Source organism: Zea mays, chromosome 2 (assembly GCF_902167145.1).
Source record: "Zea mays cultivar B73 chromosome 2, Zm-B73-REFERENCE-NAM-5.0, whole genome shotgun sequence".
NCBI lineage: Eukaryota > Viridiplantae > Streptophyta > Magnoliopsida > Poales > Poaceae > Zea > Zea mays.
In genome coordinates, this window is record NC_050097.1 from 52,336,778 (window position 1) to 52,480,956 (window position 144,179).

Here is a 144,179-nt window from a genome sequence, read left to right on the forward strand (position 1 = left end):
GCTCGGCTGTGTACTGATGCAAGAGGGCCGAGTAATTGCGTATGCTTCAAGGCAGTTGCGCCGACATGAGGAGCATTACCCAACTCATGATCTGGAGCTAGCTGCTGTGGTTCATGCCCTGAAGATTTGGCGTCACTATCTGCTGGGAAATATCTGTCACATATATACAGATCATAAAAGTTTGAAGTACATCTTCACCCAGTCAGAATTAAATATGAGGCAAAGACGATGGCTTGAGCTTATTAAAGACTATGAACTGGAGATCCATTATCACCCAGGCAAAGCCAATGTGGTGGCAGATGCACTGAGTCATAAGACTTCCTGCCAATGTCTTATGGCAAAGACCTCCGAGAACACTTTGTGTCAAGAGATGGAGAAGCTAAACCTGGGGATAATCCAACAAGGAACTCTAAATCAACTAAAGCTTGAGTCAATCATTTTGCAAAGGATAATTGATGATCAAAAAGATAATCTGGGCATGAAGCACATACGAGAGAAGATAAGGGCTGGAGTAGCCAAATGTTTCAAGGAAGACGATCAAGGTGTGATATGGTTTAAAAACCGCATAGTAGTGCCAAAGAACGAAGAACTCCGCCAGCAAATTCTTGATGAAGCACATCTTAGTCATTATTCTATTCATCCCGGAAGCACTAAGATGTACCAAGACTTAAAGCAACATTACCGGTACAAGATTGTTTGCGGTGAATTACAAGGGCGAACTCAGCCCTAAGGATTAAACAAAAAATTTACAAAGGTTGTCGATGTTCCAGGAGTGCTCCAGGTCCTCGCCATCTGGCGTTGTGAGCCTGTAAGCGCTGGGGGAAGCTTTTGTTTTGACTATGAAGGGGCCCTCCCACTTGGGCTCCAACTTGCCCCTGGACTCCGTCCGAGCTGTTCGGATGAGTACGAGGTCCCCCGTGCTGAACTCTTTTGGGATGACTGCGCGGTCGCGCCATGCTTTGGTCTGGGCTTGGTATTTGTTTAAGGCCTGTAGGGCGAAGACCCGGTCTCCGTCAATGAGATCTTTGGAGGTTGGCTCATCCACGTCAGGGGTGGCTGACGGAGCTGTGCGCGGAGACCCATGCTTTATTTCTTGCGGGGTCATCGCCTCCGATCCGTATAGAAGGCGGAAAGGAGTGAACCCGGTCGCCCTGCACTCGGTTGTGTTCAGCGCCCAGACTGCCTCCGGTAACAAGTCGGTCCATCTGCCTTTTTTCTCATCGAGGAGCATCTTCTTGACAGCTGTGAAGATTTTCCCATTGGCACGCTCCACGACTCCGTTGGACTGCGGATGATAGACTGAAGCGAAGGCAAGCTTGGTGCCGATGGAAAAACAAAAATCCTTGAAATCTTGATTGTCAAACTGCTTGCCGTTGTCAACTGTTAGCTCGGACGGTACTCCGAAGCGGCAAACAATGTTCTGCCAAAAGAATTTTTGGGCAGTCTTTGATGTGATTGTGGACACGGCCCTCGCTTCAATCCACTTGGTGAAGTATTCGACGGCTACGAAGGCGAACTTAAGGTTCCCCTGAGCGGTGGGCAGGGGCCCGACAATGTCCAGGCCCCAGCGCTGAAGAGGCCATGTATGGGCGATCAGCTTTGTATATTGCGAGGGGTTGCCTGACCGAGGAGAGAACTTCTGGCAGGCTTCGCAGGACCTTGTGACTCGATTTGCGGCGCAGATCATTGCAGGCCAGTAAAACCCTTGTCGGATCACCTTAGCAGCCAGGGCCCTTGGCCCCGCGTGCGAGCCGCACGTGCCGCTGTGGACCTCGCGCAAGATTTGGATGCCTTCGGTCTCGGTGACACATTTAAGCATTGGCTGACTGACCCCTTTCTTGTATAATTGGCCCTCGATCAGTGCGAAGTCCCGGCTTCGATGTCCGAGGCGCTTCGCCTCACTGACGTCGGTTGGGTGATAGTATCCTTGTAGGAACAGGGTTATTGGGGCCCGCCAGTCTTCGGTCATGATTAGGTTGACTATACGGTGGCCCTCGCTATCATTAGTTATTTGGAGCCCTTCGGGGCTCCGGACGGCTGGCGTGCCGATGGTGTGAAAGAATACGTCGGAGGGCAGGGGCTCGCCCCTGGCGGCTGCCTTGGCTAATGCATCGGCCTCCTCATTCTTGGCCCTGTCCACATGCTGTAGGGTGAATCCCTTGAACTGCCTCTCGAGACTTTGGATAGCCGCGAGGTATTGCATGAGCGCGGGGTCTTTTGCCGCATAGTCTTTTTCGACCTGACTGGCGACTATCTTGGAGTCTGTTTTGATGATACATGTGGTGACTCCGAGGGCCCTTAGCTTGCGGAGGCCGAGGATGACTGCTTCATACTCTGCTATGTTGTTTGTACATTTGTCGGATTCCAGAGCGAAGCTGAGGCGTGCTGCATATCTGTGTTTGACTCCGGCTGGTGAGGTGATGACTGCAGCGACGCCTGCCCCCGCATGACACCATGCACCGTCGCAATGGATAGTCCAGACCTTTTCTGCGGATGGGTCCGGCTGTGTTACTGGCCCAGTCCAGTCGATGACGAAGTCTGCCAGGACTTGCGATTTGATGGCTGTCCTGGGCTCGAAGCTGATGTGGTAGCCGGAGAGCTCGGCTGCCCACTTGGCAATCCTCACTGATGCCTCCGGGTTCCTGAATAGTTCGCCGAGTCCCCTGTCTGAGGTGACTCGGACCTTGAATGCTTCAAAATAATGGCGCAGCTTGCGCGAGGACATAACAACTGCGTAAGCAATCTTCTCCAGTTCTGTCATGTTGCATTTGGATGGTGTCAGGACTTTGGAGACATAGTAGACAGGGCACTGTCTGACTGCGCCCTTGACTGTCTGCTCCTGTACCAGTGCCGCGCTGACCGCGTGCGGCGAAGCCGCGACATAGAGCAATAAGGGGAGCGAGGAGTCTGGGCTTGTGAGGATGGCCAGCTCCGCCAGGTACTGTTTTAATGAGGCGAAGGCCGCTGCTTGCTCCGGTCCCCAAGCGAAGTCCTTCGCGCCGCGGAGTGTTTTGAGGAAGGGGAGACTTCGCTCGGCGGACCTGGAGATGAATCTATTGAGGGCGGCCATCCTGCCTGTCAGGCGCTGGACGTCCCTGGCGGACTGCGGAGGCGACATATCGACGATGGCCTGGATCTTGGTTGGGTTGGCCTCGATGCCGCGGCGGGACACCAGGTAGCCCAATATCTTGCCCTGGCGAACACCGAAAACACACTTTTCCGGGTTTAGGCGGAGTCGTGCATCTCGCATGTTCGCGAATGTCTCCGCCAGGTCGGCGAGGTGGTCCTCCTTATTCTTGCTGGCTACGACGATGTCGTCCACATATGTGAATATATTTCTGCCGACCTGCCCTTCGAGCACTGTTTTGGTGAGTCTGGAGAAGGTGGATCCGGCATTCTTGAGACCCTCCGGCATTCTGACAAAGCAATAAGTGCCGAAGGGTGTTATAAAGCTGGTGCTAGCCTTGTCTTCCTCCTTCATGTATATCTGGTGATAGCCGGAGAAGCAGTCGAGGAGGGACATGACCTCGCATCCGGCCGCGCTATCGACTATTTTGTCGATGCGTGGCAACGGGAAGTTGTCCTTTGGGCAGGACTTATTGAGACTGGTGAAGTCTATGCACATGCGCCATTTTCCGCTTTTCTTCTGCACCATCACAACATTGGAGAGCCACGTGGGGTAAGCCACTGGCTCGATGAATTTAGCCTCCAGGAGGCGATGCACCTCCGCCTTGGCGGCTTCTGTCTTTTCGTCTGACATCTTGCGAAGCTTCTGCTTTTTGGGTTGCACCGAAGGGTCAATCCCCAAGCTGTGCTCAATTATGGCTCGGCTGACTCCGACCAGATTGAGGGCAGACCAGGCGAAGACATCTTTATTCTTGGCCAGGCAGCAGAGAAGTTTCTCTTCTTCAAATGAGGTGAGGTCTTCGCTGATAGTTACTGTCTGCTTGGGCGTGGCCTGATCGAGGGGGACAGTCTTGGTCCCGTCTTGGCACTGCAACTGTGCCTTGTCGTGCTGCTTGTCGGTTGGGCTGGCCGGCGCAGGGACTTCACGCTGGGTCGTGAGACAGTGTACATTTCTCTGACCGGGCACGAAGTCCCGCTCTATGTTGCGCGCCGTCTGCTGGTTGCCGTAGATTGTGATGGCGCCTAGCGGGCCTGGTATCTTCATACATAGGTACAACCCGTGGATGGCAGCTTCGAATTTGTTGATGGAGCCCCGACCCATGATGGCGTTGTATGGATATACCATGTCGACAATGTCGAAGGTTACTTGCTCGCTTCGGGCATTGGGTGCTACACCGAAGGAGAGGGGCAACTCTATCTTGCCAACTGGAAAGGTGCCCTTGCCGCCGAAACCATACAACGGGTTGTCCGAAGGCTTCAGCAAGCTGTGGCTTATACCCATGCGGTCGAAGGCGTGGAGGAAGATGATGTCCGCCTGACTGCCGTTGTCGACTAGGACTTTATGTAAGTCCCAGCCTGCCACGCTGCAATTGATGACCATTGCGTCGATGTGGGGGGCGCTGCGCAGGTCGACGTCTCGCGCGTCGAAGGTTAGCGGTATGTGGGACCACTTCGTCTGCATGACTGGGCCAGTGACGGCGACATGGTTGATGCTGCGGTAGTGGTCCCGTTTCTGCCGCTTGGTGTCGAAGTCGGTGCTCGACCCCCCTGTTATCATGTGAATGACTCCGCGATATGGTTGATCGGCGAAGTCTTCTTGCTTTGGGGCATGGGGGATGTTTTGGTGTTGCTGGTGTGGTGGTGGTTGTGGAGGAGGTACGATTTGTACTTCCTGATGGTGTTGGTAAGCGTGGTGCGGTGGATGCGGAGCGGGAGCGTGGACATATGGTGGAGGGGGTGGCTGGTAATTATGCGCGACAATTCTGGGATTGTCGGCTGGCTGCGCCCTCGCCATTCTGTCTCTGGTGGCCTTTGTCTCGGGGCAGTCTTTGGTCTGGTGGGCGCAGTCTTCGCCGTGGAAAAGGCAATAGAACCGGCGCGGCGGCTGCTGCGCCCGCCCTCGACCCCTGCCGCGAGTTCCATTTCCGCGGCCCTGGGGGGATATTCCTGGCGGCGAGGGGGGTCAGCAGCAGGCTGTTGGTTGACGATGTTGTGGACTTGCTGCTGACTGCGGCCGTCTCGACTGGAGTCTGGCTGCGGAGTCCTTGTCCACGTGCGGCTGGACTGCGGAGTCTGACTGTTGGGTTTCCGTTGTGACTCGACCTTGCGCTGGTGGAGCTCTTCGGATTTGGCATATTTTTCGAAGAGCTGATATAGCTCCTGCAAGCTCTTGGGTGGATCTCTGATACAATGGCTGTAGAGGACGCCGGCCCGAAGGCCACTGATGGCGTAGTGGATAGCGATCTGATCGTCGACAGAGGGCAGCTGCGACTTGAGTGTTAAGAACTTGCGGTAATACTCCCGCAGAGTCTCCTTTTCCAGCTGTTTGCAAAGCGAGAGCTCGGCCAAAGCGTCGGTGTCTGGACGGTACCCTTGAAAGTTGAGGAGGAACTTGTCCCTGAGACTTCGCCACGAATCAATGGACAGCGGAGGCAATCTGGTGAACCAGGTGAGTGCTGGGCCCTCTAGGGCGATGATGAAAGACTTCGCCATTGTGGCCTCGTCCCCTCCGGCTGATGCAACGGCGACTTGGTAACTCATGATGTATTGCGCCGGGTCGGTGCTGCCGTTGTACTTGGGGTATGCCCCCGCTCGAAAGTTGGCTGGCCAAGGCGTCACTTGCAGGTGTGGCGCCAGGGGACTTCGCTCGTCGAGGTAGTTGACCCCTTGGAATGGCGCGCCGTGCTGGGGGGCGTAGTCATGCTGGGGGAAACGCGGGTTCTCCGGCTGCGCCCGGTGCTGCAGGGGTTGGCCATGCTGCCGGCCGAGGTAGCCTTCGCGCGTGTCCTCCGGTTGTGTGCGCTGTTGGAGGGGTGGCTCTTGCTGTAGACCGAGGTGGCCTTCGCGCTGCATCAGTGCGATCTCGCGCTCGAGGTCTTGGGCTTTCTGCTCTTCGTCGCGTATCATTTGCCGCACTTTGGCTAATGCGGACACACGCTGGCGCTTGGCCTCCAGTATCTCTTTCTGCCTCTGGAGATTGCGGTTCCTGAGGCGCAGGGCGCGCAGCTGCAGCTGTTCTTCTGTCGAGACGCCGAGGACCTCACCGTCCTCGGCGAGGTCCGCGCCTTCCAGTGGGGCGAAGCCTGGGGGCGGCTGCGACTGTCCTTCGGTTCCGCAGGTGCGGAAGGTGTCGTCTTCGCCGGTGTGGGGAACATTGTCTTCGATGGGCTCTTGGTGGGTGGACTGGGTGAGGACGAGGGCCTTGCCCTTTCTTGCGGCCAGCAGTGTTGCCTTCGCAGACTCGTCAGCCTTGGGGTTAGCTCTCTTGGGTGCCATCGCGGGTGGTGTTGTCGTAGCACGAACGGTGGGCGCCAAATGTTGGAACTTGCTCTCTGCTGCAAGTAGGCCAACAAGGGTGAACAGTGGTGACAACAGGGTTACGTGCACGGGGGCAATAGCTCTGTTAATCTGGCCTCTCACGGGCACTGTGCGGGGGTATTTATAGGTATCTGAGTGCCCAGCGTCTTGTGTTAAGGACGCATGTGCCCTCAGACACCTATTTTATCCCCAGAATATTCCCATAAAGCAGGGTTACAAGCTGTAATTACAAGTATTCCTTTACAAGTTAGGCCCGTAATACAAAGGCAGCCACGCGGGGCCCGTCACAATGGGCCAGATTACACGTGGGCCTTGGGGCTGAACGAGGGCGCGCCGTGGGAGGACGTCGCCGCAAGCCTTCGTCATAGTGCCAAGCCTTGCGAAGGGTGTCCCTGCCCGCTTTGTCTCTGTCGGGCCAGCGGCTACAGCGAAGGCCTTGAGCGAAGGGTGGCGTCTTTGCCTTCGCCCCAACAGGTGGCAGATGCACTGAGTCGTAAGACTTCCTGCCACTGTCTTATGGCAAAGACCTCCAAGAACACTTTGTGTCAAGAGATGGAGAAGCTAAACCTGGGGATAATCCAACAAGGAACTCTAAATCAACTAAAGCTTGAGTCAATCATTTTGCAAAGGATAATTGATGATCAAAAAGATAATCTGGGCATGAAGCACATACGAGAGAAGATAAGGGCTGGAGTAGCCAAATGTTTCAAGGAAGACGATCAAGGTGTGATATGGTTTAAAAACCGCATAGTAGTGCCAAAGAACGAAGAACTCCGCCAGCAAATTCTTGATGAAGCACATCTTAGTCATTATTCTATTCATCCCGGAAGCACTAAGATGTACCAAGACTTAAAGCAACATTACTGGTGGACAAAGATGAAGATCGAAATTGCACGCTATGTGGCTAAGTGTGACACTTGCAGACGTGTCAAGGCCATACACATGAAAACTGCTGGTCCATTACAATCTTTGCCAATCCCAACATGGAAATGGGAAGACATAAGTGTGGACTTTATTGTGGGACTGCCCAGGACGGCCAAAGGGTATGATTCTATTTGGGTTATCGTTGATCGACTCACAAAGATTGCCCACTTCTTACCCGTCAGGGCCAAATATACAGTAGCCACTTATGCAGCATTATATATCGGCCATATTCTCAGTTTGCATGGTATTCCAAAGACCATAGTGTCGGATCGTGGACCTCAATTTGTAGCCAAGTTTTGGGAAGCGCTTCACAAATCCTTGGGTACTAAGTTGCTCCACAGTTCGGCCTATCATCCTCAAACAAGTGGACAGACTGAGAGGGTAAATCAAATACTTGAGGATATGCTGCGGGCATGTGTTCTGGACTTCTCACAGAAATGGGATGAATGTTTGCCCCTAGCGGAGTTTTCATACAATAACAGTTATCAAGAAAGTATCAAGATGGCACCTTTTGAAGCTTTATATGGGCGACGGTGTCGAACTCCGCTAAATTGGTCTGAACCTGGAGAAAGGTACTTCTTTAGGCCTGATATGGTGAAAGAGGTCGAAGAAAAGGTTCAAAAATTATTCATAATATGAAGAAATCTCAGACTCGACAAAAGCGTTATGCAGACCGACGACGACAACCCTTATGCTTTCTGGTAGGCGATTATGTCTACTTGAAAATTTCACCAATGAAGGGTGTATCGCGTTTCGGGGTTAAAGGGAAGCTTGCACCCAGGTACATTGGTCCATTCCTGGTGATTGAGCAATGTGGACCAGTGGCATACCGACTTCAACTACCCAAAACATTGTCTGCTGTGCATAATGTGTTCCACGTGTCACAATTGAAGAAGTGTCTTCGGGTTCCCGATCGAACCATTGAAGTAACAGATGTCGTCCTTGAACCAGACTTGACATACTCTGAGCACCCTATACGAGTCTTGGATCAAAAGGACAGGGTTACCCGGAGAAAAACTCTCAAGTTTTATAAGATACAGTGGAACCAGCATTCTGAAGATGAAGCTACTTGGGAAACTCAAGACTTCTTGAATAAGAATTTCCTAAGCTTTCTAGCCTCATGTAATTTGTAAATTGTATATAGTTATTGCAATAAAGGAATGAACCCCCACACCACCCCTGCCTTGTACCAGAAATAAGGAAATGAAAGTATTCCGCGTTTCCTTTTCCATTACTTACCCTAGGACTTTTAATCTCGGGACGAGATTCTTTTATGGGGGGAAGGATGTAACACCCCTGGTGTTACTATAACTAAAACTTGAGCATGGCATCATAAGCATTGGCATCGCATATGTTTGACACACCTAGAGTGCATTCACTAGGCAAAAATTTCAAACAAATTGTATTGTTTTAGTGTTTTGCAAATAGGACCCTGGATAGGAAGCTTTACCCTAAATAGGGATTAAGGGGGGTAAAACTTAACCCAAATTGAGAAAACCTAAATACTTTAGGGAAATAGTTATAAAATATCCCTAAAAACAAAGTTGAATCACCTTTATACCCCTAAGATACCAGAAACCCTAATTGGAACCCTCGAAAACCCTGAAACTAAACCCTAGGGGCCTATGTGCAAAATTAGTCCACTTTTGGGCTAAAGTGCAAAAACCAAGCTAAATAAGTATTTTAAGTCATTTGGTTCACAAATATGTGGAGTTGAAAGCCAAACCCTAAGTTTTGGACTCATTTGCAAAAAGGACCCCAATTTTGATTCCTATGCTAAGTCTGAAATCAGGGTTATAGACCCAACTTTGGGGCTGTGTAGCTTTCAAAATAATGAGAGCTCATATTAGGTGACCACAACAAGTTTGTAGCCCAATTATAGGAGAACAACTTTGTTTAAGGATTCAAGCCATGTTCTTATAAGAAATGTGGAGAAAATCTCAACCCAAGTTGGACTGTCAGGCTGGTTCTGTCTGAACATCAGACTAACAGATTCATGCCCTCAACTTCCAGCTTAAATTCCAGCTTGATCCAATGGGTTTTTGTGGCATCATCATATTACAAAGTTGCAGATGGTGTATTGCTCTACACTTGTTCTGCAGAGCCTCGGATGAGTTGCCATATGAATTCGAGAGAAAACTGGGCTTCAAACTGGGTTGTCAGGTTCATTTAACTAAAACTGGCCATGGTACAGTAAAGGGTAATTGAAGAAGATCCTATCCCTCTGCTCGCCGCCGGTGGTCCATCACCGTTGATCACCGCTCGCCGTGATTCGTGCGTCGTGGCCATCGGATAAACATAGCTCGGTAAAGATCTTCACCGCCGGTGAGCTGGCCACCACTCCGACGGCCTCCCCTGCCTTCCCCTCTGCTTTACGGCTGGAGCTATAGGCTCGCCGGTGAACCGCCGCCGTCCGACCGTGCGCCGCGTGTCTTAACCGCGCCACCGCATCACCGCGACCCCTTCCAACTGTCTATCGATCACCGGAGTTACTGCCACGCCATAGGACACGTATACACCGCGCCAGGCTTCTTCCTCATCTCCGGCCGCCAGCACGACTCGGTCGAATTGATCGCCACCGCCCCCGGAGTCTATAAATTGAGGCCACCGCAAGCTCCGTAGGGTAGTCAAGAACCCCGACACCCAGTATTGTCCCCAGTTGATCGCCAGCAAGCTTGAATTTCACAGTTCCCCCAATTCGGTTTCCGCCACCGTGAATTCGCCTCACCGCGGCTAGCCCCTCTCCCGGTCAGTTCACCTCTTCTTCTTCCTCGTTCAAGTTTTCCCTTAAGCCTACGATGCTTGCCGAGCCACTGAATTGAACTAGGAGCCCGCCAATCGATTGGAACACGAGCACATGTCCGCGTCGTTCACTATCCTCGCGGGCAGAGCTTGGCGGATCACCAACCGTAAAATTTATTAGGGGGAAATGGTCCTTAGAACTCGAATTTGGTTTAATCCAAAGCTGGGCACTAGTCCTTGCCCCAATCGGCCGGCACAGACAGCTCGCCGGAGCTCGGCCATGCTCCACGCCGTCGGGGACCGTGAAACGTAAAGGAATAGAACTCGAGGGACTTTCTTGCAAAGTGTCAGTGACTCTGTTAAATAGTGAGAGAACCCGTTCGCAGTTAGTTAAAACCCCAAGGGCCTCTGTGCAAGTCTGCCCGCGCGCGCGCATTTCTTCTGGTAGTGGGCCGACCTGGGCTGGATTCGGTCCAATACTATTCATCTGTTTTTCTTTTTCTTTTATCTCCAGAGCCAAAACAATTATAGAAAACAGTAGAAAAATGATAAAATTGTGAAACCAATTTTCCTAGGCTTGTTATTTTCCCTAGAATTTAATAAAAATAATTTTGTGATTTTTAGTGGAAATAAGAAATTTTAGGGCATTTAAAGTAGTTAAAAATATTGGTTATGGATTTTTAGAAAATAATTGGAAAGTCCAAAAATGCCCAAACTTTTTATGGGAACTTAAAACAATATTTAGAAGCCTTGGGTAGAGTGTGAATTGATTTGGACCTTGTTTGATCACCAAAACCCAAAACCACCCCCTGCCCTGTGAACTCCTTTACTCACTCCGAAAACCCTAAGTTCTCGGAGTACCGTGAAGGAAAGTTGTACTCAAGACATAAATAATAAGTTTATATTATCTTTGCATCCTCATGAGCATCCCATGGCATCCATTCTTATACATATGTATGGTTATGATTAGAACGTGAAGAAGAAATCGAAGTAACTGAAGAGAAGACACCACCACCTTCGGAATCTCAGGCCGGAAATTGTTTCTACTTTGATATCTGCGGATCCGAGCCTGACTCACCTGTGAACGAAGGCAAGCCCCGGTGCATGCAACCCCTTTCCTTGTGTTTTTAAATACTTTTCGCACACTTTAAGTCTAGTGAAATGTGCATTAGGTTCATAGGAGTTGCTTGAAACCCTTTGATGCATTGCTTTCCTTGATATCCATACCTTTATAGATACTTTTGTGAAGTATCAAAATTATGATTTACAAAAATGCTTAGCCTTGCTTAGATCTTGTGGATAGAGGTTGTCCTCAGTCTAACCCGGGAGAGGATGGCTTCTACCTGCAAGAATATTTTCATTTGGAGCAATAGTGGGATCTTACTGCAAAGTTCCCTGTGATGCTCTTTCATCCTAAGGAACAGAAACAATCCTAAGGATGGAAATACTTAAATTGAGACTTGGGTTAGGAACAGGTGATGTTCTACCCTGGTTGGTTAAGGATTAATGCGTATGTAGGCGTGCTGACCGAGGACCCTTTAACTGGTCACATGCCTCATCATGGGTAAGCCTTGCCTCGGGCAGACTAAGGCCAGAATAAGATAACACGAAATGGGCGTGGAGCGGTGGCGAGAGTAGCGTGTACCCTCCGTGGCAAGAGGCTGGACGGTGGTGTATCTGTGCTCTCGGTTTGCGTGAACCTGATCTGGTCTTAAGAACCCCGGTGGCGGGTGGACATATGCAAGGGTTAAGTGCTACATATGTCGTGTGATTGGAGATCCTCAGCTGAGTATAATCGATTCGGATCGTCGTACCTTCGCGGTTATGAAGACTTGGTCACTTCCCTGCAACCTAAAGTCAGGATGTGAACACTATGGATAAAAATGATGTTGTATTGATGAGATGTTGAAATTAGACTAGATGCAAATAGAGTCTATAAATACTTAATATGGCGTTAAAAGATTGAAAGTAAGGACTCACCTTAGTAAGCTACTTCTGCAAAAGTATAAGTTGATTTTTGCTAAAGCCTCTCCTTGACTCCTATTTATCCAGCATACCCTTGAGAGTCTTTTCCTTAGTCGGGTAAGACTTGCTGAGTAATTCCATACTCAGGGTTTATCCCTTTGTTGTTTTTAGGTGAGGAAGCGACAAATTTTTGTTGCTTTTGCTCCAAGGTGGTACCAAATGAAGAAAAACAAGACTGAAGTGCGGGAGGACTTGGTCCTCCACATAGGATCTTTTGCTTAAACTTATCGGGAGGAGTTTGTGCCTCCCTTGGTTTGTATAATATTACTACTCAACACTCGCCTTTTTAGTTCTGGTCTGCAATAAAATAACTTAAACTTGCTTTTAAAATAAATGTAATTTATGTAATCGCTTCCGCATTTCTTTATCTCCGATGTTCTGTAATGTCTGCAAGACGGGTGAAACGTTCCTGGTAAGGTAAGAAAGAAGATACCGAACTTGTCAAGTAGTTCAGGGGCACCTACAGGGTTGTCTGAGGTCCGTTGGACAAGGACAACTGTAGGTGGGCCTAATTACTTGGGAGGTTCCGTCACACATACCGAGATGGTTGCCTTCGGAGGGACCCCCTAGATCGACGTGGAAACATTCGTGGCTTGGGCCGCAGTCCTCGTCGCCGAGGCTGCGGCTACCATCGGAACAGTCGGAAAGGCAGTAGTCGGTCATGAAGTCCCGCATGGCACTGGGGTCGCCAAGTCCAGAGAAATCCCAACAGAAGTCGGGCTCGTCATCTTCCTCGGACCCCGAGGGCCCGTAGGTCGAGACGTCCGTCAGCCGGTCCCAGGGTGACCGCATACGATACCCCAGAGGGTTTGGACTCGCCCCTGCGAGAGTGTCCGCCAAAGCGAGGTCGCTTGGCGGGTCGAGGCCGAATCTGAAAGGCGTGAGATGGGAATCGGTCGGTACCTCTCGGTCGACGGGCGGTGATGAAGTCACGTCGGGGACTGACTGCACCGTCGTCTCATGTACGAGGGTGACGTCCAGCAAGCCTTTCGCGAGCGTGCTGGCGTCGTCCGTTTGCTCGGAACTGGCGTGTCGCGGGGAGACGGCGCTCGTCTTCGTCTCAAACGCGAGGTCGATGCCCGACGCGCCCCCCGTTGGGGCGCTGGCGCCGTCGACTCGCTCGACAGCCGACGAGGCGCTGCCTCCTGCTTGGCCTTGGTTGCCCCGCCCCCTCCTCCGTCGGCGGGGGAGAGGACGGGGTGAGCTCGAATGTTGTTCTTCCACCATGCGGGGAAGACGTCGTCGATTCCACCGCCGGCGGGCGGGCTGTCGGCCGCCATTGTCGCTGTCGCACGGCGGTGGAAGGAGTATCATGTCGTAGCTGCCGTCGAGGGACATGAACTCAAGACTCCCGAAACGAAGCACCGTCCCGGGCTGGAGAGGTTGCTGGAGACTGCCCATCTGGAGCTTGACGGGAAGTTGTTCGTCAACACGCAGCAGGCCCCTACCTGGCGCGCCAACTGTCGACGTTTCGAGACCGGGGGGTCCCTGGGCCGACGAGTGAATGTCGCCGCGTGCCCCAGCCCAGATGGGTCGGCGCGAGGTCGAGCGCGAAGGGGGGAAGCGAGGTCGCCGGAGGCGGGCGTGAGAGAGGTGGAAATCCCGCGGCCTTCGTGTTCGTCCCGCGCCCAGGTCGGGTGCGCTTGCAGTAGGGGGTTACAAGCGTCCACGCGGGAGAGGGAGCGAGCGGCCTCACGCGAGCGCCTGTCTCGTCCTCGTCCCCGTGCGGCCAACCCTCTGTAAGAGGGCCCTGGTCCTTCCTTTTATAGGCGTAAGGAGAGGATCCAGGTGTACAATGGGGGGTATAGCAGAGTGCTACGTGTCTAGCGGAGGGGAGCTAGCGCCCTAAGTACATGCCATCGTGGCAGCCGGAGAGGTTTTGGCACCCGGTTCGTGTGATGTCGTGGCCGTCGGAGGAGCGCCGGGGCCTGGCGGAAGGACAGCTGTCAGGGCTGTCGAGTCCTTGCTGACGTCCTCTTGCTTCCGTAAGGGGGCGGAGAGCTGCCGTCGTCAGGGAGTGTGCGGGGCGCCATCATTGCCTATCTGGCGGAGGGTAATGATGGTGCCTCCTGTTGACGTGGCCGGCCCGCGCCCTAGGTTGGGCGATGTGGAGGCTCCTCCGAGGTCGAGGTCGAGTCTATCTTCCATGGCCGTGGTCGAGTCCGAGCCTCTGGGTCGGGAGAGGCGAAGACTGTCGGCTGAGGCCAGGGCTGAGTCCGAGCCCTGGGGTCGGGCGAAGCGGAGTTCGTCGTCTTCTAGGGCTGAGCCCAAGTCCGAGCCCTGGGTCGGGCGGAGCAGAGTTCGTCGTCTTCTGGGGCTGAGCCCAAGTCCGAGCCCTGGTTCGGGCGGAGCGAAGTTCACCATCTTCAGGGGTTTAGCCCGAGTCCAAGCCCTGAGTCGGGCGGAGCGGAGTTCGTCGTCTTCTGGGGCTGAGCCCAAGTCCGAGCCCTGGGTCGGGCAGAGCGGAGTTCGTCGTCTTCTGGGGCTGAGCCCAAGTCCGAGCCCTGGGTCGGGCGGAGCGGAGTTCGCCATCTTCAGGGGCTTAGCTCGAGTCCGAGCCCTGAGTCGGGCAGAGCGGAGTTCGCCGTCTTCAGGGGCTTAGCCCGAGTCCGAGCCCTGAGTCGGGCGGAGCGGAGTTTGCCGTCTTCAGGGGCTTAGCCCGAGTCCGAGCCCTGGGTCGGGTGAAGCGGAGCTTCCTATGGTGCCTGAGGCCGGGCCTGACTGCCTGTCAGCCTCACTCTGTCAAGTGGCACTGCAGTCGGTACGGCGCAGGCGGCGCTGTCCTTCTGTCAGGCCGGTCAGTAGAGCGGCGAAGTGACTGCGGTCACTTCGGCTCTGCCGACTGAAGGGCGCACGTCAGGATAAAGGTGTCAGGCCACCTTTGCATTAAATGCTCCTACGATTTGGTTGGTTGGCGCGGCGATTTGGTCAGGGTTGCTTCTTGGCGAAGACAAGGCCTCGGGCGAGCTGGAAATATGTTCGTCGCTGGAGGGGGGCCTCGGGCGAGACGGAGATCCTCCGGGGTCGGCTGCCCTTGTCCGAGGCTAGGCTCGGGCGAGGCGTGATCGAGTCCCTCGAATGGACCGATCCCTAACTTAGTCGCACCCATCAGGCCTTTGCAGCTTTGTGCTGATGGGGGTTACCAGCTGAGAATTAGGAGTCTTAAGGGTACCCCTAATTATGGTCCCCGACACCACCAGACAGCCCAGAGGCCCCACAAGTCAGAGCTCCAACGGTCGAACCCCAACGGTCTGCTGACGTGGCTGGCGCACCGGACAGTGTCCGGTGGCGCACTGGACTGTCCGGTGCGCCATGCGACAGCACACTTCCAACGGCCATTTTTGGTGGTTGGGGCTATAAATACCCCAACCACCCCACATTCAATGGCATCCAAGTTTCTACACTTCTACACCTTACAAGAGCTATAGCATTCACTACAAGACACACCAAAGAGATCAAATCCTCTCCCAACTCCACACAAAGCTTTAGTGATTAGAGAGAGAGATGTGTTGTGTTCATTTGAGCTCTTGCGCTTGGATCGCTTCTTTTCTTTCTCATTCTTCTTGTGACAAACTCAATTGTAACCGAGGCAAGAGACACCAATTGTGTGGTGGTCCTTGCGGGAACTTTGTGTTCCGTTTGATTGAGAAGAGAAGCTCACTCAGTCTAAGTGACCGTTTGAGAGAGGGAAAGGGTTGAAAGAGACCCGGTCTTTGTGACCACCTCAACGGGGAGTAGGTTTGCAAGAACTGAACCTCGGTAAAACAAATCCTTGTGTCTCACTCTTTATTTGCTTGTGATTTGTTTTTCATCCTCTCTCTCGGACTCGTTTATATTTCTAACGCTAACCCGGCTTGTAGTTGTGCTTAAGTTTATAAATTTCAGATTCGCCCTATTCACCCCCCTCTAGGCGACTTTCAATTGGTATCAAAGGTCGGTGCTTCATTAGAGCCTAACCGCTCGAAGTGATGTCGGGAGCATCCGCCAAGAGGGATCTCGGGACCGGCGACAAGTCCGCAAGCTCGGGAAGAACACACTCAAGGGAGTCCACCCACAAGCACAAGGAGGAATCCTCTTCCTCCATCAAGTCCCATCAGATGGGTGACAAGAAGAAGAAGATGAGAAAAGTGGTCTACTACGAGACCGACTCTTCGTCACCCTCCACCTCCGGCTCGGAATCGGCCTCCACTACTTCAAAGCGCCATGAGCGCAAGAAGTATAGTAAGATGCCCCTTCGCTATCCTCGCATTTCTAGACGCACTCCATTACTCTCTGTTCCATTAGGCAAACCACCTATGTTTGAAGGTGAAGATTATTCTATGTGGAGTGATAAAATGAGGCATCACCTAACCTCACTCCACAAAAGCATATGGGATATTGTTGAGTATGGAGTACAGGTACCAAAGAAGGGAGATAAGGATTATGACTCGGAGGAGGTCGAACAAATCCAACACTTCAACTCCCAAGCCACAACTATACTCCTCGCCTCTCTAAGTCGAGAGGAGTATAATAAGGTGCAAGGGTTGAAGAGCGCAAAGGAGATTTGGGACGTGCTAAAGACCGCGCACGAAGGAGACGAGGTGACCAAGATCACCAAGCGGGAGACGATCGAGGGGGAGCTCGGTCGCTTCCGACTTCGCCAAGGGGAGGAGACACAAGACATGTACAACCGGCTCAAAACCTTGGTGAACCAAGTGCGCAACCTCGGGAGCAAAAAATAGGATGATCACGAAATGGTTAAGGTTATTCTTAGATCACTTGTTTTCCTTAACCCTACTCAAGTTCAATTAATTCGTGGTAATCCTAGATATACACTAATGACTCCCGAGGAAGTAATAGGGAATTTTGTGAGCTTTGAGTTGATGATCAAAGGCTCAAAGAAAATCGTTGAGCTAGATGGCCCCTCCACGTCCGAAGCACAACCGGTCGCATTCAAGGCGACGAAGGAGAGGAAGGAGGAATCTACATCAAGTAGGCTCCCCATCGACGCCTTCAAGCTCGACAACGAGGAAATGTCGCTCATCATCAAGAGCTTCCGCCAAATCCTCAAGCAAAGGAGGGGGAAGGATTACAAGCCCCGCTCCAAGAAAGTATGCTACAAGTGTGGTAAGCCCGGTCATTTCATTGCTAAATGTCCATTATCTAGTGATAGTGACAGGGGCAACGACAAGAAGGGGAGAAGAAAAGAGAAGAAGAGGTACTACAAGAAGAAGGGCGGTGATGCCCATGTTTGCCGGGAATGGGACTCCGACGAGAGCTCCACCGACTCCTCCTCCGACGAGGATGCCGCAAACATCGCCGTCACCAAAGGTCTTCTCTTCCCCAACGTCGGCCACAAGTGCCTCATGGCAAAGGACGGCAAAAGGAAGAAGGTAAAATCAAGATCCTCCACTAAATATGAAACCTCTAGTGATGAGGATAATTGTAGTGATGAGGAGGATAACTTGCGCACTCTTTTTGCCAACCTAAACATGCAACAAAAAGAAAAGTTAAATGAAATAATTAGTGCTATTCACGAGAAGGATGAACTCTTGGACACCCAAGAGGACTTCCTAATTAAGGAAAATAAGAAGCATGTTAAGGTTAAAAATGCTTACGCTCTAGAAGTAGAAAAATGTGAAAAACTATCTAGTGAGTTAAGCACTTGCCATGATACTATTGTCAACCTTAGAAATGAGAATGCTAGTCTAATAGCTAAGGTTGATTCAAATGTTTGTGATGAATCAATTTCCAATCTTAGAAATGATAATGATAATTTGCTTGCTAAGATTGAAAAATTGAATGATTCTCTTGCTAGCCTTAGAAAAGAAAATGAAAATTTGATTGCTAAGGCTCAAGACTTTGATGTTTGCAATGTTAATATTTCTAACCTTAGAAATGAAAATGATATATTACATGCTAAGGTTGTTGAATTAAAATCTTGTAAACCCTCTACATCTACCGTTGAGCATACTTCCATTTGTACTAGATGTAGAGACATTAATGTTGATGCTATCCATGATCACCTAGCTTTAATTAAGAAACAAAATGATCACATAGCTCAACTTAATGCTAAGATCAGTGAGCATGACTTAGAAAATGAAAAAATTTAAATTTGCTAGAAGCATGCTCTATAGCGGGAGACGCCCTGGCATCAAGGATGGCATTGGCTTCCAAAAGGGGGATAATGTCAAACTTAATGCCCCTCCTAAAAGATTGTCTAATTTTGTTAAGGGCAAGGCTCCCATGCCTCAGGATAACGAGGGTTACATTTTGTACCCTGCCGGTTATCCCGAGAGCAAAATTAGGAGAATTCACTCTAGGAAGTCTCACTCTGGCCCTAATCATGCTTTTATGTATAAGGGTGAGACATCTAGCTCTAGGCAATCAACCCGTGCTAAATTGTCTAAGAAGAAAACTCCTAGTGCATCAAATGATCATAACATTTCATTTAAAACTTTTGATGCATCTTATGTTTTAACTAACAAATCCGGCAAGGTAGTTGCCAAGTATGTTGGGGGCAAGCACAAGGGGTCAAAGACTTGTGTTTGGGTACCCAAAGTTCTTATGTCTAATGTCAAAGGACCCAAAACCATTTGGGTACCTAAAATCAAGAACTAAATTTGTTTTGTAGGTTTATGCATCCGGAGGCTCAAGTTGGATCATCGATAGCGGGTGCACAAACCACATGACAGGGGAGAAGAAGATGTTCTCCTCCTATGAGAAAAACCAAGATCCCCAACGAGCTATCACATTTGGGGATGGAAATCAAGGTTTGGTCAAAGGATTGGGTAAAATTGCTATATCTCCTGACCACTCCATTTCCAATGTTTTTTCTTGTAGACTCTTTAGATTACAATTTGCTTTTCGTTTCTCAATTATGCAAAATGGGCTACAACTGCCTTTTTATGGATATAGGTGTTACTGTCTTTAGAAGAAGTGATGATTCAGTAGCATTTAAGGGAGTGTTAGAGGGTCAGCTATACTTGGTAGATTTTGATAGAGCTGAACTCGACACTTTCTTAATTGCTAAGACTAACATGGGCTGGCTCTGGCATCGCCGACTAGCACATGTTGGAATGAAGAATCTTCACAAGCTTCTAAAGGGAGAACACATTTTGGGACTAACAAATGTTCATTTTGAGAAAGACAGGATTTGTAGCGCATGCCAGGCACGGAAGCAAGTTGGTGTTCATCATCCACACAAGAACATCATGACGACTGACAGGCCACTCGAGCTCCTACACATGGACCTATTCGGCCCGATAGCTTACATAAGCATCGGCGGGAGTAAGTACTGTCTAGTTATTGTGGATGATTATTCTCGCTTCACTTGGGTGTTCTTTTTGCAGGAAAAATCTCATACCCAAGAGACCTTAAAGGGATTCTTGAGACGGGCTCAAAACGAGTTCGGCTTAAGGATCAAGAAAATTAGAAGCGACAATGGGACGGAGTTCAAGAACTCTCAAATTGAAGGCTTCCTTGAGGAGGAGGGCATCAAGCATGAGTTCTCTTCTCCCTACACCCCACAACAAAATGGTGTAGTGGAGCGGAAGAATAGAACTCTCTTGGACATGGCAAGGACCATGCTTGATGAGTACAAAACTTCGGATCGGTTTTGGGCCGAGGCGGTCAACACCGCTTGCTATGCTATCAACCGGTTATATCTACACCGAATCCTCAAGAAGACATCATACAAACTCCTAACCGGTAAAAAGCCCAATATTTCATATTTTAGAGTCTTTGGTAGCAAATGCTTTATTCTTGTTAAGAGAGGTAGAAAATCTAAATTTGCTCCTAAGACTGTAGAAGGCTTTTTACTAGGATATGATTCAAACACAAGGGCATATAGAGTCTTTAACAAGTCCTCAGGACTAGTTGAAGTTTCTTGTGACGTTGTGTTTGATGAGACTAACGGCTCTCAAGTAGAGCAAGTTGATCTTGATGAGATAGGTGATGAAGAGGCTTCGTGCGTCGCACTAAGGAACATGTCCATTGGGGATGTGTGTCCTAAGGAATCCGAAGAGCCACCTAATGCACAAGATCAACCATCTTCCTCAATGCAAGCATCTCCACCAACTCAAGATGAGGGTGAGGCTCAAAATGATGAAGGACAAGATCAAGGAGTTGAGCCACCTCAAGAGGAGAGCAATGATCAAGGGGGAGATGCCCATGATCAAGATGAGGAAGATGAACAAGTTCCAAGACCGCCACACCCAAGAGTCCACCAAGCAATCCAACGAGATCACCCCCGTCGACACCATCCTCGGCGATATTCATAAGGGGGTAACCACTAGATCTCGTGTTGCACATTTTTGTAAGCATTACTCTTTTGTTTACTCTATTGAGCCACACAGGGTAGAGGAAGCACTACAAGATTCGGATTGGGTGGTGGCAATGCAAGAGGAGCTCAACAACTTCACTAGGAACGAGGTATGGCATTTGGTTCCACGTCCTAATCAAAATGTTGTAGGAACCAAATGGGTCTTCCGCAACAAGCAAGACGAGCATGGTGTGGTGACAAGGAACAAAGCCCGACTTGTGGCCAAAGGATATTCACAAGTCGAAGGTTTGGATTTCGGTGAAACCTATGCACTCGTAGCTAGGCTTGAGTCAATTCGCATATTACTTGCCTATGCTACTTACCATGGCTTTAAGCTTTATCAAATGGATGTGAAAAGTGTCTTCCTCAATGGACCAATCAAGGAGGAGGTCTATGTTGAGCAACCTCCCGGCTTTGAAGATAGTGAGTACCCTAACTATGTATATAAACTCTCTAAGGCGCTTTATGGGCTCAAGCAAGCCCTAAGAGCATGGTATGAATGCCTAAGAGATTTTCTTATCACTAATGGCTTCAAAGTCGGAAAGGCTGATCCTACTTTATTTACTAAAACTCTTGACAATGATTTGTTTGTATGCCAAATTTATGTTGATGATATCATATTTGGGTCTACTAACGAATCTACATGTGAAGAATTTAGTAGAATCATGACACAAAAATTCGAGATGTCTATGATGGGGGAGTTGAAGTACTTCTTGGGATTTCAAGTGAAGCAACTCCAAGAGGGCACCTTCATTAGCCAAACGAAGTATATTCAAGATATTCTAAACAAGTTTGGGATGAAGGATGCCAAACCCATCAAGACACCCATGGGAACCAATGGGCATCTCGACCTCGACACGGGAGGTAAATCCGTAGATCAAAAGGTATACCGGTCGATGATAGGTTCTTTACTCTATTTATGTGCATCTCGACCGGACATTATGCTTTCCGTATGTATGTGTGCAAGATTCCAAGCCGACCCTAAGGAAGCTCACCTTACGGCCGTAAAACGAATTTTGAGATATTTAGTTCATACTCCTAAGTTTGGTCTTTGGTACCCTCGGGGATCCACATTTGATTTAGTTGGTTATTCGGATGCCGATTGGGCAGGGTGTAAAATCAATAGAAAGAGCACATCGGGGACTTGCCAGTTCTTGGGAAGATCCTTGGTGTCATGGGCTTCAAAGAAGCAAAATTCCATAGCTCTTTCTACCGCCGAAGCCGAGTATATTGCCGCAGGCCATTGTTGCGCGCAACTACTTTGGATGAGGCAAACCCTTAGGGACTATGGTTACAAATTAACCAAAGTTCCTCTTCTATGTGATAATGAGAGTGCAATCCGCATGGCGGATAATCCCGTTGAGCATAGCCGCACTAAACACATAGCCATTCGGTATCATTTCTTAAGGGATCACCAACAAAAGGGAGATATCGAGATTGCCTATATTAACACTAAGGAACAATTAGCCGATATCTTTACCAAGCCACTTGATGAACAAACTTTTAACAAACTTAGGCATGAGCTAAATATTCTTGATTCTACAAATTTCTTTTGATGTCTTGCATACATAGCTCATTACTGTACCTTTGATCATATCTCTTGTATATACTATGACTAATGTGTTTTCAAGTATATTTCAAACCAAGTCATAGGTGTATTGAAAGGGAACTAGAGTCTTCGGCGAAGACAAAGGCTTCCACTCCACTCCATTACTCATCCTTCGCCGTCGCTCCGAGCAACTCTCCGTCTTTGGTATAATCTTCACTCATATATTGTTTGCCAAAGGGGAGAAATTAGTTAAGAGGGCTTAATATTTCACTCAAAGTATCTGTTTTTGGCGATTCATGCCAAAGGGGGAGAAAGTATTAGCCCAAAGCAAAAGGACCACACCACCACCTTATTTTAAAAAGAGTTTTTCAAATTGATATCTTATTATGTTTAAAAGGGGGAGAAAATAGCACCTTCAAAAATTGGTATCTTAAAACCCTCTTGAACACTAAGAGGAGGAATTTATTGAGGGGGAGTTTTGTTTTAGTCAAAGGAAAAGCATTTGAAACAGGGGGAGAAAAATTCAAATCTTGTAAATGCTTCTCAAAATCTTATTCATTTACCTTTGACTATTTGCAAAAGGACTTTGAAAAGAATTTACAAAAGAATTTGCAAAAACAAAACATGTGGTGCAAGCATGGTCCAAAATGATGAAAATATAAAGAAACAATCCATGCATATCTTATGAGAACATATTGGCTCAATTCTAAGTAACCTTTGCACTTACAATTACGCAAACTAGTTCAATATGCACTTCTATATTTGTTTTGGTTTGTGTTGGCATCAATCACCAAAAAGGGGGAGATTGAAAGGGAATTAGGCTTACACCTTTTTCCTAATTGATTTTGGTGGTTGAATTGCTCAACACAAATAATTGGACTAACTAAGTTTGCTCTAGTCTATAAGTTTTACATGTGCCAAAGGTTCACAATAAGCCAATAAAAAGACCAAGAAAGGGTTCAAACAAAGAGAGCAAAAGACATCCCGAAAGGCACCCTGGTCTGGCGCACCGGAATGTCCGGTGCACCAGGGCACTCGACGCTGAACTCGCTACCTTCGGGAAATTCCAAGGGCGCTCCGCTATAATTCACCGGACTGTCCGGTGAGTCACCGGACAGTGTCCGGTGCACACCGGACTGTCCGGTGTGCCAGCGGAGCAACGACTACTTCGTGCGCAACGATCGACTGCAACCGCATTCAATGCGCTACAGTGCGCGCAGAGGTCAGAGTACGCGCGGGAGGCGCACCGGACAGTCTACAGGACCTGTCCGGTGCACCACCGGACAGCCCAGAGGCCCCACAAGTCAGAGCTCCAATGGTCGAACCCCAACGGTCTGCTGACGTGGCTGGCGTACCGGGCAGTGTCCGGTGGCGCACTGGACTGTCCGGTGCGCCATGCGACAGCACACTTCCAACGGCCATTTTTGGTGGTTGGGGCTATAAATACCCCAACCACCCCACATTCAATGGCATCCAAGTTTCTACACTTCTACACCTTACAAGAGCTATAGCATTCACTACAAGACACACCAAAGTGATCAAATCCTCTCCCAACTCCACACAAAGCTTTAGTGATTAGAGAGAGATTTGTTGTGTTCATTTGAGCTCTTGCGCTTGGATCGCTTCTTTTCTTTCTCATTCTTCTTGTGACAAACTCAATTGTAACCGAGGCAAGAGACACCAATTGTGTGGTGGTCCTTGCGGGAACTTTGTGTTCCGTTTGATTGAGAAGAGAAGCTCACTCGGTCTAAGTGACCGTTTGAGAGAGGGAAAGGGTTGAAAGAGACCCGGTCTTTGTGACCACCTCAACGGGGAGTAGGTTTGCAAGAACCGAACCTCGGTAAAACAAATCCTTGTGTCTCACTCTTTATTTGCTTGCGATTTGTTTTTCATCCTCTCTCTCGGACTCGTTTATATTTCTAACGCTAACCCGGCTTGTAGTTGTGCTTAAGTTTATAAATTTCAGATTCGCCCTATTCACCCCCCCCCCTCTAGGCAATTTTCAGATTGCACTCTCATTATCACATAGGAGAGGAACTTTGCTTAATTTGTAACCATAGTCCCTAAGGGTTTGCCTCATCCAAAGCAATTGCGCGCAACAATGGCCTGCGGCAATGTACTCAGCTTCGGCGGTAGAAAGAGATACAAAATTTTGTTTCTTTGAAGCCCAAGACACCAGGGATCTTCCCAAGAACTGACAAGTCCCTGATGTGCTCTTTCTATCAATCTTACACCCTGCCCAATCAGCATCTGAATATCCAACTAAATCAAAAGTGGATCATGTTGGGGACTTGCTCTCAAATGCTATAAATTGAGAACAAGGTAACACCAAAACAAGTTACTTGTTAATGCCCTTCGTCCTTCGAAGCATTATTTCCCCAAGGACATAATGGTCTTCGGACGAAGGTCATGAAGTACATACCTTCATCATCTCCACATACATATATGTATAATTATTAGCAACGAATCGAGCATGTAAAGCATAAGAAACAACATGAACAATAACATTATCATGTATATATATTTCTCAATATATAATCGTAAATTAACATAAAAACAATATTAAATTACATTTGGTACCTTCGGCTTGACAGAAAGCAAAGGTACGAGCGTGACGCAAAAGCAAATGCCAAGTCAGCGTGAATAGTACGGGAGTACTGTTCATCTATTTATAGGCACGGGACGCAGCCCATGTGAAATTACATCCATGCCCTTTACATTTGCTAATGACTCTAAGGTAATCCACTGAGGTCTAAATAGTCTTTTCCCCTTTTAAGTCGGTTCCCTTTCCAGCTGTCATGTCGAAGCTCCCTTGCGCGTAGCTTCGGCGCTGCGTCAACCTTCGTATTGTTTGTGCTTCTCACACTATGGTTCTGATCCGAATCCGAAGGTACCTGTTCATGTATTACACTCCGGAAACATTGTTAAATCATGTTTTTTGAGGACCTTCGGAAGACTGGGCGTATAAATAAGAACTCACCCCGAGCACATTTGGTACGCTACTTGCCGCCTGCTTTGTTTGCTCGATTTTTTAGCTCTTGCTTACCAACGCTTGCTTAGTTTCTTAGACTTCCTAAGCTTCAGTTTTAAGGACACATTTTTGCCATTCCCAAAGGAAATATGTCTCAAGACAAAAAAGATGCTGCTGAGACGAAGCTGAGCGAAGAGGAGAAGCTCCTTGAGGAGAAGGCTGCTGGATTTGTTGAGTCAATAGCAAAAACAAATACAGAGAAGATTACTAAAGAGATTCTAGAAGGCTTATCTGAAGATACTGATGACAGCGACAGCTATGATGCAGAAAGTGGAGGCGAAGATTCTGAAGATCGGCCCTGGCGACCAAGTCATGCAGTCTTCGGGAAATCAACTATCAAACAGAGTCATCTTGATAATATGAGAGGAAGGTATTTTCAAGACATGTCTATTGTGAGGGCTGACGCAGACAGGGTCGTTCCTGCTCCCGAAGAAAATGAAGTTGTGATCTACCGAAGCTTCTTCAAAGCTGGGCTTCGGTTCCTGTTGAGCAGATTTGTTGTTGAAATTTTAAAGACATACCAAATTTTCCTTCACCAGATCACTCCCGAATCAATTATTAGAATGGGGATCTTCGTCTGGGCTATGAGAAGTCAAGGTCTAGAGCCAAGTGCAAAATGTTTTTGCAGTATGCATGAACTTTCATACGAAACGAAGCCCTGGGGTAAAGAACAGTGTCATAACAATTTTGGTTGCTATAGCTTCGTTGCTCGCTCCGGCTCAAGCTACCCAGTGCCAACTTTTCGCAAGAGGTGGCCCGGGGCCTGGATGGAAGAGTGGTTTTATGTGAAAAATGATTTAAAGGCGAGAGAATACATTAAAGAGATCATCATGCACCCCATCTGATCCCGCTTCGGCCTCCGAAAGCCGAAGGTAGAGATTGATGAGGCAGCCGAAGCATGCCAAAGGGCCTTTAGCATAGTTTGCGCTTTTATTGGGACAAGAGACTTAGTCCAAGAACATGTAGCCTACAGGATATGGCCACTGATAGACAGCTGGGAAATGCCAAAAGAAACCATTACTAACCCTAGCGAAGGTGGTCTGATTCGATTGAAATATACCTTCAGGTTTGGAGACCAGTTTGTCGAGCCAGATGACGACTGACTGAAGTGTGTTGAAAATACTAGCGATGAGTTACTTGGAGCATATTCCAAGTCCGAAGATAATGCACTGTCTGCGGCCCTCGGGAGCCGAAAAAAGAAAAGATTAAATAGGGTTTTTGATGCTATTGGATTTGTGTACCCCGACTATCGCTACCCGCCACGGGGGCAGAAAAGAAAGGGTGCAGCTTCTGGAAAGGTTGCTGCTTCGGCTGCTCCAAGCGAGCCTGCGCCCAAGAGGAAAAAGTTGAATGTCCTTACGCTCCGACCACGCTACATTGAACCGGCCACAGTGCCCGAGTTTGGCGGGGAAACTTCTTCAGCTGCTACTCCAAAGGAACCTATTCCTTCTACACAGAAAGCTGAGGAACCGGCCACCTTGCCGAAGGCACCCTCAGCCACGTTAGCTGAGCCGAAGACTGATAAAGCTGAGGAACCAAAAATCGAGGGGAAAAACATTAGAAGTTTTAAACCCTTCGACAGAAGTGACAATGACGAAGGCACAAAAAGGTCTTGCGACGACCCCCAAGAGAAAAAGGATGGCCAGTGTACTAGATGTGTTGGAGACAGTAAAGGCTTCAAGCTCTACTCTGGGGAAAATTGCCAAGGCTTCGAAAGTGCAAATTGAAACCGAAACGAAAATGACCGAAGCCAAAGCTACAATGAGCCAGGCAAGCGCCGAAGCTGGGCCTTCAGAGCTTGCCAAGGAGAAACCCTCGGAAATTGGAGAAAAGGCAGCGGAGGAAGAAGCTATAGAACAGGTTTTGCCTAAAAAAACTGCCACTTCTACTCCCGAAGCACCCTCCGAAGACCTCGGTTATATTATTCGACATGCTTCGGGAAAAAGATTATCCGAAGAAGAAATTTTTGAAGCTAAACATTATGCCCGAGAACTGAAGTACCCGAAAGGGGCCTTAGTGTTTAATGGTACAGATGAAGATGATTTCTTGTATTGCCTCCCAGACAACAAAGAATTATCCGTCTGCCGGGAAATGGCCCGAAGTATGGGGTTTCCGAAGCTCGAAACTGGCCTCTGTGCCATGACGAAGGACGATCTCGCGGATAGCCTTGCATACAACAGCCTGAAGGTACAAAAATTGTGAATTTTGAAGTTTGTGGATTCTATATTAGAGTCTTTTGTTCTCATGTTAATCCATACATTTTTTCTTGTAGGGCTTAATACTTAGCAACGCCTTAAGGGCGCAAAAGAATGCTGAAGACGAGAGCTACACTATTGCTCTCAACAACCTTCGAACAGAGGTTATCAGGCTGAGAAACGAAGCCTTGGAAAAAGACAAAATCCTGCTTATATTGGTTGACAAAGTAAAGGGAGATGAAGCTAACTTCAAGGCTCAATCTGAAATCCAAAGGAATGAGATTGAAAACCTTCAAAAGCAACTGGCTGAAGCTAAATTAAAATGCGTTGTTGCCGAAGCTGAACGAGATGCCAGTGATTACTGGAAAAATTATTGTGAAAAAATAGTTGCAGAACTTCGCTCATCAAAAGAAAGATGTTTTGAAAAATCTGTGCATTGTGTAAAAAAGATAAAGACTAGCTTCGCCAATGTGGGCGCGTACTCGAGCAAAGACAACTTCATAAGGGGCGATCCTGAGGACGTAATTGAGTGGATCGGCGGTGAAGCCGAAGCTTTTGAAGAAATTTTGAGTGACCGCGGGGACGTGTGTGCATTCTCTGGTGCGAGGGGAGTTGCAGCTATTTTGGAGAAGGTAGGGTGCGAACATGTTAAAACTTTGGCCCATGCCGGAGCTGCTTTCTGTATTGACGATACGAAGGACCCCTTGGCCGAAGCAAGCTTAGTAGGCGGAAATTTTTTCACTGATATCTGGGAAAATGGCGGCCGAGGGATGGCCCATGAAATAATAAAAAAGAGCGAAAAAAGATATTCATGACACTCGAGAAGCAACGAAAGCAGCTGAAAAAGCTACGAAACTTGAAAGACGGATAGGTATTACTTAATGTCTTTTAACTTTATTGTTGTTTATTTTTATGACTTCGAACTAATTCATGTCTTCTACCGCAGCTGAACTATCTCCTCCACAAGAGCCATTCGACCCACTGGCCGACCCAGAGACTAAGGAAGTAATAGAAATTATTAATATGGCCGAAGCTATTATAGACGAAGTCGTTACCAAATTGATGACCGAAGCTGTAGATAAAGTTTTGAAGGAAGAAGAGTAGCTATTGTAAAAATATTTCTAGAATATTATTGTAATATTTGCTGAACTATGATTGTAATATTTGGTACTTGAATGTAATATATGAATTGTTTGTAATTCAGTTCTTTGCGATGCATGAAATTTTATGTACATACCGTTTTTGAGCCTTCGGCGAAAAATCATCTTCCCTTCTTTTCATGCTTCGTAAAGGAGAGCCTTTATGCTTCGTAAAAATCATACGTACTTTGTAAAACATCAATGCTTCGTAAAGAAAAGCTTTTTCCGCATCAGAATCGATGAAGCTGTGATTCTTCAAAACTTAGCACAATTTCACTTTTTCGAAGCATTCTCCGAAGATCAACATTGTATCCCCTTCTTGTGTCATTGATGCAATATGATGTATGATGTTATGTTATGTGAAATGATGTGATGATGTTATGTTATGCGAAATGATGTTTATGCCGAAGACACACACTCACACCCCCATAGTGGCATACACAATCTCTTTGCCGCTTATTTTTCGGCTTCACCGTTTATTTTTCGGTGTATCAGCGCTGACTTTTCGCTGTAAGTTCTGCATTCCCTTAGGAACGTCTTTTGAACTTCTTCGCCTTCTATTTCGGCGGTATTTGGCTTTGCATTCCCTTTGGAATGACTTTTGAGCAGAAAACTTACACTGCGCTCCCTTAGGAACGACTTTTTGTAGCTTCGGCAAACTTACGCTGCGTTCCTTAGGAACGACTTTTTTGTAGTTTTGGTGGTACTTGCAATGTGATTTTTAGCCCCGCATTCCTTTAGGAACGACTTTTGAGCTTTAGCAATTTTTGGACTTCGTGAATCTGTGGATAAGATATATTTCACTATGGCAAGAACGAAGCTATTACAAGAAATTGAAAATGACAAGAAAACTAGGTTTACAATAATTGTTCCTTATTAAAAAAGAAAATGACAATGAATGTAAGAACTGTTTCAGGGGTAGGATATCTCTCAATAGATATGCTTCGATTCTGGCGCAGTACTGTTGACTGTGCGAGCTTTGGACTCCTCCCTGAAATATCGCTACTGATGGGTCTGTTAGCTCCCTTCTGGCTGATGGCCTCGTGAATATGCAGGTTGTAGTGGTGGCGAAGGTGGAGGTTGTGGCCAAGATGCCTGTGGCTGGCTAGCCGAAGCAACAGAAGCTGCAGAATGGTTACCCACATACTCTGGTATGTAGGGTGAGTGATACGAAGCAGTGTGCATGACCTGCTTCGGCTGGTTCTGCTGAGCTGCGACTTCTGCTATTTCCTTTTGTTTTTGAATGGTGACATGGCACATCCTTATAGTATGGCCCTTGTCCTCACCACAGAATAAGCAATAAATTTTTCTAGGCTGATCCCCAAACCTTCCTCCGAAGCCCCTGGCGCCTCTGCCTCTTGGAGATGGCGGCCGGAAAGAGCTTTGTTGCTGCACTGAAGCTTGCGAGGAATACTATGGCCTCTGTTGTCGACTTCCTCTGTCATCACTCTGAGTAGAGTTGTGAATTGACCTGACGTGCCTCGAATGGATTCTTCCTCCGAAGCCCCTGGTCATTTCAGAGAACCTGTATGCTTCCTATCTTCTTTGGCGGAAGTCATTGTCAGCTCGGATGTATTCATCCATCTTCTGGAGCAGCTTCTCCAGAGTCTGTGGGGGCTTTCTAGCAAAATACTGGGCAGTTGGTCCTGGACGGAGGCCCTTGATCATGGCCTCAATGACAATTTCATTGGGCATTGTAGGCGCTTGTGCTCTAAGACGCAAGAACCTTCGGACATATGCCTGGAGGTACTCTTCATGATCTTGTGTGCATTGAAACAAGGCCTGAGCTATGACTGGCTTCGTCTGGAAGCCTTGGAAACTTGTCACCAGCATATCCTTGAGCTTCTGCCACGAAGTAATGGTGCCTGGCCGGAGAGAAGAATACCATGTTTGGGCCACATTTCGAACTGCCATGACGAAGGACTTGGCCATGACAGTTGCATTGCCTCCATATGAAGATATAGTTGCTTCATAACTCATCAAAAACTGCTTTGGGTCTGAATGCCCATCATACATGGAAAGCTGAGGTGTCTTGTATGATGGGGGCCATGGGATAGCCTGCAGTTCTGCTGCCAAGAGAGAAGCATCGTCAAAAGTAAAGGTATCATGATTAAAATCGTCATACCATCCGTCGTCGTTGAACAGGCCCTCTTGATGAAGCTCCCTGTGTTGGGGCCTTCGATCTTGCTCGTCTTGAGCAAGATGGCGTACTTCTTCAGTGGCTTCGTCGATTTGTCTTTGAAGATCAGCCAGTCGAGTCATCTTCTCCTTCTTCCTTTGCACTTGCTGATGGATTATCTCCATGTTTCTGATTTCTTGGTCCAACTCTTCCTCTTGGAGTGTCGGACTAGTGGCCTTCCTCTTCTAGCTTTGGGCCTCTCGAAGAGAAAGGGTCTCCTGGTTTGGGTCCAGTGGCTACAGAGCGGCAGCCCCTGTCGCTGAAGCTTTCTTCGGTGGCATGACGAAGGTCAGTGCTTGCCGAAGGTGGTCGAAAAGGGTTCACCAGAGGTGGGCGCCAATGTTGGGGACTTGCTCTCAAATGCTATAAATTGAGAACAAGGTAACACCAAAACAAGTTACTTGTTAATGCCCTTCGTCCTTCGAAGCATTATTTCCCCAAGGACATAATGATCTTCGGACGAAGGTCATGAAGGACATACCTTCATCATCTCCACATACATATATGTATAATTATTAGCAACGAATGGAGCATGTAAAGCATAAGAAACAACGTGAACAATAACATTATCATGTATATATATTTCTCAATATATAATCGTAAATTAACATAAAAACAATATTAAATTACATTTGGTACCTTCGGCTTGACAGAAAGCAAAGGTACGAGCGTGACGCAAAAGCAAATGCCAAGTCAGTGTGAACAGTACGGGAGTACTGTTCATCTATTTATAGGCACGGGACGCAGCCCATGTGAAATTACATCCATGCCCTTTACATTTGCTAATGATTCTAAGGTAATCCACCGAGGTCTAAATAGTTTTTTCCCCTTTTAAGTCGGTTCCCTTTCCAGCTGTCATGCCGAAGCTCCCTTGCGCGTAGCTTCGGCGCTGTGTCAACCTTCATATTGTTTGTGCTTCTCACATTGTGCTTCTGATCCGAATCAGAAGGTACCTGTTCATGTATTATACTCCGGAAACATTGTTAAATCATGTTTTTGAGGACCTTCGGAAGATGAAGGCTCCCAACAGATCCCTTGGGGTACCAAAGGCCAAACTTAGGAGTATGAACTAAATATCTCAAGATTCGTTTCACAGCCCTAAGGTGAACTTCCTTAGGATCAGCTTGGAATCTTGCACACATGCATACAGAAAGCATAATATCCGGTCGAGATGCACATAAATAAAGTAGAGATCCTATCATCGACCGGTATACCTTTTGATCTACGGATTTACCTCCCGTGTCGAGGTTGAGATGCCCATTGGTTCCCATGGGTGTCTTGATGGGCTTGGCATCCTTCATCCCAAACTTGGTGAGTATGTCTTGAATGTACTTCGTTTGGCTGATGAAGGTGCCCTCTTGGAGTTGTTTCACTTGAAATCCTAAGAAATACTTCAACTCCCCCATCATAGACATCTCGAATTTTTGTACCATTATCCTACTAAACTCTTCACAAGCAGATTTGTTAGTAGATCCAAATATGATATCATCAACATAAATTTGGCATACAAACAAATCATTTACAATTGTTTTAGTAAAGAGAGTAGGATCGGCTTTTCCGACTTTGAAGCCATTAGCGATAAGAAAATCTCTTAGGCATTCATATCATGCTCTTGGGGCTTGCTTAAGCCCATAACGCGCCTTAGAGAGTTTATAGACATGGTGAGGGTACTCACTAACTTCAAAGCCAGGAGGTTGCTCAACATAGACCTCTTCCTTGATTGGTCCATTGAGGAAGGCACTTTTCACGTCCATTTGATAGAGCTTAAAGCTATGGTGAGTAGTATAGGCAAGTAAAATGTGAATTGACTCAAGCCTAGCTACAGGTGCATATGTTTCACCGAAATCCAAACCTTCGACTTGTGAATATCCCTTGGCCACAAGTCGGGCTTTGTTCCTTGTCACCACACCATGCTCATCTTGCTTGTTGCGGAAGACCCACTTGGTTCCTACAACATTTTGATCAGGACGTGGAACTAAATGCCATACCTCATTCCTCGTGAAGTTGTTGAGTTCCTCTTGCATTGCCAACACTCAATCTGAATCTCTTAATGCATCTTCCACCCTGTATGGCTTAATAGAAGACACAAAAGAGTAATGTTCACAAAAATGTGCGACACGAGATCGAGTGGTTACCCCCTTATGAATATCGCCAAGGATGGAGTTGACGGGGTGATCTCATTGTATTACTTGGTGGACTCTTGGGTGCGGCGGCCTTGGACCCTCATCATCTCCCTTGTCTTGATCATTAGCATCTCCCCCTTGATCATTGTCCTCCTCTTGAGGTGGCTCCTCTTGATCTTCATTTTCATCATCTTGAGCTTGATCCTCATCTTGGGTTGGTGGAGATGCTTGCATGGAGGAAGATGGTTGATCTTGTGCATGTGAAGGCTCTTCAGATTCCTTAGGACACACATCCCTAATGGACATGTTCCTTAGCGCGACGCATGGAGCCTCTTCATCATCTAGCTCATCAAGATCAACTTGCTCTACTTGAGAGCCGTTAGTCTCATCAAACACAATGTCACAAGAAACTTCAACTAGTCCAGTGGACTTGTTAAAGACTCTATATGCCCTTGTGTTTGAATCATAACCAAGTAAAAAGCCTTCTACAGCCTTAGGAGCAAATTTGGATTTTCTACCTCTTTTAACAAGAATAAAGCATTTGCTACCAAAGACTCTAAAATATGAAACATTGGGCTTTTTACCAGTGAGGAGTTCATACGATGTCTTCTTGAGGATTCGGTGAAGGTAGAGACGGTTGATGGCGTAGCAAGCGGTGTTGACTGCTTCCGCCCAAAACCGGTCCGAAGTCTTGTACTCATCAAGCATGGTCCTCGCCATGTCAAGTAGAGTTCTATTCTTCCTATCCACTACACCATTTTGTTGTGGCGTGTAGGGAGAAGAGAACTCATGCTTGATGCCCTCGTCCTCAAGAAAGCCTTCTATTTGAGAGTTCTTGAACTCCGTCCCATTGTCGCTTCTAATCTTTTTGATCCTTAAGCCGAACTCATTTTGAGCCTGTCTCAAGAATCCCTTTAAAGTCTCTTGGGTTTGGGATTTATCCTGCAAAAAGAACACCTAAGTGAAGCGAGAATAATCATCCACAATAACTAGACGGTACTTACTCTCGCCGATGCTTATGTAAGCTATCGGGCCGAATAGGTCCCTTTCAAGCGGCCTGTCAGTCGTCATGATGTTCTTGTGTGGATGATGAACACCAACTTGCTTCCCTGCTTGACATGCGCTACAAATCCTATCTTTCTCAAAATGAACATTTGTTAGTCCCAAAATGTGCTCTCCCTTTAGAAGCTTATGAAGATTCTTCATCCCAACGTGGGCTAGTCGGCGATGCCAGAGCCAACCCATGTTAGTCTTAGCAATTAAGCAAGTGTCGAGTTCAGCTCTATTAAAATCAACTAAGTATAGTTGACCCTCTAACACTCCCTTAAATGCTACTGAATCATCACTTCTTCTAAAGATAGTAACACCTATATCCGTAAAAAGACAATTGTAGCCCATTTTGCATAATTGAGAAACATAAAGCAAGTTGTAGTCTAAAGAATCTACAAGAAAAACATTGGAAATAGAATGGTCAGGTGATATAGCAATTTTTACCAAGTCCTTTGACCAAACCTTGGTTTCCATCCCCGAATGTGATAGCTCTTTGGGGATCATGGTTTTTCTCGTAGGAGGAGAACATCCTTTTCTCCCCAGTCATATGGTTTGTGCACCCGCTATCAATTACCCAACTTGAGCCCCCGGATGCATAAACCTACAAAACAAGTTTAGGCCTTGTCCTTAGGTACCCAAATGGTTTTGGGTCCTTTGACGTTAGAAAGAAGCACCTTGGGTACCCAAACACAAGTCTTTGACCCCTTGTGTTTGCCCCCAACATATTTGGCAACTACTTTGCCTGATTTATTAGTGAGCACATAAGAAGCATCAAAAGTATTAAATGAAATATTAGGTTCATTTGATGCTATAGGAGATTTCTTTTTAGGCAATTTAACATGGGTTGATTGCCTAGAGCTAGATGCCTCACTCTTATACATAAAAGCATGATAAGAGCCAGAGTGAGACTTCCTAGAATGAATTCTCCTAATTTTGTGCTCGGGATAACCAGTAGGATATAAAATGTAACCCTCGTTATCCTGAGCCATGGGAGCCTTACCCTTAACAAAATTAGACAATCTTTTAGGGGCATTAAGCTTGACATTGTCTCCCTGTTGGAAGCCAATGACATCCTTAATCCCAGGGTGTCTCCCATTATAGAGCATGCTTCTAGCAAATTTAATTTTTTCATTTTCTAAGTCATGCTCATTAATCTTAGCACTAAGTTGAGCTATGTGATCATTTTGTTGTTTAATTAAAGCTAGGTGATCATGAATAGCATCAACATTAATATCTCTACATCTAGTACAAATAGTAACATGCTCAATGGTAGATGTAGAGGGTTTGCAAACATTTAATTCATCAATCTTAGCATGTAACATGACATTTTCATTTCTAAGATTGGAAATAACATCTTTGCAAACACTTAAATCTTTAGCCTTAATTAATTTTTCATTCTCAATTTTAAGGCTAGAGAATGATGCATTCAACTTGTCAATCTTAGTAATCAAACTAGCATTATCATTTCTAAGACTAACAATTGAATCATCATAAACATCTAATTTCTCAACCTTAGCAATCAATTTAGCATTTTCACATCTAAGGTTGGAAATAGTGTCATGGCAAGTGTTAAGCTCACTAGTTAATTTTTCACATTTTTCTACTTCTTGAGCATAAGCATTCTTAAGCTTAACATGCTTCTTATTTTCTTTAATTAGGAAGTCCTCTTGGCTATCCAAGAGTTCATCCTTCTCATGAATGGCTCCTATCAATTCATTTAATTTTTCTTTTTGTTGCATGTTTAGGTTGGCAAAAAGGGCAAGCAAGTTATCCTCATCATCACTAGAGTTCTCCTCGTCACTAGATGTTGCATATTTAGTGGAGGCTCTAGATTTTACCTTTTTTGCCGTCCCTTGCCATGAGGCACTTGTGGCCGACGTTGGGGAAGAGAATACCCTTGTTGACGGCGATGTTTGCGGCGTCCTCGTCGTCGGAGGAGTCAGTGGAGCTCTCATCGGAGTCCCACTCCCGATAAACATGGGCATCGCCGCCCTTCTTCTTGTAGTACTTCTTCTTCTCCTTCCTTCTTCCCTTCTTGTCGTCGCCCTTGTCACTATCACTAGATAATGGACATTTAGCAATGAAATGACCGGGCTTACCACACTTGTAGCAAACTTTCTTGGAGCGGGGCTTGTAATCTTTCCCCCTCCTTTGCTTGAGGATTTGGCAAAAGCTTTTGATGATTAAAGCCATCTCCTCATTGTCGAGATTGGAGGCGTCGATGGGGAGCCTACTTGGTGTAGACTCTTCTTTCTTTTCCTCCGTCGCTTTGAATGCGACGGGTTGCACCTCGAGTGTGGAGGTGGCGCCTCGCTCAATGATTTGTTTGGAGCCTCTGATCATCAATTCAAAGCTCACAAATTTTCCTATTACTTCCTCGGGAGACATTAGTTTATATCTAGGATCACCACGAATTAATTAAACTTGTGTAGGGTTAAGAAAAACGAGTGATCTTAGAATAACCTTGACCATTTCATGGTCATCCCATTTGGTGCTCCCGAGGTTGCGCACTTGGTTCACCAAGGTCTTGAGCCGGTTGTACATCGCTTGTGGCTCCTCCCCTTGATGAAGCATGAAGCGACCGAGCTCCACCTCGATCGTTTCTCGTTTGATCTTGGTCACCTCATCTCCTTCGTGCACGGTCTTGAGCATGTCCCAAATCTCTTTGGCACTCTTCAACCCTTGCACCTTATTATACTCCTCTCGACTTAGAGAGGCGAGGAGTATAGTAGTGGCTTGGGAGTTGAAGTGCCGGATTTGGGCTACTTCGTCCGAGTCATAGCCTTCATCCCCCACGGATGGTTCCTGTGCACCAAATTCAACAATGTCCCAAATACTAGCGTGGAGTGAGGTTAGATGGTGCCTCATTTTATCACTCCACATACAATAATCTTCACCGTCAAAAACCGGTGGTTTGCCTAGTGGGACGGAAAGTAAAGGAGTGCGTTTGGAAATGCGAGGATAGCGTAAGGGGATCTTACTAAACTTCTTGCGCTCATGGCACTTAGAAGTGACGGACGGCGTGTTGGAGCCGGAGGTGGAAGGCGACGAAGAATCGGTCTCGTAGTAGACCACTTTCTTCATTTTCTTCTTCCTGTCACCACTCCGGTGCGACTTGACGCGGGGAGGTGATTCCTCCCTCTTCTTGTTGTCGGACTCTCCCGATGGAGCTTTCCCGTAGCTTGTGGCGGGCTTCCCGCCGGTCACCATCTCCTTCTTGGCGTGAGCTCCCGACATCACTTCGAGCGGTTAGGCTCTAATGAAGTATCGGGCTTTGATACCAATTGAAAGTCGCCTAGAGGGGGGTGAATAGGCAAATATGAAATTTATAAAATTTAAGCACCGCTACAAGCCAGGGTTAGCGTTAGAAATATAATCGAGTCCTAAAGAGAGGGCGAAAAACAAATCACAAGCAAATAGTGAGAGTGACACGATGATTTGTTTTATCGAGGTTTGGTTTTTGCAAACCTACTCCCCGTTGAGGTGGTCACAAAGACCAGGTCTCTTTCAACCCTTTTCCCTCTCTCAAACGGTCACCTAGACCGAGTGAGCTTCTCTTCTCAATCAAATGGGACACTTAGTCCCCACAAGGACCACCACACAATTGGTGTCTCTTGCTTTGATTACAAAGGTCTTAGAAACAAGAAATGGAGAAGAAGAAAAGAGATCCAAGCGCAAGAGCTCAAAAGAACACGGCAAAACTCTCTCTACTAGTCACTATTGTTTTGAGTGCAATTGGGACTTGGAGAGATTTTGGTTCACTCTAATTGTGTCTTGTATTGAATGTGTTGGCTGAAAACTTGGATTTTCTTGAAGTGTGGTGGTTGGGGGGTATTTATAGCCCCAACCACCAAAGTGACCGTTGGGGAACTCTGCTGTCGACGGGCGCATCGAACAGTCCGGTGCGCCACCGGACACTATCCGGTGCGCCAGCCATGTCACCCAACCGTTAGGGTTCGACCGTTGGAGCTCTGACAAGTGGGGCCACTGGACAGTCCAGTGGTGCACCGGACAGTCACTGTTCACTGTCCGGTGCGCCATCTACGCTTGCTCTGACTTTTGCGCGCGCTGTCCGCGCACTGTAGCTCACTGTTCACCTTTTGCAGACGACCGTTGGCGCTGTAGCCGTTACTCCGCTTGGCACACCGGACATTCCGGTGAATTATAGCGGATGACATTCCCAGAAACCCGAAGGTGGCAAGTTCGAAGTTGATCTCCCTGGTGCACCGGACACTATCCGGTGCGCCAGACCAGGACATCCTTCAGTTGTCTTTTGCTTTTTTTTTTATTTGAATCTTTTCTTGGACTTTTTATTGGTTTGTGTTGAACCTTTGACACCTGTAGAACTTATAATCTAGAGCAAACTAGTTAGTCCAATAATTTTGTTGGGCAATTCAACCACCAAAATTATATAGGAAAAAGGTGTGAGCCTATTTCCCTTTCAGTTAGCGTTAGAACTAAAATCGATTCCGGGAGAGAGGGGGAAAACAAATCCAATGAAGATCAAGCGGATGAACACGGTGATTTGTTTTACCGAGGTTTGGTTCCAAAGAACCTAGTCCCCGTTGAGAAGGTCACAAAGACCGGGTCTATTCCAACCCTTTCCCTCTCTCAAATGGTCACTTAGACCGAGTGAGCCTTCTTCCTTAATCTCACGGGTCACTAAGACCCCGCAAGGACCACCACACACTTGGTGTCTCTTGCTTCGCTTACAAAGCACTTGAGAATAAGAATGCGAAAAGAAAAAGGCCAAGCCAAGCAACAAGAGCAACAATGAACACAAAAACACCCTCTCTCAAGTCCCTAATGGAATTGAGTTGATTTGGAGGCTAAGAGAGGATTCAATCTATTTGATGTGTCTTGGAGTGAAGTCTTTTGCTCTTGTATTGAATGAGATGTATGGAATGCTTGGATTAATATGAATGAGGTGGTTGGGGGGTATTTATAGCCCCCAACCACTTCCATAGCCGTTGGGGAGGCTGATGGCGATGGGCGCACCGGACAGTCCGGTGCGCCATCGGACAGGTACTGTTCCTTGTCCAGTGCACCACCACATCACCCAACCGTTAGGGTTCGTAGCTGGGTCGACCGTTGGAGCTTTGTCCTCTTGCGGCACCGGACAGTCCGGTGGCACTTTGACTTCTGTCGTGACACTGTTCATTTGTCAGAGTTGACTGTTGCGCGCAGATAGCCGTTGCCCGCTGGCTCACCGGACAGTCCGGTAACGCACCAGACAGTCCAGTGAATTATAGCGGAGCGCACCTCTGTTTTCCCGAGAGTGGCTGGTTGAAACTTGTACGGTCCTGGTGCACCGGACACTGTCCGGTGCGCCATTCTTCAGCACACTCAAGTTATTTGCTCCGTTTCGAATTGAGTCCCTAACTTGAATCTTTTATTGGTTTTGTGTTGAACCTTATGCACCTGTAATACATGAATTCTAGACAAACTAGTTAGTCCATATGTTTGTGTTGGATTTTTAACCACCAAAATTAATTATAGGAAATGGTTAACCCAATTTCACTTTCAACTACGCCCTCGTGCTCGGGGACATCGCCATAAAAATGCTTCAATACGAGAAAGCACCAAGATTTAACGAATAAGAATATCACCGCCCTGACCGCAAGGCACGATCAATGCGGCGTGGCACTTACTCGTGGAGAACCCTGAAATAGGGGTGGCGATGCGCCAAAGCTTGCGGTCGCAACCTGTGAAGATTTACGATTACCCTAGTAAGTGCTTATAAATATATATTTATAGTCCTAGGGACTCCATAACCTAGCGTAACAGACAGACTCTAATCTTCCCATTCTTAAGCTAACTTATCATCACACAGTTCGTGGATGCTTATCCCGGGACGTTCCTGCGCAGGGACACACCCTTCTGCTCCTTCGGGCCACTCTTCGTGGCCCATCCTATGTTGCGCCATGTCTCGAGCCCGGCTAAAATCCGGTGGTAACATCTCCATAGTTATATTTAGGGGGTGTTTAGGATGGCTCCAGGTTCCATCTCTAGTGTGGAGCTGTAGTTTATAATATCAATTTAAATGGTTTTAAAAATACTTTTAATTTAAATAATAAAGAAAATGACCTATCTAAATGTCTTTTAAAGGCTTATAACTCTAGATCCACGATTTTCTGGAGCACACTCCATCAACTCCGCTAAATTTTCTGAAGATGAAGTTGTCCCAAACATAGTTTTAAACTCTACTCCGCGAAAATTACAGTCTATCTAGACATGGTCTAACCACCAACGAGAACAGAACCAACTGCTCATCACCGTTTTAGTACAGTACAAAAACGAGCCATTCGTAATTTTGTCGTGATCATCTGTGGACTTCACCAGTATGACATCGGACCCACAAATTATAGATACAGATGATCCATCAGTCATAGACACATGATGACATAATAACAGAGAACAACCGAGAGAGGCATAATATTGGGCCTGTTTGTTTGCTGTCTAACTTTCACACTTTGCCTAAGTTTTTTTTTGCCGGACGACTAATCTTAGACAAAATGTGGCATAATTAGAGCAACCCCAATAGTTCTCTAAAAGACTCCCTAAATCAATAATTTAGGTAACTAAACTAAAAACTCCTCTCCAACAGGTCTCTAAATGAACTTCATAAATTTAGCTACTTCTCATATAACCTTATTTTCTTTCTACATTTAGCAACCATTTACCAACTCCCTAAATAAAAAAAATTGACGGTATTTTTTGTATTTCGCTGTCTTTTTCACTTTGTAGTAAAGATATATTAACAGAGTCCATGCGTCAGACAATGATAGTCAGCTAGAGATTAAATAATTGCCAATACAACACGTGCACATGTCGGAAATAAATAAATAAATAATTGCAACCGTAAATCAAAAGGTCAACACAACTCACAAAGTTGAATATGTCATCGATGATGGTTCCACTCAAATGGATGACATGTTAAATTTTAACATATTTAGAAAGTAATATATAGAGAACTGTTGTTGAAGATGAGTTTTTTCGTTTCCTATATTATTTAAGGACTTGCTAAATCTAAAATTTAGGTAGTATAATTATACATTATTGGAATTGCTCGTAGGCCATTTCTAGTAATCCGCTGAACCGCCGTGCAAAATAATATTTTTATTATAGATTGCAAGCGTAGTTTAAAATAGAAATTAAGATGGAGAGTGAGATAGGGCCTGTTTGGTTTGGGGCTAAATGTGCCACACTTTCCCTAAGGTTAGTCGTTAGAATTGAATAACTAACCTTAGGCAGAAAAGTTAGGCAAAGTGTGGTAACTGAGGTAGTGAACCAAACAGACCCATAGTCTTACTCTTTTAGCCGCGAACCGAACAACCAAAACCCAGCAGTTCCGCCGTCGCGGAATTCCGAAAGCCCGCCGTCGCCGGAGACGATCGCGCACACTTCGCACGGGCACGACTGTGGCCAAATGGCGCCGAAGAAGAAGCAGCCGGACTCGAAGCAGAGGCAGAAGCCCAAGTCCTCGTCCTCCTCATCCGCAGCCACCGCCGCGCCGCGCCTCCAGATCTCGTCGGAGAACGAGCGCCGCCTCCGCCGCCTCCTCCTTAACTCCTCCGCACCATCCCCGTCACCTGCCAACGTCTCGGAAGTCCGCGGCGAGTCGAGGGAGCAGAAGGCGCGGCGGCTGCGTGGCGTGTACGACAAGCTCGCTCTCGAGGGCTTCTCTTCCGCGCAAATCGAGCAGGCGCTCTCCGCGATACCCGTGCGCATCCACTAGCGTTCTTAGAACCTCACGGCGATGATGTGACCGTATGTTCGTATTGGCTGTGAGCTGATCATTTTCCATTCGTGTGTCTTGTTTTTTCTGTGGTAGGATTCGGCGACGTTTGAATCGGCGTTGGACTGGCTATGTTTTAATCTGCCTGGCGATGAGCTCCCCCTCAAGTTCTCCAGCGCTGGCGACAGCACCATGTCGTCTCTCACAGGTATGAAATTTCAAGGTTTTAAGGTTTAGGCGATGAATGGTTCTACATGTGTACACACATCTCTGTGCATGTGCTTGTGTTCTCATCAGTCTACTAGGGTACCCTTTGACATGAATTGGCGATGTGTGACTTTTCTCATACATGTGTGCATAGAACATATTTGCATCATTGATCATTTGCCTGCATTCTGCGATATACTTTTCTGTGAAGTTGCTGCCACACCCATGGCCACCGCCATCGGTGGCATCAACTAGACCACGTGGGCAATCGCAGGAATAATCAGAGGAAGAGGATCTCAATGGGGAGGAGGAAAATTTGCTTCCTTCCTCTGTTTGTCTTCTATATTTATGTTCGGCTCCATTATGTAGTCTATATGATTATACCTTAGGCTTCATCTTCATATGTTATTTGGGCCAATACTCTTGATGGTCCATGTACTCGCTAGTTTGTCTCTTCTTTTCCAATATCGTATAAATATGAAGTGTTGACTTTGTCTTTTCTTTTCCACTCATGAGGCTCTGATTGGTTGATTAATTAGGTGTTTCTCTTTCATGCTAGATTCATGTAATGATTACATCGTTTCTATGTGTTGTAGGAGCTGAAGGTTCTGTTAAAGTACTGTCCACAGCCAAGGACAATTGGGTGCCACAGAGTCGTGAACCTGAGGAGGTGAAGGTGAGCACCGAGGGGTTGGAAGTTAGAATTGGTGGGCGGAGAGATGAGAATGTGTCACTGGATGATGGGCGATTGTCACAAGCTGCATGGATTCGTCAATACATGGAACAACAAGAGGAGGTATAGATGAGTGAACAAGTATTTTTCACATGAATTGAGTCATCTCTTAGTACTCTTTGAAAAACTGTTGGATTTTGTTAGTCTTATGTTTTTTTTGTCCGCTTGCTTAGTCTCCAATTGTATCGTTCTGTTTCATACTTCTCTCAGGTTGTTCTGAACTTCCAGTGGATACTAAGAGCTTCTACATCATGAACCTGTGCAACTTACAGTTTTAGAAGACAAATAACTGATTTTGTTGTCTAATCTAAGTAGCACAATGTTTTGTTCTATTTGAAAAAAAGAACACAAAATGGTTACACAAATTGGTAACTATTGTTCACTGGGAACTATGTTTCACAACAATTCAAGTCTCTTCTTATTTTTATTGCTTATGGTTTATCTTTTTGTTTCAAAACGTTAACTATCCTCACTGCAGTTTTAGATTTTGACATGGTCTCCAATGTGTAGTTTTTTTGTAGAACGAGGTAATACCCTGCTTATAAAGATAACATATGAGTTTTTCCAAGTTCCAAGCCAGGGACACCAGCGAGCGATAACTCTAATATGTAGCTTTGACTATTACTTGTAATAACTCCATGCCAGTAAACATTAAGTAATAGAATGTAAGTCCTTGAGATGACACATCTACTAATGTTATTTTCTTGTGGTCAATCTAAATAATCTTTTTTTTACACATGAATGGGAAATTTATGAAAACATGACACCTTTCACCAATGTATCTGAGGTTGCATGTACCCAACATCCGAATATCCTATGCATACAATTTCACAACCTCTATCAAGTCTTTCTGTTAACTGTTATTCCTTTTCATTTCTTTTAATATCATATTTCTTGGTACATTTTTTCTTTTGGATATCACTGATGTTAGGAAGAGGATGCAAATTCCAATGATTCCTCTACATGGGAGGATCACTGCTTACAAAGTTTTGAAGTTGTCGAAGCAAAGCCAAGTAGGCGGAAGAGCAAGGGTAACTTTGCTTATTGTTTTATTGGCATTCATATTGTAACTATGACATATGTTGTCTACTAGTTTTTAGTTACATGGCCCTGTGGCCCTGACAACTTTTTGGAAGTTTACATAGTTGAGATAGTTTACCGCGAACTATCTTATGATTCCCTCCCGCACTTAACAGCTGCAAAAAAGAATTCCAAGCATGGAAACTTGAAGGAACAGATAAGCTATCCTACCAATTCTGTATCTTCAAATTCTGAAACTGCAAATGTTGAGGGTGTTCAGAATGATTTAGAGGCAAGTGAGGAAAGATCTGAGAGTCTAGGCAATATTGATGAAGGATCTGATTTGAAAAAGGAAATTCCTAAGGATATTGATAAAACTTGTGCAAAGGAGGTAGACGAAGAGGTGATAGAGCTTGATAACATGTTCTTTGAAGACTCATCTGCTTGGGAAGCAGTGGCTCCAGAAATCTTGAAACAGCAACAAATAGAGAAATTATCACATGATGGTTATGGCCATCTTATTGGAAACATAGATGATATATGGAAGAAGGTCCAAGTGCCTTTTTACTCTTTCTTCATATTGATGGGACATGTTTCATGTTTGATTTGTGCTTCTGCTATGTACTATTTTCTAACCGTTCTTTTCTTTTGCTCAACCACAGGGAGATTCTGGTAAAATGCCGAAAGCTGTTCTACAAAAGTTTTGTCAAAAACTTGGTTGGGAAGCACCAAAGTATAATAAAATATCTGAGAGAGATGGCAAATTTGTATATTCTGTTAATGTGTTGCGGGGAGCTACTGGCCGTGGTAAGAGTCGGAAGGCTGGAGGCTTGACGATAATCCAGTTACCTAAACTACATGAAGAATATGGATCTGTTCAGGTTACAACCTTTTTCTGTTACTTTGTACACTAACACTTCTTAGTTCTTACAAATACTCTAGGTAAGCTAATTATTATTCTGATATGGCACTTCTCCCCATGATAATAGTTTTCATTATTATACGTACATGATACACTGAGATATCAGTTCATAACAAATCACACTAGAATATTATCTTCTCTTCTTATCCAAAGTACCAATATTAAACTAAATTATTAACAGGAAGCACAAAGTCGAGTTGCAGCTTTTGCTCTATATCAATTTTTTGCTGACCTTCCACTACGTCAACTGCTTACTGAGCCATACTCATCACTTATTTTAAGATGGCAAGAAGGTTGGAACTATTGGTTATGGTTTTCTTCTGTGATGACTTGAGCATTATAAATGGGGTTTTGAGCTCCAAATTGCACGTTTTCATAAAACAGGTGAATTGTCATCTACATCAAGGGTGCTGGTTACGGAGGATAGGCGAAGATCTGGCTTTGTAGATATGTTATTGAATATAGATGCAGATACAATTCCTTCATCTGAAATAGAAAATTCTGATACTGATGTCATATCTATGGATTCTGGGAATACTGAAGGCAGCAAATCTGTGAATGAGAAGAGACAGACTACCATGACGAGTTGTATGGGTAAGCTTCTAGACCATTTATACCTATTTTAGAATAATGTCACAAGCAATCTTGCTTGCAGATGATTATCGTTTTCCCCTTCCAAGATATGCTAGGTTATCATTCATGACAGTTTGTAGCATACTGAACAATTATATTTACTTTCTTCATTTCCTTGCACTTTGTGGGCAGTGGACATCAATAAGTTTGCTATCATATGGAACATGTTTCCTTCCCATTTTCCAGGATGAATCACATGGAATCCTGAATTTGTCTATCGAAATTCATGTCTTCTATTTTGTATAAGCTTTGATTTCCTATCTGTTAGATGTATATAGATGCATATTTATGTTATCTGTATTTTCCCATTGTATAAGGGTTTAGTGCATATTTATCCTCATGTACTGGTGTATATGTACTCAGCCGGTGGGGAAAGACCGCTCCCACTGTATTATATTAAACTAGCAAAATGCCCCGTACATTGCTACAATTTCCATTTAAACTTAAGTATAGAATATAAAACATAGACATGTGTGTTTCTGTTGGCTAGGTGGGTGAAGAAAGGGCCTCTAGCTGAGTTGGTTAGGTGGTCTAAGTAACACTCCTTAGTTCATGAGTTCGAATCCGAGTGAGGGCGAATTTCATGCTGAGGTTAAAAGATGTCACTCGCTGGTTCCCCTGGTTGTATGCACATGAGATGGACTGACCTATGGGGGTGGATCCTCGTGTAGGGGCTAGGAGGCCTCAAAGCACGAGCAAAGATCCGACCTATAGGGGGCGAACCCTCATGCTGCACTCGAGGCCAACTTTCGTGACCTTTCTCAGTCGGGGCTCCGTTTGAGCTTCTTCTTAATATAATACCGTGGGGGCGGTCTTTCCCCTACCGACTGAGTTTTTCTGTTGGCTAGTTGGGTGTGAATAGGGGTTTAGAGCCAACAACCATGGTTCGAATCCCCATTTGTGCAAAATTTTAGTATCCCAAACTAGCCCTAAATGTGGAGGAGCATGACGATAGTGGAAACCGTGGAACCAGGAAAATTGGTGCTTTAATATAGTAGAGAAATAAGCTTAGTTGAGCTCGATCGAGAAAGGTCATGAAAGCTGCCCCCTTATCATGAGGTCCCGCCCCCTATAGGTTAGATCACTTCACAGTTCGACGACATCTTCACCAAGGGGCTCCCTTCCACAATGTTCTTGGAGTTTTGGTCTAGTCTCAACATCTGTACAGTGTAGAGCTGCGACCGTGGGGGTGTCAGTGTGTTGTGTATTTCTGTGTATTCCATCTATGTAATGGGCCTTGGTCCATATACTTGGGCATATTAATATATCTTCTGCCCCCAATTAGGGTTAGGGTCTCATTTCAACAACAATATCGAATACAAGTGCTATTCATAATACTATCATATTCATACAGTGCCTCATAATCTCTCTTCTAATTGAAATGGTCAAATGAATACAGCTTCCTGTCATTTTTTTGTAGTTCTGTTTCTTCTATCTGCTAATAATCAAAGTGTGATTTGTTTTTCTTCCACAATAGGATTGAAATCAGCAGAGCGTGCAGAGAGTGCAATTTTGAAAAAGCAGTTGGAAGATAAAAGGAAGCTACCAAATTACTTGGTAAGCAATGGATTTGCAAACTAATAAGAATATTTGTTTGTTCAGAATCAAGCACTGCTTCTTCTGTATTGTTACTAATGGTTTTTTGTTTTGACCTTGAATTTAGAAAATGCTGGAAGCAAGAGCTTCTCTACCAATAGCTAGACAGAGGCAACACTTCCTACAGTTGCTGAAAGAGAACGATGTAGTTGTTGTTAGTGGAGAAACTGGATGTGGGAAAACAACTCAGGTACCTGTGACCAATTTCTTTGAGTTCTTCCCCACTATTTGTCATGCTCCGCCACAATGGTTTCCTTCTTGAATGCCAATTGACATTACAAAATGACTATTCCTACTGGAAGGCATGTTTTGCATCATATTATTAGACCATATTATTGCCTGTTGTAGATGAGTACGTTATATAGACAATCTAAATCTATTTCAGGCTTGTATGTCTCCTTGGAATCCTTTTTTTTCTTCTTCGAATTATTGTTGAATCATAAGGAGGGGGGGGGGGGGGTACATGATTATGGCATATGCAGTTGTGCTGTCCCAATGTTTTTGCTCGTTGTTGTTTCATTTGTTGCCGTTGCCTGTTTTATGTCTAAGATTGACTTCCTTTCAAACTAGCATTTCTCTAAAGTTTCACTTATTTGCCAAAACTGATATTCTTCCCTTGAAAGCAATTATACCTGATTTGTTGAACAAGCTTGTTGTAATAAGTTAAGTATGGATATATATTTTTATACTCATGAGGTCATGTTATGGACGTGCCATTTATACCATTTTTTACTGTTGGGATTTCGTTAACAAAGAGGGTTGGTACCTGCAATTACCAGTGGGACTTGGTGGCTGTATAATTGTTAAAAATAAAAAATGGTTTCATTTGAATTTTACAAGTCTCTAACCCAGAAATCAGAGGTGACAACAAGATGCATTAGCTACCACAGCCATTACCCTTGTCTGTGCTGGGCAAGGTTCTGGTTGTGGATTTGGTACTCACATAGCTATTCCATATTTCTTCCAAGGCACAACAATTACATGCAGCCCTGCAGCCCCCACTAATTGGTTAATTTGCAATCAGAAATTGATGGAGCTCAACCTTCAGCCTCTGTTTTGCAAGTGCACAGTGTTACTTTTTTTTTCTGTGACTACATATATAAATATATACCATAGCAAGGGTCTCCCTTGCCGTTTTCCCTATCAAAAAAAAAAAAACTTCATTGTCAAAGTTAGAACACAAAGTGCACAGTGTTACCCGTCCAGATATTTCGTATGTAGTTCAACAAATATGCCTTCACATGCATGATCCAAGGGAACCTCATCTTGCCACTCTCAAGCACAGCCTGCGTTATATTCGAGGTACATTGCATTTGGGCCTTCTTGTGCGCCCCTCTTCTCATTTTGAGCTGGTGGTCTACTCTGATGCTGATTGGGCCGGTTGCCCAGATACCCACAATTCCACATCTGGATATGCTATGTTCCTTGGTGACAATCTTGTATCCTGGTGTCCATGTGTCAGAATACTGTGTCCTGTTCAAGCGCTAAAACTGAGTATCATCAATCACCAATGTAGTTGCTGAAGCTACCTGGATCTGTTAGCTGTTGATCGAGCTACATACACCACTGCGCAAGACAACACTTGTATACTGCGACAACATCAACACAATTTATATGTCATCTAACCCTGTCTAGCATCAGCGTACCAAACATGTGGAGATTGACCTTCACTTTGTTCGCGAGCATGTTGCCATTGGTAATGTCCGTGTTCTTCATGTCCCTACGACATCATAGTCAGGGGGGGGGGTAGCGAATCTGCTGTATATGGAAAGGCCTAGCACCTGGCATTAACGCCGGCCAACCTTTTTTTTTATCGAACGCGCAGGAGAACTGCACATCTTATATATTAAGAAAAAGGAGATATAGGTCTAAAATAGACCCAGTACAAGCTGCCAAAAAAATAGATCAAGACAGAAAAAAGAAGAAGTAAAAAAAGGGGGGGGGGGTATACAAACAACCCCCGTCCCACCAGCACCTAAGGCCACAATCTCCTAAGATCTCTTGCCCCTGCCAAGCCCCACCGAACAACATCCTCATGAATATGCTGCATGATGATGCTGATGTTGGGAGATGCACCATCAAACACACATTCATTTCTATGCTTCCATAGCCACCAAGCCACCAGAATCACTAAGGAATTAAATCCTCTTTTCTGGTTTTTTGGCACCTGGCACTCAGCTTCTCTCCACCAGTCTTGGAAGGTCGTTGTTGCCAATCCTGGAGTCAGGTGATGCAGCCCTACCTTATGCAAAGTCTGCCACCAAGTGTCTCTGGCAAACACACAAGCCACTAAGATATGCTGAACTGTTTCCTCCTGCTGGTCACAAAGGGGGCACCTTACAGGATGCACAAGACCTCGTCTGCTTAATCTATCCGCTGTCCAGCAACGATTTAGAGAAGCCAACCAAATGAAGAATTTACACCTTGGGGGGGCCCAACTTTTCCAAATTCTGGTAGCCGGCTCAAAAGAGACTGAACCAGCCATAAAACAATCATATGCCGATTTAGTGGAATAATCTCCAGATGCAGACGGGGACCATCTATGCACATCAGGAATCCCCGGATGTAACTGAAAACCTTGCACTAGGTCCCAAATTACTAAGAAGTCGATGATAATCTGGGCTGACAGGCTGCCAGATATGTCAGTAACCCATCTATTGTTTACCAAGGCTTCTTGCACAGATCTGCTTTTCTTGATTCTCACTGTAATATGGCTGACCAAAGTGGGGGCAAGGGTAGATATTGATTGCCCATGAATCCATCGATCAGTCCAGAACAAGGTTCGAGAGCCATCACCTACAGTAGTGTGGACTGAGGCAGAGAAAAGAGCTTTGACATTGGAATGAACCTTGAACAAGAAATCTGCCCAGGGCCTTTCTGGTTGAGTTTTTTTGAGCCAAAGCCATCTTAGATTTAAAGCCCATCCAAGAACTTCAAGGTTATGGATACCCAGGCCACCCATGCTAAGTGGTCTGCAAACTCTTGCCCAACCAACAGAGCAGTGACCACCTCTGATATCTTTTCTGCCTTTCCACAAGAAACCCCTCCGAATTTTGTCAATAGCCTTGATCACCCATTTAGGGCATTGAAGCACTATAAGGTGATGGATAGGAATGGCTGTGAGCACTGATTTAACCAAGGTCAGCCGGCCTGCTGTGTGAATGAGGGCAGATTTCCATCCGGTTAGTTTATCAGCTATCTTGTCAATGAGTTCTAGAAAAGTATTTTTGGGGAGTTTCTTGACTGAAAGGGGTAAACCCAGGTATTTGAATGGAAAAGCCACCTCAGTACAAGGAAAAAACTCCTGCGCAGCCACCATGTCTTGTTCCTCACAATGAATGGGCGTCATGCTGCATTTGCTCACATTTGTAACAAGTCCTGAAGCATCTCCAAAGATTCTCAGAATTTCTTTGACCACACTGAGTTCTTCTCTACTTGGCTGCAAGAACATCACCACATCGTCAGCATATAGAGAGATACGTTGCCCATTTCCTCTTCTTAACACTGGTTGTAAAAGACTCAATTCTTGGGCTCTTAAAACAAGAGAATTCAGCACATCCATAACAATAATAAATAACATTGGGGATAGAGGATCCCCCTGCCTTAGCCCCCTATGGTGGTGAATGATTTCCCCTGGCTCTCCATTAACCAGCACCCTAGTTGAGGAAGAAAGGAGCATCTTGGAAATGATATTACACCATACAGAACCAAAACCAAGGTGCGTTAACACCTCAAGAAGGAAAGGCCACGAAACCGAATCAAAGGCTTTACCAATATCCAATTTCAGAAGAATTCTAGGAACCCGCTGCTTCTGAACAGCCTTGGCCGTCTGCTGGACCAAAATGAAATTGTCATGGATGCATCTTCCTTTTATAAAAGCGCTTTGATTTGCTGACACTATCTCAGGAAGTCTGGAGGCCAATCTGTTAGCCAGAATCTTTGTAACAATTTTTGCAAAGCTGTGAATTAAACTGATGGGCCTGAAATCTTTGACTTCCAACGCTTCAGCTTTCTTGGGCAGAAGAGTCACATAAGCTGAGTTAAGGAGATGAAGTTTGGATACATCACCTTGTAGCACCCTATTTAACGCCTCCATAACATCCTCTTTGATGATTGGCCAAGATATTTTATAAAATTTTCCGGTGTATCCATCCGGCCCTGGAGCTTTGTCAGCAGGGAGAGTTTTAATTGCTGCCCAGACCTCCTCCATAGAGAAATTTTGATCAAGAGCAGAAAGGTCCAGGGCAGGACGATGAAATTCTTCCAGATTTAAAGTTGACTCCCTGGGGGCTGCTGTCCCAAGTAACATGTTATAGAAATCCCAGATTACCTCTTTCTTTTCCTGCTGCTCAGAAATTACTCTGTTATCGACCATCAGTTTTCCAATGAAGTTTTTCTTTTTCCTGTGTCTGGCGTGGTGATGAAAATAGGCAGTGTTGGCATCTCCTTCTTTCAGCCAGTGCAGTCCACTTCTTACTCGGGCAACAGTTCTTTCCAAGGAGGCTAAAGCCAAAGAGTGGTGCTTAAGGGAGCGACGTAGCCATTCCTCAGAGGGAGACAAATTCCTTACGTCACGAGCGATTTCCAGCCTGTGAAGGATCTCATTTGCCAACAGAATCTGCTGCTTAATGTTTCCCACTTTTTTCTGGCTCCAGGCTTGAAGGTGCCTTGCAAGCCTTTTTAGCTTGACATGGAACCGCTGCAAGGGGCAGCAGACTTCAAGAGGTTGTGACCAAGAGTTTTCCACCTCTTCCATGAACCCCTCTAATCTGATCCAGAAACTTTCAAAATGAAATCTTCTTTTTCCTTGGACGAGATCATGTAGCCCCAATAGTAATGGACAATGATCAGAAATCTGGGATGCAGAGCTCTGCAAGAGACAATTTGGAAACATGTCCTCCCAGTCTGCTGTACAGAAAATCCGATCCAGGCGAACCAAAGTAGGTGAGGCCCGTTCATTGGACCAGGTGAACTTCCTACCTGAAAGGGGCAGTTCCTTTAGAAGCAAGTCATTAAGCAGCCGCCTAAACCTTCCCATCATAGCTCTATCAAGATTGTCATTGCTCTTGTCCTCAGCTCTATATATTAGGTTGAAGTCCCCACCAATCATCCACGAACCGAGGCACTGTGATCGAATCAGGCGCAACTCATTAAGAAATTGAATTTTATGCTCATCGAGTTGGGGACCATAAACACCCGTAAACCACCATGCCACACCATCCTGCTGCTGGAACTGAACAGAGACTGAAAAATTGTCTATTCTAGTTTGGAGCATCTTGCAGACCGAAATCCTCCAAGCCAAAATAATTCCCCCCCGCGTACCAGCCGCCGGAAGAACAACAAACTCTTCAAAATCAGAGCCTAACAGAGAGAGAATCATATGCCGAGAAATGGATGCTTTCTTTGTTTCTTGCAAACAGACAATATCAGGCTTAGTAGTATCAATCACAACACGCACTGAGTCTCTTCTTGCCTTATTGTTCAGACCCCTTACATTCCAAAACAAAACCTTTGAAGGATCCATCTGAAAAACCAAATAAAACCACTAGGTGCTGCTTAGAACAGCAACCTTACTCAAGGTCTACTGGGCCTTGCCCGGCGATACACAACACATTAACAGGTTCAAAAACATCTGGGACTGTCCATCCAAAGAGGGCTGACAGTGCTTTGATATGAGCTTCAGAGAGTGAGTTTTTGAACAAGTTGCCATAAGCTTCAAGGGCTTTAGGACTTAACAACTCTCCATCGCAAGGCACATGCAGGCTTCTTATCAGGTCAGCTTGAATCTGTCTGCGTGTAGCATTTGTTTTATTATCTCGCTTTGCCAGGCGACTGCTTCTGCGTGGGATGAAGTCAGATGGAAGTTGCTTGGATCGTCTTCTGTGGGGGAGTGGTGGAGGGAGCAGACCATCCACCTTCCTGGTTACTTTGTCAACAAAAACTTGGACTGCATTTCCAATACCATTCTGTTCTTGAGGAGAAGAGGCTTGATTTGGCTGAAGGGCTTGAATGAGTGGGGAATCCTGAGAATCATACTTTTGCCTCCTGTTATCAGCTGTCCTCCTAGTATAAACTTTTAGGGACGTACTGCCCTGGCCAGTTAAATTTTTATTCTGGGCTGCAACTAAACTGAGGGCCCAAGCAGGCTCTGGAGGGGGCGAAATTTGGACGCTCAGTTCCAGCGACCCAGCAAAGGTATGCTGGGGCGAAACCAACGCACCAGATTCTAGCGGCCCATCCAAAACAGAACTGCCCAGCAGATTATTACGCAGGAGTGAGTGGGGCGAAACCGGCCCAGGAACCATCAGCGGCCCAGACAGCTGGGGCGAGGTTTGCCTGGCCCATTCCAGCGGCCCAACCACATCAACTGCCAGGAGTGCCTCATTACTGTTGGGCGGCTGTACGCGTGCCCCAGACGTGAGGCCCGAGGCAACCTCGGGACGGAAACAGTTTTTTGCTTCGGCTTCACCTCCATGGCTCTTTACCCCAACAGCCGCCGGCCGGAACACATCCCCCGAGAGAGCCAACAACTCAAGAACAGGAAGGGGCGCTGAAAAGACTTCATCGTCCAAAGCAGGAACCTGGACCGTCGCTGCCTCTTCGGATCTTGTTGCCCTTGGGACCTGAACCGCCACTGTCTCAGCAGATCTTGGCGCCTCGGGTGCAACGCTTGTGCTGTGATTAGCAGAGCCCCTACCACAGTCATTCACAGGAGCAAGAGGGCCCAGACGTTGGTGGATGGGTCCCCTCTGAAGGTCTTCTCGCCGGCGTCGAGGGGGTGGAGCCTCAGGACGGCGACGATCGCCATCATCATGCTTGTTGTCGTTGCCAGGAGGAGGAGGTGGAGGGGTCCCATCTGACAGTGGCTTCTCGACTGGGGTGACAGTCACCGCAATACTGTAGGATAAACACCGTTTCACATGATCCGCTGGCGATGGCTCAACAATGACCAGATTCATGGCACGTTGAAGCTTCTCTAACTCGCAACACCAAGCCCGAAGCCTGAAGGATGAAAAATCTCTTTTCAGGGAAGTATCCGGGTGTACATCTGTGATCCAACAGGAATTACTAAGTAGCTGTTCAGCAGTGGACCGCCCCCAAGCGTGCAACGGAATCCCTTGTATCTCGATGTCGACCAGCGACGGCAATGCAGCTGCCGTTGCATGAGCCAGCCTTGTCCAGCGCTTGAACTGAATATGAAACTGAGGCCCTCTGAGAACTCTTCCTCCATTGAGCACCTTTGTTGCAGCATCCTCATCCGAAAGAATCAGGATGAAGTCCTCCGGGAAGGTCTGATGAATGGACATGGAATCTGCCTCGATCTCAAAACTTCGTGCCACTTCTTCAATGACTTCAGAGCCTAACACCTCTGGCCTTGTACCAATGATCGTGACAAACAAAGCGCGGCGAAGCGCCGCCTCTTCTCGTGCCATGTCGGGGGGAAAATTCAATACACAAGAAGGCCTGGCAACCATGTTGTGAGTGGCCGTTGCCGGACGAACGTCGTCTTCTCCAACAGATCCTGGGGGATGTTTCACTTGCGGGTCTACCCGACCCCCTTTACCGCGACGCCTTTTTCTCTTATGGGGTATGTCACTGCCATCCGTCGTGGCCAGAGGAGGGGGTACCTCTGAAGACACTGGAGGGGAGAGACGACGCCAGACCGGAAGCTTCGTTGGATTCAACTGAGTTGGATTCGCCTGAGTTGGAGCCAAGGCCCGGCCACCGTCTTCCATGGCAATACGCTGCCAAACCGAGGTGCGAGGCGCCCGCGAACCCAGTCTCTCCTTGAGCGGCTTCTTTTCTTTCTTGAAGTGTGTAGGACACTGTGCCAACGCGATGGCCAAGATGTAGGCACCCAAAACAGCGAGGGGGTCTACGGCACACCGCCACGAAGTGAGAGGTCGACATGCACTTATAGCACTTGCCTCGGAGATCCACAGGGGACCTACGACGAGGCTCACGCTCAACCTGCCGAGACCGCCTGCGTTCCACGAGCTGCCACCCTTCTTCGTCCCTGCTGTATTGAGTAGCAGGACAGCGCTCGGCTTCTGGAGCAGAGGACTGACGTAAAGCCTCTAGCTTTAAGCCGTGAACCTCCGAGAATTTCTGCACCGCCGGGGGACAGGCTGCCTTGATGGGTCCCTTGATAACCGCCTCAAGAAAGGTTGTCGGAGCCTGGGTAGGTGATGAGGAGCGGCGAGTGCCAAGGCCTCCCTGACAGGACCCCCCCGACGACGAGGCAGGGGAGGTGTCAATCCACCGCCGAAGCTTCGGACGTCCCGCCTGAGGAAGGTAGAGTGATGCCCCACCTGAGGGAGCTGCTGCTGGAGTGGACACCGGCTCCGGAGTGGACACCGGCAGAGGGCTGTTGGAGACGCCGTGAGGGCGGGAGATGGGGAGGGGCGGGGAGGGGTGGGGAGGCTCCATTCCGCCGGGTCGTGCCGGCCAACCTGTGTAGTGTTTTGGTAAGATAGATACATGGAGGAGTCAGGATCCTGAAGATTGACAGGTTTCCATAGACCTAGGAGGTTTCCTTTTGCCTCACGTCCTCTCCTCTATATATATACATGTACTGTCTCTAAATCAATACATCTACAATTTTTCTCCAACTCTTCACTACTTTCACTAAGGCTGGTAGCCGGCCTTAAGCTGTTAGTGGTGGATGGCACTATTCTTTTTGGGAACGGTAGAGTTAACATTTAACACTGCTAATCAACTAATATCATTGTAAATCTCCATTGTTGAACCAATCAGATTTGTTTTTGTTTTCTGTTATATGCTTTATTGTCTCTATTCTCATCTTTTCAGGTGCCACAGTTTATTTTGGATGACATGATTGAATCTGAACTTGGAGGTTCTTGCAATATAGTTTGCACACAGCCCCGGCGGATAGCGGTACGATCAGAGGGCAGTTCTTTATCTTTTCTTCGTAATGGTATTATGCAAAAGTTGCATGCCTTATTAATGAAATCTCTTGCAAGAGTGGCTTCCATGGACCTTTTCATTTATGCTTGTTGCTGGCCTCCGTAAGGGTTTTTTTGTATTTTATGGTCTTCTTTAGACCTTTTTCTTCTTAATATAATTTTAAGGCACAGTTCCCCTGCGCTTTCGAGAAAAAAGGAAATCTCTTGCAATACTATATACTGAATCTCACATTGCAACTTTCGAAATATTGCATTATCAGGAGACCATTTGTTGGGGTGGTCACTCTTTCTATATTTGCTAAGGCTTCAAACTTTACTTCTTACATGACCACAAACCACCCCATACCTTTATTCAATCAAACAGATATAGTCAAATATAACTTGGATTGGTCTACTTATGTATAGGCTATTTCTGTGGCCGAAAGAGTATCTGATGAAAGGTGTGAACCATCACCTGGATCGAATGATTCACTGGTCGGATACCAAGTTCGTCTCGACAGTGCACGGTCTGTTTCTTTCCATATATGCACAGGTTCTATGCACAGGCTTTATAAGCATAAATTCTAATTTTGTATATAATATCTCTGATATTTTTTCTTGGGTGGAAACTCTTGAGTGCAACCCTTCCCCCTCTGGGATTTTCCTTGTTACTTTTAGCGCTTTTCCTTTACTTTGGTCCTTTGTACAGTTTAGGTTTACATCAATATATGTATATACATACCACAGTAGGGATTTACCAATGTCTAATGTTTTCGATTGTTTTAGGAATGAGAGGACAAAGCTTTTGTTCTGTACTACTGGTATCCTTCTCAGAAAGTTATCTGTAAGTAGTGCCTTCATATGCATAATAGTTAACATTTGATGCATTTTTTAAATTACATATAAAGGTGATATCAGTTTTTCATTGGTCTTATATGGTTAAACTTTAAAGTGAAGCTGTCTTCCCTCTATATAAGTCTTTCAGCTAATGAAAAGGAGTCCAATTTTGGATCATGCCTTAATGATTGCTAAAATATGTTTTGTTATCCATGCTATATGTTTCAGGGAAACAGAGACTTAAGTGATGTTACCCATGTTGTTGTGGATGAAGTACATGAACGTACAATTTTGGTATGTATCCGTTTCTTTTATTTGTTTTCATGTTACAAAACATCTAATATGTTCCTATGCTGGATGAGGTACTTGAACTATCTTTATTTCTCGTTTCAGAGTGACTTCCTGCTTATTGTTCTTAAGAATCTTGTTGAGAAACGCTCCAATCAACAAGGAAGGAAGTTGAAAGTGATTCTCATGTAAAATTCTTCCCTTAGGCTTAATATTTTACATCAGTAAATTTTGCATTCACTTTCTTACCGTTTTCCCTTCTAATCTTGTTTTAACTCCAATTCTGTTTATAATCATTAATTAGGTCTGCAACGGTTGATTCAAGCCTATTTGCACGATATTTTGGAGAATGCCCCGTGATCAGTGTTGAAGGAAGAACACATCCAGTGTCAACTCATTTTCTTGAGGATGTTTATGAGAAAATGGAGTACTGTCTTGCATTGGATTCTCCTGCATCAGGAGCTTACTTTGCGCAGCATGGGGAAAAGGTCTCATATTCCCAATTCTTTTTCTCAAATACACAGGATAGCTCACAATAGATAAGAGTACACATTCGTCATTGGTTGGAGCCCTGTGCTTATTACTGTTTCTCTTTCATTTGGATTGCTAAATTTGTATATGTTCCTATTGCTCATCATATTTGTATATGCAGGTTTGTCCTCTTGCTCTTCTGTGTTGTCTGTTGTACACTTCTATTACAAAAATATGAAAAATCTTGTTGGTCCTGCAACTTATTTTCGAATAAAGTTGTAGTTAAGTTGGGGTTTTCCTGTTTGATACGTAGTGCTACTTTAGGGGAAAGAGTGTGTTATGTTTTTTTGCAACGGCATATTCTGTCACTGCCCTTCATATCTGAAGAGCTAACCATTTGACATCCATTATACTCCCTGTTTGTCATAGCTTCATCTCTGAGATTCATGCATGATTTGTAGTTTATAGGATAAAATAAAGTGGTCCAATCACATATTTTCATCCAAAGTAATAACTAAATTGTTCTATCGAGTACGTTCAGTGTGTCCACAGCTCCGGCCCCAAGAATTTCTGCAGCTAGGGTTGAGTAGCTCCAAAAAGAATCTTGGAGCTGAGCTGTGCCAAATAGGCATTTATTGTGTCTCTGATCATTAATGCTATACTTACCTTTAATCTATTTGACCCTGCTCCAGTGGAAGCATGCTAGCAGCTCAGTGAACAACCGACGAGGAAAAAAGAACCTTGTCTTATCCTCATGGGGTGATGAGTCAACGCTTTCCGAAGGCTATGTTAACCCTCACTATATTTCTGATTACTATAGGTCATATAATGAGAGAACCAACCAAAATCTAGTGAGTTCCATTATTTGATCTATATTTATGGCATTGTTCGGTTCTAATAACGTTTTTGTTCTGACTAAATCTTTTGTTGTTAACACAGAAACGCTTGAATGAAGATGTCATCGATTTTGATCTATTGGAAGACTTGATATGCTATATTGATGAGAACTGTCCTCAGGGTGCTATTCTTGTTTTTCTTCCTGTAAGTTTACGATGGCATCACATCAGCTTAGTGCTTTGTTTGCTAATATATATCTTAGCCCTTTTCTTCCATTGATGCTGCTACAGGGAGTTGCAGAGATTGACTTGTTGATTGATAGATTATCTGCTTTAGTTAGATTTGGAGGGGCATCATCTGATTGGATCCTTCCTTTACATTCACTGCTTGGACCCTCTGATCAAAGGAAAGTGTTCCAGTCTCCACCAGATAACTTCCGCAAGGTGATTATGTCCACTCCTGTCCCCACAGGCCCACAAACTGACACCTACTGCATCTTAGGCCCTGTTTGAATCCCATGATCTAAAGTTTAGCCACTAAATTTTAGATCACTTCAGTTCTTGAGGCTCCAAACAGGAGGTCAAGTGCTGTCTAAAATTTACTCAACCTCACAAAAACTTTAGACCCCACAAGTGAGCTAAAGTGGTCTAAAGTTTTAGTCCTTAACTTTAACCAACTAAACTTGAGACCAGAGAATCCAAACAGGACTTTCATGTTGTGTTGCAGGTTATTATTGCCACAGACATAGCAGAGACCAGCATTACAATTGATGATGTAGTATATGTAGTTGATACTGGAAAGCACAAGGAGAACCGTTATAATCCACACAAGGTCAGTTTTCTATTTTTTTACTATACTTTTGGAAAAAATACAGGATTCACAATTTGTATATTCTAGAAGTTTTTTACGGTTCAGATTTACTGAAAGAGCACTTGGCAAATTTGTCCATGATAACTCTGTGGTTAACATTGTGTGCTGAAACAATGTTTTACGGGTTAGATATTAAAGATTTTGGGGTGAGTCCTTCAGTAGTTTGTACGATTTTTTTTCTAGGTGACCCCAATTGCTAGGTCGCCAAGTTCCTGTGCTACATGAGAAATATTTTTACGAGGCAGGGATAAGATTGTTCATGGGACAAGGAAAACAATACTGTTAATGTTCCCGGTGACTGGCTGATATGTTGGAATTAAACAAAGAAACAACACTAGCTGGTCTGTATTTTTCTTGAATACGCAGGAGAGATGCATATCATTGCATTAAGGTAGAAGAGAAAAGGGGTTGTTCTTACAAAAGAAAAACTATGCCCCACTCCAAACCAAGAGTGAGGGGTTGTGAACCAAGACAAACTAAAGAGAGAGCTGGTGTAAGGAAGGAGAAGCACTTGACCGCAGCACACACTAGAGCCCTAAAGGAACTCCAACCCTTGTCTCAACTCCCTGAGCTTAACCGTTCCTGCTGAATACCAATGGTGGCGCTCCTCCAAATAGGCATGCACATAAGCTTGTACCCGCGGTTGGGCTCCTTAGCGGGTCTGTCTAACAGTCCAAAACTTCCCACAGGTCTCTATACCATCTGTTCAGCATTCATTTTACTCAGTGATGCTTGCACTTCCAGACTTTCATTTTATACTTGTTCTTCTGGTGCTGTAACCAATAATTTTTGCTTGTTGTATTACACTTCCACAAAAATAACATAGGCCTACTAAGAAAAGAATTTGTAAATGAACACATGGGCTAGTGCTTGATACCTTGACACTAATAGTGGAATTCATAGTTATAATCTTCTACCATGAGTACTACATTGTGTTCTGCTCATGTTTTTGTTGCACAGTTGGGCTTTCATATTCATTGTCTTAAGAGCCCCAAAGTAAAATGCACATGGTGCTCAGAATGAGTGTTTACGTAGCTCGACAGTTCTGTTTTTGTGCATGAGCTCTTGTTACTTATGCATCTGTTGACATAATGTAAGTTATGGAACTATAATTTTAGAAGTTGCAATAATGAGCATTGATTTTAGATATAATATAAAGTAAATTCTGTTATTGGTTGCTTTATTGTATCTGTGCAGAAAATGTCAAGCATAGTAGAAGATTGGATTTCTCGTGCAAATGCAAAACAGAGACGGGGTAGGGCTGGTCGTGTGAAGCCTGGTTTATGTTTCTGTCTGTATACAAGGCATCGGTTTGAAAACGTCATGCGTCCATTTCAGGTTACCACCAGCGTTAGTTATATATATGTATTTTCCTAATGTTCCCTTATTCTGCCTCTCATATATGCCAGTTATCTTCCATGGAACCTTGACCTTCTCAGTATTCATTATATAGTGATTACTTATATTTATATGCTTTTCTGTTTCCTTGCTTACTATCTCACCCTGCTAATCCATTCCCAATATATATCAATCAAATTCTTTTAGGGAAGTTATACAAATTAATTGCAAACCCACATTCTCTGCATATGGTTACTAATTTGCAAGATATGAAAATATGCATTTCTATGACACGAATGAGCTATTTAATATCATTGGGCAAGGCTATCAAAATTTTCCTAAATAGCACATATAGTCTTTGGGAATTTATATGCACTCTACATGCTGAAGGTGCCTGAGATGTTACGGATGCCTTTGACTGAGCTGTGCCTGCAAATAAAATCACTTCATCTTGATGACATCAAATCCTTCCTGCTAAAGGTACATTTGCCAATGTTTTTCACTATTTACTTTTGATCTCATCACATTCTATGCAATATCCGTAAGTTCCTCTGTAACTTTTATAAGAAAGGCTGAGTTCATGTGCACCTTTTTGTAGTTTCTGTTGCGAGGTACTTAGTAGTAGCTATATTTATGTTAGTTCTCCTGTTATACATATCATTCCTTGTTATCACATATTATCTTGTTTTGCGCCAGGCAGTAGAGCCCCCTAATGAAGAAGCTATTTCCTCTGCAGTTGACTTGTTATACAAGGTTGTGTTCTCTTTCAGTTTATTAGCCCGTTATACATATATGCATTGTGAGAAGCATAACTATGCATGACAATCTTGGCTTTTCTTTTGGTAGTTCTCTGGTCTCAACCAAACTCTATGGTTATGCTGCTATTGTTTTATCTAGGTTGGAGCTTTTGAAGGACATGAAGAGTTGTCACCTCTTGGGTATCATCTGGCGAAACTGCCTGTTGATGTTTTGATTGGAAAGGTGTGGCTAAAATATAGTTCACTCACCCTTTTATTTCTTGAATACACATGAGAGCTGCAATTACAGCATAACCAAAAACACATGGCACACCTCACACACAGCTGTACACAGTAGAGTTAGAATCCGTTACATTATTTGTGTGTTGGCTGATGTAATGGGCTTTGATCCAGGCATCCAGTCCATGTACTGTTCTCTATCATATATATACAACAGTCCACCCACCCTAATCAGTGTTAGGGTTTCAGCTATTCTAACATGGTATCAAGCCAACCTCCTCCCCCTTCCCAGTTCCCTCCCCTAGCCACAAACACCATGAGCTCGCTGCCGGCCATCCTCCGGCCATGGACGACGCTGCCTCTCCCTTCCTCATCCTTTCCCCTCCCCATCTTGTCTTGTAGCTTGGCGGCTATGGTTGCGCCCGTCGTCGCGCCCCCTGCTACCCCAACCGCGCTCCACACCGCGGCACCCATCGGTGTGGCTCCCCACCCGGCTGGCGCCCCTCCTTACGCGTCCGTCGCTGCGTCTCCAGTCACGGCTGGTAACATTCTTCGCGTGGGCGTGGCTCCCCTCATGGCCGGTGCCCCTCACTGCGTGCCCGTGCCCGCCGCTGCGTCTTCCACTGCGCCCGCTCCCCTTCCTTACGCGCTCGCCGACATTGCTCTTCTAGCCGCCGCCACACCAGTTTTTGCCCTGGTTGCTGGCACCCCTCCCGCGGCCGGCGCACACACACCCGCCTCCTCTACGGCTGCACCGTTGCACCTTACAACTGCCCTCCCTCCTAGGCCGCACATGGCCCCCGGGTTGGCTCTGACGCGCCCACCCTCTTCTCTACAGGTGTCGGGCTTGTCCATGTTCCTACACCGTCTGTCGCAGACGACATCATGTGGACCTCTGCTTCATTCCCCTCTGTAATGGGCGTCTTTCACCCCGATCTAGCTACCAATGGCCTGATTAGCCTGAGAACTGCTGCTCCAATTCTCGGAACCCCTCCCACACCTCGGGATTCCCTCTGCCGACTGCCCCCCTTCCACTGATGTCGCTGCGACCCAGTTCACCCTCGTCGTGACCTTTCAGACGGCCAAGGCCGCCATGGCTACCGCGTGAGAGTGTGAGTGCTTCGCTGCTCTGACATGGGAGCAAGAGCGCACTGCTACTTACACCCTCACCATGCAGCTTGTCGAGGTGGAGCGTCATCTGCTCGACTTCTCCAGTCTTGAGCCCCTTCCGACGCCTCTTGTGTTTGCCCTCCTTCCGAGTACGAGGCCACCATCATTGCCAATCTCCACACATAGGTTGTCTGTCCAGGACATCCACTCCTTGGTTCCTATTTTATCTTGACCTGGCTTCCTCGACGGCTCGACCTATGTCTAGTTGCGCGACCTCGTCCTCATCACCCTCTAGCGCTACGACCTAGACCATCCAGGATCGATAGGGTCAAGGAACACAATATGCTATCTATGAGAGATTTTTACATGGTGGGAACAAAAATGACCCCACGTATCCGGGTTGGGGACGACGTTTCTAGGTCGAGGGTTGATACCACTGTACTCGTTTCTTGTGGCTATGCCCTAGACGACCACGTCCTCACTGACACCGCCTCTCACTATCCCTTCTTGGTGGTAGATGGATAGTGTGGTCCTCTCGTGGATCCTCAGGACTGACACTGTTGAGCTACAGGATGTCCGCGAGTGTGGGGACATCGCTCGAAAGCATGGGTTGCCATTGAGGAGCAATTATTTGGCAACTGTGAGGCTCGCGCTCTGCATCTCGACGTGGCCTTTCAAACCTTCGTCCAGGGAGACCTCTCCGACACTGAGTACTGCCGTCAGATGAAGGGCATGATGACCTCCCTCTCTGACCTCGAGGAGCCTATCTCTGATCGCACACTCGTCCTCAACCTCCTTCACGACCTCAATGAGCGTGGTCACCTTTGGACCTGGGTCATCCTCGAGGAGCTGACGAAGGGGTGGGCCCCTCGTTCGGACACTGCTGTCGCTCTCTACAGCTCCACCCTCGGGGGCTACGCCTTGCAACGTCCCTCTTCTACTTTTGTCTCGGGGCTCTTCCTTGCGCCTTCCCGCCCCTCCCGCCTTAATAGCCTGGTTTGAGGTATCCCCTTTGTCATCTCCCCTCTACACCGCTCGCGCCTTAGCCACCACTTCTGCCACTGCCACCCCACTCCGCTCCGTCCTAAACCCCATGGTCTAGTGGGTGGGATTAGCGGCCTCTTGCTAGCTCCTTTAGCACGATGATCTGGACCCCTCCCGTTGTCACCGATTGGGTGGCTTCTGGTGCCTTCTATTGCACCACTCCAGACGCTGGTATACTCTCTTTTTCTCATCCACCTCATCCGTCCACCCCTTCTATCATTGTGGGCAACGGGAACATCCTCTAGGTCACCTCTATCGATGATTTGGGTGTCTTTGGGCCTTCTAACTTCGCAATATACTTGTCACCGCACATATCATTCACAATCTTCTTTTTGTTCATAAATGTACCATAAATAATTCTGTTCCATTTAGTTTGATCCTTTTGGCTTGTCCGTGAAGGATCTCGCTTTGTGGAGTCTTCTCGCTCGCTGTGATAGCTCTGGGCCCCTATATACCCGACGGTTGCCCGTGTCTACCTTTCCACGTTCAGCTTCCGCTCCATCATCTTTGTCCTCGCCACAGATTCATGCCGTGACTATTACTACTTCCAGTACTTGGCATTGTTGTCTCGGCCATCCTAGTCCTGCTGTGTTGTCCAAGCTCTATAGTAATTTAGTCATTACTTGTACTAGGGGCACCATTGAGCATCTTTGCCACACCTGTTAGTTAGGTCATCATGTTCGACTTCCTTTCTCTAGCTTCTCTTAGGTTGTGCACAATTTTGATCTCATGCACTGTGATTTGTACAAGTTTGATCTCATCAATGTGATTTGTGGACATATCTTGTTACCAGTGTTTCGGGCTATAAATATTATCTGGCGATTTTGGGTGATTGCTCCCAATATTCGTGGACTTTCCCTTGTGTTTGAAGTCTGACTTTTTTATGACTCTTATCCACTTCTTCGCTTGGGTTTCCACTTAGTTCGGCTGCACCATTAAGGCCGTCCAATGTGACAATGGTCGGAGTTTGATAACTTGATCCTTCTGTCATGGCGTCAGCTCCGTATGTCCTGCTTCTACACTTCACCCTAGAATGGTAAGGCTGAGCATATGATTTGCACCACCAATAACATCATGCGTTTTCTCCTCTTTCAGGCCTCTGTTCCTGCTCGCTACTGGCTGAGAGCCTCCATAATCGCCTTCCGACTACAACGAGTCGTGCACCCACACCACACTTTGGTTTTTTTGGTACCACTCCCTCCTATGACATCTTCTTGTTTTTGGGTGTGCATGCTACCCCAACCTTTCTTCCACTGCTCATAAGCTTGCTCCTCGTTCTGCTCACCGCGTCTTCCTCGGGTACTCACATGATCATAAAGGGTATCGATGTCTTGATCTCTCCACTCATTGTCTCTTGATCTCCCATCACGTCACCTTCGACGAGACGGGCTTCCCATTCTCGACTACCTCGAAGCCCTCCACCTACTTCCTCCCTTGGTTGGATTTTCTCAATGCTCCTGTGGTGCCCTATGGTCAGCCACTGTTTGCTTTTCCCCTGGCAGGTCTTCTTCCACGCTCTTCTAGTGACCTCAGTGCCCCTCGTGGCTCCTGCCCCCTGAACTCATTTGGGCTGCCCCGTTGCCATCTGCTCATCACTCTTGGCCCCCTAGTGGCCTCACCCTCAGTCCTGGTGGCCCCGCCTTCGACACCGGTGGCACCTTCTTCTTCGCCCTTGCCTCTGAGGCTCTCTAGTGCCCTCTCTTGTGCCGGTTACTCGATGCTACACCCAATCTATGCATGTCTATCAGCAACGTGACGAGTGGATATGCCGCCCTACTCCCACGCCGAGCCAGCGACGTATCATCCCCCCTTCTTCATCGGGACCCTCATCACATCCACCTAATGGTGATTTTCCAGGCCGATGGGGTCCCTCACCCTATTGATTGCCTCGTCCTCTTCGCGACCGCCTTGCCATCAGTTTCTCCAGTACGAATTCTGTCTGTAGCGCCCTTGACGAACGACGATCCTCATTGACACTATGCTATGGAGGAAGAGTATCAGTCCCTCTTTGCCAATCACACATGGGATCTGGTGCCCCGTCTCAGGCAGCAATATGGTAAATGGCAAGTGGGTCTGGACACATAAGTGGAAGGGGAATGGCTCTATGGATCTATACAAGGCCCATTGCGTTCTTCAAGGCTTTACTCAACATCCTTGTGTGGACTACATTGAGACATTCAATCCCGTCATGAAGCCTGCTACCGTCCATGTTGTTCTCACTTTGGCACTCTCTCGCTCGTGGTCGGTTCATCAACTGGATGTCAAGAATGCATTTCTTTATGGGACTCATTGAGACTGTCTATTGTAGTCAGTCTGCTGGCTTTGTTGATCCTTGTCACCTTGATATGGTATGCAAGCTCAACAAGTTCCTCTATAGTCTGAAGCAAGCTCCTCGCGCTTGGTATAGCCGCTTCGCCACATACCTGCTCTCTCTTGGCTTTGTTGAGGCCAAGTCAGACACATCTCTATTCATCTACTAGCGTCGTAGTGACATCGAGTACCTGCTCCTCTATGTTGATGACACCGCCACGAAGGATTTGGATCCACTTCACTATTTTCTAGGGATTGTCGTTGAGCCTCGCTCCTAGGACCTATTCCTACAATAGTGGTTGTACACCCTAGACATTCTCGAGCGGGCTGACATGTTGGACTGCAAGCCTTGTGTAACCTCGATCGACACGCAAGCCAAATGGAGCTCCTATAAGGGATCCCATCGCCTACCGGAGCCTTGTGGTGCTCTTCAGTATCTCACATTCACCAAGCCCAACATTGCCTAAGGTCTGCCTTTATAAGCATGATCCCCGTGAGCCGCACTTGGGTGCAGTCAAGCGGATCCTTCACTATATTTGTGGCACTGTTGGCTATGACCTCCACCTTCGGCGCTCCTCCACCCATGAGCTTATTGTCTACACTGACATCGTCTGGGTTGGGTGCCCGAACACCCTCCAGGCGACCTCTGGCTATGCGATTTTTGGGGCTAATCTGATCTCTTGGTCCTCCAAGCGTCAGCCTGTGGTCTCCAACTCCATTGCTGAGGCTTAGTACCAGCCTGTTGTTGATGGGGTGGCCGAGGCGAGCTAGATGCGCTAGCTTCTCTAGGTGCTTCACAGCCCCCTCACCCGGAGCACCATGATCTACTGTGACAACGTCAACGTTGTCTCTCTCTCTCTCTCTGTCAACCCTATCCACTTATCCAGCATCAGCGCACGAAACATGTTGAAATCGACCTCCGTGAGCGTGTTGTTGTCGGGGATGTCCAATCACGTCCCGATGTGCTCTTAGTTTGCTGACATCTCTAGGTCTTCCCTCCTCGCCGTTCTCGAAGTTTCACTCTAGTCTCAACGTCTGCTGTAGCTAGAGTTTTGGCTGTGGGGGTGTTAGATTATTAGTATGTTTTGGCTGATGTATTGGGCTTTGACCTAGCCCATGTATTGTTCTCTATATACAACAACCCACCCTAATCAGGGTTAGGGTTTCAGCTAGTTAAGTATAATAAAATTTGACCTACACAAAACCCAAACAACACTTACTCCCTCCGTCTCAAAATAAGTGTCGTTCTCGCTGTTAGATGTATATTTATGTTTTCTGTACTTCCTCATTGTATAAGAGGCTTAGTGCATATTTACCCTCATGTGACGGTGTATATATACTGGCCTTAGGGTCTCATATTGAATACAAGTGCTACTCATAACATGGTACCAGAGCCAGAAATTAGAGTTAGTTTCCAATCTAATCTTTCCTACACACCTGCTCGCCGCCAATCTTCTTCATCTTGAAGATTGCCGACCGTCTAATTTGTTGCCACCGGCTTGTTCACTCGTGCGCAGCAGCAACAACAATGAGTGCATTTCTCCATCGGGTGGTCTTCCTTCCCCGTCCGCCCTCGAGGTTGCCTGTGTGTGCGCTCGCCTGTGCGTGCGCTGCCTCCTCGGCTGCTCTGCTCGTGCGTGAGTCGGCCCGCGCATGTTCGCCATCTTGCGCGTGCTTCCGCCCACGCGTGTCGCATCTGCCCTCGCACGAGTTTGCCCACACGTGCTTTGTCTGCCCACGCGCAAGTTCACTTAGGCATGCGCCCACCCGTGTGTCCGCCTTCCCGAGGAGTCAAATGTTTTTAACTTTTACCAAATATATACAAGAAAATATTAATATCTATACTATAGAATTAGTGTCATTAGATAGACGGTTGGATCTATTTTTTTTCTAGAAAGTGCAAGAGGCATGCACATCATTTCATTAAGAAGAGAGGGAAAAAGATCCAAAACGGATCAATACAGGGAGACACAAAAAGCCCCCATTACGGCGGCCGAAAACAAAGAAACAAAAATACATCCATGGGGGAAAAGAACCAGGAACTACTCTGATCTAAAGACCTGGGACTGGGGCTGTTAGGAGATCTAGGTTTTTAGCCCCTCCTAACACCCACAGATCCCTCTCCTCCTCGGTCCTCTTGATGGCTACATTAAGACAGGGAGACAGACCGTCAAAGACACATGCATTTCGATGGTTCCACAAGATCTAGAGGCCGAGACTGATAAGCGAGTTTAGCCCTTTTCTGGCTATTCCATGCAGATGATTGTTGCATCTTTTCTACCAGAGCATGGTATTCCCTTCATGCACTTAGGAGTGAAATCCTGGAGGTTAAGCTGTCCCAGCAACCTGAACCAGTAGCTTCTTGCAAACACACAACTCACAAGAGATGGTCAATGGTTTCTGTTTCCTGGTCACATAGAGGACACTGATCTGGGTGATCCAGCCCCGTCCTTTGAAGTCTATCAACTGTCCAACACCTCTGAAGCGCCCCAAACCATAAGAAAAATTTGCATTTTGGGGGGACCAGAAATGGCAAACCGTGTCGTAGTGCTCAAAGTATGTTGATCCAATGAAGAGACTTTCGTAGGCTACTTTAGCAGAATAATTTCTATTATGAGCAAAACCCTGCATTAGTCGGCGATATGGAGCGATTAATTGGGCATCCTAATCGGCTGATCGCTCAGTCAGAACGATCAACCGATCAGGCTATCTGAAAACCCTGCATTCCACCAACAGGTGGTTGATGTATTCATTCCGATAGAAAATTCAAATTACAGGTGCCTCTGCTAGCTTTTGTTCAGTAGCGCTAGAAGATCCTACCTAGCCTATGCATTTTGCTTTTCAGCTTACATGCATTTGAACTGAACCAGCCTATGTTTGGAATTGAATTCCATTCTAATAATCATAATTTAAACATAGATCAATTAAATTAATATGGTTTTATGTGGAATATATTTGTATACTACTGTTAACCACACGAGAGAGATATTTATGTGGCTATTTCAACTATAGGGGAGCGAGCCGAAGAGCTTGTTATAAACTGCACAGCAGAAATATAGCCAGGTGATACATAAAATCAATTTTCATCCCTCACCATATGAATTTGAGATAGGCTTAATATCTTAACTCAGGAATGTGGTAGAATGTCGATTTCTAAACCAAATAACCTACTCTGTATGAATGGATCCAAACGGCCCCTCAAGAAAATGGACAATTTGAAATTTCAGTGAAACTACCTGATTCTGTCACACCACACATCTCATGAATGCTCTGTGCATATTACCTTATCCTCCTCCTTTCCTGTGCATTGTCTTCTGTACAAGAATTCACATTAGACTGTCAAAGAGCCAAGCTTCGGTGTTTGAATTTGTATGAAGTGAACTCACTAACAATAAATCACATGCATCTTTCACAATTATGAATTGCTAATGATGACATGAACTTGAGCTCAATTTGAACATAAACTGAACTGCTTAAACTCAAGAGAAACACCATCCTTACCCAGGATTTTTAGGTGTTTCTCAGATGAGTGCGTTTGCTAGGTATTAGCAGGAGCTAAGGAGATCGGGAGCATGGGCTTAGTTGCTGCCCTGGGCGAGGTCGGGTCAAGTTTCAGTACTATTCTGTAATTCCCTTCGGGATTATGTGGGTCTTTGGGAGATTTGCTCAGCAACATCTCCTCTTTTGTAATGTTTCTTTTCCTCTCTAATATATAAGATGCGCAGTTCTCCTGCGCGTTCTCAAAAAAAAAAGACTGGACTTCGTTTTAGGCTCGTAGCCTGCTTATTTACCAGTGGATTCTTGCTTGAATTTAGCCTTGGTCAAGAAATGCTGAAGTCACATATCGAGATCAGGGTTTTCGACAGTTCTATTTCACTTAGAATTCTGTAGGCAGCACCCTTTTTCACATACACACACAACACAGCATGCATGCATGCAAGAAATTTACCATGCCTTCCTCCCATCCCACCATATGTCCATATATGGTGGCCTGTGGCAGTGGCGGAGCTCTATAAAATTGACGCCCAGGTCCACTTTTAAAAAGCTCTTTAAGATATCGTGCGTATGACAAACATAAACTAAAATAATATTTATCTCAATTCAGCACCTTAAAATATGACAAAACTTGATAAAATGTTAAAATTACCTAATTAAAGATGATTTGGTCCTTCCTCACCTCTAATAGCTTCACAAACATCAGCACGTGTGAGCCTGCTTTGAGTTCCTTCTTCAAAACTTGCTTGTTGCGCTTCCTACCGATGAGGACCACGAGTTACCTTTCAACTTTTTCTGATTTGAACTTTCTACCAGCTGAAGAGAATGTTGCTCCTGCAAACTTGATTAAATGGCCTACGACACAAGATCATCCAATCGAGAATAATATGCAGTGGGACAATAACTAGATCATCCTGGGATGTTTCGCTGCAGCTAGAGACAACAAACTTCAGTCGAGCATGTTCTATCAAGTGCTGCGCGGTGGGGGGACGACCGTGGATGAAGGAGCTGGTTTGTTTCATTTGGAGAAGCAGGGCGCCGCCATGGGTGCAATTCTTTGGTTGGCTGGCCCTCCGCGGGCGCCTACAATGTCGTGCGAATCTCATCATCAAGAATGTGGTGCCTGACATCTGTGTGGAAACTTCAGCGCACATCCTGTTCCAGTGTCACCGTGGCTGACCTGTGGAAGCCGGAGTTGGTGACGCCGCCGACCGCCGTGGAGGAGCCGAGCCGCCGGCGAGGGGCGGAAAACACAGGCCCGCGACGAACCGTGGAGGGAGGCAGGAAGCAGGGCGCAGGGAGGTGAGGAGGTCGCCGACTGCCCGGTTCGCTGGTTGCTAGATCCATGGAGGGCGCGCAGCGGCCATCGAGCTTGTCATAGGGAGCACCAGTGACTGGCCGTCGACCTCGAGTCGCCGCCAGGGCAAGGTTGAGGCTAGGTCGATCAGGGTTGCAGCCGCCATACGCCCAGGCTTCAAGTGGAGAGGAAGAATAAATGGTTGGGCTGAAAAAACCTAAGTATAAGTGGATACCCGGGCCACGGCCCAGGTGGCCCGGTTCCCAAATCCGCCCTTGGCCCGTGGTCTCTTATGCACTTATGTAATCTCCAGCAACTTCAGGGTTCTTAAAATGTAAATGTAGTTAACTATTTCTGCTTCATGCATTTTGTTGTGAATTTATATTTCTTTATGGAACTTTTCTTTTTTGCACACTGATATTCCGATTCATTTTTCATATGCGGCTGCAGATGATGCTTTATGGTGCTATCTTTGGTTGTTTATCACCAATTCTGTCCGTTGCTGCTTTCCTGAGTTATAAATCTCCATTTCTCTCTCCAAAAGATGAGGTATCATGTGACTTCAATGATGAACAATTTATGCAACCTAGATGTGCCTTGACATTTCATGAACTTTTTATTTATACTACAGAAGCAAAATGTGGAGAAAGCAAAAGCCACATTATTGAATGAGAACCTTGATGGATCTAGTTCTGTAACAGATAATAAACAATCCGATCACCTGCTAATGGTAATTGCATACGACAAATGGTCCCGCATACTGCTACAGGTCATAAACTACCTTTTTAGTGCACCTTTTCTATTATTTGGTAACTTTTGGTGTGTATCTAGCATTATATTGCTTTATACTGATTTTTCCTTGTACATGATTTGTGTAGTAGGTAGATTATATTATGAAACTGCTGCTGGCAGGTTTCTAATAAGCTGGTTTTTTTAATTTCAGAATGGTGATAAATCTGCTCGTCAGTTTTGCCATTCATTCTACTTGAATAGTACTGTGATGCACATGATCAGGTTCATTTCTTCATGAGTTAAATCAGTATTTATAGTCCTTAGAAGATATAAGATGTGCCCAGGAACTTATTTAAAATATCTGTTGTCATTAGATATAATCCCTTCTTAATATAATGAGACAGTAGACACAACTCTCCTGCGTTTTCGAGAAAAAAAATATCTGTTGTCATTAGATATTGGATCCTGTACTTTTTGTTTTTGTTTTTGAAGATTATTTAACTACATCTTTTTTATTGAAATCCATCTGACTGTTTTTTAATGTCATTATATTTTTGCACTAACGCATGCCTTACATGGTTATGGTACATAATATAAAACTTGATGTGCGGGAGGTAAGACAGCCTCCGAACATTGTAGTAAGAAGACCTCACATAGGTCAAGTAAACCAACAAATCTCTGCCCCACCCATAAATAGTGGTACCTAGCCCATGTGAGAACCACCATGATCGGGACTGGGCCTTAGACCTGTGCTTTGGCGTGGGACAGACGAGATCTTTTTAACCCCAACTTGAAATTTACACCCACGGGGAGTCGAATTTAGGACTTAAGATTGCTACTCAGACCACCTAACCAACTCAGCTAGAGGCCCTTTAGCGTTATGGTACATAACTTGCAGTTTAGCTGGTATGTGGACCATGTGTTGATAAGCATAGGATCATAAATCATAAGTCGTTTTCTTGCGACCGACTTCCTCTGAGATTGGTATTGTCTTGCGGATCTTGGAGCTGTTTGGGGAGGCCTTGGGTCTTAGGACCAATATTCAGAAGTGCAGTGTGGTGCCCATTGTTAGAATACTCGATTAGGGTTTGGGGTTCTCCCCGTGTAATTACTGTCTCGCCCCTCTGTAATGGGCCTGGCCCAGTTACTCCGGTCTATTTAATAGATTGCCCAACCCCGATTAGGGTTAAGGGTTTTGTACATTCCTACATGGTATCGGAGCCACTCTAACTTCCTCCCTCCTCTAGCCGGCCGCCAGCCCCTGGCCACCACCGCTGCCCTTTCCCCACCCAGCCGCCGCCGCCGGCTTCTCTCCCCTTCCCAGCCGCCGGTCGCCCGCCGAGCAACCCCAGGCGCGAGCCGTCCGCACGCCGTGCCCCGGCCTCCCCGCGGCCGGATCCGAGCGTCTGCTCCTCCCCGCGCTCACGCAAGCCAGCCAGCCGAGCCCCGGCCAAGCCTCGACGCCGGTCGTGCGCCGCCAAGCGCGCCGCGCCCAGGCGCCCCTGCACCCGAGCTGCCCCAGCCCGACCGGCTCCTGCGCACCAGGCCGCGACACCGGCCGCGCCCTGCTCTGTGACCCGACGCCCGACCCGCGCCAGGAGCAGCGCCTTGAACGGCCGCACGCCCCGACTCGACGCCAAGCAGCCGCGACGCGCCGCGCCCGTGGAGCCGCGACCCCGACCCTGAGCCACCCCGACGAAACCCGCCCGCTACTCCAAGCAGCCGCGCCCGGCGCTGCTGCCGCGTGCACTCCCCACCGTGCCCCCCTGCTCCCTACCGTCGAGCGCCGTCGGCTCTAGCTCGCTGCTGCCGTGTGCACTCCCCACCGTGCCCCCCTCCTCCCTGCCGTCGAGCGCCGTCGGCTCCAGCTCCCGTCCTCGCCGCCCGACCCGTTCCCCTTCTTGACGCCCCCCAGTGGTCGTCCCCTCACCATCCCTCCTCGCTACTCGCGCTGTTGCGCTTCTCACCAGTGGTGCCTCTACCCTCACCGGTTTCATGACGTCACCCCCACCATACATGAGCTTTACCTCACCCGCTGCTCTCGTGACTGTGCGTGCACTCCTCCACCCGGCCAGCTCATCCAGGGCATGTTCGTGTCCTTCGATCCCGCCTGGAACCCTATTCTTCAGGACTGCGTCGAGCTCCACCCTCAGGCGGGCCGTCACGTGCCTGGACCGCTTGTCTTCCCATGTGCTGCGATCGCCTCCTTAGCGGTTGAGCCCGTGTGATCTCCCTCCCTTCCTAGTGCCTCTATCGGGGCACCTTCTTTGGCCCTCTCCGCTCACACCGTACCTTCGCCACCACCACCTCCCCTAACCACCACCGATTGGGTGGTTGACTCCGGGGCCTCCTTCCACACTACCCCCACAACTAGTTCGTTACTCCACTCCCATCCACCCCACCCCTCACATCCTTCTCCATCGTCGTCGGCAACTGTTCCACCCTCCCGGTCACCTCAGTAGGTACATCGGCTCTTCCAGGACCATTCTGCCTTAACGATGTCCTTGTTGCTCCCGGACTGACTCATCCCCTCCTCTCGGTCCGTCGCTTCACTCGTGACAACCAGTGCTCTATGGAGTTCGACCCCTGGGGTCTCACCATACGCCACCTTCCCTCACATGCTGTGCTCGCTCGTTGTGACAGCTCCGGCCCCCTCTATTCTCTTCACTTGCCCTCCACTCCCCACACCAGAGTAGCCTCATCTCCTGCTCTTGCTACTACCACCACCTCCTCCGCCATTTGGCACCGTCGTCTCGGGCACCCTGGACCTGACGTCATGTCCCAGCTTTCCGGCCACTCTGACATATCCTATACTCGGGGCTCGGGGCTCTTCTGAGCGCCTCTGCCATGCTTGTCAGCTCGGCCGTCACTCCCGTCTTCCTTTTTCCACTTCCACGTCCAGGGCTGTTCAGGCCTTTGATCTTGTCCACTGTGATCTCTGGACGTCTCCTGTCCTTAGCCTCTCCGGCTACAAATACTACCTGGTCATTCTGGACGACTACTCCCATTTCCTTTGGACTTTCCCCCTTCGACTGAAGTCCGACACGTTTACCACCCTCACTCACTTCTTCGCCTGGGTATCCACCCAGTTCCGGCGCCCGGTCCGTGCCCTGCAGTGCGACAATGGCCGCGAGTTCGACAACAACGCCCGTTCCTTCTTCCTCACTCACGGCGTCCAGTTGCGTCTCTCGTGTCCCTACACCTCTGCTCAGAACGGCCGGACCGAGCGCATGATTCGCACCACCACCAACATGATCCGCTGCCTTCTCTTTCAGGCGTCTCTCCCTGCCACCTACTGGGCAGAGGCCCTTCATACCGCCACACATCTCCTCAACCGTCTTCCCTCGAAGGCGGTGAGGCACCCTACACCTCACTTCGCCCTGTACGGCACAACCCCTTCCTACGACCACCTGCGCGTGTTCGGCTGTGCCTGCTACCCTAACACTTCCGCTACCGCCCCTAACAAGCTTTCTCCTCGCTCCACTCGCTGTCTCTTCCTCGGCTACTCCCCTGACCACAAGGGGTATCGGTGTCTGGACCTCACCTCCCACTGCATCATCATTTCTCGTCACGTCGTCTTCGACGAAGATGTGTTTCCCCTTGCAGGCTCCACCCCACCCACTGATCTCGACTCACTCCTCGAGTCCGATCCGGTTCCCCCCCACCCCCGGCGCCCCGCCTTGCACCGTTACCTGTACCTCGTGCGGCCACGACGCCACCGCTCGCGCCCATTCCTGCGCCACACGTGGCCCCGTCGATCATGCATGCGTCACGCGTGGCCCCGACGACCCTGCCGGCACCACGCGCGGCCCCGTCGACCACGCCTGCGCCACGCGCGGCCCCGTCGACCACGCCTGCGCCACGCGCGGCCCCGTCGCCCCCGCCTGCACCACACGCAGCTAGGGCTGGATATCGAGCTGGCTCGACTCGGCTCGGTTCGACTCGAGTTGGCTCGTTATGATAACGAGTTAGCTCGACTCGACTCGTTATGATAACGAGCTGGAGAAGCTGCTCGGCTCGGCTCGTTTGGTAACTCGGTCTGACTCGATTAACTCGTGAGCCAGCTCGTTATCAAAGTTACCATAAGCCAACATAACAGCCATCTCATTCACTTAAACAAACAAAAAATAATTGTATATTGAAATACATGCCCTTCGTGGTATTGGCGGACGCGAATGACCTTCGTGCTCGTGCCCATCCGGTTCTTGGGCTTCCATGGAGGTGAGCCGCCGAGGAAGACGGGTAGACGGCGAAGAACAGAATGGGCGCCGCGCGGAGGGCAGACGGGCGGAGGGCACACGCCTGACGCCGCACACCGGTGCGGCGGCGCTGCAGCCTGCTCTGCTCGGCTGCTCCACGGACAGCGGCGGCCGGCGGCTCTAGGAATCTAGGGTTTAGATTTTGGGAGAGAGAGGGAGAGACCGAGAGGGCAGCTCGCAGGGAGAAGCCAGAAGAAGCGGCATGTGGTGCGGGCGGCATGCGGGTGCGGCTGGTTGGACTTTGGACGTAGGCGCCGCGCTCGTGTGGGCTGTGGCTGGTTGTGTGGGCCGCCCGCATGGCTGGGCTGAAGAACGGCGTGTCCTGTACTCCTGTGTGGGCTGGGCCATTGCAGATTTGCACAACTCGTTTGGCTCGCGAGTAACTCACGAGCCAGCTCGAGTTTGACTCGTTAAGAACCGAGTTAGTTTGTTAGCTCAGCTCGTGACTCATTTTAAACGAACCGAGTCGAGTCGAGTCACTAATGAGTTGAGTCGAGCGAGTTACCGAGTCACGAGTTTTTTGTCTAGCCCTACGCGCAGCCCCGTCGACTCCGGCTCGCTTCGCCGACCCCGCGCTCGTCTACCACCGTCGCGGCCACGCCGCTACCTCGGCGCCTGCCGACTCGGGCCCGTCGACGAGCGCGACCCCGCTTTGCCGACCCCGCCGTCGTCTATCACCGCCGCGAGCCGGCCATACCCACCGCTGCCGATGTTCCGGCGGCCCGCTCCGAGCCGCCAGTGTACCACCCGGTCGCCATCCACCGCGACCCCGGGCACGTCCACCCGATGGTGACTCGGCGCGCCGCTGGCGTTCTTCGCCCTGTCGACCGGCTGATCCTGGCAGCTGATACGACCTGCACTCCACCGGATGCTTCCCCGGTGCCCTCCTCCGTTCGCACTGCCCTCGCCGACCCACATTGGCGTCGTGCTATGGAGGAGGAGTACGCGGCCCTCTTGGCAAACCACACCTGGGACCTGGTGTCGTGTCCACCAGGCACCAACGTGGTCACCGGCAAGTGGCTATTTTTCCACAAGCTGACCTCGGACGGCTCCCTCGACCGCTACAAGGCCCGTTGGGTCCTTCGGGGCTTCACCCAGCGCCCCGGAGTAGACTACGACGAGACCTTCAGCCCCGTCGTCAAATTCGCCACTGTCCGCACCGTCCTCTCCCTCGCCCTCTCCCGCGACTGGGCGATCCATCAGCTCGACGTCAAGAATGCCTTCCTCCATGACACTCTGACGGAGACTGTTTACTGCAGCCAGCCCACCGGCTTCGTCGATGCCACTCATCCGGATCTGGTCTGCCGGCTGAACCGATCCCTATACGGCCTCAAGCAGGCGCCGCGGGCATGGTACAGTCGCTTCGCCTCCTACTTGGCCTCCATCGGCTTCGTCGAGGCCAAGTCGGACACGTCCCTGTTCATCTACCGACGTGGCGACGACACCGTCTACCTCCTGCTTTATGTCGACGACATTGTGCTCACGGCATCCACCGCCGACCTTCTACAACGCACGATCGTCGCCCTTCAGCGGGAGTTCGCGATGAAGGACCTGGGGCCCCTACACCACTTCCTCGGCATCACCGCCGAGCGCCGGCCTCAGGGTCTCTTCCTCCACCAGCGCCAGTACGCCATCGACATCCTGGAGTGGGCTGGCATGTCTGACTGCAAGCCCTGCTCCACGTCTGTCGACACTCAGGCAAAGCTCTCTGAGGACGACGGACCTCCGGTCGCCGACGCGACGTCCTACCGGAGCCTGACCGGCGCGCTCCAGTACCTCACCTTCTCCAGGCCCGACATCGCCTACCCCGTCCAGCAGGTGTGCCTACACATGCACACTCCGCGGGAGCCCCACCTCACCGCTCTCAAGCGGATACTGCGCTACCTCCGCGGCTCCCTCGACTACGGCCTCCTACTTCGACCATCCTCGACGTCGGAGCTCGTGGTCTACACCGACGCTGACTGGGCTGGCTGTCCCGACACGCGCCGGTCCACCTCCGGTTACGCTGTGTTCCTGGGCGCCAACCTCGTCTCTTGGGCCGCCAAACGGCAGCCCATCGTCTCTCGCTCCAGCGCTGAGGCCGAGTACCGCGCCGTGGCCAACAGCGTGGCAGAGGCCTCCTGGCTGCGATAGCTCCTCCACGAGCTCCACAGTCCCCTTCAGCGTGCCACCCTCGTCTACTGCGACAACGTCAGCGCGGTCTACCTCTCCACCAATCCCGTGCAGCATCAGCGCACGAAGCACGTGGAGATCGACCTGCACTTCGTCCGCGAGCGTGTCGCTGCCGCTGACGTTCGGGTTCTCAGCGTCCCCACCATGCTGCAGTTCGCTGACATCTTCACCAAGGGGTTACCGTCGAGTGTGTTTTTAGACTTCCGATCCAGTCTCAACATCTGTACAGGATAGAGTTGTGACTGCGGGGGGTGTTAAAATACCCGATTAGGGTTTGGGGTACTCCCCGTGTAATTACTGTCTCGCCCCTCTGTAATGGGCCTGGCCCAGTTACTCCGGTCTATTTAATAGATTGCCCAACCCCGGTTAGGGTTAAGGGTTTTGCACATTCCTACACCCATTCGATGTGAGCAGGAGGATGTTGGTATTGTGCAGGAGCTCCTTCCTTGCCGGCTTGAAAACTTCCCGATAAAATATCTTGGGTTGTCCCTTGTGTCGAAAAAGCTCTCTAGGGCTCAACTGCAGCCCTTAATTGAAAAGCTTGCTGATCTTTTGCCGGGGTGGAAGGCTGATCTTATGACGAGAGCCGGAAGAGTTGTTCATGTACAATCTGTGCTTACTTCCACTATTGTCTACCATGCTATGGCATTTGACGTTCCTCAGTGGGCTCTTAAAGCTATTGATAAGATTAGACGGGGATATTTGTGGAGAGGGCGAAGGGATGCCAAAGGTGGTCACTGCCTTGTTGCTTGGCCTAAAGTTACTAGACCAAAAGAGCTAGGTGGCATGGGAATTTCGAATATACAAAATCTCCATTGGGCTCTTCGGGTCAGGTGGCTTTGGTTGAGGAAGACTGATCCTACGGTCTTACCAAGCCTTGGTCGGCTTTTGCTTTGCAACTCTGTCCTAGTATGCTGAAACTCTTCTCTTTGGCCATGGCTACCGATACTGAGTTGGGAAATGGAAAGGAGACCATGTTTTGGACTGATAGATGGTTGTTGGGGCAGTGGCGCATGCAGGACCTTGCCCCCCATGTCTATAATCGGGTTCCAACTAGAATTGCTAATAGCAGAACAGTCGCAGATGCTTTACTCAACAATAAATGGGTGCATGATATTAGAGGACATGTCTCCTGGCTGCTTATTCGTGATTTTCTGAAGATTTGGGAGGCTGTTCAGGAGGTGGTGCTGCCAAAGTTTTGCTAGGCGCTAGGCGGAATCTAGGCGATGACCCTTAGCCTAGAGACTAGTCCAGCCTAGGCTTGCCTAGGCGATGCTAGGCGTTTTTCTAGGCATTTTGCCAACTTATATAATATATACATTTATAGATAAAAAATAGGGAAGGACCAGTAGACATACCTTTTGTCCTTGCAGATCTGCTGATCACTGAATCCTCAAGCACTGCTAAGGGTCTTCCCCATGTAATTACCATCTTGCCCCTTGTGTAATGGGCCAGGCCCAATTACACAAGTCTATTAATACATCTCACCCAACCCTGATTAGGGTTATGGGTTCACATTCCAATATGGTATCAAATTAGGTTTTCCCCTCTCCTTCCCCACCGCCGAGCGCCGCCAGGGTGGGCGCGGTCTCCTTCCCCACCGCCGAACGCCGCCAGGGTGGGCGCGGTCTACTTCCCCACCGCCGAGCGCCGCCAGGGCAGCCGCATCCGCGCCCAGGAGCCGCCGCGTCGCGCCAGCCCGCGACCCTGACGGCGCGCACGCCTGCACCAGGCCGGCCACCGCCAGAGCCACCGCGCCCCCGACCCTGCTCAGCCCGAGCCGCCGCTCCCGGAGCCACCGCTCGACCGCCGCCAGGGCCGCCTCTCCCGACGCGCGCGCCCGACGCCGCTCGCCACGCGCCGCCGCTCCCGGAGCAGCCGCACCCGAAGCCGCCGCTCCCGTCGTCGCTCAGGCCGTTCGTGCCGCTGCCCCGCGACCCCGACGGTCCGTCCGCACCAGCATCCAAGCGACCCCGCCAACCGCTCTTCTCCCCGCCTGCCGCCATGGACAACACCACCGCTGCCACCACCGGCCCCATCGCCCCTGCTGCGATCAGCAGCGAGCTCGTCCATGGAGGGGCCCCCTACATCGCTGGCCTCGGGCCGCTCCCCACAGTTTCCCCGCTGACCCTGCGCCGTGGCTCCCCGCCGGGCTTTCCCGCCCTCGCTTCACCCACCTGGAGCCACGCCGTCGCGCCCTCTTCACTCCCCACCACCGACTCCCCACTCGTCGACACCCTCGCTACGATCCAGGCCGCAGTGACGGCCTCGCGGGAGCGCTGAGCGCGCTGCCTCCCTCGCCCTGGAGAGAGAGGTACCCTGGGCGCCGCTCTCACCACCCAGATGGCCACCACGCAGCGCCTCCTCGGTCGGTCGCCGGCCGTCCCTGCGGAACCCCAGGAGGACCCCCTCGCCTCTGACCTCGACGCCGACCTCATCGCTGCTCTCCATGCTCAAGCCGCTGGCCTGCACAACATCCGGGCCCTCATGTCCGTGGTGTTGGATCCGGCGTCTTCCCACTATCCTCGTTGGCGAGGACAGGTCCTAACGCTGCGGCGGTTCGTCCTCGACGATCACGTCCTCGTCGACCACGACGCTCCGCCGCCTCGCTCCTGGTGCCTCATGGACAACGTTGTCCTCTCGTGGCTCCACGACACCATCACCGTCGAGCTACAGGACATCATCCGCGACCAGGCGGACACTACGCGCCAGGCGTGGCTCGCTCTCGAGGACCAGTTCCTCGGGAATCGGGATGCGCGGGCACTCCACCTCGACGCCCAGTTCCACCTATTCTCTCAGGGGGACCTCTCCGTGGGAGAGTACTGCCGCCAGATGAAGGGACTTGCAGACTCTCTCCGCGATCTCGGCGAGCCAGTCGCCGATCGTACCTTGGTGCTGAACCTCCTGCGTGGCCTCAGCCCCCGCTACGGCCACCTGAAGGCTGTCATCAAGAGGAGCGTGCCCTTCCCCACCTTCCACGCCGTGCGGAACGAGCTTCTCCTCGAGGAGCTCACCATGGCGAATGAGGCGCCTACTCCTGCCTCGGCTCTCTACAGCGCTCCTACCAGCGGTCAGCCGCCTTCGGGGAGCCAGGCCACCCGTCCTCCGTCGACCGGGGCTCCTACCCGCCCTCCCGCCGTCCCGGCGGCTACTCGTCCGGCTTCCACGACCGACGGTGGTCGTCGCTCCCGCAAGGGCGGCCGCGGGGGTGGCGGCCCCTCTCGTGGTGGTCCCTCCGGCCGGGGTGGCAGCCACGCGTGGCCGTCCTTCTACAACCCCTGGACCGGGACCATCGCCATGTGGCCGGGCCAGGCTCCGAGTGCCTCCTGTCCCCCGACGCCGGCCCTCCTGATTGCACCTCACTACGGCATGCCCTCGACGCCTCCCTATGGTGTGCCCATCGTGCCTCAGGCTCCGCCCGCGCTCATGCCCCCGGGGACCCCCACCTCGACGACTTGGTCCCCACCGGCTGGAGGGTGGGACAATGCCTCCCTCGCTGCTGCCTTCAGCACCATGGCGATGACCCCTCCCTCCTCCGACTGGGTGATCGACTCTGGTGCATCATACCACACCACTCCCACTGCAGGCACGCTCTCTCGCTCTCATCCCCCCCTTTCCTCTCACCCATCCTCGATCGTCGTTGGAAACGGTTCCACTCTGCCAGTCACCTCAGTAGGTGCCTCGGTTCTCCCTGGGCCGTTTTACCTCAACGATGTTCTCGTAGCTCCCCACATCACTCACAATCTTCTTTCTGTCCGTTGATTCACCACTGACAACTCCTGTTCCATTGAGTTTGACCCCATTGGTTTTTCTGTGAAGGATCTGGCCACCAGGACCCCTCTCGCCCGCTGTGACAGCTCGGGACCGCTCTACACGCTCTAGCCCTCCACCGCCGGCGTGTCTCCACCTCCTGTCCTGGTCTCCACCACCTCCTCCACCACCTGGCATCGTCGTCTCGGCCATCCTGGACCCGACGTCATGACCAAGATTACCAGTAGTCTAGATCCTTCATGTAGTAGGGGACATTTTGAGGGTCTCTGTCATGCTTGTCAGTTAGGTCGACATACCCGTCTCCCATTTACCACTTCTTCTCGGGCTGAGCAGGCTTTTGACCTGGTTCACTGTGATCTTTGGACCTCCCCTGTACTCAGTCTTTCTGGTTATAAATACTATTTGGTGATTTTGGATGATTTTTCCTACTTTCTCTGGACTTTACTGCTTCGGTTGAAGTCTGACACATTCCCCACCCTCACACACTTCTTCGCCTGGGTATCCACTCAGTTTCGTCACCCGGTCCGTGCTCTGCAGTGTGACAATGGCCGCGAGTTCGACAACAACGCCTCCCGTTCTTTCTTCCTCACTCATGGCGTCCAGTTGCGTCTCTCGTGCCCCTACACCTCTGCACAGAACAGCCGAGCCGAACGCATGGTCCGCACCACCACCAATATGCTCCGCTGCCTTCTCTTCCAGGCGTCTCTCCCTACCAGCTACTGGGCAGAGGCCCTGCACACAACCACCCACCTCCTCAACCGTCTTCCCTCGAAGGCGGTGCGCCACCCTACACCTCACTTCGCCCTATACGGCGCAACCCCTTCCTATGACCACCTTCGCGTGTTCGGCTGTGCCTGCTACCCTAACACTTCCGCCACCGCTCCTCATAAGCTTTCTCCTCGCTCCATCCGCTGCCTATTCCTTGGCTACTCTCCTGACCACAAGGGGTACTAGTGTCTGGACCTCACCTCCCACCGCATCATCATCTCCCGTCACGTCGTCTTCGACGAAGATGTGATTCCCCTTGCTGGCTCCACCCCAACCACCGATCTTGACTCCCTCCTCGAGTCCGACCCGATTCCTCCCCCACCCTCGGCGCCCCGTCTTGCGTCGTTACCTGCTCCTCGTGCGGCCACGACGCCACCACTCACGATCTCTTCCGCGCCACGCGCGGCCACGTCGACCATGCCTGCGCCACGCGCGTCCCCGTCGATCCTGCCTGCGCCACGCGCGACACCGTCAACCACGCCTGCGCCACGCGCGGCCCCGTCGACCCCGCCTGCGCCACGCGCGGCCCCGTCGACCCCGGCTCGCTTCGCCAACCCCGCACTCGTCTACCACCGCCGCGGCCACGCCACTACCTCGGCGCCCCCCGACTCGGGACCGTCGACGAGTGCGGCCCGCTTCGCCGACCCCGCCGTCGTCTATCACCGCCGCGAGCCGGCCACACCCGCCGCTCTCGACGTTCCGGCGGTTCGCTCCGAGTCGTCCGTATATCACCCGGTTGCCATCCACCGAGACCCCGGGCACGTCCACCCGATGGTGACTCGGCGCGCCGCTGGCGTTCTTCGCCCCGTCGACCGGCTGATCCTTGCAGCTGCTACGTCCAGCACTCCACCCGACGCTTCCCCGGTGCCCTCCTCCGTTCGCACTGCCCTCGCCGACCCACATTGGCGTCGTGCTATGGAGGAGTACGCGACCCTCTTGGCCAACCACACCTGGGACCTGGTGCCGCGTCCACCAGGCACCAACGTGGTCACCGGCAAGTGGCTATTTCGCCACAAGCTGACCTCGGACGGCTCCCTCGACCGCTACAAGGCCCGTTGGGTCCTTCGGGGCTTCACCCAGCGCCCTAGAGTGGACTACGACGAGAACTTCAGCCCCGTCGTCAAGTTTGCCACTGTTCGCACCGTCCTCTCCCTCGCCCTCTCCCGCGACTGGGCGATCCACCAGCTCGACGTCAAGAATGCCTTCCTCCATGGCACTCTGACGGAGACTGTCTACTGCAGTCAGCCCACCGGCTTCGTCGATGCTGACCGTCCGGATCTGGTCTGCCGGCTGAACCGATTCCTGTACGGCCTCAAGCAGGCGCCATGGGCATGGTATAGTCGCTTCGCCTCCTACCTGGCCTCCATCGGCTTCGTCGAGGCCATGTCGGACACGTCCCTGATCATCTACCGGCGCGGCGACGACACCGTCTACCTCCTGCTCTACATCGACGACATTGTGCTCACGGCATCCACCGCCGACCTTCTTCACCGCACGATCGTCGTCCTTCAGCGGGAATTCGCCATGAAGGACCTGGGGCCCCTACACCACTTCCTCGGCATCACCGCCGAGCGCCGGCCTCAGGGTCTCTTCCTCCACCAGCGTCAGTACGCCATCGACATCCTGGAGCGGGCTGACATGTCTGACTGCAAGCCTTACTCCACACCTGTCGACACTCAGGCGAAGCTCTCTGAGGACGACGGGCCTCCGGTCGCCGACGCGACGTCCTACCGGAGCCTGACCGGCGCGCTCCAGTACCTCACCTTCTCCAGGCCCGACATCGCTTACGCTGTCCAGCAGGTGTACCTGCACATGCACACTCCGCGGGAGCCCCATCTCACCGCGCTCAAGCGGATTCTGCGCTGCCTCCGCGGCTCCCTCGACTACGGCCTCCTACTCCGACCATCCCCGACGTCGTAGCTTGTGGTCTACACCGATGCTGACTGGGCTGGCTGTCCCGACACGCGCCGGTCCACCTCCGGCTACGCCGTGTTCTTGGGCGCCAACCTCGTCTCTTGGGCCGCGAAGCGACAGCCCGTCGTCTCTCGCTCCAGCGCTGAGGCCGAGTACCGTGCCGTGGCCAACGGCGTGGTAGAGGCCTCCTGGCTGCGCCAGCTCCTCCACGAGCTCCACAGTCCCCTCCAGCGCGCCACCCTTGTCTACTGCGACAACGTCTGCGCGATCTACCTCTCCACCAACCCCGTGCAGCATCAGCGCACGAAACACATGGAGATCGACCTGCACTTCGTCCGCGAACGTGTCGCTGCCGGTGACGTTCGGGTTCTCAGCGTCCCCACCACGCTGCAGTTCGCCGACATCTTCACCAAGGGGTTACCGTCGAGTGTATTTTTAGACTTTCGATCCAGTCTCAACATTTGTACAGGATAGAGTTGCGACTGCGGGTGGGGGGTGTTAGATTACCTAAAATACACGTCTAGGGTTTGGGGTCGTCCCCATGTAATTACCATCTTGCCCCTTGTGTACTGGGCCAGGCCCAATTACACAAGTCTATTAATACATCTCACCAAACCCTGATTAGGGTTATGGGTTCATGAAAGTCGCCTAGAGGGGGGGTGAATAGGGCGAAACTGAAATTTACAAATATAAACACAACTACAAACCGGGTTAGCGTTAGTAATGAAGAAACGAGTCCGCGAGAGAGGGTGCAAAACAAATCCCAAGCGAATAAGCAAGTGAGACACGGAGATTTGTTTTACCGAGGTTCGGTTCTTGCAAACCTACTCCCCGTTGAGGAGGCCACAAAGGCCGGGTCTCTTTCAACCCTTCCCTCTCTCAAACGATCCACGGATCGAGTGAGCTTTCTCTTCTCAATCACTTGGAACACAAAGTTCCCACAAGGACCACCACAAGTTTGGTGTCTCTTGCCTCAAATTACAAGTGAGTTTGATTGCAAAGAAAGGATCAAGAAAGAAGAAAGCAATCCAAGCGCAAGAGCTCAAAAGAACACAAGCAAATCACTCTCTCTAATCACTATGGCGTTGTGTGGAGTTTGGAGAGGATTTGATCTCTTTGGTGTGTCTAGAATTGAATGCTAGAGCTCTTGTAGTAGTTGGGAAGTGGAAAACTTGGATGTAATGAATGGTGGGGTGGTTGGGGTATTTATAGCCCCAACCACCAAATGTGGCCGTTGGGAGGCTGTCTGTTCGATGGCGCACCGGACAGTCCGGTGCACACCGGACAGTCCGGTGCCCCCTGCCACGTCATCACTGCCGTTGGATTCTAGCCGTTGGAGCTTCTGTCTTGTGGGCCCGCCAGGGTGTCCGGTGCACACCGGACAGGTACTGTTCGCTGTCCGGTGTGCCGGAATGGGCGCGCCTGACATCTGCGCGCGCAGAGCGCGCATTAAATGCGCGGCAGAGAGCCGTTGGCGCGGAGGTAGCCGTTGCTCCGGAGTTGCACCGGACAGTCCGGTGCACACCGGACAGTCCGGTGAATTTTAGCGGACTAGCCGTTGGCGATTTCCCGAAGCTGGCGAGTTCCTGAGGCCGACCTCCCTTGGCGCACCGGACACTGTCCGGTGTACACCGGACAGTCCGGTGAATTATAGCGGAGTCGCCCCTGGAAATTCCCGAAGATGGCGAGTTTGAGTTGGAGTCCTCTGGTGCACCGGACATGTCCGGTGGTGCACCGGACACTGTCCGGTGGCACACCGGACAGTCCGGTGCGCCAGACCAGAGGTGCCTTCGGTTCCCACTTTGCTCCTTTGTTGAATCCAAAACTTGGTCTTTTTATTGGCTGAGTGTGAACCTTTTACACCTGTATAATCTATACACTTGGGCAAACTAGTTAGTCCAATTATTTGTGTTGGGCAATTCAACCACCAAAATTATATAGGAACTAGGTGTAATCCTAATTCCCTTTCAGTTCACATTCCAATACAAGTGATAAAAAATGGAAACAAGTTAGGTACTTATCTGAGGTCTGACCCTTCCCCATCCATTAAGTACTGATCAGCAGCATAGGATAGCCTTTAGAAATCACAAACATGAAGGGACAGCAGGCAGCAACACATATAAAATGCAGCAACACGAAATAAAATAACAAGTGCATGCGCATGATTCAGTTCTCACAAGCCACAACACAAAACACAAGCGCACAGCAGGAGTTCTAAGTTCACAATTTAAAGATACATGGATGCATAATAAAAGCTAAAACATGACATGAAGCTAGCTCACACTTAGGTTTCATCCATCTCATCCTCGTCCTCATCTTCATCAAACTCTTCTTCTTCGGACTCAAACTCTTCTTCATTGAGCTCTCTCACCCTTGCACTTCTACGCAGCTCTAGTTGTTCTTCTGCTCCCACTGCATCTCCAAGCACAGACCAAGGTATCCCTGTACCTTCCATGACTTCTTCCTCGTCTTCGTCATCTCTAAAGGAGACTAATGCACAATCATCTCCATTCTCTTGGAGGAAACCTTGAGCTTCAGTTGTACCACTAGACAAGAGAACATCAGTAATTTTCTTGGACTTGATCTTTGCTCTCTTATTAATTAGCCTGTTGTTGAACTGAATGTAGACCAACTTGTTGAGGCGGTCTGTAGTAAGCCTATTTCTCTTCTTAGTGTGCACCTATAAATTAAAAATAAGAGCACTTTTAGTTCTGCAATTTTATTGTAATGCTGCTGTAATTTTGATAACAGATAGGTACTTACCCCATCAAACCCACTCCAATTTCTTTCACAACCAGAAGAACTTGCTGTTAAAGATAGGATCTTGGTAGCCATCTTCTGTAGAGCTGGTGTTTCAGTTCCATAAAGCCGCCACCATGATGCTGAAATAAAATACCTCTCTATTAGTTAGTAGTATAACAGATTGCTTGTTACAATGCTGAAATAAAAAACCTCTCTATTTACAAACAACTGTTACCTGGATTATAATCAAAGTTTTCGAAAGTCCTTGCAAGCTTCTTGCTAAATGGACCTTCTCTATTCCGAAACTTCTGGAGTTCGATGTTGGCTGCTTGTTCTTGCATTTCGTCGTCATGATAATAAAAAGTCTCCACACAATTGATAAAACCTTCTGTTATTTTGGGAACATCAAAGATTGATGGGTCAGCATAACTGTAGTGTGGATTCAGCAAATAAGCTGTCAAATGCAATGGAGAATCAAGTCTTCCAGCCATCTTCTTGTCAATAACAACAACAACATCCTTGAAACGGTTCTCAACATTGCCAAGGGCCTCTTTGACATGTCTCTTTGCCTTCAATATTTCTCCATATACAAAGCCCATGGATGGCTTCACATCTCCATCAACCAAACGGAGAACTTTGACAATGGCGCAAAAACTGCCAATGTCAATTTCACATCCTTCCAAAAGGTTGGATTCAATATAGTTGCTGTGGCATTTTTTCCCTTCTTTGATTTCACATCCTTCAGTGAGTCCCACCTACTATGAACCACCATCTTTCTTAGCTGGTCCTTCTTCTCTTGTATGTTGTCCAAAGTTAGATAGTTTGAAGCAAACCTAGTCACTCCTGGCCTTACTATCTCTTTCCCCTCAGTGAAGTATCTCATGCACTCTAGTGTTCTTGTGTGCCCATAGACAAATATGGTGAATGCCTTTGCTTGGTCAATCACCTTCTTGAACCGAGGCATGTTGCCAATTCCTTGGAGCATCAAGTTAATTGTGTGAGTTGCACAAGAGGTCCAAAAGTTATGTGGTCTCTTCACATGCAGTAGCTTCTTTGCTCCCATGTTGTTAGAAGCATTGTCAGTCACAACTTGCACCACATCATCTGGACCAATGTCTTCGATTGCTTTGTCCACTAGTTCAAAGATCACTTCACTTGTGTGTGACACATCTGACATCTCTTTTGAGGAAATAAAACTAGTTCCATCAGCACAATTAGTGCACACATTCATTATGCTTCTCTTCTTATCTGACCAAGCATCGGTCATAATAGAGCACCCATTCTTCATCTTCTCGGCTTCACGTTCTTGCAGCAAACTCTTGGTTCTTGCATATTCTTCTTCCAACAATCTCCCTCGCAGGTCAAACATAGTTGGAGGTTCAATTCCAGGCCCAAATTGTCCAATTGCTTCACACATTTGCTTGAACTCATCGTTGTCACATGCATTGAATGATATTGCTATCAATATTACAAAACAGCAAGCAAATTAAAAAACAGCAAGGAAATATGATGAATATGAAATCTGAAATTAAAAAACAGCAAGGAAATTACCATGGTTAAAGGCCCATCTTGCAATATATTTATGCACCTCATGTAATCTTTCTTTCCAAAGTTCCTTGTTCAGCCTCTGTTGAGTCAAAGATTCAGATTTGGTTGCTGTAGGATCAATAGCTTTTGTCCATTTGTCCATGGGGCCTAATTTGTGAGGCTCTGAACTTCCAACACAAGTCACTTCTTCTGATCCTCCCACCCTAGACACATGAACTTCCTCTCTAAGTTCTAGCTCACGAACAGTCTTCACCTCCCTTTTCCTTTTTGCTCCATCTAGTGCTTTCTTGCACTTTTCTTGAGCCTCCAACAACTTCTCTTTGGTGGTCTTCATGCCTTGGCATTTCTTCGCATTCTTTCCTTCCTGGGCGATATGTTGCTTCAACCGATAAACCCCTCCACACATTTGATTGTCACACAGTATGCACTTTACCTTGTCCTTATTGTTTATATCAACAAGAACCCCATACTCCCATCCCACATCATCTGAATTTTTTCTAAGGACACTAACTCCCTCCGGTGCACTTGCAGTTTCTTCAGATTGACCCTCTGTCATCTGAGTTCAAGCCATCATATGTGAATAACAGAGGAGATGAGAGGAGAGAAGCAGGGGAGGAGGAACATACAGACCTTCTCTGTTCTCTGTCGGCAAAGAACCAGGGGACTTCTCTGTCGGTGAAGAACCAGGGGAGGAGAGAAGCAAGCAGCAGAGAGGGGTCTTCGGCGTCCGGTGTCTGCGCAGGGAGGGGTCTCTGTCGGTGAAGAATCAGGGGAGAAGCAAGCAAGCAGCCGGTTCTCTGGCGGATGGTGTCTCCGGCGTCCGGCGGAGAAGCAAGCAGGGAGGGGTCTCCGGCGTCCGGCGCACTCACGTAAACCGGTAAACCCTATTCCCTTTCGCGTCTGCCCTTTCCCTCCCGTGCCGCTCCCTTATCCCCTCCCGCGCGCACTTTCCCGCGCGCTTTTCCAGCTCGCGCGCGCGGCGCGCGCCTAGCCCGCCTCCGCGACCGCCTGGGCACCTGGGCGACGTGGAATACCCGCGGAATCGACGCGAGGCGCCGCCTAGGCGCTCCGATCGACTAGGAGGCCGCCTACCCCCCTAGTCCAGGCGGAAGGCCAAGGCCTAGCGCCTAGGCGCGACGTAATCGCCGATTTTCAAAACCCTAGGTGCTGCAGCCCGACACTTCTGATAATCACTTTTGGCGTTTCTCCACGTCAGGGTGCTACTCGGCTAAGTCCGGTTATGAGGCCTTTTTCCAAGGCTCAACCCATTTTGATGTAGCGGATCAAATTTGGAAAACCCGGGCTCCGCCTAAATGTGCCTTTTTTATGTGGTTTGTGGTTCTCAACAGATGTTGGACTGCTGATCGTCTTGCCAAAAGAAACCTCCCTCCTCCAGCCTCACGTGTTTTGTGTGACCAAGAAGAGAATATTAATCATATCCTAGTGGGTTTTGTGTTTGTGAGGCAATTTTGGTTCTTCTTGCTGCAGCGTGTGGGGCTTTCTATCCTTGCCCCACAACCGGCTGAGGCTTCTTTTGATGATTGGTGGCGATATGCTATTAGCTTGGTGCCTAATACTTTGAAGAAGGGGTGAACTCTCATTATTTTTGGGAGCTTGGACTATTTGGAAACATCGCAATGACTGCGTATTCAATGGAAAATCTCCTAGTCTCTCAACTGCCTTGATCATGGCCGGAGATGAGTTGTGTTTTTGGAATTTAGCAAAAGCCAAGGGCCTTAGCCTGCACATATATCCGGATTGAAGCTCTTTTGGTTTATGTGTGTGTTTGTGTTGTTTGTGGGTGCCCCTTTTTGTATTTATTTCCATTCTCCTTCTATTAATGAAATGATACGCAGCTCTCCTGCGTGTTCGAGGGAAAATAAATCATAAGTATGGTCCTGAGAGGTCATATGTGATTTTTTTTACTTTTCAAAGCTTATAGGTGCACATTGGAAACCCAATTATTGGTTGGGAAGATGCAGTTCTGTTGCATTAATTATGGGAATATAATTTTGAGTAGGTAGTTAGTACTTGGTACTGATTTTGTGGAAGCAATTGGTAGCTTTTCTTTCTTGTTATATGTTGTTATCCTTACACACATATCTCTCATATTGCAACATGAAGTCGATTTAGGCATTCAGCAGCTACTTCTGGCCACAATTAGTTATGAAAATATGTTAAAGTTTTTCATAAAAAAATGTAGAAGTAACAATTTCTCATGTAGTCATGTGATATATTTATACATTACAAGTATTTAATCAGGTAATTTTTTTTCTTTACAGGGACATGCGTCTTCAGTTTGGTACCTTGTTAGCAGACATTGGACTTATAGATCTTCCTAAAGATACTCTGGTATGTCTGTTTAAGAGAATTGATCTAGATTCTAGAAACCCCTTAACATGTAAAGTACCTCTCTGCCCTCTAGCAGGACTCTTGAAATGAAAGGTGTGTCACTTAGGTCATTTGTGTCATTATTGGGATGGGTTAAGAGCAAGTCTGTCCTCTCCCTTCCTCTTCTTCTCAGATAGAAAACATAACAAAGAAACTTTTAGAAGATTAATATCTGTACTGATTAACTTATTTGTCATGAATCACTTAGGCCCCGTTTGTTTCGTTGGAATTGAATTCCATTTTAATAATATAATTTAGACAAAACTAATTAAGTTCATATATTTATATATGTAATATATTTGTATATTATCTTAAATTATATGAGAGAGATAGTTATATACTACATTAATGTTATAACGAAGCAAGTAGAAGAGTGTGCTATAAGTTGTATATTGGAAAAATAGCATGTAAATCAATAGAATTAATTTCCATCTCTCACCCATGAATTTGAGATAGGCTTATATGATAACTTTGGAAAGTGGTGGAATGTCACATTCTAAAAAAATAGCCTATTCCAATAGTAAGATTCAATTCCTTAAAATGAAAGGAAACAAACGGGGCCTTATAGATGTTAAGTTCAATATACTTCTTCCACAATTCTCTACACTACCTTAGGGACTATAACTTATTAAAAGAAACTGGCAGGTTTGTAGTCAACGATGTGCTAAGCTACTTCAGTTCTATTAATATACCATATACCTCTTTGTAACTATTTTAACAAATACTTTTTTCTTAATCTGAATGGAAACACATCAAAATTAATCTTCTGAGAAAGTGAGAATTGGTTTTCCTATTTCCAGAGGCACAAGGTGGGCAGTAGAAAAAATAATCTCGAGAGCTGGTTTTCTAATATGTCTCTTCCATTCAATGCCTATGCTCGCTGCACCTCGGTTATTAAGGTAACACTAGCATAATTGCTTGCCCTTTAAACTAGTCATTCCCTTTGTTTACCTTCCAAAGGAAAAAAGGCACATGATTAGTTTGGAAACTGTTGATTCTGTAATGGCATTGCAGCCTTGTTGACAAATTGACTACATCAAGTCTAGTATTTTCTTCTTAATATAATGATGCGTAGTTCTCTTGCGCATTCGAGAAAAAAATCAAGTCTAGTGTACCAGAACTTACAAATGAATGCAGTTGTGGTGCAAATTTAAAGCTAAATTACATTAGATTGGAGTGAGGATTAGTTCTAGGAAGGGTGGCCCGGTCTTGTCGGCGAGGTTGTCCTATTTTGTTTAGATGGATTTTCTCAGGTTGCTGAGTTTTCGACCTTCGTAAGGAAGTCCTTGTACCGGGTCTATTTTAGACCTTTTCCTTAATATAATGGGGCACAGTTCTCTTGCGCTTTTCGAGAAAAAATGGAGTAAGGATGCCTTTAGTTGGAATGAGAAATCCTAACCCTAACTCAAGGTTGGGTGATGTATTAATAGACAAAGGGTTGGGCCTAGCCCATTACACAGGGGTGAGACTGTAATTACAAGGGGCTAACCCCAAAACCCTAACGAGTACTCTAACACTCCCCGCTGTCTCAACTCTATCATGTATAGATGTTGAGACTTGATCGAAAATTGGTGAATACACTCGACGGTAACCCCTTGGTGAAGATATCGGGTGAACTACAACGTGGTGGGGACGATGAGAACTTGAACGTCACTGAGCGACACGCTCGCGGACGAAGTGCAGATCGATCTCCACGTGCTTTGTGCGTTGATGCTTCACGAAATTAGTGGAGAGGTAGACCGCGCTGACGTTGTCATAGTAGACGAGGGTGACACGTTGAAGGGGGCTATGGAGCTCCTGGAGAAGCTGGCGCAGCTAGGAGGCCTCTGCCACGCTGTTGGCCAAATGCGGTACTCGGCCTCTGCGCTAGAGCAGGAGGCGACAGACTGCCGCTTGGTGGCCCAGGAGACGAGGTTGACGCCTAGGAACACGACATAACCGAAAGTGGACCGGCGCATGTCGAGACAACCAGCCCAGTCAGCGTCGGTGTAGACCACGAGCTCCAACGTCGGGGAGGGTCGAAGTAGAAGGCCGTAGTCGAGGGAACCGTAGAGGTAGCGCAAGATCCGCTTGAGAGCGGTGAGATGGGGCTCCCATGGGGTGTGCATATGCAGACAGACCTGCCGAACGACGTAGGCGATGTCGGGCCTGGAGGTCAGCTACTGCAGGGCGGCGGTCAGGCTCCAGTAGGACGTAGCGTCGGCAACTGGGGGCCCATCGTCCTCAGAGAGCTTCGCCTGAGTGTCGACAGACGTGGAGCAGGGCTTGCAGTCGGACATGCTAGCCCGCTCTAGGATATCGATAGCATACTGACGCTGGTGGAGGGAGAGACCCTAAGGCCGACGCTCGGCGGTGATGCTGAGGAAGTGGTGAAGAGGCCTCATGTCCCTGATCGCGAACTCCTGCTGAAGGGCGACAATTGTGCACTGTAGAAGGTCGATGGTGGATGCCATAAGCATAATGTCGTCGACATAGAGCAAGAGGTAGACAGTATCGTCGCCGCGTCGGTAGATGAACAGGGACGTGTCCGACTTGGCCTGTACGAAGCTGATGGAGGCTAAGTAGGAGGCGAAGCGACTGTACCATGCCTGGTGGCACCTGCTTGAGGTCGTACAAGGACTGATTCAGTCGGCAGACCAGATCCGGACGAGCGGCGTCGACGAAGCCGGTGGGCTGGCTGTAGTAGACATCCTCCGTCAGAGTGCTGTGGAGGAAGGCATTCTTGACATCGAGTTGATGGATCGCCTAGTCCCGGGAGGGCGAGGGAGAGAACGGCTCAAACGGTGGCGAACTTGATGACGGGGTTGAAGGTCTCGTCGTAGTCCACTCCAGGGCGCTGTGTGAAGCCTCGAAGGACCGTACGGGCCTTGTAGCGGTCGAGAGAGCCATCCGAGTTCAGCTTGTGGCGAAAAATTAACTTGACGGTGACCATGTTGGTGCCTAGCGGACGTGACACCAGGTCCTAGGTGTGGTTGGCCAGCAGGGCCGCGTACTCCATAGTCCGAAGCTAGTGGGGGTCGGCAAGGGCGGCGCGAATAGAGGGGAGTGGGGAGGTGTTCGGAGGGGTGACAGTCGTGTCAGTCGTCAGGATCAGTCGGTCGACGGGGCAGAGAACGCAGGCTGCGCGGCGAGTCACCATCGGGTGCACGTGGTCGGGGTTGTGGTGGATGGCGACCAGGTGGTACACGGGAGGCTCGTTGCGGGTCGTCGGGAGCCGAGGGAGTGGCCCGCTCGCGACGGCGATAGACAAGGGCGGGGTCGGCGAAGAAGTGGGTGAGGGTGGTGAACTTGTCACTTCAGCCGAAGTGGGAGAAGTTGTCCAGAATAACCAGGTAGTATTTGTAAGGCTGAGGACAGGAGAAGTCCAAAGATCACAATGGACAAGATCAAAGGCCAATGCCCACATGAGTGAAATCTGAGAAAGTGATAAACCGAGGCAAACCTTCATCCGCAAATGCGGAGAGGCTGCTTCGAATATGCAACTTGGTGACTCAGTGAGACAGCTCTCACCACTTGACCAGGCTCGCCTTCATAACCATGATGGTAGAACTAACTGTTATTCCTGCTTGTTTAAAAGTGGTGTGGATTTGGTTACGTTTGAGGGAGAGATTGCTGTGGGGCCTCAACCCACGTCTGAGTAGAAAAGTATTTATGCATACCACACTTCTATTTTTTCACTTCCTAGATGGATATGATGTCAGCAAATTGTACATAAATTTCTTCACGCCATTTGTGTTGTGCAGTCGGTGATGTGTGCAGGTCTATACCCTAATGTGGCAGCATCTCTAGAGGGTGTTGATCCTGGAGCTCTAGGTGGAAGAAAGCCATCTGATGTTCTGTTCAGTAAGGACCGTCCTCGATGGTATGATGGAAGGCGAGAAGTTCATATACATCCATCATCTGTTAATCACAGCTTGAAAGCTGTTCAATATCCATTTTTGGTGTTTCTTGAAAAGGTATATACCTGTCATTTAATTTTCCGCACAAGGTGATTGTTATTCATGAGTGAGGTGTATCTTTGTGCCCCCACTTTTTTTTGCACCCATTCCTTTTCCCCTGTCATCATGTGCGGTGCATGCTTCTAATTAATGGGTATAGGTAATCAAGAGTTCCATTTATCACTTGTTTATTAGAGAAGTTTGTTACACATTTGATATTGTCTTCTATTTGTATGGATTTTGTGCCAGGTATCATCGATGGAAAATAATCTAGATGTTACCTTCCCTTCCAGATTATGCATAAGATTGTATACTTGATCCAGAGAAAATTTGCATATCCATATTTATTTGCTTATTCAAGTGCTATCCAATTTGGGCACTCCATATGGATACTTCCTATTGTAGTATATAGGATTGTTGTCACCATACTAAGATAAATTCAAATTATCAATCTCTGATGTTTAACATTTGTTATTCTTCTACATGTGTTCCTTATTTTCAGGTTGAGACAACCAAGGTGTTCTTACGTGATACTAGCGTCGTTTCCCCCTACTCACTTCTTTTGTTTGGTGGTTCCATGGTAATCCAACATCAGGTACTTCGCCTCTCATCAAACACTAGACTATTGGATCCCGATCCTCTTTTCATCTCTGCAAGAGACACTTGAGTTGATAGGATCTTAATTTTCTGATTCTTCTGGACAAGTGTTTGTCCATGACTCCATGTGACTTTTCTGGTGACAGTAGAGGGTGGTGGAAACCCTTCAATGTGAACCTTTTTTAGGGCCTCTTGTTCTTGTATATGTGGTCGTTGTAGTGTGGTGCAATTGTTCTAATTTACTTTTGCAGTGCTTGTTAGCGTAACTGTGTGTATTCTCTCCTGTAATGGGCTTTAGCCCACCTACTCTGTTATATTAATACATTACTAACCCACATTAGGGTTAGGCTTTGGCCCAACCTACTCTCCTATATTAATACACTCCCAACCTACGTTCCTGCACTTCTCCCTAGCGGCGTGGCCTCCCTCCTTGGCGGCGCGTCCTTTGCCCTTGCGCTCCCCAATCGTGGCGCCGCGGCCCCCGTATGCGACGACGCGACCCCTGTCTTCTCCACCGGCAGCGCAGTGGTCCTTTTCTTTGGTGGCGCAGCACTCCCCTTCAGCAGGGACACCCTCTACTGCAGCACCATCACTGCTCATCCTTGAGCCGGCGTCCACCCACTATGCCCGCTGGTGCGTCTAGATGCTCCTCACGCTTCAGCGCCACGCCTTCGACGTCAACGACCACGTCCTCGTCGATGTTGCCTCCCCGTTGCCTCTGTCCTGGCACCGGATGGGCAACGTGGTCTTGTCGTGGATCCTCGACATGCTCACCGTCGAGCTTCAGGAGGATGGGGGCATAGCTCGCCAGGCCTGGTTTGCCCTCGAGACCTAGTTCCTCGGCAACTGTGAAGCTCGTGCTCTCCACCCCGACGTTGCTTTCTGCCTGTTCTCCCAGGGGGACCTCTTCGTCAGTGAGTACTGTCGTCGATGAAGTGCATGTTAGACTCTCTTTGGGACCTAGGCGAGCCCATCCTTGGTCGCACTCTCATCCTCAACCTTCAGTGTGGTCTTAGTCGGCGTTATGACCACCTTAAGGCTCTCATCAAGCGGACCATGTCGTTCCCCTCCTTCCATGACGTCTGTAACGAGCTACTTCTCAAGATCACCATGGATGCTGAGTCCTCCGTGTCCACCACAACGCTCTACGACGCATCCTCCACCGGCCAACCCTCTTGCCCTCCGATGACGGGGGGAGGGGTTTGCGTTGTTAGCGTCCAACTATTGCTACTACGCTCGGAGGAAGATGGCATAGGGAGGAAGATGGGAAGGGAGGTAGAGTATTGTATATTCTTTCTTAGAGTTAACCTGTGTAGCAGACCTGTGTTAATATCTCTTACACGGACCCTTACACTGTTACACAAACCAAATGTCCGACGGGTAACGCCCACTGGGCCTAGACACTCGACGACCCAAGCCGCTTTCCTGTAGCTCCTCCTGGTCTTCATCCTCTTTCCCGCCATTCTGATGTCTCTCTTCACGTTCCCCTACGTACTCTCCCTTGCTGCTGACATGCGCGCCCTCCTACCGCCCACTGCCCCTAAAGCTCCTCGTCAGGCTCCAAGCTCCAACGACGGTTGCTGGCCCCACAAGGGCGGTCGTGGGGGCGGTGGCTTTTCCCGGGATGGCCCTAACAGTCGCGGCGGCGGTCAGACATTAGAGATGAAAACATAAACTTATTTAGATATATGTTTTTTGGTCTTTTTTCTTCGATTGTGAATAAATAGGATATAGAAAATGGATACAGATTCTTGTTTTTACCATTGAGCTTGTAAAGATTCATAAAAGGTGACCTCAAATTTATCACATATCTTCTCAAATGATAGATATACAATTCGGATACAGATACGGATACTTTTTCACCTTTTTTGTTGTAGGGAGCAAATAATGTGTACAATTTATGCAAAAATTTATTCTTATTTATAATAATGTGTTTGATAACATAAGAAAAGATTAACATCAAATTTCATACATATCTATTTTAAAATATTAAATTTGTCCTAAAAATTCGGATACCCGTTTTCATCCCTATTTGGCGTGATTGTGTTTCTACAACCCTTATACTGGGACCATCTCTATGCGGCCAGACCCGGCCATGGGTGCTTCTTCGCCATGCCCCTCACAGCTGGCTCTACTGACGACGCCCTCCTACGGTGTCCCACTGCCTTTGGCAGCCCCTCTACCACACTTGTCGCTGGCTCTGCCTCCCCTCTCGCTACCGTGGACCCCTGCCTTGGCCCCTTGGTCCCGTTGGCTGGAGGTTGGGACCAGGCTTCCCTCGCCACCTCGTTCAACACCATAGCACTGACTCTGCTCCCCACCTCTCCAGATTGGGTGGTCAACTCAGGCATCTCCTACCACACCACACCTGCTATCGGCACATTATCTCACTCTCATCCTCATCCCTCCCTTTCATCTATCATTGTGGGGAACGGTTCCACCCTTCTGGTCACCTCAGTAGGTGATTTGGTGCTTTCGTGACCGTTCTACCTCAAAGATGTTCTTGTTGTTCCTCATCATACAAAATCTTCTTTCCGTTTGTCGGTTCACCACCGACAATTCTTGTTCCATTGAGTTTGACCCTTTTGGTTTCTGTGAAGGATCTGACTACCAGAACTCTTATCGCTCGATGTGACAGCTCGAGGCCACTGTACACGCTCCGACCACCCACTTCCTCCACTGCCGCATCTTCCTCTCATGCTTTGGCTACTACCACCATGTCCACCACTTGGCATCGTCGTCTCAGACATCCTGGGCCCAACGTCCTAAGCTATCTAGTCATTCAGATCTCTCTTGTAGCAGGGGCCATTTTATTAGTCTATGTCATGCTTGTTAGCTAGATCGCCATGCTCGCCTACCTTTCTTTGGTTCATCTTGTTGGGCTGATCAGGCCTTCGATCTTGTACATTGTGATCTATGGACATCTCCTGTTTTTAGCCTGCCGGGTTATAAATATTACCTGATGATTTTGGATGCCTTTTCCCATTTCATTGGACTTTTCCACAACAATTGAAGTCAGATACTTTTTGCACTATTTCACACTTTTTTGCTTGGGTCTTCACCTAGTTCGGTCTCTCGATTTGTGGTCTCTAGTGCGACAATGGTCGCGAGTTTGACATCTCCACCTCCCGCTCTTTCTCTCACTGGGTTCAGCTGCGACTCTCGTGTCCCTACACCCTTCCCTCAGAACAGTCGTGCCAAACGCATGATTCGCACCACCACCAACATGATCAACTGCCTTCTCTTCCAAGCGTCTCTCCCCACCAGCTATTGGGTGGAGGCGTTGAATACTAGCACCCATCTCCTCAACCGTCTCCCCACCAAGGCGGTCAATCATCCTACGTCTTCCTTCGCTCTCTTTGGCACTGCCCCTTTCTATACACACCTCCGCGTCTTTTGGCTGTGAATGCTATCCTAACACCCCCACCATCGCTCTCCACAAACTTTCCCCTGATCCACTTGCTGCCTTTTCCTCGGGTACCCCTCTAACCACAAGGGGTACCAGTGTTTTCACCTTCTCACCCACCACATCATAATATCTCGACATGACGTCTTTGATGAGGACGATTTCCCCTTGCTAGATCCTCCCCACCTCCTAACCTCGACAGTCTCCTCGATTACAATCCCGTCGTTTGTACATTCTCTTCCCTCATCATCCGCCTGCGCCACGCACGACCGTCGCTTTTGACCACGCCACATGCGGCCCTGTTTCCTCTGCCCGCGCAATGTGTGGCTCTGCCTCTCCAGCCATATTTGGCCCACTTAGTTGATCTCGCCCGCGTCTACTAGGCGTGTGCGGTCTAATCCCCCGGCCCCCTCGCTGAGCCGGCCTATGCCTCAACCTGCTCCGTGATGAGCCACTGGTGCACCATCCGGTCGCTATCCACCACGACCCGACCACGTTCACTCGATGGTTGCCAGTAGATCGACCGGTGTTCTCAAAACTGTTGACCAATTGGTGCTCACGACTGATGCCACTCTGGCTCCCTCGCTTGCCCCATCTCTGTCCATGTCGCGCTCGTCGATTCCCATTGGTGTCATGCTATAAAGGAGTACACGACCCTGGTGACCAACCACACCTAGGATTTGGTGCTGTGCTCCCTGGCACCAACGTGGTCAGCAGCAAGTGGATCTTTCGCCACAAGCTCAAGTCCAACGGCTCCCTGGATCGGGACAAGGCCCCTTGGGTCCTTCGGGTTTCACTCAGCGCCCCGGAGTGGACTATGACGAGATCTTCGGTCCTACTGTCAAGCCCGCCACTGTTTGGTTTGTACTTTCTCGGAACTGGCGTTCCACCATCTGGACGTCAAGAATACCTTCCTTCACGACACTTTGACCGAGATGGTGTATTGCAGCAGCCCGCCACCTCCGTCAACTCTACTCGCCTGGGTATGGTGTGTAAGTTGAACTGCTCTTTCTATGGCCTCAAGCAGGTGCCGCAGTCTTGGTATAGTCGCTTTGCCTCCTACTTTATCCCTCAGATTCGTCAAGGCCAAGTCATACATGTCCCTGTTCATCCATCAGTCTTGGTATTTTTTTTCTTATTTGGAGGGGGCATTAGGGAAGCGCATACGTTCATATAATATATATGATATCTGAATCTGAATTTTCAGAAGGGAACTGATGATCTTTGTTCCAGACAGGAGTGGTTGTTATAGATGGATGGTTGAGGCTGTCTGCTGCTGCACAGACTGCTGTTTTATTCAAGCAACTTCGGATGACTCTTGATGCTGTTCTAAAAGAACTGACAAGAAAACCAGAGGTATGGTGTATTTTGTGTTAATGAACATGCAAGAATGGCCAGTTGATGTAATGGAAATGCGTGCAGCTGAAGCATCTATTGTCCATCTCCGCATGCAGTTGCTTAATTTCTGTTCACTGTGTCATAAAATTGTATATCTTTCTTTGTACAAAACCTGCTTGACATCACAGAAGATATGGGCTGCAAGCCTGCAACTCCCCTTTTCTAATTACCTTATCTGATTGTCTTATTTCAGATGGCAACTTTTGTTGACAACGAAGTGGTCAGGTCCATCATTCATTTATTGTTAGAAGAAGACAAGGCTCGATAAGCATGAATTCATGGCAATCCTATCGATACTAATTTTTTAGTAAAAACACTATCGGTCCCTAAAATTTTTTAGTAAAAACACTGTCGGTCCCTAAACTTTTAAGTGTATCATCCGGTTCCTACACTCCTAAAATGCACATCGAGCTTTCTTTGGTAGGGAAACTTGTATGATTGCTCGTTTGAATCATTCTACTGCATATCACTAATAAAATATATTTTTTCTAGCCCCTTTTTTCCGTCCACGTTTGAAGAATGATAATGAATAGACATACATACAAACTACATTCACATGTTAATCAATGAATTTATATTAAATCTAAAACGAATTATATTTTGGTAAATGATAATGAATAGACATACATACAAACTACATTCACATGTTAATCAATGAATTTATATTAAATCTAAAACGAATTATATTTTGGTACGGAGGGAGTAATAATTCTTGAGTTGAGTAGTAGTATCATCTGTTTGGTAATTTCATTATGATATGATAATTTTAACTGGCCAATGAGGATCAATATTTTGTAAATGTGTCCATGTGATTATGATTTCTTGCACGATTCGAAAATGTAGGAGAAATTACGGGTTGGCATCTTATCCATTTTATTTGTTGTATTGGGTGTCTTAATGGGGCCACCAGAGACAGGACACAGCCACCTGATGTTGAGAGACTGGAAACATTCTAATTGTGTTTCTATCGAAACAAAATTTGAAAGTAGGGGACTGCAAAATAAGGGTCTGTTACAGATCCGTCATCCCCTACTCTCGACCAAGTAGGGGACTGCAAAATTCACTCTACCAAAAACCACTCAAAATACCACTAACAAAAGAAGGACCTGACCAACCTTCCGCTAGAACTACTTAGCCAACCCCTTGAACGAAACCTGTCAAATAATGGTAGAAAACATGGTGTCTAGTATGTAAGTTTGAAGATACGCTTTTCAGCTACTGTTCTTGTTGCTAATGTACGCTTAATATCCAGATGATAGCCTTTTTTAGGATATAATTATGCTATTCAGTTGCATGGACAGATGGTTTTAGAACTTGGCCATTTTGATATTTTCTGTTCCGTCATTCTTTGTAGGCTTTTGATCAGTATCGGTTTCTGCCGATGTGCACGTTAGTCTGCACAGGATTCTTATTGCACAATGTGGCTGATTGCTAATGTGGAAGCTGCAAAGCGGAAAAGGAGTTTAATATATTATTCGGCTGGCTGGCTTCAGGTGTTTGGACTGCTGCAGCTGTAATCTATAGAAACAAAATACTATAGAAACCACAGTTGCAGTCGGATTAAAGCCGCAGCAAGCCGCAGTGATTAATGTGTTGCTTGTTTTATATGGAACAAGTTTGTGTCGGTCTAGTATTAGTGTAATACCCTTGTCCTAATTTTGGAGCTTACGTGCATCAACGTACAGAGCAGATAAAACTCAAAAGCCTGAATTGCCGTCAATTTTCCATCTGACACTTTGGACAGAAAAAATGAAAAAAAATGAAGAGGGAAAAACCATATACATATATGAAACTGTAGCAAATACTATTATAGATGGCAGTTAGTGATGATGAGAGTTGCATTAGGATTCCTGATATTTAGCGTTGCACACCTTGCACTTGTTGTACCTCGTGATAGTTGCAATTGAAAAATTTTGGAACCCAACCGTACGTGCATCTCGTACAAAGTACTGTCCGTTCTGAATTACTTTTTTCTTGAGAATTTTCCGTGCTTATGACAAGTGTTTTAGTACTGTAAAAAAGTGACTAGTACAGGCGTACAGCTCGGTAGGTTTAGGACGAATGATATTTTGGACTAGTATTCTAGAACTGTGGATAAATAAATAGAATAAAATCGTGCTGATGTAGAATGACATGAGGAACACGGACCTTATCGAGGATCTGTGGCGGATCGAAGGCATGAAATTTTATGGGAAATGGTGGTGAAGTGTAGAGGAAAATAGAGGAGAAAGAAGAGTGAAAAATGAGTCTCTATCTGCCTGATTGGATGGCTGTATGTCGATACGTAGGCTGGAGCCAGGCACGTACGATAATTTTGAGTGTATTGGTGGATGCAGGTTAATAACATTAAAATGATTTATTTTGCATTCACTCATGCAGATTGTGACTCCTACCTGTAAGCAACCAAACATAATCTTAAATAAAGTCAACACATGCTGTGATCAAAGATGAGATGGTGCAGATAACCAATCAGACCGTATCAGTTTGCAGCTTCCTAAATCCAAAAAAACTTGATCTGAGACGGAAGTGGATATTAGAAGAAAATGTAGAAAAAAGAAGCGTTGTCACGGTCACGACAATCTGGCTACGTTCTGAAGTTTCTGTGACGAGTGCTTAGTTAGTTGTACTAGCAAAAGAACATCGCGAACTACTGTTGTTGCAGAGAAATGCAAAATGTTATATGCATAACAAGTTCGATCTATCGTCTCTTCTACCGCGGCCTCTTGACAGTTCAAAAGTTGTACAGGTGGCACGAACCAACTATTCTTTTCGCTGACCTTTCCCCTGTATTGCCTACCCTGTAACTCGTACTCCGCCGATTTCAAATTATAATAAGACGTTTTCGTTTTTTTCTAAATACACTGCTTCAACTATATATCTGAACATAATGAATATCTAACTATATATTTAAACATAATGTATATCTTATTGTATATCAAAAATTATTTATCTAGAAAAGGTAAATGGTGTATATAAAAAATGGTCTTGTCATGAACACTAAATAAACCAACGATAATGATAAGCATGATTGTAATTTAGATGTAACATTAATCTCAAAACCAGGTATAGCAATAGCATAACTACCCAATAGTTCATTTGTATGCAAGGTGTAGAGTAAATAAAACTAGGGTAACCTATTAGGTTCCATCATATTAACCTGAACATGTCACGGTGATTATAGAGAACATTATTAGGTAAAGAAGAGTGATCAAGAGCACAACTTTCCTTTTTGATGCAACTCTAAGTACTTCTCCAATTGTTTTAAGTATCTCGCTTCTATTGGTAGCAATACATATAGACAGATAACGGATAGGTAAAATAATATTACACTAAACATAGAAAACAACTGTGTAATAATATTTTACACGTCGCTACGAGATCGTAGGTTCGAGAACCGCTAAAATCGGAGTTAAAACGATTAAGTTATGAATATCTAAAGTTACTAGGCATTTTTATATTAGTTTTACACAGGAAAATAATTATAAACGGTTTTTATGAAATTTCTTAATTCATTTTTATTTAATTAATCAGAGGAAGGGGCGACATGTATGAAATCTAAAAAATACAGGGTCTAATATGCAAGAAAAAGGACCGATTTGTGATGATTATATAACTGGCATGGACGGTGGGTTCATAACTATAAAACGTGAGGGCTCTTTTGCAAAACCTGCTCGGCGAAAGGGTATGGATGCACCACAGTCGCATGATCAGACCTCGATGGCCCATATTAGATCATTCTATTTAACGAAACGGTACGCAAGTGTGGTCGCAAGATCTTGTATCAACGGTCTGGATTTTAAACGACCAAGAGTGACTCAAATCCACTCACTATCAGGTTTGTGGATATGATTTAACGTGGTGAAGGGGTATCTCCCTGGCCGCGGTGCCCTCTTCCTTCTCCGATGGACCGTGGTGGCGGCGCTCTGCCCCTTACGACGGATGCCATGGCCGGTGCACGCATCCCGACATTTCGGCCACCGAACCCTACGTGGACCAGCGCTACACGATGCAGGACATGATACGAATCTAATTGTAGTGTTTTACTGGTGAGTTATGACCCGCAGGTTCCCATCCACGGCGTGGAGCGTCATGAGAACGAAGCGATCACACGAGGCCCCATCGCCCTGGGTAAGCGTTCCATGGGTGCAGACCTCTCTCCATGCCCATCCACAGCTCTTCGGTTGGTGCAGGGACGGGAACGATGATGGCGGCTCAGCGTCCCTCTCCACATGACGATGTTGGCGTCGAGCTCCTCCCGTTGCCGCTCGACGATGCTTCCTTAGTTCGATGGGCGAGGCGGCGCATGGGATTTATACAGGGGCACACGCCAAACCCTAATAACCCGAGTGGATCCTAACTAAGGTCTTGTTCATTTATGTCGGATTGCACCCAGAATCGTTTCAGATAATCAAAGTTTATATAAATTAGAGAATCAATCCGGTTAAGAATCGTTCCGACCCAACAATCCGGCACAAACGAACAAGACTTAACTCGGTTGTGATAAGAATCCCAAACGGATTCGATCGGTGCATACGACGGTTGAAGGCTCATTCAGTTGAAGAGATGATATGGGACCCCACATGGCGACGACAGTGAGGACGCGGGTTCAGGGCTGATCGGCCGGACCCACCTAGTGGTGGCTTGTTTGTTCGAGGCGCGCACGGGCGTGGTTGAAGTGTCGAGGACTGGTCCGACACTGAGTGAGGCGGGCTGACTTGTGGGGCCCATGCGTAAGTGACACCAGAGGAAGAAAGGGGGATGGGAGAAGTGGGTTGGCGTGAACAGGGGTTTAGGGGAGAGTTTGGGCCGAGAGAAGGAATTTGGTCCACGAGTGCAGGTGAGCCCTTTCTCTTTTTTCTATTTTCATTTCTATTTCCTATCCAACTTCAAATTTGAATCAAATCTGGTTTTGAAATTTAAATTCAGGTTTAATGCAAAGGCAAGAACTCTAGCATGAATGCAAAATATAATTTGGTTGATTGATTTGTTTATTATCCCATTTAAGCAAAGCTTTTTAAAGTATGTAACACAAAATAGAGAATAAAATGATTTCTAGTGTGTAAAATAATTTAGAGAGTACTTATATATATATATATATTTCAATAGAGGAATAACCAAAATAATATAGGGATACTTTTATTAATTTTTTACTATAAACGATATTTGTTTTAAAAGATGTACTTCAAGAATAGGAAAATTATTATAATCGGATATTTTAATTCAAAACCTTTTGGAGAACTTTTCCTATATTCCAAAATTAGATTTTGGGTGTTACACATGAAGAGGAGCAAGGTGGGGATGACATCAAACACTACAACAACACCTGATGTAGGCGGGATGACATCAAACATTTCAACAACACCTGATGCAGGCACCAACGACTTTGAGTCGAGGACGACTCAAAACCAAGAAAGGGAGAATGATGAGTACATGTACGTAAACAATATGGACAAGGCCTAATCAATCATAGATTCCCAAGCTTAAGATGAGTCCAGATTATTAGCGAATCTGGTTCCGACTGCATGAGCGAGTCTCACATAAACGGATGCCCTGGTCACATACGAACTCCATTTTCAACGTTCTAGATACCATTGGAGAGATAAAAAGATAAGCTTTCTAACCCAACTAGTCCCACATCAAATACGCTCGAAGCTGACAAAAATCATTGTAAGAAAATGACATCTAGAATCTGCTAGAAATCGACGCTTGTTTTTTAGCCTAAAGGTCTTGTACACCTCGGGGTTGCTCGGCCACCCGTTGCCCACCGCTTGAGTCGAGGAAAACTGCAATTCAAGAGGGGGAGGATGATGAGGACATCACTCCCATATATATATAACGCTTGGACCGTTAACACGAGCACGTGCACAACAATTGAATCTCTAGATTCATTCTAACCTAGTCAATTGTGTTTTTACAGCTTACGCTTGGTGCCATGGATGTTTTGATGATTAGGAACCTTGGAGAGGACCAACAAGGACTTATAAAGGCCAATATGTCAAGGAGGAGAAGCTAGGACGTTCAGGACAAGAGGGAGCCAAGTCCGACTCAACTTTGTCTCTACCTTGGTGTCCAGGATCAGTCTGCACTAAAACAGATGCCCAGGATGCATCTGAACTCTGATTTAGGTCAGACTTTATATGGATGGAAATCTAAGGAGGTAATCTTTCCAACTCAATTGGAATCGACCCAAACTACCATTGGAGTCAACGAGAATCGTCAAAACAAGTCAATGTTCAAATTCTATTTTGGTGTTGCGACATCGTCTATTGGATTGTTGGCCCGTGTATCGTGTTAGAGCTCATTAAGGGTACCTCCAAGTGTTTTGCACGCCCCTAACCTCACTTTTAATAGCAACCACCACCACCATTAGGGTAGGGTTTTTCTTAGATTCATTATGTCATCAAACAATGTCGTTGTTCATCACTTTGTGAGACCTCACCTCGTGATCAATACAGTTTTGATAGTGTTCTTGAGAGCGCCTAGAGGGGGTGAATAGGTGATCCTACAAAATTAGCTCTAAACAACAAAAACTTGGTTTATAAAATATGTTAGTGAGAACTAAAACTAAGTTAGGATGAGAAGAGAGGAGAAAAGAGAACTCTTCACTTGATTGCTCCTTTAAGATGAGTATTAAACTTAGGAGCAATATTACAAGTGAATATGAGAACTCAAGAAGACAATAATTGCAATACGTAAAATGGACAAGAGACATAGTGATTTTTACCGTGGTTCGGCCAATACCTACTCCACGTTGTGGTGACCTCCTTCGATCAAGGGTTGCACTCAACCCCTCTCAAGTGATCCAAAGATCAAACTTGAGTGCCATGGTTGTCTTCCTTATATCAATATCCTAGTCGTGAGGAATCTCCACAAATTGGAGTCTCTCACGCCTTACACAATTGATCACAATCAAAACAAGAGTAAGGGATGGAATAGAATACGTGCACAAGAGCACAACGTAGCAACAACACACACAAACATGAAGAAGAGAGCACAACAACAAAACGACAGAGTAACGACTCAAGAAATGCGCTCAAATCTCTCTAGAACACTTCAAAGGTGTGGTCGCGGTCTCGGAGTTGTAGTGTGCTCAAGTTATGCTTATGTACCTGCTCCATGCACCTAGGGGTTCCTTTTATAGCCCTAAGGAGCCTAGGAGTTGTTGGTTCTTCATTTGGAAACTCTAGATTGCCTTCTGTCCATGGGTGCACCGGATCGTCCGGTGCACACCGAACACTGAATAGTCAGCGATTTATTTCCTTCTACGACCAAGCCGACCGTTGCGTACCTACAGTTGCTTGGCACACCGGATAGTCCGGTGCAACCTGACAGTCGTTGCCAAGCTGACGTGGCCCACACTGATCGCGCGGTCGACTGTTGCACAATGAGTAGTCATTGGTGGCTTGGCACACCGGATAGTCCAGTGATTTTTAGCCAGGGAGCAACAACGATTTCCTAAGAGCAGCCTTTTCAGTCGTCGTCCAGCTTGGTCACCAGACACTGTCCATTGCACACCGGACAGTCCGGTGAGGCCTAGATTGGCCTAAGTTTGGCCAGATTTTAGCCAAACTCCTTTACTCCAATTCATCTCTGTCACACCCGGATTTAAGGGGCAAACCCGGGTGCGTCTCAAATGTGTTTAAGGATCAAGTCTCACACATATGATGACCCATGGTACAAAAATGAATGTCACATCTTTACTATATAGTAGGAGTTCTGTACAAAATAACTAAATAATTATATCATACGAAGACGACGATCCAACAACCATAGTTGACTAGGAGACGATGATCGAGATCCCTCACGAACTAATCACGACATCCATCATGCTCCTTATCTTATGGTACATTTCCTTGACATAGGGGATGTGAGTATAACAAGGGTGAGCTCACATACGTTCATCGCTCAATAAAATGTGGGGAATGATGTGCATGAGCTCACTTACGGTGGGGGCTCATGTGAAATGTAAGGCTTACCAAAGGAGATGATTAAAGCTGACCGTTGCTTTTAAAGTTAATCAAAATTTTATTAGCAGTTACTAAGTATAAGTAGATATTAACCCAAATAAATAAGAGATCATAATTAATAATAACACCCACAATGCAATGCATACGATAAATTAAGTTTAGTTCCATAAATTACTCATGTGAGGGTCTGAGCCGCTCATGACCGTGAGCATGACTGATATACCAGTTTTACACTCTACGGAGGTTACACATCTTTACCCACAAGTCGTCTTACCCATCTTCCATGGGGTCATGAATCTCATACACCTCTATCGAGGAGGCGAGGCAGGATAGCACTACGAGGCCTTTACAAAGTTCCACTAGCTTCAGAAAACCCGCTATGGTTTCAGAGAAGGGCGATATAGGAATCACTCGTCCGAAAAACCATCGCAGCATGATCGACCCGAAAACCTCCTATACCACAGCTCCTCTACCGCCCTTGCCCCTTTAGGGTAAGGTAGACCTCCACTAGCTTTCCTAATTAGTCAGCCAAGGGCGTCCCATACCACCCTTGTGGTAGCACTATTTTCCCGGGTGGTTCTCCATGTTCCAATTGACATAATGATCTTATCATGATCAACAATTAAAACAACAACATAATTGGACCATGATCATAATATAACATTAATTTTCCAAAACCAGGTAGAGAAATACCAAATCTACCCAATAACTTTTATTTGCAAGGTGTGGGATAAACAATGCTAGGGAAACCTATTAGGTCCCATCAAATTAACCTGATCATGTCATAGTGTAATAGGAACATTATTAGATAAAGAAAAGTGATCAAGGACATAACTTGCCTTAAACTCGAGATCCCAGGTACTTCACCAAATTGGTCTTCGGATGACTCGTAACCTCGCTGCTACTCGTAGCAATACATACATAGACAAGAAGTACATAAAAATAACAGTGCACCAAACATGAGAACAAACAACGTAAGAATATTTTACGCTGCTACGAGAGCGTAGGCTCGAGAACCACTAAAACCGGAGTTACAGTTAAAAAGATATGATTTTCCAAAGATTTAGGTGATTAAACGAAAAAAAGATATATCATATGTTAATTAATATAAATCATGTGAGAAATAATTAATTAAACTATAATCCAAGATATAACTTGATTATAGGTTGTATCTTCAGTCAGTTTATAATCATGGATCGTTAACTTTGATTAGCAAGATAAATCACTAAACATATGATAAACAATATCTAGTTATAAAAGTAAGTAATATGTTGTAAATAATGTTGTTATCGCGTAGGCAATTTTGTTACAAAGCTAATGCAACCTGAACGGAGTAATTCAGAGATAAAATTTGAAAGTTATGGATAGAATAGGATTTTAGGTCATTTAATATAGTGTTTATATAAATTTGCTCTCGGGAGTGCATCTGTAAGGTCATAGGGACCTCGATGTAAGAATCCCCAATCATCGAGGGACGGCGGGTTCAAAACTTATAAAGTTGAGGGGCTCATATGAACTTTGGCATGGTTGAAGGGGTTAGAGCTATTTCTGGCCGTGCGATCATAGATGGTGGGCCCGGATTGCATCGGAACTACATTGAACCAGTATGCAATTGTGGTCGTTGATCTAAAGATCTGTGGAGCATATTAGGTTTAAACGAACTCTAATCTCGCCCCCATCATCCGATCAATGGTCGCGAAGCCTCCTAGCCGAACGGGTAGGCACGACCTGATCCAAACTGTTGGTGACCGGATCAGCAGTCAGGGGCCTATTCCCCCAATTCGACGCCCCGGCGAACGGCGCCGCTCACCATACACAGTGGTGTGTCCGCCGCGCCCTGGCATACACGTCCAGTCGCCTCACCGAGGCATGACAATCGCGTAGCCTGCTCCTGGCGACCACAACAATGGTAGACCTGCCTCTCTCTCTCCTTCTCTCCTCCATGGCCATGCGATGGCGCATGACACTACTTTTATAGGAGCACAGAGGGCATGTTTGGTTTGTAGCTAATTATATCACACTTTGCCTAAGGTTAGTCGTTTGAATTGAAGAACTAACCTTAGACAGAAAAGTTAGGCAAAATGTGACAAGTTAGGCAGGGAACCAAACCGGCTCAGAGTCCACGGGCTAGGCACGCTACCAACCCTGCCCAGGTGGTGCGGTCACGTTGAGTCACGAAGATTGCGGACGGTGGGTGGGGAAAACACATCGCTTTCTGTTGAGATTTGGTTTAGGTGATGAAGCTAACAGGGATGGCCCACAGGCAGTGATCAATCCCCGCGCGAGGGCTTAGGTTGCTGCAGGGAGGGCCCATGTGACAGTGGTTCCATGCGATGGCAGATGTGCGCGTGTCGGTCAACGAATGAGGCTGGCCAGTGGGGCCCGCAGGTTAGTCAAACACCGCGTGACAGTAAAGAAAAGAAAAGAGGGGCAGGAGTGGGCCAGCCAGAAGTAAGGTAAGATTGGGTCGTAGAGATGGTTTTAGCCCACCAGGTAAGCTTTCTCCTTTCTGTTTTCTATTTTCTGTTTTCCTTTTTTCCCTTTTTATTTCTATTTTCAAATCTTCGAAGTTAAATCTGCTTTGAAATCAAGCACAAGTTAAATGCACAAATCAAAATCCAACATGAATGCATTATATTTATTTATTGATCATCCCATTTAATCGAAATGCTTTCAAATATGAAATTCACACACAAAGATATATCTTATGTAGAGAGGATATCATTTTGGACATGAAGCTTTAAATTTAAGGTTAATTCATTTGTTTTAAGGAACATTATTTTCTAATGTAAAATCTTTATTAGGAGATGTCTTTTTAGAGAAAGTTTAAACACATGATCCTTATAGTATGCTTTTATCAATTAAATAATCGAGGAATTTTCTATTCTATCTTATGTTTTCTCTTTTAACTCGAATTCTTGTTTCAAAGTTCAACTCTATCTTTTTGAGCTACCAAAATTTTAAATGTAACTACTTGTTTTCTTTTAGGAAAATAGACTTCATCTATTATTAAGACCTTTTTAACTCGAATTATTTAGAGAAACCTTTATAAATCCTAAAATAGAATTTTGGTTGTTACAGTCTTGACTTGAAGAGCTTCCTAGCACTTAGATGAATATTATTAGCCACTAAAACAATTGACTAAGTGCTAGAATCATACCTTTGTTCCTCTGTTTTAATAGGATTTGCAATGTATGAAAAATCAAGCCAAGTGTTAATTTGGACTTGACATTTTCAATTTGCTTGATCATAACATGTGCTCATGCTCATGCCGAGATGGTTAGTTCATAGTAATGTGTTGAGCATTTAATCACTAAAATAACTAGAAATGGCCCAAGGGCACATTTTCTTTTCAGTTCTTCCTATTCTTTCTTGTGTTCTTGATTGTGCTTGCAGGGATAATCCTTCTTTGTGAGGTCACTCGGGTGTCATGAGTGATAACCAACAAATCAGTGGTGTAGTGATTGCAAGGTTCCGTTCGCTCGGAGCCTTGGATCATCAACGTTGAGATCTCAACCCAATCAAGTTATCCTACCTCATGGAAGATCGGGCCTTGCCTTCTATCAAACCAACCCTAGCCACAGGCAGGTTGGGTGTAGACATAGCCCTCCTCTAGTCAAACAAATCAGTAATGAAGTCTTCAGCCACTAAAAAAATTGTAAATCAATGTGTGAATATCTTTGTATTCCGCAAGCCCATTCTAACTCGTTATTGGTGAGAGACCTATATTGTACATGCTCATATTTGGTGAGGTTATGAGTCACTCTTTTATTTTCACAAGTGGTTCAGTTTTAGTGTCCCTAGAATAGAAAAAAAGATTTTCCTTTACTCAGTCGCCACTAAGCTCCTCGCTCTCCTGGCACTTCACTTTGTTTCCAAAACACACACATATTTACCCATAGTTTTAGAAAACAAACTGCTAATTGTCATATCATATCAAACTCATCTATACCAGTGGACACAGACTATTCAAATAGATTTTTAACTTTGTGTAGACGTGTACACTTTACCCACTAGTTTGGCTCTGCAGTCTCACTGCCATGAGACCTGATACCGCAACTCTTTCCTACCTTGCATGACTTTACCTTAACGGTTATACCGAAAGGAACAGGACACCATCTCATCCAAACCAGGTCGGCAACGTTCCCCTTACTCGTCCTTGTGGTGCTCCTTAGCCACCGATAACCCTAGGGTGCAAACCATACAAGTTCAGATCGAGCGACTGCCCATACAGTCTCGAGTGGTTGTACTTGATGAGAGTGTGAAAGTTTCCTTTGTCCGAGAATAGGATCTAGATGTCGCCTAGAGAGGGGTGAATAGGCAAATAAAAAATAACATTTAAAAACTAGAAATTCTTACTCTACTCAAAGACTGGATTGCAGTGGAAACAAAGCATGCCTCAAGATATATAACACTTTAAAAGAAACTTAGGCTTGCTACACACATGATGATCATTGCAACACATATATCAATTTAAAAAGGAAAGACCATACATATAAAGCACAATATCTAAGCACACCATGATTAAGAAGAAATTTTCTTAGGTACATCAATATCAATATCTCTCCATGTAGTGCAAATAGTAACATGCTCAACAGTAGATGTAGAAGCAGGACAAGCATTCAATTCCTCTCTATTAGCAATGAAATTCATATTCTCATATTTAAGACAAGAAATTGAATCATTGCAAGTTTTTAGCTCGTTGGTCAGGTTTTTGCATTTTTCAACTTCAATAGCAAAAACATCTTTTAGTTTAACAAATTTCTTGTTTTCCTTAACGAGTAGATCTTCTTGGCATTCCAAGACATCATCCTTTTTGTCAAGGAATTTTATCAATTCATTGATTTTCTATTTTTGTTCAACAGTGAGGCTTGCAAAGAGAGAAGACAAATCATCATCCATTTCACTAGAGCTACCCTCATAATCGGAAGTAGTATATTTGGGGTGTCTCTAGAGTATACCTTCTTCTTGCCCTCCGTGGCCATGAGACACTTTTGGCCGACGTTGGGGAAGAGGAGACCCTTGTTGATGGCGATGTTGGCGGCATCCTTGTCGGAGGAGGAGCCGGTGGAGCTCTCATCGGAGTCCCAGTCCTTTCCCATGTGCGCCTCACCACCCTTCTTCTTGTGGTAGTACTTCTTATTCTCCATATTCTTCCCCTTCTTGTCGTCGTCCCTGTCACTATGACTTGCATATGGATATTTAGCAATATAATGACCGACCTTACCATACTAGTAGCAAACCCTCTTGGAGCGCGGTTTGTATTCCTTCTCTTTCCTTTGCTTGAGGATTTGCTAGAAGCTCTTAATGATAAGAGCCATATCGTCATTGTTAAGCTTGGAGGCATCAATTAGGAGCATTTTGGTTGGTGTGGGCTCCTTATTCTTTTCTTTTGTTGCCTTGAATGCAACGAGTTGTGGCTCAGGTGTGGAGGCACCGCCCTGCTCCAAGTTGACAATATGTTTGGAGTCTTTGACCATAAGTTTGAATCTCACAAACTTACAAATCACCTCCTCGGGAGACATTTTCTCATACCTAGGACTCTCACAGATTAATTGCACTTGAGTGGGATTAGGAAAAACAAGAGACCATAGAATAACCTTGATCATTTCATGATCATCCCACTTGGTGCTCCCGAGGTTGTAGACTTGGTTCACCATGGTCTTAAGCCGGTTGTACATGGCTTGTGGCTCTTCACCTTTGTTGAGGATGAACCAACCAAGTTCACCTTCAATTGTTTCTCGCTTGGTGACCTTGGTGACGTTGTCCCCTTCGTGTGCCGTCTTGAGGACGTCCTAAATTTCTTTGGCACTCTTCAACCCTTGCACCTTGTTGTACTCCTCCCTACACAAGGAAACAAAAAGTATGGTGGTGGCTTGGGAGTTGAAGTGCCTCACTCGGGCGACCTCATTGGAGTCATAGTCCTCATCGTCCACCTGTGGTGCTTATGCTCCAAACTCAACAATATCCCAAATGTTTTTGTGGACTGAGGTTAGATGATGCCTCATTTTATCACTCCACATAGAATAGTCTTCACCATCGAAATATGGTGGTTTGCCTAAGGGAACGAAAAGTAAAGGAGCACATTTAGGAATGCAAGGATAGCGAAGAGGAATCACACTATACTTCTTGTGCTCATGACGCTTTGAAGATGTTGATTCGGCGTCGGAGGTTGAGGGCGCGGATGAGTTGGTCTCGTAGTAGACCACCTTCTTTATCTTTTTTTTCTTCTTGTCGCCCTTCTTCTTGTGTGAATTGATGGAGTCTATGGTTCTTCCTTGTCCTCCTTGTGCTTATCGCCGGATATCTTGACCTCCTTTGACGAAGTCTTGTCTTCTTGCTTCTTTCCCGAAGACTTGAGCTTTTCCCAGGTGGTCACCTCTTTCTTGGCGTGTTCACCCGATATCACTTCGAGTTGTTAGACTCTAATGAAGTGTCAGACTTTGATACCAATTGAAAGCGCCTAGAGGGGGGTGAATAGGCGGAACCTGAAAATTACAAATTTTGAACACAAACTTTAACCGAGGTTAGCGTTAGAACAAGTGTAAGAGTAATCGAAGTGCAGAAGAGAGTTATTCTTGCCACGAGTTGTCAATCAAAGGTGGATAACTTTGGGAGCTAACTAAAAATGATTACAAGCAAGAGAACTTAGAGAGAGGGGAGAGGAAGAATCAAACCACAAAGTAATGATCAACACAAATGAACATGATGATTTATTTCTCAAGGTTCGATTTCGAAGAACCTACTCTTCATTGAGGAAGCCACATAGGCTGGGTCTCTTTCAACCCTTTCCCTCTCCCAAACGGTCACTTAGATCGGTTGAGTGCTTCTGCTTAATCTCGAGGGTCACTTAGACCCTGCAAGGATCACCACACAATTAGTTGTCTCTTGCTAGATTTATAAGTCACCTGCGAGTTTAGAAGGAGATGAAGAAAGCACGTTCAACAAAGCCAAGAAACAAGAGAAATAAGAAAAATACAAGATCACACTCTCTAGACTTTCCAAGGCACACATCACTAATGATCACTAGTCACAATTATGGCACTTAGAGGAGCTTGAGAGCTTTGAATGTGACTTGGAGTGATGTGCTTGCTCTTGTATTGAATGTGGATAAATGGAATGCTTGGATGATGTGAATGAAGGTGGTTGGGGTTGTATTTATAGCCACCAACCACTTCCTAGTCGTTGCCCACTTTCTATCAACTGCGGACAGTCCGCGCTCCTGGCCTAGACGGTCTACCCCTGCACATCAATGGCTGAAATTGCAACGGTCAACAGTAACAACTATATCAATGGTTTTAAGTGCAATAAATGTGTTGACAGATGTCAAATAAAGCAGTCGCGTATGGTTCAGCCATGCACCCCGGACGGTCCACGAGGACGCTAAAAAGTGAATTTTACCGAACCCGGCACCTTCAGATTTTTCTAGTTTTCAACGGGCGGACAGTCCGTGCCTAGGGGCCGGACGGTTCGCTCTTGGTCCCGGACGGTGCTCTTCTCTCCTTCAGACAGTCCATAGTAGAAATGTGGTTTTCAACATAGTTCCTGTCCGAGGTGATTCGAGGTGTTGCGTATGGTACACTAGAAGGGCCTGAACGGTCCGTACATAGGTGATTTCTCCAAAAAAGCTCTCTTGTCCAGAATAATCTACGTTATTCCGGACAGTCGACTTAGGATTGAGATGGATGGACTTATGCACCTGTGAAATAAACAACTAGGCAAACTAGTTAGTCCATAAGGTTGTGATGGTCATCCAGCACCAAAATCAATTTAGAGAAAATGGTTTAGGCCATTTCCCTTTCACACACAAAATCTCCTTCTTGAAAACTAGGTTCTCTCCTATTGTCAACATAGCTCTTTTGTTAACTCTAGGCCTCAAGAAGTCTTTTCCAGACCATGGCAACTTTCTCTTCTGCCTCCTTGATAAAGGAGGGTTCTAACAAGGTATTTTCTCCCACATTATACCACATCAGTGGGGTTTGACATCTCCTCCCATATAAGGCTTCAAAAGGTGACATATTAATACTGGCTCGGTAACTGTTGTTGTATGAGAATTCTGCATAAGGAAGGCTCGACTCCCAATAATTGTCAAATGTCAGGGTATATGCTCTCAACAAGTCTTCTAGGACCTTGTTAACTCTTTCGATCTGCCCATCTGATTGAGGGTGGCAAGAAGTGCTGAAATCTAGCTTGGTGCTCATGGCCTGTTGTAAACTCTTCTAGATCTTAGAGGCGCCCACGACCCCACCTGTCAGCTCGTCCCCAACCTCCCGCCCACGATCCCCCACCGTGGACGCCCACGACCACGCGATCTCCGGCCACCTCCGCACGTCCCCACCCCTTTTGAGCCTCGCGTTCTGCTCACCCGCCTTCCCCCGCTCACTTGCGCCCTCAGCCAAACCCTCTCGCCCTCTCTCTCGCTCTGCGACCGCGACCAGAGAGCTCCGCCACCGCCCACCGTCGACTGTCGTCCGTTCTGCGACCGTCGTCAAGCTCGCGCCCCGTCTGTTGCCTCGGTGAGTTCCGCCTTACCGTAAGCTACTCAGGACACCCTCTGGTTTGCCCTTCCCCTCTCTGGTTTGTCCGGTCCGCGCTCACCGGAGCGTTTCTTGCGCAGCTGGAGCCCCGTCACCGTCGACCCAAGGCTCCATCGCACCCCAGCCATTCTTCAAGCGTTCAAAAGTTCGCACTCGAGGTGAGCACCCTTCCCATGCCCTTATTTCGCTAAGTATAGCGCTCGTGCCCGCGCAATTGCTCATCGGAGTTGGTTGCGCCACCGCGGGACTTTTCCCACCGCGGTCTGCGTTCTCTGGTGCCCCCATGTCGGTTCTGCGCCCACGGTCGTGTTTGCCGTGTCACGCTGAACGTGTCTGACCCCTTCCCTAAGCCACTAGAGCCCCGCTGTGGCCGCCCCCTCGTCTCCGACGAGCCCTCGCCGCGGGACCGAGTGGCGCCACTGCGTTCAGGTCTGGCCCCCGGCCGTTGGATCTCGGGCGTCCATCCGAGATTGGGCGGTTTAGACTTTAGCTGAACGGATCTAATCCCAGCACTCCGATCTAGATCTGACCGCCCTTCTCTCTCCCCCTCACCCGCGCCCCTGCCGCTGGGCCCAGCTGGCCAGCCCGCCCTGGCTCGCTGACACCCCGTCCCCGCCTGTTAGTCGCGTCCGCGCGCTCGCGCCCGCGCGTGCGTCCGCGGGATCTAATCCTATCCGTCGATCTCTGATCTGATGGTCGAGATTACTTCGTACCCATTCGCGTGTAGGTTTTGCTAAAGAGACCCTCAGGTTTTAGGAAATCAACCCGCCGACCTGATTTTTAGCGCGCAGGCCCCTGGTTTATTTTAAATAGCCCCCCTGTGCTTTTATTTAATCGCAGAATTAGCCCTAATTTCATATTTCAAACTTCAAAACTTGTTTATTTTATATATTTTTCATATGAACTCCAAATTTAGTGGTTCAAATTGCAAAATGTTCATAAGATTATTATCTGTCCAAATAAATTATGTTCATATATAGTATGTACACTTTAATTTTACACCTAGAATATAAGATTAAAGTATATGTTGATTTATTCATTTAATGAAATAAATAAAATGAAAGCCCTAGAAGTTAAAGTATATTTAATCTTATGAGATTAGTAATATGCATCACTACAGTAAACGCAGAAACGTCCGACGGCCAAAGCCGTCGGACATAAGGAATAAACCGTCGGAAATATATTATTTCCGACGGTAAAGCCTTATCTCCGACGGCTTTAAGCCGTCGGAGTTAACTCGTCGGAAATAGTGCTATGTCCGACGGCAGCCGTCGGACATACGTTATCTCCGACGGCTGCCTATGCCCGTCGGAGATAACAAATCCCAACCGTTTTACCGGTCGGGATGTGGGCCCCACAGAATTAAGTCCGACGGCTCCCACTAGGCCGTCGGAGATAAGAATCCCTTATGTCCGACGGTAGTTAATGCCGTCGGACATAACAAATTACAGAATTTACACAAAATTCTGTTTTTTAAAAAATCTGACATTTACAAAACAAAAACAGATTCATGCACATATACAAATTCACATTCACAATCACAAATATACACATTCTAATAAGTATTCACAATCACAAATATTCTCACATAAATATTAACATTCACAAATTTAACATCAACATATAGGTTCGACGGTTGTTGCAAACTGAAATTGTGTCTCACAAACAAGTGTTGCAAAGTGTTTCATAAAAAAACATCACGACACATCAATCATATCCATCGTCTGGATGGTTCGAGTAGCCACCTCCTCCGGCTGGACTCTGCGTGTTGAAAATGGTGTTCACCCACGAATTTGTTGTGTCGTCCTGACCAGACCCATCTCCAGGTGCGGCAACTGAAGCGGGTGGTGTCTGAAATCCCTATAACACAAGCACATGAAATAGTAACCACTCAGTTGTTCATTTAAACACATAAGACATTTATGAACATGTCACACACGCATATGTGTACATACCATAGGGAATTGTGACGGAGGCGGAGGCGGAGGTGGAGGCGCCAACATTGGCATTGGCAGTGCAAAGTCCGGAGGCGGCATCCCATATGTCGGCATCGGGACGCCCGCTTGTTGGGCTAGTTGCTACAAATTATATACAAGTCATTGTTGAGCAAACAAGATACACATCAAGTGTTTTGCAAAATAAGCTACAAAATGTTACTTCAACTTACCGAGAGAAGAGCTTGATTTTGGGCCTGGAGGCTTGCATAATACTCGTCCCTCTTCTTCTGGTACTCGGCTTGTTGTCTCTGGTATTCAGATTGTTGCCTCTGGTACTCCAATTGTTCCCTCAAGACTGATTGATGGTACTCTGCCTGTTGACGCAACACTGCAAGCTCTATCTCATGGGCTGCTGATCGTGAACGGGACGACTGTGAAGACGACGATGTGGATTGTCGTCCACGGCGTCTCAGCTCTCTGGAATCAATCGTAGAATCAAAAATACCCAACCTACAAGAGTGAACCATGCACTTAGTATAGTAACTCATGGCTCAGTTGAATCGCAAGCATATGATGACAATTTTGAAAACCAAATCAAATAATCTCACCGTCCATGGGCTTGTCCTCCTGCGCTAGCATAGGCTGCCTGAGGGTCGATTGGCTGGCTCCTCCAATCGTACTCCTCCCCATGGCGTTGAACCATCTCCTGCCCATACGAAGCCTGGAGGCAAACAATATCAAATATAAGTGCATAACCCCTATGCCCTTGCAAACAATATCAACACACATAATAGAGTATCAAAAACTCACTAGACGGTCGGTGGCCGTCTGAGTGCATAACACATCAGGATTCTGAGGATCAGAACCCCTATGCCCTTGCATATACACCTCCACATCCGTGGGCGTACGGCCGGATTTGACTTCCTGTACATAAAAGTTATAATGACACATTTCTATGTGATTCAAAGTTACGACAAACTGTGACTTACCATTCGCTTAGCCAAGCGCACATGACCATCACCGCCGTAGTTGTGGAACGACTCAGTCCCACGGTTTCCCCTGTTCCTTTCGGAAATGGCACGAAAGTCAGGGGAAGCCCACCATCTGCACAATGCCCGATAACCGTCTGATCGGGTGGCCATCCACGGCACGGACACCTACATGAAATTTTTTAAATAAAGCAAGCAAATACATGGCTTTGTGCGATATGAGAGGCAACAACCTGTTTACCTCTAGGTATTGCTCCTCCGTCAAGTAAATTGATGACCACTCGGCCTTTGTATTTGGCATCGGTCGATCATCAGCATTTGCTCTGTACCATGCCTTTATAGCCTGAATTCGTGCATAGTACATTGCATCTGCAACGACATCGTTCGCGTTAAACTCAAACACGTAACGAGCGTTCATATCATATGATCCATCGTCCGGCAACTTGTACCGTTTCTGCAAAAACCATAGTGTTATCATAAAAGCAAACATATATGGAATAACTAAAATAGTATAAACAAGTCATACCCAGAATGCATCCCAAACTAGTGCCTGTGTGTTGCCAAACGTTCTACAGACACCATAGCGATAATGCTCCCAAGTGGTGGCGGGGACAGACTCGCCAGTAGGCAAAGTCACAAGACCAGGCCAGTGCAGACGAACAAGATTACCAAGAACCATGTTCACCTGCCTGTAGTGTCCTGTGCCTGTGAACGAGTCGTCGATCCAAGTCCTGCAAACAGAAATCAATGTAGAAATTAAAACATAACTTTCAATAACATTTAAGCAAAGATATGTCACTCACTTTCCACTAGGCTTTATCACAACCCGAGATTCGGGTGGAAGCTCTGGAGGTGGTCCAACAAAATGCAGCTTCCTCGTTCTCTTAACTCGAGAAGTTCCAGACCCAGCTGCAGAATCTCCACCAGCCCCAGAATCCCCAGCCCCAGAATCCCCACCAGCGTCGTCTCCAGCATCATCTCCCACATTATCTCCACCATCATCTTCAACATCATCTCTTGCATGATCCTCTACCACTGGTTCCTCAATTTCAGCATCCTATGAAACAAATAGCTTACATCATACAATATTAAGTAACTCAAATAATGTAATTTAACAACTAACTTACATCTTGTGGAGGCAAATGTTCTGCCAGCGCTCTCCGTCTGCTCATGGTAGAACCTGTGCCCTGAAAAACTGAATCCTCACCCCTCGAGCTGCTTTCGTCGATCCATACTCGTCAATCGTAATCGTAATCAAAATCAGGATCTAGTTGCTTTCGTCGATTTAATGGACGCCAAGTAGCTTTCTTCTTTCTCGTCACTCGTTTTCTTTTTGGAGGAACCTCTACATCATTTTGATCGCCTAATAAAGATTCTTCCAACATTTCAGTTTGTACATTAAACGTGCTTGTAAGTTCTTCGTCTTGGAAAATCTCAGCAGCCCCCACTTCCTGCTCGATTTGACTTTCAACATAACCAGCATCACCAGGAGCATATAGTCGTTCACGCGGATTAACTTTGTACACTACCCTCCAATCAACCAAACCGTTTTTCTTAGATGGATATGTCATATAATACACCTGCTCGCATTGGTGGGCAAGGATTATAGTGTCGTGGCCTTTTAATCTATCGTTGTGTTTGACTTCCACCATGCCATATTGATTTTCTCGCGTTGTATTTGGAGAAAACCAATCACAATCGAAGAACACCACTTTGAGTTGTTTATCTCCAAAAAACTTGTACTCGATTATATCATTAATGACTCCATAATAATTAGTCACCTTCCCTTCATCATCGACAGCTCTAGTTACAACTCCGGAGTTTGTCGTGGCTGCTAGAGGATGATCATCTTCGAACCTTGTGGAACGGAATCTAAAACCATTGATATCATACCGACCATAACGTCTGCCAGTTACTGCTCCTAGGGATAATTGTCGAAGGTCCGGGTGTATATTGTCATTTTTATCTACATAATCTCGAAACCAACACAAGAAATTAAGTCCCCCATCTTTTCCCTCTCGACGAATCTGGTCACGTTCACAGCCAGAGATGCAATTTTGAGAATCAAATTCCCTGTTAGTACAAGGAAACAAACCTTTTAGTATCACAACAAAAATTCTAGCGGCAATGACTAAAATAAAGTTTACACTTACAGGAGAAACTGACTCATCTCTTCCATGTTGTTATACATGTAAAGTAAAGCAGTCTTCCATTCGTCGTTGGTGAAACAGTATGTTGTGCCGGGTCCTACAGTTTTGCCCCTCCATTGAAAAATTTCAATATCACTAATAGGGGGCTCGTCGACATGATACCGCAACGTATGGGCATTGACATTGTGTTCCTCTGCAAAGTACATGCCCGTGAACGATGCTATCTCTTTGTATTTGAATTCTTCAGCGATGCACCCTTCAACTCGTCTCTTATTACCAACCATTGCACGTAGCTTTTTTAGTGTCCTTTCGATGTGATACATCCATCTATATTGCACAGGACCTCCTACCTTAGCTTCGTATGGTAGGTGAACAAGTAGATGTTGCATCGGATTGAAGAAACCTGGTGGAAATATTTTTTCAAGTTTGCATACCAAAATCGGTATTTCTTGCTCAAGCTTCTCCATCATCTCTTTCTTTATTTCTTTGGCACAAAGATGTCTATAAAAGTAGCTTAGCTCCGCTAATGCTTTCCAGACATCATTTTTTACAAAACCACGAAACATAACAGGAAGGAGTCTTTCCATTATTATGTGGTAGTCATGACTCTTCAACCCAGAAAACTTGCCCGTCTTCAAATTCACAGACCTTCTAAAGCCCGCGGCGTAACCATCTGGGAACTTTAAGTTTTTCAACCATTTCATCAATTGTTTCTTCCTTTTAGGTTTAATACTGAAAGGAGCACGTGGCTTCTTCTGATTCTCTCCTATCTCCATAGTTGGTCTTCTACAGATTAAGGCCAAGTCTTTCCTTGCCTTAGGGTTGTCTTTTGTTTTGTCGGTGATATTCATGCAAGTGCTGATAATGCTTTCACCCATATTTCGTTCCTGGTGCATGACATCAATGTTATGCATTAGAATCAAGGCTTTCATATAAGGGAGTTCCCATAGACCACATTTGTGAGTCCAATTATGCTCGGTTCCATAACCTTCAAAACGATTTCCATGTTCGTTTAGTTTCGAATCATTAAGTCTCGCGAGAATCTCTGGACCACTTAGACGCTTGGGTGGTCCCCTCGTCACAATCGTGTCCTTTTTAAAAGCGTTTCTATCGAACCTGAACGGGTGATCCTCTGGCAAAAAACATCTATGGCAATCGAAGTAACATATCTTTCCACCAAACTTTAGTCGAAAGCATAAAGTGTCTTCAACGCATATAGGACATGTCAAAATCCCATGACAACTCCATCCAGCAAAGATACCATAAGCCATAAAATCATGAATAGACCATAAAAACGCGGCTCTCATGTTGAACTTCTGTTTCTTGTAACAATCGTACGCCTCGACTCCTTCCCACACAAAATTTTCAATTCTTCAATCAGGGGTCTCATCATCACATCGATCTTTGTTCCAGGATGATCCGGACCAGGTATTATAAGACACAAGAAAATAAATTCATATTTCATGCAAAGAGCTGGTGGAAGGTTGTATGGAACAGCAAAGACGGGCCAACATGAGTACGACGTTGCAGTTAGATTGAATGGTGAGAAACCATCTGTTGCCAAACCGAAGCGGACATTCCGCACTTCATCAGCAAAGCTGGAATCAAAAGCATCTAGTGCCTTCCATGCATCTGTATCAGCTGGGTGCACCATGACATTTGGATTCTCACGTACCCCTTCTTTGTGCCACCTCATGTGTCTGGCTGTATTTTTGGAGATGAACAAACGTTTCAACCGAGGTATGAGAGGCATGTAATGAAGCTGCTTACGTGCAATCTTCGTAGTCACGGTCAAACCATCGTCGTTTTCAACCTCAACGAATCTACGATCACCACATACAGTACACTTCTTCTCACCTGCGGTCTCCTTCCAGAAAAGCATACAATTATTTTCACAGACATCGATTTTTTCGTAGTCCATACCGAGGCCAGATAACAGCTTTTTAGACTGATACATGTCCTTTGGCATCTTGTGATTCTCCGGAAGTACATCACTGATCAAGTTCAAAAGTTCCTTGTAACAGTTGTTTGAGAATGCAAACTTAGACTTAATAGCCATAAGTCGAGTCACAAATACAAGGACGGTCACTTTTGTGTGCTCATGCAACGGCTCTTCGACAGCTTTAAGGAGCTCGAAGAACTTCTGAACCTCAGGTGTAGCTGGATCCTCAAACTCGGTGGGTTGACCGGGGTTCTCCGAATCGACGGTTAGAAACTCATGGCGTACATCGTCAAGCATCTCTTCCATCCTATCGTAGTCCTCCTCTTCATGTGACTGAACTTCCGATACAATACGAGGTGGGTCCTCACCGTGGTGCACCCACACCTCATAGCCTGGCATATAACCGTTCTTGCAAATATGTATCGACATAGTCCTCCTGTCAAGGAAATTAATGTTCCGACACTTGCTACAAGGGCACCTAACATCGGTTCCAGTCTCTGACCGAGCAAAAGCATGGTCGAGAAAAGCATCAGTCTTGGCCACCCACTCACTTGATAGAGCACCTCTTTTCTTCCAACCTTCATACATCCATCGACGATTCTCCTCCATACTAGATACGAGACGTTAACTTAATTAGATAAGTAATGCACGTGCATTCCGTTTTTACGAAGAAATCACGCCCCTACATCTGTAGGAAAGGATAGGTCCTAAACCCACCCAGGAGTGACCGACGAGACCGTGTTTATGACAAGACATGTGGTCGTGCGAAATTTCGGCAGCATAACCCCGTTGTTCTCCAATCGCACGCCTAAAAATGGTGCAATTGGAGAACAGAGAGGTTATGCTGCCGAAACTAAGCAGGAGCACATGCTTTTGTCATAAACACGGACTCTGTCGGTCACCCCGAGGCTGTCCAATAAAGGGACAATTCCGGCCCAACATACCTCACATGCGTCGCTTGTAAGGTGTGTTGGGCCGAAACGGGTGACGCCTATGTTTCGTTTGTTCACACTACGATACACTATGATTAACTATAATCATCATGCATTATTAAATAATTAAACTAATAAACCACAATACAATATTACATACGAAATAATATTGTTATAGATGACAAATCATATAAAATGACCTTATTTCCGAGGGCATAATAATTACCCTCGGAAATTAAAAATTTAAATTATCTAAAGTACCACTAAATAAACTAAAACAAGCTACTTTAATTACCTAATCAAATTTTAACCGTCGGACATAACAAACTAAACAATTAAATGCATTAATACATACAATTCTAATCAAATACATTAATACAAGCATACTATTTTAATCACATAAATTAATACAAGCATACAATTTTAATAAACAAAATTGCTAATTAAGGATACTCACTTAGCTTAGCGGGCGTGGGGAGCCGGCCGGCGACGGGCGCACGTGGCCGTTGGCCGGAGCACGGGGCGGCGGCGACCGGCGAACGGGGCGACGGCGGCGGCGGCCGGAGCACGGGGCGGAGCTCGGGACGGTGGCCGGAGCACGGGCGGCGGCGGCGGGAGCACGGGCGGCGGAGCACGGGCGGCGACGGCGTGGCGGGCAGGAGCACGAGCGGCGGCGACCGAGCGGACGGCGGAGAGGAGCGGCGGCGATGGTGTGGCGGCTGAATAGAAACCGACGCGGTGAAATGAAAGCCGCGCGGGTCGGACCCGCGCGTTAAAAAGGCTTATGTCCGACGGCTAGGTATAGGGCCGTCGGACATAACCTTATGTCCGACGGCCTCCTACAGGACCGTCGGACATAAGCACAGGGCCGTCGGACATTAGCGCAGGCCGTCGGACATGAGGGCTATTTCCGAGAGCCGGTTGCGGCCGTCGGACCTAACCTTATTTCCGACGGTCCTGTAGGAGGCCGTCGGAGGTAAGGGGGCCGTCGGACGTTTCTCCGTTTACTGTAGTGCATTACATGAATTCAACTCTGGTTTAACTTTTAGGTCCTAATAAAATGAATAGAATTAGGTTATGTAATTATGGAAAAAATTAAAGAATAATCAATTCCTAAAGGAGATTAGTTCACCCTATAATTTAATCTATTTCTTTGCTTAATCACTATTTTACCTTTTTGGGATGTGTTCCAAACACTTAGAGGGTAATCAACTCCTAATTAAGATTAGTTCATTTTATAATTTGACCTCATTCTCCTTTATTTAATACTGTACCATTTGAGATGTGATCCAATGTTTGTACATGTTTGATGTGTTGTTCATTTGTACTTTCCAAATGTATTGAATTTATGATCGCTTTATTTAGACAATGAGCAATCCGTGGTTCCCGAGTGTGTTGCTGAAGACCTTCCTCAGTGAAAGGAAAATAGGCTTACACCTTTCCCTAATTGATTTTGGGTGGTTGAATTGCCCAACACAAACAATTGGACTAACTAGTTTGCTCTAGATTATGAGTTCTACAGGTGCTAAAGGTTCACAACAAACCAATAAAAAGACCGAGAAAGGATTCAAATATAGAGAGCAAAAGTCAGCCGAAGTGTGCCCTGGTCTGGCGCACCGGACTGTCTGGTGTGCCACCGGACAGTGTCCAGTGCACCAGGGACTCCAACTCCGAACTACTCACCTTCGGGAATTCTAGAGGCCGCTCCGCTATAATTCACCGGACTGTCCGGTGGCGCACCGGACTGTCCGGTGTGCTAGTGGAGCAACGGCTACTTCGCGCCAACGGTCGTCTGCAGAACGCATTGAATGCGCTACAGTGCGTGCCAGAGTCAGAGCAGAGACTGATGGCGCACCGGACAGTGAACAGTGCCTGTCCGGTGCACGACCGGACTGTCCGGTGCCCCAGAAGACAGAAGCTCCAACGGTCGGAATCCAACGGCCAGGTGACGTGGCAGGCGCACTAGACAGTATCCGGTGGCGCACCGGACTGTCCGGTGCGCCATGTGGCAGCAGCCTCCACCAAACGGCTAGTTTGGTGGTTGGGGCTATAAATACCCCAACCACCCACCATTCATTGCATCCAAGTTTTCCAATTTCCCACACCTTACAAGAGCTATAGCATTCAATACAAGACACACCAAAGTGATCAAATCCTCTCCCAAGTCCTTAGTTCATTCCAAATCAAATAGTGACTTGTGAGAGAGTGACTTGTGTTCATTTGAGCTCTTGCGCTTGGATTGCTTCTTTTTCTCATTCTTTCTTGTGATCAACTCAATTGTAACCGAGGCAAGAGACACCAATTGTGTGGTGGTCCTTGCGGGGACTTTGTGTCCCGTTTAATTGAGAAGAGAAGCTCACTCGGTCTAAGTGACCGTTTGAGAAAGGGAAAGGGTTGAAAGAGACCCGGTTTTTGTGACCACCTCAACGGGGAGTAGGTTTGCAAGAACCAAACCTCGGTAAAACAAATCCTTGTGTCTCACTATTTATTTGCTTGCGATTTGTTTTTCGCCCTCTCTCTCGGACTCGTTCATATTTCTAACGCTAACCCGGCTTGTAGTTGTGCTTGAGTTTATAAATTTCAGATTCGCCCTATTCACCCCGCTCTGGGCGACTTTCAATTGGTATCAGAGCCCGGTGCTTCATTAGAGCTTAACCGCTCAAAGTGATGTCGGGAGATCACGCCAAGAAGATGGTGATCGGCGGTGAGAAGTCTGCTACAAGCCACGGGAAAGCTCCATCAAGGGAGTCCGCCAACAAAAAGAAGGATGGATCCCCTTCACGCATTTGATCGCACAAGAGTGGCGAGAAGAAGAAGAGAATGAAGAAAGTGGTCTACTACGAGACCGACTCTTCCTCGCCCTCTACATCCGGATCCGACGCCGCGTCCGTCACTTCTAAGCGCCAAGAGCTCAAGAAGTATAGTAAGATCCCCCTACGCTATCCTCGCATTCCTAAACATACTCCATTACTTTCCGTCCCATTAGGAAAACCACCGACATTTGACAGTGAAGATTATTCTAGGTGGAGTGATATGAAGAGGTATCACCTAACCTCACTCCACAAAAGTATATGGGATGTTGTTGAGTTTGGTGTACAGGTACCATCCGTAGGGGATGAAGATTATGATGAGGACGAGGTGGCCCAAATTGTGCACTTCAACTCCCAAGCCACCACTATACTCCTCACCTCTCTAAGTCGAGAGGAGTATAACAAGGTGCAAGGATTGAAGAGCGCCAAGGAGATTTGGGACGTAATAAAGACCGCGCACGAAGGAGACGAGGTGACCAAGATCACCAAACGAGAGACGATCGAGGGGGAGCTCGGTCGCTTCCGGCTTCGCCAAGGGGAGGAGCCACAATAAATGTACAACCGGCTCAAGACCTTGGTGAACCAAGTGCGCAACCTCGGGAGCAAAAAATGGGATGACCATGAAATGGTCAAGGTTATTCTTAGATCACTCGTTTTTCTTAACCCTACGCAAGTACAATTAATACGTGGTGATCCTAGATATACACTAATGTCTCCCGAGGAAGTAATAGAAAAATTTGTGAGCTTTGAGTTGATGATCAAAGGCTCAAAGAAAATCATCGAGCAAGATGCGCCCTCCAGATCCGAAGCACAACCGGTCGCATTCAAGGCGACAGAGGAGAAGAAGGAAGAGTCTACAACAAGTAGACTCCCCATCGACGCATCCAAGCTCGACAACGAGGAAATGGCGCTCATCATCAAGAGCTTCCGCCAAATCCTCAAGCAAAGGAGGGGGAAAGACTACAAATCCCGCTCCAAGAAAGTGTGCTACAAGTGTGGTAAGCCCGGTCATTTTATTGCAAAATGTCCATTATCTAGTGATAGTGACAGGGGCGACGACAAGAAGGGAAAGAGGAGAAAAAAGAAGAGGTACCACAAGAAGAGGGGCAGCGATGCCCATGTGTGCCGCGAATGAGACTCCGATGAGAGCTCCACCGACTCCTCCTCCGACGAGGACGCCGCCAACATCGCTGTCATCAAAGGACTCCTCTTCCCCAACGTCGGCCACAAATGCCTCATGGCAAAGGATGGCAAAAGGAAGAAGGTAAAATCAAAATCCTCCACTAAATATGCAACCTCTAGTGATGAGGATAATTCTAGTGATGAGGAGGATAATTTACGCACCCTTTTTGCCAACCTAAACATGCAACAAAAGGAAAAATTAAATGAATTAATTAGTGTTATTCATGAGAAGGATGAACTCTTGGACTCCCAAGAGGACTTCCTAATTAAGGAAAACAAGAAGCATGTTAAGGTTAAAAATGCTTACGCTCTAGAAGTAGAAAAATGTGAAAAACTATCTAGTGAGCTAAGCACTTGCCATGATATTATTGCCAACCTTAGAAATGAAAACGCTAAAATAATTTCCAAGGTTGATTCAAATGTTTGTGATGTTTCAATTCCCAATCTTAGAGATGATAATGATAGTTTACTTGCTAAGATTGAAGAATTGAATGTCTCTCTTGCTAGCCTTAAAATTGAGAATGAAAAATTTATTGCTAAGGCTAAAGACTTAGATGTTTGCAATGTTACCATTTCCAATCTTAGAAGTGAAAATGACATTTTACATGCTAAGATTGTTGAACTAAAATCTTGCAAACCCTCTACATCTACCGTTGAGCATGTTTCTATTTGCACTAGATGTAGAGACATTAATGTTGATGCTATTCATGATCACCTAGCTTTAATTAAGAAACAAAATGATCACATAGCTCAACATAATGCCAAAATTAATGAGCATGACTTAGAAAATGAAAAATTTAAATTTGCTAGAAGCATGTGTTGGGGCGAAGGCGAAGACGCCACCCTTCGCTCGACGCCTTCGCCGTCCTCGCTGCACCAATGAAGACAAGACGACGGGCAGACTCACCCTTCGCCCCCCACGTCATCGGACGAAGACCTGTGACGAGGTCGTCTCATCTCGTGACCCCGTCCAACATGGAGGCCCACGTGTGATCCGACCCATTGTAACAGGCCCTGCGTGGCCGCTGCGCATTACGAGCCTAATTTATAAAGGTCTCCCTGTAATTACGGTCTGTAACCCCGCTTTATGGGAATATTCCGGGGATAACCTAGGTGTCTGAGGGCACATGCGTCCTTAACACCGGACGCTGGGCACTCAGATACCTATAAATACCCCCGCACAGTGCCCTTGAGAGGCTAGATTAACAGAGCTATTGCCATCTCGTGCAAAAACCTTGTTTGCGTTGCTACACTCCCCCGTTGGATCATCTTGCACCGGAAAGCAAGTCCCAACATTTGGCGTCCACCGTTCGTGCTACGAAAAAACCACCCGCGATGGCACCCAAGAAAGCTAGCTCGAAGGCTGACGAGGCTGCGAAGGCAGCACTACTGGCCGCAAAAAAGGGCAAGGCCCTCGCCCTCACCCACACCACCCACCAAGAGGCTATTGAAGACGACGCTCTCCGCACCTGCGAAGACGACGCTCTCCGCACCCGCGGCTCTGAAGGACAGCCGCAACCTCCCCCAGGCTTCGCTCCACCGGAGGGCGTGGACGTCGTAGAGGACGGCGAAGTCCTCGGTGTTTCAGCGGAAGAGCAGCTACAGCTGCGCGCCTTGCGTATCAAGAACCGCAATCTCCAGAGGCAAAAAGAGATACTTGAGGCCAAGCGCCAACGTGTGTCCGCACAAGCCAAGGTGCGGCAAATAATACGCGACGAAGAGCAGAAGGCCCAGGAGCTCGAGCAGGAGATCGCGCTAATGCAGCGCGAAGGCCACCTTGGTCTGCAACACGAGCCACCCCTGCAACAGCGCGCACAAGTCGAAGACCTGCATTTCCCCCAGCGCGACCACGCCATCCCACACGCCGCGGCATTCCAGGGCGTCAGCTACCTCAACGAGCGGAGTCCCCTGGCGCCACACCTGCAAGTGACACCTTGGCCTACCAACTTCTGGGCAGGGACCTATCCCAAGTACAACAGCGGCACTGACCCAGCACAGTACATCATGAGTTATCAGGTCGCCGTTGCATCTTTCGGAGGGGACGACGCCACGATGGCCAAGTCCTTCATCATCGCCCTCGAAGGCCCAGCTCTCACTTGGTACTCCAGGTTGCCCCCGTTATCCATCGACTCCTGGCGAAGCCTCCGGGACAAATTCCTGCTCAACTTCCAAGGGTACCGCCCAGACACCGACGCCTTGGCTGAACTTTCACTCTGTAAGCAGCTGGAAAAAGAGACTCCGCGGGAGTACTGCCGCAAGTTTCTGACTCTCAAGTCACAGCTGCCTTCGGTCGATGACCAAATCGCTATCCACTACGCCATCAGTGGCCTTCGGGCCGACGTCCTTTACAGCCACTGCATCAGGGATCCACCCAAGAGCCTCCAGGAGTTGTATCAGCTATTTGCAAAATATGTCAGATCCGAAGAGCTCCACCAGCGCAAACTCGAGTCTCAGAGGAAACCCAAAGACACTCCACAGTCCAGCCGCACGTGGACGAGGCCTTCGCAGCCAGACTCCGGTCGGGACGGCCGCAATCAGCAGCAAGTGCACAACATCGCCAACCAGCACCTCGCTGGCGAGGCCCCTCGCCGTCAGGAATATCCCCCCAGGGCCGCGGTAACGGAACTCGCGGTCGGGGTCGGGGACGTGCACAGCAGCCGCGCCGATTTTACTGCCTGTTCCACGACGAAGACTGCGCCCACCAAACTAGAGACTGCCCAGAGACGAAGGCCACCTGAGACAGGATGGCACGGGCACAACCAGCCGACAACCCTAGAGTTGTCGCGCACACATATCAGCAACCCCCTCCGCCATACATCCACGCCCCCCTCCGCATCCACCGCACCACGCATACCAACACCACCAGGAAGTACAAATCGTACCTCCCCCACCCCCACCTCCACACCAGCAACAACAAAACATCCACCACCCCATGCCCCAAAGCAAGAGGACTTCGCCGATCAGCCATATCGCGGAGTCATTCATATGATCACTGGGGGGTCCAGCACCGACTTCAACACGAAGCGGCAGAAGCGGGACCACTACCGCAGCATCAACCACGTCACCATCACCGGTCCAGTCGTACAGACGAAGTGGTCCCATGTGCCGCTAACCTTCGACGCCCGAGACGTCGATTTGCGCAGCGCCCCCCACATCGACGCCATGGTTATCAATTGCAGCGTGGCAGGCTGGGACCTGCACAAAGTCCTAGTCAACAATGGCAGCCAAGCAGACATCATTTTTCTCCATGCCTTCGACCGCATGGGCATAAGCCACAGCCTGCTCAAGCCTTCAGACAACCCACTGTATGGCTTCGGCGGCAAGGGCACGTTTCCCATCGGCAAAATAGAGTTGCCTCTCTCCTTCGGTGTAGCACCTAATGCCCGAAGTGAGCAAGTGGCCTTCGATATCGTCGATATGGTGTATCCGTACAACGCCATTATGGGCCGGGGCTCCATCAATAAGTTTGAGGCAGCCATTCATGGACTTTACCTGTGCATGAAGATACCAGGTCCGCTAGGCGCCATCACGGTCTACGGCAACCAGCAGACTGCGCGAAACATAGAGTGGGACTTCATCCTCGGACAAAGAAATGTGCACTGCCTCACGGCCCAGCGCGAGGTCCCCTCGTCCGCCAGCCCGACTGACAAAGAACACGACAAAGCACAGCTACAGAGCAACGACGGGACCAAGACGGTTCCCCTCGACCAGGCCACGCCCAAGCATACGGTCACCATCAGCGAAGACCTCACTTTGCACGACGAGGAGAAACTACTCCGCTGTTTGTCCAAGAACAAAGACGTCTTCGCCTGGTCCGCCCTCGACCTGGTCGGGGTCAGCCGATCCATCATTGAGCACAGCTTGGGAATCGACCCTTCGGTGAGACCAAAAAAACAGCGGGTCCGCAAAATGTCTGATGAGAAGACAGAAGCCGCCAAGGCCGAGGTACATCGCCTCCTGGAGGCCAAATTTATCGAGCCAGTGGCCTACCCCACGTGGCTCGCCAACATTGTGATGGTGCAGAAAAAGAGCAGCAAATGACGGATGTGTATCGACTTCACCAGTCTTAACAAGGCCTGCCCAAAGGACAACTTCCCGCTGCCTCAGATCGACAAAATAGTCGATAGCGCGGCCGGGTGCGAAGTCATGTCACTCCTCGACTGCTTCTCCAGTTACCATCAAATATACATGAAGGAGGAGGACAAGGCCAGCACCAGCTTCATAACACCCTTCGGCACGTATTGCTTCATCAGAATGCCGGAGGGACTCAAGAACGTCGGGTCCACTTTCTCCCGGCTTACCAAAACGGTGCTGGAGGGGCAAATTGGCAGAAATATATTCACATATGTGGACGATATCGTCGTCGCCAGCAGAAGTAAGAAGGACCATCTTGCTGACCTTGCCAAAACGTTTGCAAACATGCGGGACGCACGACTTCGCCTAAACCCTGAAAAGTGCGTCTTCGACGTTCGCCAGGGGAAAATATTGGGCTACCTGGTGTCACACCGCGGAATCGAGGCCAACCCAACCAAAATTCAGGCCATCATCAACATGACGCCCCCGCAGTCAGCCAGAGACATCCAGCGCCTGACAGGCAGATTGGCCGCCCTCAACAGATTCATCTCCAAATCCGCAGAGCGAAGTCTCCCCTTCTTCAAAACTCTCTGCGATGCAAAAGACTTCGCTTGGGGACCAGAGCAGGCGGCGGCCTTCGCCTCATTGAAACAGTACCTATCAGAATTGGCAGTCCTTACAAGCCCCGACTCTTCGCTACCCCTGTTGCTTTATGTTGCGGCTTCGCCGCATGCGGTCAGCGCGGCACTGGTTCAGGAGCAGACAGTAGAGGGCGCGATCAGGCAGCGTCCAGTTTATTACGTCTTCGAAGTGCTCACACTATCAAAATGCAATATGACGGAACTAGAAAAGATCGCCTATGCAGTTGTTATGTCTTCGCACAAATTGTGCCACTATTTTGAAGCATTCAAGGTCCGAGTCACATCAGATAGGGGACTCGGCGAATTGTTCAGGAACCCGGAGGCATCGGTACGGATCGCCAAATGGGCGGCCGAACTCTCCGGCTACCACATCACATTCGAGCCCAGGACAACCATCAAGTCACAAGTTCTGGCAGACTTCGTTGTCGACTGGACTGGGCCAATAACACAGCTGGACCCGTCCGCAGAGAAGGTTTGGACAATCCATTGCGACTGCGCATGGTGCCATGCGGGGGCAGGCGCTGCTGCAGTCATTACCTCACCCACTGGGATCAAGCACAGATACGCGGCACGCCTCAGCTTCGCTCTAGAATCTGACAGATGCACAAACAACATAGCAGAATACGAAGCTGTCATCCTCGGCCTCCGCAAACTAAGAGCCCTCGATGTCACCACCTGCATTATCAGAACAGACTCCAAGGTAGTCCCCGGCCAAGTTGAGAAAGACTATGCAGCAAAGGACCCCGCACTTATGCAATACCTCGCGGCCTTCCGTAGTCTCGAGAGACAATTCAAGGGTTTCACCTTGCAGCATGTGGACCGGTCCAAGAATGAGGAGGCCGACGCATTGGCCAAGGCTGCCGCCAGAGGCGAGTCCCTGCCCTCCGACGTGTTCTACCATGTTATCGGCACGCCAGCCGTCCGGAGCCCCAAAGGGCTTCAAATAACCAATGATAGCGAGGGCCACCGCATAGTCAACCTTATTATGACCGAAGACTGGCGGGCACCAATAACCCTGTTTCTACAGGGGTACTACCACCCAACCGACATCAACGAGGCCAAGCGCCTCAAACATCAAAGTCGGGACTTCACGCTGATTGAAGGCCAACTTTACAAGAAGGGGGTCAGTCAACCAATGCTTAAATGTGTCACCAAGACCGAAGGCGTCCAAATCCTGCGCGAAGTCCACAGCGGTACCTGCGGCTCGCCACAAAGGTGATCCGTCAAGGTTTCTACTGGCCCGAATGATCTGCGCCACAAATCGGGTCACAAGGTCCTGCGACGCCTGCCAGAAGTTTTCTCCTCGATCAGGCAGCCCTTCGCAATTCACGAAATTAATCGCCCACACATGGCCTCTCCAGCGCTGGGGCCTGGACATTGTCGGGCCCCTGCCCACGGCTCAGGGGAACCTCAAGTTCACCTTCATCGCTGTCGAGTATTTCACCAAATGAATCGAGGCGAGGGCTGTATCCACAATAACATCAAAGATTGCACAGAAATTCTTCTGGCTAAACATTGTTTGCCGCTTCGGAGTACCGTCCGAACTCACAGTTGACAACGTCAAGCAGTTTGACAGCCAAGACTTCAAGGATTTCTGCATCTCCATTGGCACCAAGCTTGCCTTCGCCTCAGTATACCACCTGCAGTCCAACGGAGTTGTGGAACGCGCAAATGGCAAAATTTTCACAGCTATCAAGAAGATGGTCCTCGACGAGAAAAAGGGCAAATGGGCCGATTTGTTACCTGAAGCGGTCTGGGCGCTAAACACGACTGAGTGCAGGGCAACTGGGTTCACCCCTTTCCGCCTTCTATATGGACCGGAGGCCATGACCCCGCAAGAAATAAAACATGGGTCCCCACGGACCGTCTCGTCAGCTGTCCCCGACGTGGACGAACCCACTTCGAAGGATCTCATCGATGGCGACTGCGTCTTCACCCTACAGGCTCTAAATAAGTACCAAGCCCAAACAAAAGCATGGCGTGACCACGCAGTCATCCCGAGGGAATTCAGCGAAGGGGACCTCGTACTCGTCCGAACAGCTCGGACAGAGTCCAGGGGTGAAAGTAGCCTAGAGGGGGGGGTGAATAGGCTACACCTGAAAATTTTCACTAAAAACTTCGAAATAGGTTAAATTAAAGTTGCACAGGTGCAAACCGGTTCAGTCGATTTTAATCACAACTGAACAAGTTTGAACCCACTCAACTTGAATTTAATAATCTATTGAACAAATTCGAAGTAGTAAAGAAAATAGCTAAAGATTTGCCCTACACAAGAACTACTTGAATGAATAATATGAACCAACCACCGAATATGAAATGCTTAACAAGAACACACAAGAACACGCGATATAACCCGAGGTTCGGCAACCACCACAAAGGTGTCCTACTCCTCGTTGAGGAACCCACAAAGGGCCAGGTCTTTTCCAACCCTAATCCTCCACAAGCCGACCATAAAGGTCAAGGCAATCTCTTCTCAAATCTGCTCAAGGAGCGGGTGATACAAACTTCTTGGGGTCGTCCACAAATTTGGAGACTCCCAAGCAACCTCTAACCGTCAAGGAACACGAGGTTCCAAGAGTAACAAATCCGCACACGGTTAAGTTTGCAACGAGCTCAAGAACAAGAGAATGGGAGAATCGAGATGAAATTGACAGCGAGTTCGATCGAGTTCACCTCACACCAAGGGTCCTTCAAATGATTGAAGGAGATGCGATTGCGGGTGTGAGAGGTGAAGTGAATGCTCTTGTTTGAGGGTTGGTCAGCCAAAGATTCGTGGGAGAGGCAGAAGTAAATGAGAGAGAGTGTGAGGGGGTATATAAAGGATCCCTCAAAAGCTGGCAGCCATTGGGAGAAAGTGGGCAAAAACCGGTTGAACCGGTTTTCAAACCAGTTGAACCGGTTTCTACCAGGGGGATCCCGGTCCACTGGTCTACTCAGCCGGACACTGGACCGGTTTCAAAACCGGCTGAGTAGGATCAAATTTCGGCTCAACCGGTTTCAGAAAAATATCTGCTGCGACTTTTCTGACAGCTCTGACTGTCAGACAGGTCAGAGCAGAGGTGACAGGGTGAACAGTACCAAAACCGGTTGAACCGGTTTCAGGACCGGTTGAACCGGTTTTGGGGGCTGAAACCAATCTTTGAGAATTTTGAAGAGAACAAAGAGGGAGACTTTGTGGGAAGTGAAATTTGTTTTTCTCAAGAGCATTCATGATCTGGAAAAAATGATCTCAAAGGAGTTTTCAAAAGAATTGAACTTGGCTCGTTTCACAACTTACTTAACCTTCGCGGATCCCTCTTAATTGTACGGCGATTCCTATGATTCAAGAATTATAAACTTAGTACCGCCGACGATTCATAGCACTTGGAGCACGCCATTTGATGTGGAATTTTAAATCCGCTGTGCTTTATACTTTTATGCTCGTAGGATCTGTGCTTCTCCTGTCTGTAGAAATACTGTGTACACACTAGGAGCAAACTTGTTAGAATCTTAGTTTGTTTTGTCATTAATCACCAAAACCCTCAATTAGGGTTGATTGCACTTACAATCTCCCCCTTTTTGGTGATTGATGCCAAAACAAACTAGAATGGAAATAATAATTAAAAGTTACAAATACTTGTGATAAAAAATCTTTTGTGTATGTGTAGCTCCCCCTAAATATGTGCATGAGTTTTGCGATATTAACATTGACTTGATATGTCAATTTGCAACATATTTAGAGAGAGAGAACAATTAACACCATACACAAAAATGATGAGATATGAAACATAATTGAATATAAAGAGTAAAAACACATTCAAGCTCATCATCGCATAGCATATGATATGAAAAAGTTCTACAGCTATTACAATAATGAGAGCTCGTCTCATCACATCATCAAGTGTTTATGGCTTTCAAGCCATGCATGCAGCCAATAGTTATTACAGACCAAGAGTTCATTACAAAAATAAAGTACTGAATAGTAAACGTTCTCCCCCTTTTTGGCACCAAGAACCAAAAAAGAGAGAGAGAAGCGTCAATCCGAGGATCACCAGTGGGGAGGAGGTTGATGAGGAGCAAAGAGGTGTTGCGCCAGGTCGTAGGCAAAATGTTCCTCTCCAGACTGGGCCGGAGGAGGAGCACTGCCAGACGGGTCCTGGGGCGGAGGGTAAGAGGACGATTGGCCCGGATCCCCGCGATATGGGGGTGGGTCAAACTGCTCCGGATCATCAAAATAGGTCTCTTCTTCGACGTCATCGGCTGAAGAGAAAGGTACCCCATACGCCTGCTGGTACCACTCATTGACATCTGGAGGAGGAGGGTGAAGAGGTACATTAGGAGAGCGAGGGGCGAAGGGAGTACCCAAAGCAGAAGCTTGACGACAAAGGTTGTCGTCGGTCTCCCGCTGACGTCGAGCCACCTCATGGACATCTGCAGCAATATTGCGGCACATGGAGAAGAAGGCCGCAAACCCGTGAGCCAGGCGGGCACCCATCCCACGGCCACGACCTCGACCACGACCACGACCACGTGGTGTGGGAGATCCGCGGCTAGGGGAAGGGCGCGAGGCACCACCAGCAGCAGCAGCAGCACCAGCACCGGCAGACGGACCAGCAGATGTATGACCACGAGAACTGGAGGGGGCTTTCCTGAGACGCCCAGCTGGATTGTTGGGATCAATCCAGAAAGGAGTGTATGACTGATGTCGAGTGCCTTTCTCAAATCTGAATTGGGTCACGACCTCAATCATCTTCATAATGAATGGGGCATGAAGACACCCCTTCAAAGGAAAGCAGGCTGCATGAATAATTTCCTGCCAAATCATGTCAAAGACATTAATCCTTTCTGAGCTGTTTGGTTTCATAAAAGAGAGCAAGACTTTGCTCTCCCCAAGGATGTTCATCTGATTTCCCCCTTTTGGAATGAGGGTCATCCTGCAGAGGGAGTTGATATAGCGATAATACTTGTGAATGTTGGTTGACTCCCAATACTTTCCAGACTCAGACAAATGAAGGTCCTTGGCTTCATCTCTTGTGGGCTGCCGGAAATCATGAATCTTGATCTTGTCTCCAGATATATCCTCGTCAGAAAAACCAAGAATGTGAGCAAATCGACGATAGCTCACCTTGTACCAACTACCTTCAATGAAGAAGTTCAGATAGGGGTAGTTGTAATGGCTCTCCTCATCAGCCAGCTTTATCCAGAGAGTGGAATAAAATTGTGCAATCACTTCATCATTCCAATCATATTGGAATGTCATGATGTTCTTCATTTGCTTCCTTTCACAGGCCCTCAGTGCCTGTGACATCTCTGGGTCCCCAATTGCTTCGCAACCTTCCCAGTTAATATAACGTTGATGAAGGATGGGTTGATGCTTCTTGGGAAGAATAACTGAATTATAGAAATCCACATGGTGAAGAGTCCAAAAACGATTTCCATCGATCCTGGCATCGCGAATACGCAATACCGGATTTTGGAAACGCAGATCCTGGAGAAGTGCAGACCCTCCACTGGCCGTGAAGTCCGTGACTGGCTCATTGCCAGCACGCCGAGCCTCGGCCCGGTGGAGCACCAAGCCGCGAATCACAGGAGCCGATGCCGGGGGAAGATCAACTTCATCGTCCTTCCCACCGTCATCATCACTTGCAGGCTCCCACGCCTGCGGATTCGTAGCAGGTCGAGACCGACCGGAGGGAGTCCGGGAAGTCCGACCGCGAGCACTTTGAGACCCGGAGGCCTCAGTACCCGGCATGACATTTCCACATCCGCGCCCTCGCTTGGATCGAGAGCGAGGAGGGGTATCACCATGGATCTCCTGTTCATCCGAAGAGTCGGATTCTACCACTGACGGGTTCCTTCGACGCACCATTCTAAGAAATAAGAAATAAGAGATAGAACTTATGATGAGCAAGGATCAACCACGTTTGAGAAGAAACGCATAAGAGATTGAATCATGCACTTCAACCGTTCATATGAGCGGTTCAACTACAACGAACAATATCAAATCGCTAATCTCAAACAGTGTTTGTGACACAATGAAGATAGTCTAAGTGATGCAATCTCTTAAACTAAAATGTACCCAACGAATGATACATAAGATAATCAAGAACGCGAAGGATCGAGTACAAGGAAATAACATAGAACAATACCTCGATCCGAAGATGGGGGGGTCAAGATCTCCCAACGAGAAGGAGGAAGATGATGGAAACACGCCGGGAAGAACGGATCTCCAACCACACTTCCAAACGGGTGAGAGCTCGAGAGAGTTTGGAGAGGAGAGAGGAAAAACAGAAGTGGCGGCGGCGGCTGGAAACAAGGCTGAGAAGGGAAGAGGAGAGAGGGAGAGGTATAAAAAGGAGAGGAGTCGGCCGCCAGAAAACCGAAAACCGGTTCAACCGGTTTCGGGTCAAACGGCGCAGTAAAAGCGCGCAGAAAACAGTGTTGACTGCGCGCAAAACCTAGCAGTCTGACAGCACAGACTGCAAAACTGACAGCGCAGACTGCGCAGCTGTCAGCGCAGACTGCGCGCGGACTGACGGCGCGACGGCCAAAACCGGTTCAACCGGTTTTTAGACCGGTTCAACCGGTTTCCACCAGGAAGAAACCGGTTGAGTGGTCTACTCAGCCGGTTTACTCAACCAGATTTCAAATATTGCCCGGAAGGGCTGTAATATCACTTAGCAAATATGACATGAGATATTTTAGAGATAAAAATGACATTTCTCAATTCATATTGCTCAAACAATCTATTTTCAATCATCAAATTTGATCAAAATTTTAGTTATTAAGTCACGTTTCGAGAATCCAAGATATTTAGCTCACTCCTAAGAAAACAAAACCTAGTCTCATCAAGGGGTTTTGTGAAGATATCGGCTAGTTGATTTTCGGTGCTCACATGAAATAGTTCGATATCTCCTTTGGCTTCATGGTCTCTCAAGAAATGATGTCTGATGTCAATATGTTTAGTTCTAGAGTGTTGCACTGGATTGTTTGCAAGTTTTATGGCACTCTCATTGTCACACAAAAGAGGAATTTTGTTAAACTCACAACCAAAATCTCTAAGGGTTTGCTTCATCCATAGCAACTGTGCACAACATGCCCCAGCTGCTATGTATTCAGCTTCTGCAGTGGAGAGTGCAACACAATTTTGTTTCTTGGAACTCCATGACACTAAGGACCGCCCAAGGAATTGGCAAGTCCCAGTAGTGCTTTTTCGATCTACTTTGCAACCGGCATAATCTGAGTCAGAATAGCCAAGCAAATCGAAAAAGGAGCCTTTAGGATACCATAATCCTAGGTTTTGGGTGTGGACTAAGTATCTTAGAATTCTCTTAACGGCTACAAGATGGCAGTCTTTAGGATTTGCTTGAAAACGTGCACACATACAAACACTCAACATTATATCAGGCCTAGATGCACATAAGTAAAGCAGTGATCCTATCATTGATCTATATAATTTTTGATCTACAGGTTTACCTTCCTCATTTAGGTCGAGATGTCCATTTGATGACATTGGAGTCTTGGCGTGCTTTGCCTTTTCCATGCCAAACTTCTTGAGCATATCTTGAGTATATTTAGTTTGGCATAGAAAGGTACCTTCCTTGAGTTGTTTGACTTGAAATCCCAGGAAGTATTTAAGCTCGCCCATCATAGACATCTCAAACCTGTTCGTCATTACTTTGCTAAACTCTTCACAAAATTTTTCATTAGTACTACCAAATATAATGTCATCAACATATATTTGGCACACAAATAATTCATTATCAACTTTTCGAGTAAACAAAGTAGAGTCAGCTTTTCCTATTGTAAATCCATTTTTAATTAGAAAATCTTTAAGACAGTCATACCAAGCTCTAGGGGCTTGTTTAAGCCCGTAGAGTGCCTTGTGAAGAAGATAAACATGATTTGGCTTCTTTGGGTCTTCGAAGCCCGGTGGTTGCTCCACATATACTCTTTCTTGTAGTGGTCCATTTAGAAAAGCGCTCTTGACATCCATTTGATATAGCTTGAAATCATGGTTAGTAGCATAGGCAATTAATATTCTAATTGATTCTAACCTTGCTACCGGCGCATATGTTTCACCAAAGTCAAGTCCTTCCACTTGAGTATAGCCTTGGGCAACCAACCTTGCCTTGTTTCTTGTAACAACGCCATTTTCATCTTGCTTGTTCCTAAAGACCCATTTAGTCCCAATCACATTTTGTTTGGGTCTTTGGACTAAGGACCAGACTTCATTCCTAGTGAAGTTGTTCAACTCCTCTTGCATCGCAGTTATCCAATCCGGATCACCCAATGCTTCTTCAACCTTAAGTGGCTCAAGAGAGGAAACAAACGAGTAAAATTCACAAAAATTAGCTAAACGAGATCGAGTCGTTACCCCTCTCCTGATGCTACCCAGGATGTTGTCCACCGGATGATCCCTTTGAATTGAATGATGGACTCTTGTATGAGGCACTGATGGATGTCTTTGTATTTGCTCTTCCTCATCAGTTACTTGATCAAGAGGCACTTCACCATCAATATTTTCTTGTTCATCTTCTACCACTGTTGGCATCCTTTGATGATTTTCTTCGTGGTTTGGATGACTTGAGGTTGATGGGTTTGCTTGGGTGGAGACATTGTCACTCACCACCCTTGCACCCACATCAACTACCTCATTGGTCATCCACAAGGTTCCTTCTTCATCATCCCTTTCTTGAGGTCTCACCTCACCTATGGCAAGTTTCTTTATGGCCTCACAAGGTAGTTTTTCATTTCCTGCAGTGTCATTAGAAACATGCCCTTGCGAGCCATTAGACTCATCAAATGTCACGTCTATCGCTATTTCAACAAGACCGGTGGAATTGTTGAAAACACGATATCCATGCGCATTTGATGCATAACCAAGCAAGAAACCCTCGTCCACTCTAGGAGCAAACTTTGAGCTCTTGACTTTCTTGTTAAGAATAAAACATTTACAACCGAATACTCTAAAATAATCAACTTTAGGTTTGTTACCAGTGAGAAGCTCATAGGCAGTCTTTTTGTAGATCTTATGAAGATAGAGGCGGTTGATTGCATGACAGGCGATGTTGACCGCCTCTGCCCAGAAGTTGTCAGGTGTCTTGTATTCATCCAACATGGTTCTTGCAGCTTCAATTAGAGTCCGGTTCTTTCTTTCCACAACACCATTTTGTTGTGGAGTGTAAGGCACCGAGAACTCATGCTTGATTCCCTCTTCTCCTAAGAATTCTTCGACACCTGTGTTCTTGAATTCCGTCCCATTATCGCTTCTCACTTTCTTGATTTTGAGCTCAAATTCATTTTGAGCTCTCCTCATGAATTTCTTTAAGATTTCTTGAGTTTCACCTTTGTCACTCAAAAAGAAAACCCAAGTGAATCGAGAAAAATCATCAACAATAACTAAACCATACTTACTGCCACCAATGCTAATGTAGGCCACAGGTCCGAAGAGGTCCATGTGAAGAAGCTCCAATGGCCTCTTTGTTGTGACCACATTCTTTGATTGATGTGGGACTCCATGTTGCTTTCCTGCTTGGCATGCGCCACAAACCCTATCTTTCTCAAATACAACATTTGTTAGTCCAATGATGTGATTATCCTTTTGAAGTTTGGCCAAATTCCTCATACCGACATGGGCTAGCCGGCGATGCCATAGCCAACCCTTGTCGGATTTTGCCACTAAACAAGTCTCAGGCGTCACTTTACTTGTTGTGAAATCAACAAGATAAAGCTTACCCTTCAAGCGACCTGTAAAGGCAACTGAGGAGTCCTCCCTTCTAAGGATTTTCACATCCACATCCGAAAATAAGCAATTATAACCCATTCCACAAAGTTGTGAAACGGACAACAAATTATAGCTCAAGGAATCTACTAATAAAACATTTGAAAGTGATTGTTGGTCAGAGATAGGAATTTTACCAATACCAATCACCTTACTCTTGCCACTATCTCCAAACACAATTTCTTGTGCTTCTTGAGTTAGTTGCAATGTATGAAACATGTCTTTCTCCTCGGTCATGTGATTTGTACATCCACTGTCAAGCACCCAACTTGACCCACCAGAGGAGTAGACCTGCAAAACAAGTTTAGGCTATACTTTTAGGTACCCAAATTGAATTGGGTCCTACAGTGTTAGTTATAGCCTTGGGTACCCACACACTTCTTTTCATGACTTTTTGTTTAGTGTAGGCACCCACATATTTCACAACTAATTTCCCTGAATCCCAAGTCAACATATAATCACAAAGATATGAGTGGGAAATGGGAGCATTAGATTTTTGTCCACTTGAGGATCCCACTTCCTTCATCTTACTCTTTGTGGAACTCAAGTTAACCTTTACCTGAGATGACTTGTCATTTGAGGAGTGGATCCTCCCCAAGGCATCATATAGAGTGGTTCCCTCTATGAACTTGGGGGATCTCCACCCCTTATGCATCGTGCTAGGGTTTTCCTTGGATGAGTTGAACCCAAGCCCCCTTCTACCCTTGTTGGGCTTAAGGGACTTGTACTTGGGTTCAACTTTCTTTAACCCATCATTGCTAGAGCATCTTTTCAAAATTTCTTTGACCTTCACCTGTGGGCTTTGCTTCCTTGCATGGTTAGTTAGACAACAAGAAGCATGATATTTGGCACAATGCTTGCAGGAATTATCATTAGAGCTAGACTTAGATTCAAATACTAAAGTGGGGGCATTGATGTTCTTGCAATTTTCAAGTTGCACTTGAAGTTCTTGATTTTGAACATTCAAGCTTAACATGCTTGATTCAAGTGCATTCTTTTCATTTGCAAGGTTATCAATAGAGGTTTTCAAGTTAGTTACTTCTATATCTTTATTGTGAATCAACTCTTGAAGCTCTAGGTTTCTTTCCTTTTCAAGGATAAGCAAGTCTTCTTGAGCATCAAGAGTTGCCTTTCTTTTATCTAGCTTTTCCATTAACTTTGTGATAACATTGTATCCATTTAAGCCAAATTCTTTAATCATTTTATTTTTCATGGCAATTTGATCATCATCTTCATCATTTGAAAAATCATTACTAAATAAAGTTACCTTATCTCCCTTTGCCATGA

The 144,179-nt window shown here is 47.3% G+C and overlaps 3 protein-coding genes across 6 annotated transcripts; 1 reads left to right on the forward strand and 2 right to left on the reverse strand.

Moving 5' to 3' along the window:
* The first annotated feature begins 40,978 nt into the window (after window positions 1-40,978).
* On the forward strand, window positions 40,979-101,892 carry LOC103646444 (DExH-box ATP-dependent RNA helicase DExH7, chloroplastic). 4 transcript variants are annotated; one of them, XM_008671177.3, is made up of 33 exons: window positions 40,979-41,426; window positions 41,538-41,649; window positions 42,245-42,444; window positions 43,313-43,412; window positions 43,578-43,951; window positions 44,064-44,282; window positions 44,505-44,616; window positions 44,708-44,917; window positions 46,434-46,513; window positions 46,620-46,742; window positions 55,364-55,450; window positions 55,885-55,985; window positions 56,245-56,302; window positions 56,524-56,589; window positions 56,689-56,771; window positions 56,888-57,071; window positions 57,747-57,905; window positions 57,994-58,095; window positions 58,182-58,334; window positions 58,618-58,722; window positions 59,959-60,099; window positions 60,490-60,579; window positions 60,796-60,852; window positions 60,997-61,080; window positions 70,783-70,881; window positions 70,964-71,101; window positions 71,276-71,346; window positions 90,521-90,590; window positions 91,430-91,528; window positions 94,373-94,585; window positions 95,070-95,162; window positions 99,804-99,926; window positions 100,162-101,688. In XM_008671177.3, the coding sequence occupies exons 1-33, from the start codon at window positions 41,133-41,135 to the stop codon at window positions 100,234-100,236; spliced, it is 4,275 nt and encodes a 1,424-aa protein (XP_008669399.1). In that variant the 5' UTR covers window positions 40,979-41,132; the 3' UTR covers window positions 100,237-101,688. The 4 variants fall into 4 exon arrangements, with proteins under 4 accessions (XP_008669399.1, XP_008669398.1, XP_008669400.1 ...); XM_008671176.2 differs by having other exon boundaries at window positions 40,996-41,426; window positions 101,323-101,892; XM_008671178.4 differs by having other exon boundaries at window positions 41,014-41,426; window positions 70,964-71,062; window positions 101,323-101,892.
* On the reverse strand, window positions 86,074-89,124 carry LOC103646443 (uncharacterized). Its single transcript, XM_035965271.1, has 3 exons — window positions 88,242-89,124; window positions 86,712-88,148; window positions 86,074-86,628 (listed from the first exon to the last, which is right to left on the reverse strand). The coding sequence occupies exons 1-2, from the start codon at window positions 88,792-88,794 to the stop codon at window positions 87,298-87,300; spliced, it is 1,404 nt and encodes a 467-aa protein (XP_035821164.1). The 5' UTR covers window positions 88,795-89,124; the 3' UTR covers window positions 86,074-86,628; window positions 86,712-87,297.
* Window positions 101,893-117,984: 16,092 nt separating the features above from the next.
* LOC118476311 (LOB domain-containing protein 13-like) lies at window positions 117,985-118,544 on the reverse strand. Its single transcript, XM_035965272.1, has 2 exons — window positions 118,428-118,544; window positions 117,985-118,332 (listed from the first exon to the last, which is right to left on the reverse strand). Exons 1-2 carry the CDS (start codon window positions 118,521-118,523, stop codon window positions 118,180-118,182), a joined length of 249 nt encoding a protein of 82 aa, XP_035821165.1. The 5' UTR covers window positions 118,524-118,544; the 3' UTR covers window positions 117,985-118,179.
* Between the last annotated feature and the right edge of the window lie 25,635 nt (window positions 118,545-144,179).

Excerpts from the sequence above, each read along its gene's own strand:
- LOC103646444 (XM_008671176.2), top strand. The coding sequence starts at position 41,133 with ATGGCGCCGAAGAAGAAGCAGCCGGACTCGAAGCAGAGGCAGAAGCCC. Across the intron at positions 41,650-42,244 it reads CACCATGTCGTCTCTCACAG|GAGCTGAAGGTTCTGTTAAA; the intron begins GTATGAAATTTC and ends TATGTGTTGTAG. Across the intron at positions 91,529-94,372 it reads GCTGCACCTCGGTTATTAAG|TCGGTGATGTGTGCAGGTCT; the intron begins GTAACACTAGCA and ends TGTGTTGTGCAG.
- LOC103646443 (XM_035965271.1), bottom strand. The coding sequence starts at position 88,794 with ATGACAGAGGGTCAATCTGAAGAAACTGCAAGTGCACCGGAGGGAGTT. Across the intron at positions 88,149-88,241 it reads AAGATGGGCCTTTAACCATG|CAATATCATTCAATGCATGT; the intron begins GTAATTTCCTTG and ends TAATATTGATAG.
- LOC118476311 (XM_035965272.1), bottom strand. The coding sequence starts at position 118,523 with ATGCCGACATATGGGATGCCGCCTCCGGACTTTGCACTGCCAATGCCA. Across the intron at positions 118,333-118,427 it reads CTCCGTCACAATTCCCTATG|GGATTTCAGACACCACCCGC; the intron begins GTATGTACACAT and ends CTTGTGTTATAG.